At 40.8% G+C, this 119,608-nt stretch overlaps 1 protein-coding gene across 9 annotated transcripts; it reads right to left on the bottom strand.

The window, feature by feature from the left end:
* Positions 1-11,709: 11,709 nt before the first annotated feature.
* KLHL5 (kelch like family member 5) lies at positions 11,710-88,989 on the bottom strand. Of its 9 annotated transcripts, none has more exons than XM_061584241.1 (12): positions 88,894-88,989; positions 72,256-72,333; positions 46,788-46,970; positions 42,461-42,597; positions 39,469-39,665; positions 31,795-32,007; positions 21,819-22,005; positions 20,217-20,441; positions 18,385-18,547; positions 17,076-17,288; positions 14,894-15,065; positions 11,715-13,550 (listed from the first exon to the last, which is right to left on the bottom strand). In XM_061584241.1, exons 2-12 carry the CDS (start codon positions 72,306-72,308, stop codon positions 13,494-13,496), a joined length of 1,800 nt encoding a protein of 599 aa, XP_061440225.1. In that variant the 5' UTR covers positions 72,309-72,333; positions 88,894-88,989; the 3' UTR covers positions 11,715-13,493. The 9 variants fall into 9 exon arrangements, with proteins under 9 accessions (XP_061440233.1, XP_061440234.1, XP_061440225.1 ...); XM_061584242.1 differs by lacking the exon at positions 88,894-88,989 and adding an exon at positions 88,743-88,839; XM_061584243.1 differs by lacking the exon at positions 88,894-88,989 and adding an exon at positions 88,747-88,839.
* Positions 88,990-119,608: the final 30,619 nt, after the last annotated feature.

Genomic DNA, 119,608 nt, shown 5'->3' with positions numbered 1-119,608 from the left:
CTTGCTGAAGCAGAGCCAGCATGGCTTCTGCAAGGGAAAGTCCTGTCTCAGTAACCTATTAGAATTCTTTGAGAGTGTCAACAAGCATATAGATAGAGGTGATCCAGTGGACATAGTGTACTTAGACTTTCAAAAAGCGTTTGACAAGGTACCTCACGAAAGGCTTCTGAGGAAGCTTAGCAGTCATGGAATAAGAGGAGAGGTCCTCTTGTGGATAAGGAATTGGTTAAGAAGCAGAAAGCAGAGAGTAGGAATAAACGGACAGTTCTCCCAATGGAGGGCTGTAGAAAGTGGAGTCCCTCAAGGATCGGTATTGGGACCTGTACTTTTCAACTTTTTCATTAATGACCTAGAATGAGGAGTGAGCAGTGAAGTGGCCAAGTTTGCTGACGACACTAAATTGTTCAGGGTTGTTAAAACAAAAAGGGATTGCGAAGAGCTCCAAAAAGATCTCTCCAAACTGAGTGAATGGGCGGAAAAATGGCAAATGCAATTCAATATAAACAAGTGTAAAATTATGCATATTGGAGCAAAAAATCTGAATTTCACATATACGCTCATGGGGTCTGAACTGGCGGTGACCGACCAGGAGAGAGACCTCAGGGTTGTGGTGGACAGCACAATGAAAATGTCGACCCAGTGTGCGGCAGCTGTGAAAAAGGCAAATTCCATGCTAGCAATAATTAGGAAAGGTATTGAAAATAAAACAGCCGATATCATAATGCCGTTGTATAAATCTATGGTGCGGCCGCATTTGGAATACTGTGTACAGTTCTGGTCGCCTCATCTCAGAAAGGATATTATAGAGTTGGAAAAGGTTCAGAAGAGGGCAACCAGAATGATCAAGGGGATGGAGCGACTCCCTTATGAGGAAAGGTTGCAGCATTTGGGGCTTTTTAGTTTAGAGAAAAGGCGGGTCAGAGGAGACATAATAGAAGTGTATAAAATTATGCATGGCATTGAGAAAGTGGATAGAGAAAAGTTCTTCTCCCTCTCTCATAATACTAGAACTCGTGGACATTCAAAGAAGCTGAATGTTGGAAGATTCAGGACAGACAAAAGGAAGTACTTCTTTACTCAGCGCATAGTTAAACTATGGAATTTGCTCCCACAAGATGCAGTAATGGCCACCAGCTTGGATGGCTTTAAAAGATTAGACAAATTCATGGAGGACAGGGCTATCAATGGCTACTAGCCATGATGGCTGTGCTCTGCTACCCTAGTCAGAGGCAGCATGCTTCTGAAAACCAGTTGCTGGAAGCCTCAGGAGGGGAGAGTGTTCTTGCACTTGGGTCCTGCTTGCGGGCTTCCCCCAGGCACCTGGTAGGCCACTGTGAGAACAGGATGCTGGACTAGATGGGCCACTGGCCTGATCCAGCAGGCTCTTCTTATGTTCTTATGATTAAAACTGGGCAGGAGGCATTACAGTTATAACAATTAACCCTCCCCGGATACCCCGAAGGCCTGTTGAAAGAGCCAGGTCTTTAAGGCTTTCTGAAATACATTTAGGGAAGAGGCATGCCGGAGATCTTGTGGGAGGGAGTTCCAAAGAGTGGGGGCCGCCACTGAGAATGCCCTCTCTCTTGTACCCGCCAATCTGGCTGTTTTTGTTGGCGGGATTGAGAGAAGGCCCTGTGTGGCCGATCTTGTCGGGTGGCATAATTGGTGGCGTTGAAGGCGCTCCGTGAGATAAACTGGGCCGAAACCGTGTAGGGATTTAAAGGTCAATACCAACACCTTGAATTGGGCTCGGAAAACAACTGGAAGCCAGTGTAGATCGAACAACACTGGTGTGATGTGATCTCGGAGGCGACTATTCGTAAGTAGTCGAGCCGCTGCATTTTGTATAAGTTGTAATTTCCGGACCGTTTTTAAGGGTAACCCCACAGGATACTTCATTAAAACTTTGCTTAAAGTGAATATCGGAACTACGTCAGTTGTCTTAATATCGTTCGTTCCTCCCTCCTAAAACAAGATCAGCACAGCTCAGCACGTCTTGTTTCTGTTATTTGGGCTGATTGCAGGTGTTGCATGTGCTCAGAGGCACCAAATTCCTTCAAACTATACAGGAAGTGGATTGGACTATGAAACCCAAATTGTGTTTGCTTTGTTATAAATTTGTAGCACAGTACAATATCTAGGGTTGTCAGGTTCAAGGCCTGATCCTGAATCTTTAGAAGAGAAAGTCACCCAAGTGCAGGTGTTCTTGTAACACTTGTAATGGGAAAACCACAAGGCAGAATTCTCCCTTTCCCCTGCACAACTTTTAAAGATACAGAAGACGTGGAGGCCGCAACAAGTCTCAGGCCCTGAGCCTGGCAACCCTAACTATATCTCAGAGAGGAAGTCAGGTCTCTTGCTCCCCTGGTGCATTCACTATAGCTGCTCAATTTCCCTGCTTTTAGAAGTTTGACAGAAATATTTATCTGCTGGCTATACGTATGTTCTTAAATTACAAGGGTTTTTTTGTCTATTAGTGAATTTCTCAGCTTTTTAATCTGGGAGGTAAGAAATGGAATCTTGTGCGAGTTTGCTGAGAATGAATTAATCATTTGCATGCTTATTGAGTTCAATGGCATTTACTGTCCTGCTCAGGATAGGTGAAACTGACCAGGGGGGAGGGGGGAAGGGGAGGGGAGTAGGAGGCAGGTTTGATCATTTGCATGCTTATTGAGTTCAATGGGATTTACTCCTGTGCAATCATGCTTAGGATAGGTGAAACTGACCACGGGGGGAGCAGGAGAAGGGGGAAGGAGGGACAGCTGAAGAGGGGAAGGGGAGAGGAGAAGCAGGGAGGAGGAGGAGGGTAGGTTTGATCATTTGCATGCTTATTGAGTTCAGTGGGATTTACTCCTGTGCAATCATGGTTAGCCTATGGCCATACTACCCTGAACATGCCAGGCCTGGCAACCAAGAGGTCTTCTGTATCTTTAAAAGTTGTGCAGGGGGGGACTTCCGGGAAGGGTGACTTAGCCTGTGCCTGCTTTTGAGACGGGCTCCTGCCTCAAAAGAAGCTTATTCAGATATATCAGTCAGTTTTTTCTTTTTTTTTGACTGATTAAACTTCTCCCGGGTAGGGAGAAACGAAGAGATTAACCTCAAAGCCTATTTTTGTTGGGACGACCAGATCTCATTAATTTATGGGACGAGGTCCAGCCGACGAAGGTGGGACGGATTTTCAACAGCAAGCTCTATCTGATAAAGCGAACGTTCATCTTATCTTCTAAGAGAGAACGCACTAACAGGCAAGCACCCTTCTTTCTATATTTTTCTTTTACTTGACTTAAATTGTTGCTGTTTAAAAGAGATTTGCCAGATTGATCGGTTTTTGACATCTCACTGGGGAGCCATAACTTCTCTCTGCTACGCACTAATTAATAGCTTATCTCTGTTTTTGTTGCAAAAAGCTGTCCTGGACTTGCATTCTAAAGATATACACAGAAGAGGGATTTCTATTCCAGATTTTTATTTTGAAGAATATTATATTGTCTGAGACTACTCTCTTTTTGGTCTATTTTATTTTGACGAATCTGTTTTCTGACGACTGCCATTAATTGTTTCGATCCTGGGAACTGCATTTTGTTTACTTAACTATGGAGAGATAAGGCTGTCTGCTCTGTTTATACTGTGATGTCACCAAGTTTGGAGTATTAACCCAATTGTTGCTGAAATAAGAAGTGGTTTTCCTATATTTTTCTTTTAAAATGGCAATTAAGAAAGTGGCTGAGAATCTGGAAATAACTATGTTTCAGAAAATAATGGATGAGATTGAGATAACGAAACAAAACCTGCGACAGGGTTGTAAGGAGTTGAAAATTGAATTGAGTAAAATGAAGCAGGAGATTAAAGATATAGGGGTCCCTGTGAGAGAGGTGACCCTGGAAGGGGTCCCTGTGAGAGAGGAGACCCCGGAGATTGGAACAAACGTGGAACAGGAAAAAGATTTGGAGTCTATGGACTTTAGAAATAAAATCTATTGTTTGGAGACACAGGAGATTAAAGACATAGGGGTCCTTGTGAGAGAGGAGACCCTGGAGACTGGAACAGGGGTCCCTGTGAGAGAGGAGACCCTGGAGACTGGAACAGGGGTCCCTGTGAGAGAGGAGACCCCGGAGATTGGAACAAACGTGGAACAGGAAAAAGATTTGGAGTCTATGGACTTTAGAAATAAAATCTATTGTTTGGAACTCAATGTTATCTCTGAAGAAATTAATGAAGATTCTAGAGATAAAGTTATCAATGGCATGGATAATCTTCTGGACTGGAATGACGTGATGGAGCCCAATATAGAGAAAATCTATGGAATTAACTGCAGCCATGTGACAATGGAAAAACTTTCAAGAGATGACCCAGTGTATTTTGAAAAAAAGAACAGAGATATGATTTTACAGCAGTATTTCAGCAACCTATTCAGAATGGATGGCAAGAAAATATTTGGGATAGAGGTAATTCCCATCAGACTCTTACTATATGACTATGGCTTTGACAGCAAGATTATTATGGAATACTGATAATGGAAGATTGGATACTGAAATTACTGGACTTAACAAGACTACTGAAGATGGAAGATGGAAAATGGAACTAATAGGGATAATAGAACAATGGCTACTGAAATTACTGAATCTAACAGATTCTGATATGATGGATTAATTGAAATGTTTATTTTGACTATGGTTATGACAATAAGATTATCATAATTAGTAATGAGATGGATTAATCGATATGCTTATCTGGAAAAAAAAAATTGATAGATATATTTCTTAAAGAATTGAAACCTCTCTTTGACTTTTTGTGGAAAGAATAAAGTAATGTTTATGAGATTTGATGATTAAGTAAGATAACTACTGGAGGAAAGTGATTTTATAATATGACTTAAGAGACAGGATTGTTATATATTATAGACTTATAACTGATTTGATCTTTGACAAATGGGAAGTCAATATTTTACTCTTTATTTTTTATTTTTGTTTTTTTTCTCTTTTTTTTTTTTGTTTAACTATTTTTGATTTTGTTTTTTGTCTTTGAATGTTTTATGATTTCGTCTTGTATGTTTTATGAAAATCTGAATAAAAATTATTAAAAAAAAAAAAAAAGTTGTGCAGGGGGAAGGGAGAATTCCACCTTGTGGTTTTTCCCATTACAGGGTTGCAAGAACACCTGCACTTGGTTGACTTTCTCTTCTCCTAAAGATACAGGATCAGTCTCAGGCCCTGAGCCTGGCAACCCTAACTATAACCCATACCTACCAGTGAAACTAGCTTGTGGTGCTTTGCCATATGGCATTAATGCAGTTATATCACATGTCATGGACGTTGGCAGCGAACGCCCAATAGCTTTTGCATCACATTCACTCACGGCTGCAGAGAAATTATGCACAGATAGGCAGGGAAGCACTGAGTTTGGTTTGGGGGTGAAACGTTTCAATCAGTACCTATATGGGAGAGAGTTTACCTTCATCGCTGACCACCAGCCCCTACTGTCCGTCTTCAGTCCACAAAAAGGGATTCTGCTGACAGCAGCTGCCTGAATGCAGCGATGGGCATTGTTTCTGGGAGGGCACTGATACAGATTAGAATTTAAGAGGATGCACAGTCATTCAGATGCAGATGGATTGTCTCATTTACCTCTAGAGAAAAATCTGAGGAATACACATCAGATGGAGATTCTTTTGACATGTTTTCTGTCATGGAGATTGAGAGTCTTCCCATCACAGCAGAGAAGATACAAAGAGAAACTAGGAGAGACCCGACACTGTCAGAAGTCTACACAGCAACCCAAAATGGCTGGAATGAACAGCAGTAATCTTTGTTCATGGAGTTCTATCACCGCCGTGGGGAACTTACATTTGACAGTGGTTACATTCTGCAGGGACTAAGGATCATCATTCCATCTAAGCTAAGAGCTCAAGTGTTGGAGGAGCTACATGTTGTACATATAGGAATAGTAAAGATGAAGGTATTAGCCCATAGTTTTGTTTGGTGGCCAAGAATAGACCAATAAATCGAACAGCTTGCAATGAATTGTTCAGGTTGTCAGCATGTCCAAAAGATGCCCCAAACCAGCCCCACTTCACCCATGGGAATGGCCTGCCTTACCCTGGCAGAGAATTCACATAGACTTTGTAGGTCCACTTCTGTGCACAACCTTTTTAGTTGTGGTGGATGCATATTCCAAATGGCTAGAAGTGCATACCATAGAGCAGCCTTTCCCAACCAGTGTGCCTCCAGATGTTGTTGGACCACAATTTCCATCTTTCCTGACCATTGGCAATGCTGGCTGAGGCTGATGGAAGTTGTGGTCCAACAACATCTGGAGGCACACTGGTTGGGAAAGGCTGCCTTAGAGGTATTGCGAGACCTTTGCAAGAACAGGTGTTCCTGACCATCTGGTGAGTGACACTGGACCACAATTAGTAGCCGAACAGTTTCAAGGCATTCCTGAAAAAGAATGGAATTAGACACATAACATCAGCACTGTATCATCCAGCTACAAATGGATTGGCTGAAAGATTTGTTCAAAGCTTAAAAAATGCTTTGCAAGCAATGTTGGGGGAAAACATCACACTGAACCAAAAGCTTGCAAATTTTCTATTTGCATACTGCAACACTGTACGTGCAACACCAAACCAAGCACCTGCGGTGTTGTTCTTGGGTTGTACTTTGCATTCAAGGTTGGAACTTCTCAAGCCCAAATTGAGAAGTGTTCAGGACAAACAACCGAAACAAGTTGAACAATCTTCTCGTGAAGAAGCATGACACTTCTCAATAGAACAACCTGTTCTAGCGAGGGACTACAGAGGAGAACAGAAGTGGGTATCTGGGACAATCAAAGAAAGGACTGGACCACTCATACTGTAGAGATTGCTCCCAACAACATTTGGAGACGACACACTGACCAGGTGAGGAAATCAGGTACCGAACAAAGAGGTAGCACCAGACATGACTGAAGCTCCAACTGCAATTTGAGTTGCCACCATCAACACCTATCCTCAAAGAAGATATTCTACCAGTGGTTGCTCCACAGGCACCAGTACCACCAGACACATCAAGCGTTTCTGCCTGTGATGACAGGCGCTATCCCACTCAAATAAGAAAGCGACCACAGCACCTAAATTTGTAGAGATAATATGGGTTTATATCTAGCGGGGGGGGGTCAGTGTTGTGACTGTGATTGTTTGAGTATGTCTTTGATCTGTTGTTCTTCCAGTGATTATTTAGGGCTGCCTGTAAAACACACTCAGGCATGCCCCCTGTGGGTTTTTCTTCCTGTTCTTTCTTCTTGTTCTAGAATATTCAGTAAAGAAAATGCTGGCAGCAGAAAACTCTGACTCCTGTGTCTGTTTGAGTAAAGGGCAGCAGGAGGATTTAACAAAAATGAATATGAGTGAAAATAACATACAAAAATGTGTTATATGAGAAATTGCTTGCAAAAATGTGTAAAAAATTGCCTATAAAAAGATTTTATTAGGAGAAAACCTTCCCTTTCTCAGTTCATTTAATCACTGCAAAACATCGTACCACTTCCTGCATGTTCCAAGATGTACCCCAGTATGTTAAATATCCAAAAAGCACTTTTCTCATCCCTAGAGCCAGCACAGGATTGCAGCAGGCCCCTGGCTCCCATGCGTATACGCTCACATACACACGGCCACCTCTTGCATCGCCATGTCAGCACACATACCTGCCATCACCCAAGATGGTGGTGAGGGTGTGTTGATGCCCCTGCCACCATCTTGGATGATGGCAGGTATGAGCATGCAGTATGCTGATGTGGCAATGCAAGAGGTGGTGTGACCAGACATTTAAGCATGCCTGTGTGCAGAGCTAGTGTTGCCTGGGAGAGTGGAGCTTCCACTCTGCGTTCTGTGCCATCATCTGGTCACAACTTGTGATCACACCCCACAACCTGATGCTGGTGGCGATTGTGGAACAGGAGTTCCACCCTCCCAGCTCCAGCCATAGGGGCCCTTGGCCAGCACCCAACTTGGCCACCCAGTGGCCCTGGGCCTCCTCTTTTACTTTGATTACCCCCAAGACAGTTCTATTGGAAGACAAGAACAGTGTTCACTACATTCCCCCAGTGGGATGTTATAATTTGTAGTGCCAATCCAAAAGTGTTTACTTCATTACCTGCTGCATGACAGGGCAGATTCACAGTATTTGTTTTGTACCTGTTAGGGTCCACATGGTTAAGGCTGTACCAGCTTAATCTTGGCTGGATTAAAATGGTTTGCAGTTTAGGACTTGCTCTGTAAGTCCATATATGGTTAGTCAGCAGCCTGTCTAGGCACCTAGACTCTTGTCTAGTTTGCTGCAAATATATGAGCTGTACTCTCTCCTACAAAAGATATGCAAGGTCTGTTCATCTTTGAGTTAGGGAAAGCATACACCTAACTGAACGTGTGCTTTATTCCCCCTCTCCTTGTTAAGCTGACCCTCTGTATCCAGATGAAGTATTCCCTAGTCAAGAATAAGGCTATGCCCACACCGCAGTGTTAATGCATACACAGATCATTGTTTCTGCATGCATGTTTGCGCACCTTCCTCCACACATAACCACTTTCATTGTGAAATCTAGCTCGATGTTTCTCATCTAGACTAGTGGGCATGTTTGATGGAATGTATTCACACTGTGGTGGTGTTCCCTCCCTTTAATTAGTACTTCCCCACCCCCCATAAGTTCCAGAAACCTGATGTCCATTTGTGGGCATGCACACAGGTATTTGTTTACCTGTGCATGTGCACCTTTTTAATTTTAATTTTTGAAATAGAAATATTTCATTAAACTAGATTTGCACAAAAAGAGCAGTCAAAAATAATGCCTGTTGCACTGAGTCAGGCAAGTATGTGGAGTTGCTCTCATGGAAGACTGACACTTCCTCTCCTACCTCCTATACCTGCAAGGACAAATTTTATTTTTAATACAGCTGTCTTGTGCAAGGACAGGTCTGCGCAAAAGAGCTTTTTTTAAAAAAAACCCCATTGCAAATGTAACCAGTGGAAAAAGGCAAGCTGTATTCTTTCTTGGGCTGATGGAAACAAAATGGAAGTCGGGGTTGTGGTGATAAGATGGCACCAGCAAAGCATCACCACTTATGTAAAAAAAAACTACCCACACAATGCGCTTCAGAGCATCCAATCAGGTAACATGTGATTTTATATTAGATTTTCTTTCCTTATTGAATTGTTTGCAGATCAGGAAAATCCAAATTTGGTGGGGGAGGAGTGTGGGCAACCACTTGGATGAGGACAATGTCGTGTGGCCACTGCAAAAAAAAAAGGCATAAAAGCAAGTTCAAATTCACATTAAACTCCAGTGTGGATGAGCTCTTCCATTGTTGTGGTTTTCAGTGAGTTAAAAAAATCTGGGATTAAGACTGCTTCAGGCATAGTTGCATAAGAGGTTGTCCAGCTTTTGAGACCTGGGTGCAATCATAACCCAGACTGCATCCTAGGAGTAATGGCCACTGGTTAAACACCTACCCTAAACACCTAGGTGGTAGGAGAATTTGGTTTAAGTGACATGTTTCTGTGATGCTGATTGCTAGAAAGGAGAGTGTGCTTTTTTGTACCCCACTCAATCACAGGCTCCACTTCTCTGTTTGAATAAATATTATCCCATATCGTTTAGAGCAGTTCTGGGGGGGAAACTCTTCCATATCTACACATGGGACTCTCTGCAATTTTCAGAGGATTGTGGATCATACATGGGGCATGAATATGGTTCATACAGGGTACTGACTAGGCCTATTCAGCTTTGTATTTGCCTATAATAAACAAAAAGTGCACTCTAGAACTCAACACTCTTCTGTTACTGCAGTTGACAAGTCCTTACCAGAAGGCTTGTTTGCAGTTACTGAGCTCCTTGGAGGATGAACCCTGGGGTAACTTAGACCCAGCACGAAAATCACTGGGCTAGAGTGACGCAACATATGGATAGGACTTACGGAATGCAAATAACTAAATTTGACTCAAATGTACTTTCTTATATACAATGGCAAAGCATCTGTGTTTGGACAATTAACCGTATAAATGTATAGCCATCTTGGCTGTAAGACCCTCTCCCTGCTTGCTGGCCTCTTTCCGCCTGGAAGGGTGGGGCCTTGACTGACTGCAGCTGTAAAAGGTATCACTACCTGAAGATGCCAGAGACCACCTTGACTGTGGGGTGTTGTTTAGAGGCTTTTGTTTGGGTAAAAGTTTAATTTCTGATGGTCGCTTTTTTGTTGTTGCTGTTATTGGGATTATGTTTCTGCATTTTATTGTTGGATTTTGTTAGGAATTATAAGGATGTATCAATTTATTGTATGTTTTTTATGATGTTTTTGTTAACTTATTGACCATTTGAATTTATTTCTTACAGTGAGTTGTATAACTTTTTTTCTGTTCATGATGTGAGCCACCTTGTGCATAAATTGTTATGGAAAGGAGGCATACAAATAAACAGTGATGATGATGATGATATTTATGCCAATGTATATTTTGCCAAGAAAGTTTAATGTTAGGACTGACTTCCATCACCTCTTGCTAAATATGGTTATTAATTATGATACCTGAAATTTGTGTGTGTGTATTGATTGCTTAACTTTAACAGTCTTAAAAAGATTGTTCAACACCTTCAAAAGTGCAACTTACTTTCTTTTTCTTTTGTGAATCTTTAGATACATTAACTACCTTCTGGGGCTGGCTGGAAACTAAAAATTTACTCAAGCTGTGGTCCTAAAAGCTTATTTGTACTGGGTAAAAGGAACAAAACATGTTTAACTGAGTACTTTTATATAACTTTGTTTTACTTTACTGATATAATTAAAATAATAGTTATTGACAGTATGTTGTGTTACTTGGGTTAAAGTTAACTTTAAACGGTATTCTGCAGCTCTGCCACCAGTTGTTCTCTGCTGTTGTAGGTGCCCTGCACTGCACTGCACATAGCTAGCAACAATAATGGCTCTTGGTTGGAGGTTAGCTACATACTAAAACTACCTTTCTCCATATATGCTCTATAGCAGCAGTTGCCAGCTGAATTTTTGAGGAACTACTGCTGACATTACTGACTCATCATTTCTCTTCCCCTCTCTCTCTGATCAGTCCCCTGTACATACAGAAATAGGGAACACACACACACACTTTTTTTTTTTTGAGGGGATCTGGGTATAAAGTCAGATCCAGTAGAATTAATCTGAACCTTGAAAAACGTTGAGCTGAAAGAGGAAGTGAGAAAACGTATCTTCCAGCTTCAGTTCTGTACTTTTTCCCCCTCCCTTGAAAAGTAACCACCCTATGTCCAAGGACACAATGAAGGGGGGTGGAGTGACTCTCATGGATGGTATGCTGGGGACCCTTAATCTATATAGTGACTTGTTACACACCTATACCTTTCTTTTAAATAGTGGAACAGACCAGTATATTAGCATTTTTATATACCACTTAATGCATTCAGAGAATTTACAACTAACTGTAAATTGTTGCTTTTATGTTATTGTTAGTTTTTATTGTTAGTCTCTTAATGTTTTGATGTTTACATGTTCTGCTTTGTACGTCGCTTAGAGTGGCTGACAATTCAGCCAGATAAGCGACTAATAAGTCGAATAAATAAATAAATAACTTCTGTAATTATTTTTGTCAGCTGTAAGAAGGGGCAGAGATTCTGTTTATTGCTTTCTGTATTACTGTTTTATTCAGTTCTCATAACAGTTAAGTTATTTTTGTAAAATATTCTTAGATCAAATTATCATAATATACAGCATGACTTCCCCCTATAATAATGGCTAGCACTCAAGTAGACAGCAAGTCATTCAATGCAAGTGAACAAATGCAGGAGTTTAGGAGATCTTCCTTTAGACATTTCAGCTAGCCTTAGAGTGGGCCAGGGAGGATTTGCACTGCAGTCAATGTTTTATGTATCTATGCATGTAGAACACAAGCCGTGCTTATTAAATCCTAACAATAGAAGGATAGGATTTACAGGAAAGAGATCAAAGTGATTCTTTAAAGAACATCTACAAGGACTGTTTGAATTAACTTTTTTTTTTGCATTGTACTTTGAATAAGGCATCATAAAATCCCGTGTAAAGTAATAACAAACAGGACTTATAGACTAAAGAATGCTGTTTTCCTTTTAAACTAAAAATAAATTGTGAGCTTGAAAGTTCAGAATTGTATTAAAAAATACAAGTGTGCAAAGACTTTGTGTCAGACACCTTCCATTTACTTCAGAAAAAAATCCTTGAGTTTACATATTCAGATTTTTTCATGATGAATGACAATAACATGCTACATAACGTATTTAAAAACATAAGAAAAGGCACAAAAGAAGATATAAAAGTCTCATAGAGCACTTGGAACACCCAAGTAATTATGAATAGTGTAACAGGTCAACATAAGGCAAATTCTAAAGAAAATCCATTACAGCATTAAATAATTTAGCAACGCAAGTCTGATCCTTGGAAAGACTGTTAAGTCTTTTTTGGAAAGTAGCTGAACATCCCAAAAGGATGCACCAGTTACAGGATAATGCCCACTTTTTCTTAAAGTAACAGGTACTAAAAATGGCAGCAGGAGTTTTCACCTTATAAAAATGTATTAGGTTTTGTGCATACTCCTTTTCCAAAGTAAATTAAGGTTAGCTACATAGAATTTCAGATCATGGAATGCTTCAAAAACCACAAATGAAAGTCACTTTTAATGTTGAGTTAGAGCACACCCTCCCCTTCTTTTTTCCTGAAGCTGCTTTCAGGAACAGGTCCACTAAGGGAAGATGAAAGTTATGTATAAATATTTATAGGATACAGAAAGCTACATAAAATATTAGAAAATCCAGTAAATGTACTGGATTCTGCAAATCTCTTGAAGAAAGTATCCCATAGAACCTTTCCGTAGCATACTAAGACAATGATTAAAGTGAGGCTTTGGTTAAAAAACAAAGGCTGCAAAACTTCAGCTGTGATGAGAAGAGTTCAGGCATCAAATGTATAGCATTTCCCAGTGAAGAGGCACACTGGATACTTTGATTTTGTCTGCATTTGGTTTGTCTTTGTACCATGTAAAAATAGTAATAATAATATTCAAACAGTCAAGACAAAATATTTGGAACAAAAGTAATGTCAATACCTGCATCCTGAACCTGCCAAAAACATATATGGAAATGAAAAATCAATGGTACTGTGCCCAGGCTTATAACAAAGAGTTCTCTCAGGGCCTTCTAGAGCAAGAACCAAAGTTGGTAAGTGCCTAATATTTTTCAGTTGCTGAATTTCTAACATAACATGCCAACTAGCTGCAGAGTATTCCATTACAAATAAATGTACACAAGTTGCATTACTCATTTTTAAAAAGTGCATAATGTTGGTCCATTTTTAATTAAAAACACTTTAGCTAATAGATTAAGACCAAACTCTTTGCCCTGTGAAGATACACAGTACCTTATTTGATTATAATTTAGTAATTTGGGGGCAAAACCCCCAGAGTCTTTAGAAGAGAAGGATAGCTTCGTAATTAGAGTTTTACAGTCACAACACATGCCCCAGCTCTCCCAAGGCACAATGGTGCAACCTGTAAAGGTAAGAAAAAGAAGTAAAAGGTCAATGACAAAGTAAAAAAACTGGAGCCAGAGTACCATGCTTGTGTTAGCAAGAGAAGGAATCACCTGCTCCCTGCTGTACTTCAATCCGAGCTCCGTTTGGCTCAAAGATGACCTGAGCTGATCCCCAGAACTTTTTATCTAGTGTCAAGGCTCAATTCTAGAAATTATGAAGCATTCTATTAATACACTTGCATGTGTCTCCTGTTAGCAGGGATACAAAGACTTTCTACCCAACTTTTGCATACATTTAGGCCAGGGGTGCATTCCCTTCTGGACAGCATTCCAGGGGCCACATTCCAGTCATGGGCCAGAGGCAAAAGTGGGCAGAGTAACACAAGTAAATATTACTTTTGTAGTAGGCTAGTTTCTATAAACATTCACACACCCCTCTCTATCCTTCATGCAGTCAAGCAAAAGGCATAGAGTTCAAGGACACATTTCAGCCGGGAAAAAACACTTGAGAGTGCAAAGTAGGGCTGGTGAGAGGTATGTTCTAGGAAGACGGTGCATGGCTGAGGAGGAAATACAGCCTGGGGAAGAGCCCTGACAGCCAGAGGAAAGCCTGGAGGGCTGCATTTGGCCCCTGGGTCTGAGGTTCCCCACCTCTGCATTAGACCTTTCTGCTGATAGATTATACTTGTAATACCAGTCAGATTGGTGTGACCCAAAACTTACATACCTGGAACAAAAGGAGCAACTTCTGATTTAAGTTTCAGTTGAGTTTTCCAGTGGTAGCCATTGAAAAAGTGCTTTCACCTCATATTTATGCCACATCCAGGTTCTGAATATTTGAGACTGAGTGGCAGTTTTCTGGTAGACTTGAGTTCCAGCACTTCTCATTTTAAATAATTGAATTTCCCTTTTCTCCCAACATGGTTTCAGTGGGAGAAAAGCATTTAGGAAGGGACAAAAACTTGACTGCATCAGGAAAAGAAGAAATTTTACAGGCTGCTCAATTCATCTGTAATTGGGGGTGGGAAACAGGTCCTACCCCACACCATAATTTTCACATGGTTTTGCTAATTCATATAAAATCACCTGTGATTTAATACATGGACATACTTCCAAAATAGGCTGACTCATAGAAAGCAGCAGAATTTGAACATTTGATGTTGCCTTCCACTAACTCAGCCCATGGGTCCATCTTGCTTATTCTGATTGGTTGTGGCCCTCCCAAGGTCACAGAGGGCTTTGGCAGATCTGCTACCAGAGTGGTTGAACAGAAGATGCCAGGAATTCAAGCCCCCAACCCCTGCATGCAAACCTTATACCCTATCATTGACCTATGAACCCTCCAAATCTTAACCAATACCTGTGTCCATTCATTTGTCTGAGGGTCATAAGACTCCACTGTGTTAAGGTAGGTCTGTCCATCGTATCCTCCAACAGCATACAATCTATCTCCAAGAAGACAGACTCCCACTGCATCTCTGCTAATGCTCATTGAAGCCACGGCAGTCCACATGTCTGTTTTGGGATCATACCTGAATGTTATGTTTTAAAAAAATAAGGTTTCATTCTAGTTGCTTTCAGTTCCACCAAGAGAACATCCTATATTCTGTTCAAATTTTGCTTGTCACTCCATACCTTGTATAGTGTTTCCAAACATCTCACTTAGATCTGTTACTTTCTATAGTAATTCTTGGTACCCTCTTACACAAACGTATCCCTGTTTGGATGAGTATTCCTGCCTTGCTAAACCATAATTTATCAAGACTGGAAACAAGTGTTCAGCCTGCATGCTCACCCTGGCCCCCCTCAACACACTTCTCCCGATCCATTTAATCTACAGTTTTCCATTATGTCCAAAATGGGGAGCTGTGGTTTAATGCCAGTTTACTAACCAGGATCTTAAACCACAGGATGCAAGTGCCAAGAAGGGGAACGGAGGGGCAAGGGAACAGTTCTGATGCTCCTACCTAGTTTACCAAACTATGGTTTAGCAAGCCAGGGATGTACATCTGAGCTGGGCTAAAAGAAAAAAGAACTATGACAGATTTTACTGCAGATTGCTGTAGGAAATTAAATTTGTTAGAGCTCCCCACGTCTCCCATTTCATTTTTATTTGCTCCTTTATTTTTAAAATTAAATATCCACCATCCCATTTGTACTTCTGTTTTGGTTAGATAACTTAGCAACACTTTTCTTCTCTGACATACTAACCCAAGTAACATAAATTGGTGGATTACTACTACTGTCCCTGTGGCGGGCAGTGCAATCCAAATGACAGGCAGCTGGCGGAGCTGGCAGGAAGGTCTGTGGGATCCACTTTCTGCTCAGGAGCCACTGGCCCAGCTAAACACTGGCTCCATCAGGAGCTGTGTGCATGAGCAGGAAAGAAGAAGCTGGCTCCCATAGATTGGCCTTCCAGGGAGTAAGCTCTCCCTGTCAACACCAATCACAATTTTATTTTTACTCCACCAGCCTTTTGCCTGGTGGAGATTTTGGCCAGATTGGAACCTGGGGGAGGACTCCAAATGCGAGGAGGATCTTGTGTAAGTCTCCCCCATGGCTCCTCCCCCGCCATGACCCATTTTAGGAGCTACCACTGGCTATCCATCCATTGGGCTGGCTGTCCCTGGCGGACCACCAGGCTGAGCTGACAGGGTCCCGGTGGTGCCATGGCTCAGCCACGGTAGGGGGCTTCTGCTGGCAGAGCCGGGAGCCTGCCAGCTCAGGCAGGGGTCCACTGCATCCAAGTCCCCCCAGCCCAGCGGAAATAAGAGTTTTATTGCACCCTAAGCCATACATTAGATCTCTAGCTGTGGTGAAACACAAATCCTGGCCCATGCCAATTTTCTTTATGCAGCAGCTCTTGCTACTGCTCTATAAAAAGCGCTACCATTATAGAAACATGCCAAATCAATTGCCTTTATTTAAGGTGTACCTTCTATGCTTTCTCTCCTTTTCTATATCCTCATGCACTATATGCTCAATGTATTAAATGCACACACATTTTAGGATGCTACAAAAAAAAGGAACATGGGATGATGTAATGTACAGAATGTCAGCAATAGCTACAAGAGCTTTAAGATGGTGTGGTTTTGTTACAAATAAAAATAGGCAAAATCCTAAGACTTGCCAAAAAATCTGAGCAAATTGCTTATGATTTTGCAGTTTCTGTCTAGTGGAGAATAATTAATCTCAAAGACAGTATGCTGCTTCTAACTTTAGCTCCAAAGATCTTGCTAGATAGGGCTTTTTACTCAATGATTCAATATAGGTATATTTTGATTGCCTTGACGACATGATCTAGCCAAAGCTAAGCTCCTTCATACCTCATTAATTTAAGTGGGAAGGATATAATTGTGTGTTTAAACTTTCTCACCATAATCAATAGGGCTTCAAAATGCTTATCCTTGGCTAGATTGTGCCAAACCTTTAGTTTTACTAGAATCAGAAGAAAAGCTATTGCATTGTACTTTCATGTTAAGGCTCTTCACTGTACAAGTGAAGTTAAGTATATGCATATCAACACATTACTGGGTTAATACCTTTCCACACAGTCAGACAGCCTAGATGTCAAGTTAGAAGCCGGTGCATCATGGCCTCCAATGGCATAGAGGAACCCATTCCATGTGGTTACTCCAACACCACCTCTTCGTTTTGACATTTGAGCACAGAGTGTCCATTTGTTAGTATGAGGATCAAAGCATTCCACAGATTTGAGACAAGAACTTCCATCTCGACCACCAACTGCATATAGCCTGTAAGCATACAAAAACATGTTAGCAATTTTTCTAAACAAAACAAAAGAGAAGAGAGAAGAAAAACTCAAGCAAGTACTGCATCAGATGGCTTATTCTTGCAGAATAAAAATAGCATTAAGTGTAACACTTTAAATCTTCCTCAGGGGCAAGAGAATCTGATGCTCTTTTTCTTCAAAGGGAACTCCCTTGGGATCCTGTCTGCTTATATTAGTGGCTACCTATAATTTCTTGGTAACAAAGTAACACTTTTAAATAACAGCTTTGGCTCAATTCATTTCCACCTCAGCAGGTGGTGCAGTTTGTCCTTTGCTGTTACACTTAAGCTTGAGAGTAATAATTAAATTTTAACTACATCCATGGGCTCATTTATACAATGATTTTGAAAGATTTGTGTACAAGTTACATTTTTCTTCTCTTCCTGCCCCCCACCCCATTACTGGAATGGTTATTTTCTATTTCTGAACAAAGATTCAAAATAGTAAAAAAAATCAAAGAAATAAAGCATAGAATTTAAGAGAAAGTACAATATAAAAACCACAGTAAGAGGGTTTCTCATGGTGATAGCTATTCTGATACTTCAAAGAAGGGATAACATTTTTCAGAGAAAAAAACAAGAACAGACTTGTGCTTGTCTCCCCTTCCCTAAAATGAATTAAATTGTCAGTTTCTTTTCTTCTTCAACCTGCATGTTACTGAAAGCAGCTGCTCATTTTTCTATTATTTAGTTTTCAAGATTTTAGATACCATTATCAATTTGCTATTAAAACTACATCAGTAGACTTGACTAAGTCAAATTTACTTGAATTGTTTCTAGGACAAGAGAAATCCTGTGTGAAGTCCTCAGACCACTTCAGATCCAAGAGCAATTATTTGTAAAATAAGCATTGGAGATTTCCTGATACCTATTGAATAAAATTAATGGACAATGGGTAGGACTAAAAATATACATACATAGCATTATTCAAAACCCTGACCTTTTAGATGACATCATTCCAGTGTTACTAAGTTTCCTTTATGCATACAATTAAATATATGAATTTGAGTAAAAGAGTATGGAATGTTTGTCCTTACTTCTCTATGTAGTTCAACTTACTTTCCGTTTAATACCGCTACACCCACAGTGCTCCTTGGAGTGGACATACTAGCTACAAAGTTCCATTGACGTGCCTGTGGATCCCATCTTTCAACAGTATTCAGATAGCTCCAGCCATCATGTCCTCCTACAGCATACATGGGACCTTCCAGTACTGCCACCCCTTAACGGAGAGAAGACACTGTTTTTGAATGTGAAATGGTCCAATTCTGTATCATGTACAGCAGTGAGTTCAACCTTTCTATCTTCAAGAAATCCTTTTCTCATCTATTTTTCTGATATGGAATCCTACAGAATATTCTGAGACAGAAAACCAACTCACATGGAGCACTAACCGAATTATTGAAAGGCATCCTAGAATACACTGAACATCTTGCCTGACCACTTTCCATTACATTACAACGTATTTTCAGAGAAACATTTATGGTGATGGGTAAACTGTCTTTCAGGAAAGGCTGTCCACCTTCATTGATCTCGTCATTTAAAAATCCTTGACAATTTTCCCAAGGTTTCCCCAAACAGTTTGAAAGCCACTGATGTACAGTAACAAGGAAAACACTGAGCGTTGACAATTAGACACAGTGCATTATTTCTGTAATACCCCTGTTCTACAATTGCTGTTTAAGAATTTGAAAACTCTCTCACTCAAACTTAAGTAAGGAAGTACGGGGGGGGGGAGGATTATCAACTGGTTTCAGAGCCATTAGGTATTGACTTACCGTAATGTTTTCAGTCTTTCTATCAATAGAAAGTCTGAAGACTCTCTCTTGAAATGAAAAGTCAAATCCCAATATATTAACAAAAGTTACCAAGCCACATAAAATGTGTCTCGGAGAACTGCATATACCTTCCAGCAATATGGTGACTATATCTTTACTTCCTAAGTGGAAGCTGAGTATCAATGAAAATAAGGTCAATCTGTTTCATATTTATGGTGCTAGATTCCCACCTATGAAGCCCTAAGTGGCTTGGGACCAGGATACTTGAAAGACTGCCTCTTCTACAGGAAACTGTCCATCAACAATAGTAATCTTCATAGGCCCTGCTGTGCATCCCACCATCAAGAGACAAGTAAGTTGGTGGGGATGCAAGACAGAGCTTTTTTGGTAATGGTGGAACAACTGGAACAAGTCCTTCCCAAGAAATATTAGACTGGCCCCCTTCTTGGATGTCTTTGGATGGGTGGTCAAGACATTTTTATTCACCATGCTTTTAGCCTATTTTAATCCTGGCTGTTGTGGAACTGTTTTATCCATTTTTTATATAATTTAATATTCTCCAGTTTTAACTGCAGTAAAATCTTAATAGTTGGAAACTGGGGGGGGGGCTCATTAGAGCCTTCAAAAAAATTAAGTTTCCTTGCAGCATTTCCTACATGGATGGAACTTCACTTGAAGAAAACATGACACAACAGGCACATGTGCATTTGTCATGCACTGGGTACATGCTGCTTTTCTATTTCAAAATAGCCAAGTTGACTTGTGCAGAGTGGCCCTCGTGAGTACAAATTATTTTTTCTGATATTGAGGGATTCCACTCTGCCATTTAATTTTTCTAATATTTCCAAGCAGCCCTTCTCTGGCTAGAGTACCTGAAGATTTCCACATTACACAAGGAGTTTTGCTATGCATTTGCAAGAGAAAGGATAACACTGGATATTGTGATAAAAACCAGACGTTTGTTACTGATTTTTGTCTCTTACAAATTGTCTACTATTGATACTGAGTGTACCAAGGAAACACAAGTGGCACTTTGAAGAAGCTACCTTATATGATATGATCATAGAACAGATCTTGCTTTTAAAAAGCTAGATATGAAAAAATGATACATACCAAGTCCATGCCGGTGAGTGGACATAGGTGGCATCACACTCCAAGTTTTTGTTTTTGGGTTGTAACACTCCACAGTATTCAGAGTTTTCAGACCATCTCTGCCACCAACAACATACAACTTATCATCTAATACTGCTACTCCAAACTGTAATCTTCTTCCATTCATATTTGCTACAGGAGTCCACATATTTGTACGGAGATCATACTTTTCAATGCTTGTTGCTCCTTAGCAGTAGTACAAAATAATATTAATTTTAAAAATCAAATATTTGCGATCAGTGTTTCATGCAAACAAAATAGGTTTGGGTGGTTCAGAAAGTGATAAGCAATCTGGCTACATCTTTTTTTAAAATATTCACAAACATATATAAAAGATACATTAGTTCTCATTTAGTTCAAAGTGCATACTTGAGGTGTGTCAGAATCTATTTCAATGGCAATTACATAAATAAGGTTTCAAATAATGATTTGTGAAATGTTTTACTTGACCAAATCTGAATAGAATATTAAAAACCATTTAGGAGCAGACACGAAACCAACCAGGTTGTAGAACTTAGCTATCTTGCATCAAAAGATGTCTCATTTTCTGTGAATTTATGTTTGCAATCACCTTAATGTGTCTAATATCAGTTCTTCATTCATGCAGTATTAAACGCTAACTGAAGTTAGAATGAAAATGTGCTCCACGTTAAACTATATATTCAGAGTTCATATTCAGCACAACATGAAAGGTCACTTAAGCAACTATTATAAGAACTGTTTCATCAAATGCTTTAACTAGTAATAATGATTTAAATATTATCTGATAGCTTCAACAATATTTTTCAAGTAACTATGAATATGCAGCATTATATACATCTTTCTTTACATTTTAGCAGTATTAATTTCTAGGAATGATTTTTGTCTTATTTCATTGAATATTTGTGTGCACAGAGATGAAAAAAATCAGATTACATAGTACAGTTTCCTATCATTTTTTTTCTCTTGCATTTATAAAAGAAATCAAAATGGGCAATCTTGTTAAACTTGATTAATGTAAGGTTTGCATATTTACACTAATAACAGCAGCCAATAGGCTGTGATTTTTCAAAGTATGCTTGATTAGGTTAAGAAAGATGTAAGATTTTGAGATTTTAAGAGCAATCCCAGTTCTGTACTCATATTGTAAACCTAGATGTGCACTTTTCATGCAAGACAAACACCGACAGGCTGAACACTAGTTCACCCTTCAGTTTTGCCCCCCAAAACACATATTTCAGGTGGACTCACAGCTTTTTTTAAAGTGATACATGTATATTTGTATGTTCATACTTCACTACAAATGTTTTAAACATAGTTGCAAAGCTGCTCCAGATATTTATTTATTTATTTATTTTGGGGTTGGGGGAAGAGAAGAGTGTGGTAGTGACATCAAGATGCTAGCCAACAGGCATCCTCACAGCCAGTTTTTCTCTGGGTGAAACTAAATCATACTACAAATTTGTAGAACCAGTTTTCAGCTCTTGTACCAGGAGCAAAAAATGTACTTTTGCACTGATGAAAACACAAATTAGCCCCTCTACTCTGTTCTCTCCCTTAGTATAGTCAAACTAAAATCAATACCTTTAGTTGCATCCATGCCTCCAGCTGCAAACAACACACCCACTGTAGATTTTCTAGGTTTTGTACGGGGACTTTGTAACATGGGTCGTCTCTCTGGCAACAAATGGTATTTCATTGCTTCCATAATGAGTTTTTGACATTCAATGTCATCTCTGAAGAGTGCATTGTTTTCCATATCTGCCAAAAACTAGAAAAAGATAAATAAGATGTGCTGAACTGCTAAACAAGAATAAATCAACAGGAATATTCTGGCCATAAAATGCCAAAGCAGAAATGACAGGTAATAATGCAGATATAAAAACCAACTAACCTACAATCAATACATGGTCTAAAATATTTATGTAAAAGCAGGAGCCTAGCTAGAGAAGATTAAGAGTTCCATGACCACAACTTCTGTTTCTTTTAAATTTCAGCCATACTATCCCTAGATGGGCATTCAAATCAGGACTGCAGTACTAAGGCTGCTTTCCTGATGGAAGTCTCTCCCCGCCACTGAAGTTGCTATTTGCTCTGTTATGGGAAACCAGATTTGTTTGTCTGCATCTTTTGTAACAGCATTTCAGTCTCTCTCATTGCTGTTCCGATCTTTAAAGCTATAAAATTTAGGGGAAGGACCATAGTTCAGCGGTAGAGCATCTGCCTTGTATGCAGAAGCCCCCAGGTTTAATCCCTGGCATCTCCAGGTAGGGCTGGGAGAGACTCCTGCCTGAAACCCTGGGCAGCCCCTGCCAGTCAGTGTAGTCAATAGTGAGCTAGATGGACCAGTGGGTTTGACTCAGTGTAAGGCAGCTTCCTATGTTGTCTAGTTACTATGCCCCAACCAGTAACATCCTCCATCTGTTCCTACATGACATACTTTATAACGAACAGAACAGCATGATACAGAAAGAAATCAAGTTGCACAGTGTCAGTCTTCAACAAAGACCAATAACCTTGGTCAAAGGTGATTTGGCATGCTTTGCTCTAAACACATCCATGCTGTAACTTAACACTTCTCCCACAAATTGTTTCATGACTCATTCCAGTAAATTATGACAATTTATGATTTAGTGAATCTTATTTCAATTTCAAAGAACAAGTTAACATTTCTTGTACATAACCATAAGTCAGAATACTGCCTATCTCGACTTCCGGGAAGGGTGACTTAGCCTGTGCCTGCTTTTGAGACGGGCTCCTGCCTCAAAAGAAGCTTATTCAGATATATCAGTCAGTTTTTTCTTTTTTTTTGACTGATTAAACTTCTCCCGGGTAGGGAGAAACGAAGAGATTAACCTCAAAGCCTATTTTTGTTGGGACGACCAGATCTCATTAATTTATGGGACGAGGTCCAGCCGACGAAGGTGGGACGGATTTTCAACAGCAAGCTCTATCTGATAAAGCGAACGTTCATCTTATCTTCTAAGAGAGAACGCACTAACAGGCAAGCACCCTTCTTTCTCTATTTTTCTTTTACTTGACTTAAATTGTTGCTGTTTAAAAGAGATTTGCCAGATTGATCGGTTTTTGACATCTCACTGGGGAGCCATAACTTCTCTCTGCTACGCACTAATTAATAGCTTATCTCTGTTTTTGTTGCAAAAAGCTGTCCTGGATTTGCATTCTAAAGATATACACAGAAGAGGGATTTCTATTCCAGATTTTTATTTTGAAGAATATTATATTGTCTGAGACTACTCTCTTTTTGGTCTATTTTATTTTGACGAATCTGTTTTCTGACGACTGCCATTAATTGTTTCGATCCTGGGAACTGCATTTTGTTTACTTAACTATGGAGAGATAAGGCTGTCTGCTCTGTTTATACTGTGATGTCACCAAGTTTGGAGTATTAACCTAATTGTTGCTGAAATAAGAAGTGGTTTTCCTATATTTTTCTTTTAAAATGGCAATTAAGAAAGTGGCTGAGAATCTGGAAATAACTATGTTTCAGAAAATAATGGATGAGATTGAGATAACGAAACAAAACCTGCGACAGGGTTGTAAGGAGTTGAAAATTGAATTGAGTAAAATGACGCAGGAGATTAAAGATATAGGGGTCCCTGTGAGAGAGGTGACCCTGGAAGGGGTCCCTGTGAGAGAGGAGACCCCGGAGATTGGAACAAACGTGGAACAGGAAAAAGATTTGGAGTCTATGGACTTTAGAAATAAAATCTATTGTTTGGAGACACAGGAGATTAAAGACATAGGGGTCCTTGTGAGAGAGGAGACCCTGGAGACTGGAACAGGGGTCCCTGTGAGAGAGGAGACCCTGGAGACTGGAACAGGGGTCCCTGTGAGAGAGGAGACCCCGGAGATTGGAACAAACGTGGAACAGGAAAAAGATTTGGAGTCTATGGACTTTAGAAATAAAATCTATTGTTTGGAACTCAATGTTATCTCTGAAGAAATTAATGAAGATTCTAGAGATAAAGTTATCAATGGCATGGATAATCTTCTGGACTGGAATGACGTGATGGAGCCCAATATAGAGAGAATCTATGGAATTAACTGCAGCCATGTGACAATGGAAAAACTTTCAGGAGATGACCCAGTGTATTTTGAAAAAAAGAACAGAGATATGATTTTGCAGCAGTATTTCAGCAACCTATTCAGAATGGATGGCAAGAAAATATTTGGGATAGAGGTAATCCCCATCAGACTCTTACTATATGACTATGGCTTTGACAGCAAGATTATTATGGAATACTGATAATGGAAGATTGGATACTGAAATTACTGGACTTAACAAGACTACTGAAGATGGAAGATGGAAAATGGAACTAATAGGGATAATAGAACAATGGCTACTGAAATTACTGAACCTAACAGATTCTGATGTGATGGATTAATTGAAATGTTTATTTTGACTATGGTTATGACAATAAGATTATCATAATTAGTAATGAGATGGATTAATCGATATGCTTATCTGGAAAAAAAAAATTGATAGATATATTTCTTAAAGAATTGAAACCTCTCTTTGACTTTTTGTGGAAAGAATAAAGTAATGTTTATGAGATTTGATGATTAAGTAAGATAACTATTGGAGGAAAGTGATTTTATAATATGACTTAAGAGACAGGATTGTTATATATTATAGACTTATAACTGATCTGATCTTTGACAAATGGGAAGTCAATATTTTACTCTTTATTTTTTATTTTTATTTTTATTTTTTTTTTTTTGTTTAACTATTTTTGATTTTGTTTTTTGTCTTTGAATGTTTTATGATTTCGTCTTGTATGTTTTATGAAAATTTGAATAAAAATTATTGAAAAAAAAAAAAAGAATACTGCCTATCTCAGTTTTCATTTTGGTCACTTTCAGTCACATGTCACAAGGTGTTTCTCTCGATAACAAAATTCTTTGCTTACATATTCTATCATCTAATCAACTAAAACAAGATGTCCACTATTCTATGAAGATGCCAGCCCCTTTTTGAGCCATTGCACTCATGGGATTCACTAGGTCAGTTGCTACCTCACGTGGCTGCTACTCCATAAAGAGTTATTTATGTCTGAAGCAGCTGATATTAAAATGTTCCTATTGAAAGAATACTAAGAAATATCCCTGATCACTGGCCATGCTAGCTGATGGGAGTTGTAATTTAGCCACATTGGGAGATCAGAATTTAATTGCCCCTGTTTTATTTTATTTTTATTTTATTTTATTACATTTTTAAACCACCCTATAGCAACAAGCTCTCAGGGCGGTGTACAAAAAGGTAAAAACAGATTAAAATACAAGTAAAATACAAGTAAACATGAGAACAATACACTATAAAGAATATATAGACAAAATTAAGACAAAAGCAAATTAAATTTAAATTTAAATTTAAAATGCCTGGGCAAAGAGGTAGGTCTCTACCTGGCGCCGAAAAGATAACAAAGAAGGCGCCAGGCGTATCTCATCAGGGAGGGCGTTCCATAACTCGGGGGCCATCACTGAGAAGGCCCTAGCTCTGGTTATTACTCTCCGGGCCTTCATATGCGTTGGAACCCGGAGAAGGGCCTTCGATGTCAAGCGCAGTGAACGGGCAGGTACATAGCGGGAGAGGCGTTCCACCAGGTATTGTGGTCCAATGCCGTTAAGGGCTTTATAGGTAAGAACCAACACTTTGAATCTGGCCCGGAAACATATTGGTAGCCAGTGCAGCTGGGCCAGGACAGGAGTTATATGATCATATCTTTTAGTCCCAGTAAGAACTCTGGCCGCAGCATTCTGCACCAGCTGAAGTTTCCGAACCGTCTTCAGAGGTAACCCTACGTAGAGTGCATTACAGTAGTCCAATCTAGAGGTTACCAGAGCATGGATAACTGTGGCAAGGTTCTCCCTGTCCAGATAGGGTCGTAGTTGGGCTACCAGCCGAAGCTGGTAGAACGCATTCCGTGCCACCGAGGCTACCTGGGCCTCCAATGACAGGAGTGGATCTAATAAGACCCCCAAACTACGGACCTGCTCCTTTAGGGGGAGTGTAACCCCATCTAGGGCAGGTCGGACATCACCCATCTGGGCAGAGAGCTCCCCCACCAACAGCATCTCAGTCTTGTCAGGATTGAGTCTCAGTTTATTAGCTCTCATCCAGTCCATTATCGCGGCCAGGCGATAGTACATCAACAGCTTCACCTGAAGAAGATGAAAAGGAGAAGTAGAGCTGCGTATCATCAGCATATTGCTGGAAACGCACTCCAAATCTCCTTATGACCTCACCCAGCGGCTTCATATAGATATTGAAAACCATGGGGGACAGAACTGAACCCTGCGGGACCCCATATTGGAGTACCCAGGGACTCGAGTAATGCCCCCCAAGCACCAACTTCTGGAGACGATTCTTGAGGTAGGAGCACAGCCACTGCCAAGCAGTGCCTCCAACTCCCAAATCCGCAAGTCGCTCCAGAAGGATACCATGGTCGATGGTATCAAAAGCCGCTGAGAGATCCAGGAGAACCAACAGAGTTACACTCCCTCTGTCTTTCTCCCGACAGAGGTCATCATACAGGCGACCAAGGCTGTTTCTGTACCAAACCCTGGCCGAAAGCCCGATTGAAATGGATCCAGATAATCAGTTTCATCCAGGAGAGCCTGGAGTTGGCGAGCGACCACGCGCTCTAAAACCTTGCCCAGGAATGGAACATTCACTACCGGTCTATAGTTGTCAAAATTTTCAGGGTCCAAGGAGGGTTTTTTTAGGAGCGGTTTCACCACTGCCTGTTTTAGACAGAGTGGTACCACTCCCTCTCGTAAAGAGGCATTGATCACCTCCTTGGCCCATCCGGCTGTTCCATTCCTGCTAGCTTTTATTAGCCACGAGGGGCAAGGATCCAGAGCGGACGTGGTCACCCGCACCTGTCCAAGCACCCTGTCCACATCCTCGAGCTGTACCAACTGAAACTCATCCAATAAAACAGGACAAGACTGTGCTCTGGACACCTCATTAGGATCAACTGCTACAATATTGGAGTCAAGGTCCCGGCGGATGTTCGTGACCTTATCTTGGAAGTGTCTCGCAAACTCATTACAGCGAGCTGTTGATGATATTATTGCGTTCTGAGGACCAGAATGTAAGAGTCCCCGAACAACTTTATAAAGCTCCGCTGGGCGGTTGGAAGATGACTGAATAGAGGCAGCAAAGTACTGCTTCTTTGCTGCCCTCACCGCCTTCACATAGAGCTTGGTAGAGACCTTCACAAGGGCAAGGTTACAGCCGGCGGGAGTTCGTCTCCATTTGCACTCAAGCCGTCTCCTTTCTTGCTTCATCACTCTTAGCTCCAGGGTAAACCACGGAGCCAACTGAGCTCTGCAAAGGAGAGGGCGCATTGGGGCGATCGTGTCAGCTGCCCGGGTCATTTCCGTATTCCACAGGTGGACCAGGGTTTCGACAGGAGCGTCAGTTTTATCAGCCAGAAAACTCCCCAGAGCCTTCTGAAAACCCTCAGGATTCATTAGTCTCTGGGGACGGACCATCTTAATTGGTCCTCCACCCTTGCAGAGGGAAGAAAACATTGTGAGTCTAAACCTCAATAGGCAGTTTTACAGGGTGTACATGAGCCAGAGGACTAAACACTGGATTTGGCTACTGATAAACGTTAACGCACACAATACCAAAGCTCTGTAGCTACCGATCAAGTTTCTCTGAGTAACCACAAAATGTTTTATCAAAATGATCTCTAGAGCAGGACTGCACAACCTATGACTAATCATGTCAGCCATGTACTGTGGCCAACCAGGCATTTGATAATTCTCTGTTTCTGCAGCCTCAAGCATGCAGCAAAAAATAAGAGGCTTATGAAGTCCCAGACAGACGGCCATCCATGGCAGTCACCAATAATAATAATAATAATAATAATAATAATAATAAAATTTTATTTGTTAGTCGCCTATCTGTCCAAATTAACGGACACTCTAGGCAACTTACAGCAACAACAAAATACAATACACAATACAATAAAATACAATACACAATACAATAAAATACAACCACATTCATCAATTAAAACTAACATCAAAAACATCAGTTAATACATTACAAACTAATCTAGCTCGAAGTTCCTGTAGGCCTGCCTGAAGAGCCAGGTCTTTAAAGCTCGGCGAAAACTCATCAGGGAGGAGGCATGTCGAAGATCGTAGGGGAGAGAATTCCAGAGGGTGGGAGCCACTACACCACACCAGCCAATATGCACCAGCCGAGCTGTTTTGGCCGGTGGGACCGAGAGGAGATCCTGCGTGGCTGATCTTGTGAGGCGGCTTAATTGGTGATACTGGAGGCGGTCCTTTAGATAAACCGGGCCGAAACCGTATAGGGTTTTAAAGGTCAATACCAACACCTTGAATTTGGCCCGGTAAACTACTGGTAGCCAGTGAAGATCTATCAACACCGGGGTGATATGTTCCCGGCGACGGCTATGCGTAATCAAGCGTGCCGCCGCATTCTGCACCAGCTGGAGTTTCCAGACCATCTTCAAGGGTAACCCCACGTAGAGCGCATTACAATAGTCTAAGCGAGAGGAGACCAGGGCATGTATCACTCGTGGGAGTAGCTGTACAGGAAGGTAGGGTCGCAGCCTCTGTATCAGATGTAATTGATACCAAGCTGCCCGGCTCACTGCCGAAACTTGAGCTTCCATGGACAGCTGGGAGTCAAGAATGACCCCGAGGCTGTGGACCTGATCCTTCAGGGGTAATCTCACCCCGTTAAACACCAAGTCGATGTCTCCCAACCTTCTCTTATCACCCACGAGTAACACCTCGGTCTTATCGGGATTTAGCTTCAGCCTTTTCTCGCCCATCCATCCACTAACGGACTCCAGGCTCTTGGACATGGTCTCCACAGCCAACTCTGGTGAGGACTTAAATGAGACATAGAGCTGAGTGTCATCCGCATATTGGTGACACTGCAGCCCAAAACTCCTGATGATGGCTCCCAGCGGCTTCACATAGATGTTAAATAGCATGGGGGAGAGGATAGAACCCTGTGGCACTCCACAAGTGAGAGGCCAAGGGTCTGAAACCACATCCCCCAATGCTACCCGTTGGTACCTGCCTGAGAGATAGGAATGGAACCACCGTAAAACAGTGCCCCCCATCCCTAATCCCTCTAGGTGGTTTAACAAGATACTGTGGTCGACGGTATCAAAAGCCGCTGAGAGATCCAGGAGGACGAGGAAGGTATATTCTCCCCTATCCAACGCCCTCCTCATATCATCTACCAGGGCGACCAAGGCTGTTTCAGTTCCATGCCCAGTCCTGAAGCCCAATTGGAATGGATCTAAATAATCCGCTTCATCCAAGTGCGTCTGTAGTTGTTTAGCCACCACTCGCTCTATCACCTTGCCTAAGAATGGTAAATTAGAAACTGGGCGAAAGTTCTTCAACTCTTGGGGATCCAAGGAGGGCTTTTTCAAGATGGGCCTTATCACTGCCTCCTTGAGGGCTGATGGCATTGCACCCTCTTCCAAGGATGCATTTACCACCGCCTTGATCCCTTCGCCCAGTTTCTCCTTGCAGCTCACAATGAGCCACGAGGGGCAAGGATCGAGCAGACAAGTGGTTGGCTTCACAGTAGAGAACACCTTGTTCACTTCCTCAGCGAGAAGAGGCTGAAACCACTCCCATCGGACCGGAATGCAACTGGCCGATTCTGGCCCACTACTTGTACCCACGGCGTGCGGAATCGTGCACTTCAGACGCTCGATTTTATCGGCAAAGTGCTTAGCAAATATGTCACAGGAGGCTTTAGAATGTTCCATGGGTTCCTGCGCAACTGGACCGACCAGGCTTCGGACCACTTGGAACAACCTCCTGGGGCAACATTCTGCCGACGCAATAGAGGCAGCAAAGAAATCCCTCTTTGCTGCCTTTGTTGCCACATGGTAGGCCGCTATTGCTACTCTAACCAGTGTCCAATCATCTTCAGTGCGAGACTTCCGCCACCGGCGCTCTAGTCGTCTCACCTCCTGTCTCAGACCTCGCAACCGAGGTGTGTACCAAGGTGCTGTCTGAGTTCTATTCAGGGGGAGAGCACGTTTCGGAGCCACTTGGTCTACCGCCCTGGTAATCTCCCTATTCCAATCCACCACCAGGGTTTCAACCGAGTGACCTTCCGACAGCTCCACATCTCCCAGCGCATTCAGGAATCCCTTAGATTCCATCAGGCGTCTGGGGCGGACCATCTTAATAGGTCCTTGACCCCTGAGGAGGGTGAGTGGCATTGAGAGGCCTATATTTACCAGATAGTGGTCTGACCATGACATGGGGTTAGAAGAAACAGCCCCCATTTTCAGAGCACTACCCTCCCCTCCCGAGACAAACACAAGGTCAAGAGCATGACCGGCTACATGGGTGGGCCCTATATTACTAAGGTGCAGTTCCCAAGAAGTCATGGTTTCAATGAAATCCCGAGGGGCTCCCATGAGAGTGGTCTCAGCATGCACGTTGAAATCCCCCAAAACTAATAAATTGGGGGAGAACAATCGCACAGCCGAGACCACCTCGAGCACCTCGGCCAGGGAGTCTGCTGTGCAGCGGGGTGGGCGGTACACAAGCAGAATCCCTAAACTGCCCTTTGGGCCCAACCTCCAGTACATACAATCGACAAACTTGGTCTCATGGAGGGGAGGTCTGGCAAAAATCAAGGACTCCCGATAGATCACTGCCACCCCCCCTCCCCGCCTACCAATCCTCGGCTGCTGTGCATATCGGAACCCAGCTGGACACATGGCCTCAAGTATGGGAGCCGAGGCCTCGTCCAGCCAATGACTCTTGAAGAGTCGTAAGATTTTTTTAATGGTTACTTTATTAGCTTTAATTGTTTGTTTAGGTTTTCTACTGTAAGCTGCCCTAGGAATTGGTTCTGAAGGTCAAGGTAAAGATATTTGATTTGTGCTGAGAAGCTCTAGAATAACTATGGGTGCAATTAATTCCTTTTCCTGTGCACAACCCATATACAAAGTTAATCAGAATATTTGTTTGATGTGCATCTCTCATATTCTACATTGACTCAATGTTCTCAATACAAATTTCTTTGTAAGAGAACAAATCCAGCTGTAGGTCCCTCAGGGCAACAACTCTCACTTTGTCAACAATGTACATTATGCAAGTGCATTAATGGTGCACTATGGATTGCATCCGATATAGCGCTAAATCAGGGACCCATCAGCAGAAGGATTTTTGCTAAGGAATGGGATCCCCGCCCCCTGCACACACCTTCTACATCTGTTCTAGGGGTAATACTCCCAATCCTCTGCAGCAGATCTGGGGAGGATGCAGTGTACACAGAGGAGGAGAGGGGAAGTTCCATTGTGCTAGCACTAATCCTTGTTTTGATGGGATGCATGAGTAGAACACTACTCTATATTAATAATATACTGATTTCCTTGGATGAACAAAGAGATTTCCAAATGGGAAATTCTTTTGGTAGAGGCAATCAAGCAATATCACCTTAATTTACTGATACCAACTGGTGAAAGATGAAAGAACAGCTATACAAATTGCAGCCATTTACCTGTGGGGCAAGTAAAGGCAGCCTGATGTATGCCAGGAGGTTACTGAGATCCTTCTTTCTTTGTTCCACATCATGTCTCACCCATGTGAGCAATGCATTGAGGATGGTCTCTTCATTAGGAATATTCATATCATCACTTGCTAAAAGCTTTGCGATTTCAGTGGCTGGTAACAATAAAAATTCTTGGTTTCTAATTACCTCCATGAAATGATCCTGAAAGTTTAATCAACAAAACACCTCAATATTAACAGAGAAAAAGATCATATCTGCAGTTATACTTGATAAGTGTTGAAAACTAAGAATTGCTTCCTATGCAGCCTCGCATTCCAGTTCAACAAAAAGTTTGCACCTCTCCTCATGCTCAGTCCCTTGTGGCAAGAAATTGCTGTCACCGTGGCTTTGGAGTGAGGGGGGTAGGCATGGCATGGCAGTGAGGGAAGCTTCTGTATGGGTCTTTTGCGAGGATGGCAATGCAATACTGATGTGGGAGACAGGAACAGTTCTGGGCTGGAAAGCCTGCATCATCACCAGCTTGGCTTTGCAAGCAGAAAGATCTGTGTGCCTCAAAGAAAGGCAGAAGAGGAGAAGCCCAGGCCAGTGAGCACGTATTAGCAGCTCTTGAAGTGACCATCAATGGCTTAAGAGAACTTGGGGAAGTCCCTTCTCCACCTCCTTGGGGATACTTAACGTCTGTGTGCCCCGAGGGAAGGTGGAAGCAGGAAAGCCCACGCCTGCAATCTCACTCTGTCAGCTCCTGAAGAGACCATCAGCCAGCCTGAGAGAAGTTTGTCCTTTTATATTTTGTACCATTTGTTCGTGTTTAAAATGGTAAACTGCCTTGGTACACAAATAAAATATATAAATACAATAAACAATAAAGATACAAATCTTATTCCTTAAAAACAAACATTTCAGCATAAAGAGTATAAAAATTGGGGTATGTTACATTATTTTAATACAGCAGTAGCTTGTAAACTGAAGTGACACAATTGAAATCTGTCTGGCTCATTTACGCTTTAGTACATGAAATGAAATCATGCCAACCCTTCAAGAAACACTAAAAAATGGAAATGGGCTGCCTTCAAGTCGATCCCGACTTATGCCGACCCTATGAATAGGGCTTTCATGGTAAGCGGTATTCAGAGGGGGTTTACCATTGCCTCCCTCTGAGGCTAGTCCTCCCCAGTTGCCTAGGGCCTGCTCAGCTTGCCAGAGCTGCACAAGCCAGCCCCTTATTAATTTTATTATTTATTTATTTTATTACATTTCTAGACCGCCCTATAGCAATAAGCTCCCTTCCTTGTCCGCAACTGCCAGCTGGGGGCAACTGGGCTCCTTGGGACTATGCAGCTTGCCCACAGCTGCACAGGTGGCAGAGCATGTAACCCCTGAGCCACTCACTGTGGGGGTGATCTTTAGCTGGCCCTTACACCCAGGAGACACGAGCGGGAATCTGAACTCACAGACTCTGGACTCCCAGCCAGGCTCTCCTAAGTGAACAACTCAGTTTCATGTAAAGGCCTTAGAAAAAGAGCAGGTACTTTTTACAAAATTTTATGTTCTTGCCAAAATGAAACGTAGCTGCAAATGTGTACATCCTATGTAAACAGTTACTTAGATAACGCTGGATATGGATCAGGGGCAATCAGACTATAAACATAGGTCAAAATTGAAATATTTATTTATTTAATTTGTATCCCGCCCTTCCTCCCAGCAGGAGCCCAGGGTGGCAAACCAAGCACTAAACAAAGACTGTTGACAAGGACCAATCGGTCCTCACATATTACACCTGTTCTGGCCCGTTTGCACTGGTTGCCGATTTGTTTCCGGGCTAGATTCAAGGTGCTGGTATTGACCTATAAAGCCTTACACGGTGCGGGTCCGCAATACCTGATGGAATGCCTCTGCTGCTACGAACCTACCCGTGCACTTCGTTCGACATCTAAGGGCCTCCTCCGAGTACCGACTCATCGAGAAGCTCGGAGGGTAGTGACAAGATCCAGGGCCTTTTCGGTGGTGGCCCCCGAATTGTGGAATAGTCTCCCCGAGGAGGTATGCCTGGCGCCTACGTTGTTATCCTTTCGGCGCCAGGCTAAAACCTTTCTATTCTCCCAGGCATTTTAATTCATGTTAAAGTATTTTAATGTTTTAATGGTTTAGTGATCTTAATATTATATTATTGTTATTATGTATCTGTATTTTTATATTTCGTAATTTTTGTTGATTTATTGTATTATCTTATGCTGTACACCACCCAGGGAGCCGTTGGTTATGGGCGGTTTATAAATGAAATTAAACTAAACTAAACTAAACTAAACTAAACTAACTAAAACACTTTAAAACATCATAAAAACAAATCTTAAAATACATTAAAACAAAACAGCATTAAAAACATTTTTTAAAAAAAAACTTTAAAAAAGGATTAAAACGTTATTAAAAACATATTAAACAATTCTGACACAGATGCAGACTATTATGTACATTCCGTTCATATTTTAAAAGCCTTCAGAAGAAGCAAAACAGTATCGCAATACAACAGAAAGTGGTGTTGTGGGACACCTGCTCATCCCTTTGATTGCTGACCTGTGGGGTTCCACCAGGTTCTTTTCTGTTCCCCCATGCTGTTTACCATCTATGTGAAATTGCTGGAGGGTCATATGGAGATTGGGCATTTGCATCATTAATATGTGGATGACACCCATCTCTCTCTCCTCCCTTTCCATCACATTCCAGGGTAGTATTTCTTCTGAAAACACAGGTACATAGTTTGTGGATTCTTCTGGGTCCAGCTTTAACTAGAAGTGCCTTTTCCCATCTTAGGGAGATGTGTCAGCTATGCCCATTTATGGAGGAAGCAATGGTGACACATGCCTTCATTACTGTACATCACAACTAGATTACTGCAATGCATTCTGCATTGGGCTGTCTCTGAAAAGCATTCAAAAGCTTCAACTTGTCCAAAATGCAGCAGCCAGATTGTTGACTAGAGTTGGTATTGGAGCAGGTCACCCATTGCTGAAATGATGGCACTGGCTCATTATTTTTTTTTGTGACCAATTCAAATTGCTGGTTATCACTTTTAAAGGCCTACATTAGTGGTTCCCAAACTTTTTCTCTACACAGACTGCTTGAAAATCACTGAATGTCTTGGTGGACCATTTAGGCTGTAATCCAATACATGTCTACTCAGAAGTAGAAGTGGATTCACTGAGACTTGCTCCTACATAAATGCGTATTGGATTGTAGCCTTAATGGTTTTTCTGCCTGTTGGAGATGCTGTATGATTTTTAATTACATTTTGTTGCTTCTTTTATTTCCTATATACAATTCAATCTGCAATACAATGAAGTATAATATAAGAAATACAAATGCAATAAATGTGAATTTTTAATGAGATGGATGTGGCATCTCCCGTCTCCAACTACAAATCCACAGACATGTCATATCGTAGACTGCCTGAATGAAGCACAGTTTGGGAATCCCTACCCTACATAATTTTCAGTCCAGACTGCCTTCTTCCCTGTTAGTCTGCTGGCTGATGAAGATAATCTAGAGGACTTCGTGTCAGTTTCAAGCTCATGCTTGGTTGGAAGGGAGATGTTCCCTGTTGCTGCATGCAGACTTTGGAACTTCCTACCTAGGGATGCTCATCTTGTCCCTCCGTGTGGCCTTCTGTTACAGCATTAAGACCTTCCTATTTAAGAGGGCCTTTTGACTTTTAGATCAGGGATAGGGAACCCATGGTCCTCCAGATGTTCTGGAATTCAACATCTGTTCATCACCCCTGATTTAGAGGCTGGATTTTCATCACTTGTGTACCATAATAATATGCCATCATTCTGGTTTTTAACTGGCTATTTTATGTTGCTTCTTGCTGCAGTTGCTTTAAGTCATTTTACTGTTGGCTTTCATTGTTGTTTGTTCCTTGTATATATTCCTGTTTTTATTGTGTTGTATTTTACCAATTAAGCCATCTTTTTAAAACTATATTGAGGGAAGGCTGAGTATAAATATTTTAAATAAATAAAACAAACAAACATGCACAAATGCTCCACTGCTATGCTTTTTCTGGAATTTACACCATTTCAAGCACAATGCATAATTAATTGTTTTTAATAAGGTAGAGTTTAGCATTGGTATAGGTACACTGAACTCGTATTACAATACTTTTAAAAACACATATCAAGTGGTTGCTGGTTTTAGCGTTAAAACTAGTTCAAAGCAGGGAAATGCTAAGCAAATGAAATTAGTATGGGATTTATTCTAAATGAAGATTCAATTGAACTACATGTTTCCATTCCGCTTCCATGGCAACATTCATTTCAAACCATTATTACTAAAATCGAATTTCATGTCTCTGTTGGAACTAAGCAACATTTAAAAAACAGCTAGTGAAAGGATTCATCTAGCACATCTAATTACTCTGGAAAGCAGCTTCTTAAAATCCATCTAATTTAAATTCCATTCCTGACAAACTATTAAAGGCTATAATTGTGTCACTGTTTATTTCAGTGTCAATAGCTTTAATGTAGCTATTTCAATGGCCATAGCTTTAAGGGAACTGGTATAATATGTCTCAAGAGCTTCTTAACAGGGGGAAATGGTGCATCAAAAACATGCAAGAAGTAGGAAGACAAATAATCAGCAGGAACAACTGGGAAAAACAAAAAGGATACTTTGCCTGAAGAAATTCTTGAAGTGAAATCAAAGGTAGTCACAATTTTAACTGTTTGGTTTTAACATTGTTCTAGGCAGATCTCACACAGACAGAAAGGAAACAATCCAGTTTACTGCAATACTGCATCGGCACACTCAGGCTTAAGAGTCCTGTTTTCCCCACTCTCTGCCTATGCAAACATGGTATGCATAACAGGGTATGCTATTGTCTTGATACAAGTTACTTGTACTCTGGTACTGTGCCTGTAGCGCACAGGATCCTCCTCAAAGTGTGCAGCAGGTCAAAATGTCCAAACCTACCTCCCATTACATGGGCAGATAAAGGCAAAGGATGAAGTGCAAGGTATTAGACCAGAGAATTACCCAAATGAAACTGATTGGCAATAAGTCAGGGCAGACAAAAGAAAGTACTTACCTACACAGGATAATTAATTAATGGATATGCCTGCCAAAAGATGCAAGGATGGACAGTAGCTTAGATGGCTTCAAAGGGCATTAGACACACTTATAAAGAAAGTGTCTACCAATGGCTATTCACCATAATAGCTAAATGGAAACTCTATGTACTTCTGAATACCAGGTGCCACTAACATAGTCTTAATATATTTTAAACCACCTTTATCTCTCATAGTGGGACTTATTTCTGAGCAGACATGGCTGGAATTGCAGCAATAGATGGCTTTGTGACAGGCCATTAGCCACTTCATTAACTTTGTCTTAAAGTGCCACAAGACTCATTTTTTTTGCTGCAGAAGACTAACAGGGCTACCCCTAGAACCTCATTATGTTTGAAAGGGGACAAACAGGGACAGTAACTCATTTGTAAATATCTGTTGACAGCTGAGATATGCATATCTGTTGTTCACTAGCAAAGACTACCAGTGATGAAACAATGATCCTTCAACATTAACTTCGCTGGACTGGCCATGTTGTTCGAAAGCCTGATCACCGTCTTCCAAAGCAGCTACTTTACTCCCAACTTAAGGATAGAAAATGGAATAACAGTGGACAGCAAAAGAGGTTTAAAGATGTTCTTAAAGCGAATCTTAAAAAATGTAACATGAACATTGGGAACTGGGAATAATAATAATAAAATAATAATAAAATTTTATTTCTAAGCCGCCTATCTGGCCGAATTAACGGGAAGTCTTGGGCCATGAATGTCCCAAGTGGAGGTCAGCTATTATCAAAGGTGCTATGGACTTTGAAGAAGCACAAATACAGGGCGAACGGGAGAAACGAGCTAAGCGGAAGGCACGTCAAACAAATCTTCACTGCGACCATCCTACATCTGGAAACCTATGTCCTCACTGTGGGAGGCTGTGTGGATCCAGAATTGGCCTCCACAGTCACTTACAGACCCACTGTTAAAGACCTTATCTCTGAAAACAACCTTATTTGGCCACGAGTGATCACTAATGAATGAATGACATAAAAATATATTCACTAACAGGCAAAAAAGCTTGCAGTTTAAGAATGTACCTATAGCCAACAGATATTTCTATCAAACTTGAAAAAGCAGGGAAATTGGGCAGCTATAGTGAATGCACCAGGGGAGCAGAAGACCTGACCTCCTATCTGAGATATTGTACTGCCCTACAAATTTGTCAAAATGCAAACACAATTTGGGTTGGTCTTTCACAGTCCAATCCACTTCCTGTGTAGCTTGGAAGAATTTGGTAACATGTGCCTCTAAGCATATGGTTGATTGGGTGGGTGGACACTGGGCAGAGAGGAAGCCCCTTTCCTTTCCAAAAGGAAAACCCTGTGAACAATATCATTCTTTTTTAGCATTTCCCCCACCTTTTTATTCTACAGCAGGCACATGTAGTCTCCCACCTAAATTTAAACCAAAGCTGTCACTGGCCACATCCACACCAGACCTTAATTCCACTTTAGATAGTCATGGCTTCTCCCAAAGAATCCTGGGAAGTGTAGTTAGTGAAGGGTGCTGAGAGTTGCTAGGAGACACCCTGTTCCCCTCACAGAGCTTTGATCAGAGTGGCTGACTGTTATTAACTACTCTGGCCACTGTCTAAAGTGAAATAACTGTCTAAAGTGAAATAAAGGTCTGGTGTGGCTGTGGCCCCCTGATTTGGCAAGCCAAACAGCTATGAGTCTGGCTTTTAGAACACTGACAGTTGGTTCTTACTGAACATGCCCAGGCTTACCATAGACTCCAATGCTAAATTTCTTAAATTAATTAAAAATCAGCCAGGCATTTTTTTAACTTTTAAACGGCAGAAGATGAAGGTCAGAGTATGGGGTAAGGTCAGTAATAGGATTACAGGTTGATTTTTAATTAATTTCAATAAATTATGAGAACACTGACAGAAAAAAGTCAGACAGGGGTCTGAGGTTTTTTTCTCTCTTTTTGCACTTTGAACTATCAATTCTCTCTGACTATTGTATCACCATGAAAATTTAGAGGGTTGTTAAGCAAGCGTTTATTGGTAGACGCCAGGGTTCAGATCCCTGATCAGCCATGAAGTTCGCTGGGTGACCTTGGGCCAGTCAATTTCTCTCAGCTTAACCTACCTCACAGGGTTATTGTGAGGATAAAATTGTGAGGAAACCATGTTTGTATGCCACCTTGAGTGCTCTGGAGGAAAGATGGGATACAAATTTAATAATAAATAAATAATAAACGCACTTCACATATATTATCTCTACATATACTATCATCTCAGATATCATACCATCTGTCCTCTAAGGTAGATAAGTTTTGTTTTTATGTCAGACATAGAGCGGCTTGCCTAAGAAAAATCAGTTCATGGAAGAGGTGAGATGTGAAATGGGGTTTCAGCTCATTAAGGATGGGTTACAAATTCTACTACTACTACTACTACTACTAATAATAATAATAAATCAGCCATTCCAGTTATTCAGGGAACAGATTCTATAATATATGAAACATCCTAATTTCCCCCCCATTTCCTTAAAAAGGAAAATAAACCCTCAATCAACAGACTGTAGATGCATATATAATCAACATACCATGGTGTAATTGTGGGCTACTTTGTGCAAATCTGTGCAACCCTGTGCATCGGCAAAGGACCGGATTCCAAGGCAATTTGATGGATGAAGTTGCTTCATTAAAAATTTACAGCAAGCTTCTACAACCTGAGAGAGCTGGAGAATACATGCTGTAGATAACAGGCACTCAATATTATCTTCTTTTAATTCAAGGCGACCTAAGATAGTTAGAAAAGGTATGTTATTTAGGAAATAATAATATCATAAGAAGAGCTCTGCTAGATCAGACCAAGAGTTTATCAGTCAGCATCCTATTTCAAAGAGCAGTCATACCCAGCCTGGTGTTCTCCAGGAGTTTTGGACAACCCTCATCATCCCTGACTGATGGCCACATTGGTGAGATTGATGTGAATAGCAGTCCAAAACATCTGAAGGTCCTCAGGTTGGGGAAAGCTGAGCCAGGCAAACGTTTTCAGAAAACTAAGAAGCTGGACATGAAAGCAACAGGCATCCCATGCTTATTCACCAGCATCTAACATTCAGAAGTATGCTTCTTCTGAACATAAGGTTCCATTTAGCCATCGTGACTAATAATCATTGGCAGACTAAGCCAATAATCTATTGGCAGATCTAAGCCAATAGCTAATGCCACACTTAAAGCAATAAATTCCATGAAGAATGCATTGTGTGATGAAGTATTTCTTTCGGGTTGTCCTAACTCTACTGCGCAATCACTTTCTTTGAGTTAACTGAAGTCCCAGGGGAGGGGAGGGGAGGGGAGGGGAGGGGAGGGGAGGGAAAACTCTCTGGGATGGACCCAGACTAAAGATGCAATCCGATACATGCCTACTCAAGAGTAAGCTCCACTGGGTTCAATGGGACTTACTCCCGGGTAAGTGTTTACTGGATTGTAGCCTAAGTAAGTTAAACTTGAAATCAATGGGACACGTTAGCAATGACTTTGGTTCTATTGATTTCAATGGGGATCAAGTGGAAGTGCATATTGTTTAGTCTGAATCCAACTCCCTCCCTCCATACCATTCAAAATGTTACAAACCTATCATGTCCTCCGAAGTCATATTTTTTTCTAAATTAAAAACCCCAGATGCATTAGTCTTGTCTCATAAACCAGCTCCTGGCCTCCAGCATAGACACCTTTGTATCCATGAGGGTGGATGTCCCTAAAGGGCAGGAGCTATGTTGCCACCTCAGAGGGTGAGCCCAGGTTTGGGCTGCATCCCTGGCCAAACAGAAGAGCTTTTCTCCTGGACCACACACAAGAAGTGCCAGAACTGGGGAAAGGCTCAGAGTTTTTACTGTTTTCCCTATTTATCTATTTATTTAATAAAAATTAATACCATAAAACAGAATAAATCCAGAAATCTAAAATAACTAAAAAACTACAAAACAAAACCAGAATAAACCAAGAACAGAGAACATAAGGAGAGCCCTGCTGGATCAGACTGAAAGCCCATCTAGTCCAGCATTCTGTTCTCTTAGTGGCCAACCAGAAGATAGCACTTTAAAAGATCTAAAGAACACTAAAAACACTTTCTAAAAAGCCTGGGAGAATAAAAAGGGCATCATGTGACACCAAAAAGACCATGCTGCAGGTCCTCTCCCTCTGACTGTTTTTATTCTGGTGGTGGTCTTTTGTTTGGGCAGAGCCTACTATCAGTTGTATCCAACTAAGTCCTACTCAGAGTAGACCCATTAACATTAATGGGCCCAAGGTATTCATCTTCATTAATTTCAATGGGTCTACTCTGAGTAGAAGCCCTCCGTGGCACAGAGTGGTAAGTGGTGGTAACACAGCCGAAAGCTCTGCTCACGGCCGGAGTTCGATTCCAATGGAAGTTGAATCTCCGGTAAAAGGGGCCAAGGTCCACTCAGCCTTCCATCCATCCGTGGTCGGTAAAATGAGTACCCGGCATATGCTGGGGGGTAAAGAAAGGCCGGGGAAGGAACTGGCAATCCCATCCCATATAAACGGTCTGCCTAGTAAACGACGCAAGACGTCACCCTAAGAGTCGGAAACGACTTGCACTGTAAGTGCGGGGACACCTTCACCTTTTTTTTCACTCTGAGTAGAACTAGCACCAGATTCAAATGTATACTCCTTTGCTGTGAGCATTTGTTGGGTTGCTGGTTGGGAAGTTGGGAAGGAATTTTATCTGTCTCCTTGACCACTGGGAACCTGTTTTTTTACCTTCCTCAGAGCAAACACACACCCAAAATCCTGTTTATTACAGTTGACTTAGTTTCTTTTCTGCATTTAATTTCTCACTGCTGGTGTTGATGTTTAGTGGATGAGGAGGGACCATAACCAAGTGGCACCATCTTGAAGGATTCTTTTAATAGCCTGGGAATGGTGGGCCAGCTCACCTCTGACAGCTAATGTAACACACCTCTGGACAATGCCTACAAATGGCCCATGTCACCTGCCATCCTCAACATCATCTGCAGTCCCTATCCGATCTGTAGCTAATAAGTTTTTGTCCCTATTTAAACCCAGTTCTGTGCAGTTCTCAACCTCTATGTCTTTCCCACTACAGGCACAAAAAGATAATGCAATGTCTTGACCATTCTGATTATGATTTTCAGCATCTTTTCCAGCTATAAAGAATGTGACAACCAGACATGTATGCTGTAGGCCAAGCATCACAGATTAATAGATTTATATAAAGGTTTTATGATGCAGGCAATTTTAATCCAATACCTAAGAATTCTAACAAGTTATTTGTCTTTTTACTGTGTTATACAATTAGTTGTTATTTTCATTGATTCTTTCCTAGGGACAGTCACAGCCAGTTCAGTAAGGATACCCATGTATATGGGATATATGTGAAGTTGGGGTTCCATTCCACGTTATACACACAAGGAGTGGGGAGAAAATAAACATCCAGCTTTCTTATGTGAGCTGCTCCACAAACTTTGAATATAAAGATGGAATTTGATGCTCATTAGGCACAGAACATTAGACAACTTTACCTTTACAGGCAATTTTCATTACCTGTATATGCATATTGCACCAAAGCCCATAGTGCATTTGGCTCAACACCTTCCATTTTGATTTCTTCTTGTCTCGCCTCTCTTACATCATTAGTAAACATAGCTGCAAAGTAGTCTGAGACAGAGGACAACACCAATCTGTAACCATATGAAATAGAAGTAGGAATGAAAAAAAGGGCAATCCAATATACGCTACTGGCTTCATTATTTTGCCCCTTGAAGGATGAATATTTTTGAAAACATTTTAAACTTGACAAACTATGTGATGATCATTACCTCTATAAAAAAATACAGTTTATTAATCTACCTCTTTAGTGCCTTGCAACTTCACCATGCATGAAGAAATACCACTTGAACAAAGCTAATCAAGTTTTTAGAAATATATGAAAAATACTGCCCGCAAATATCTGCTTTTTGGTGAAATGCAATTCAATGGGTGCCATAATCCACCTCCTCAAAGTGGTAATAGACAACCAAATGGCTGGGGAATTTTCATGAATGAAAAATGGGGACAAAAAGTTAGTCACAGTTAAATTCAAATATAATTTAGCATATAGATCACATTTCCCATTATTTATTTATTTATTTAAATATCCCTAAGCTGCACCTTTCATAAAAGTATAACAAAGCAGCATTATAATAATGAAAACATGATAGAATTAAAAACCAAAAAACATAGTTAAAACAATAACAGAGACATCCATAAGCACTGCAGTGGTTGGAAAAATCTGTGTTAAAAGTCCTGTTTAAAAGTTCAGTTTTCAGGAGATGCCTGATGAAAAGAAAGGATGGTTCCTGCTACACCTCTACTGGTAAGGAGTTCCCACAGGGCAGAGCCTGCCACACTAAAGGCTCAGTCCCTGGTGGAGGCCAACCAAACCTCAGGGGTGTGAGGAACCACTAAGAGTACCCATCAGTGATCGAGATGGAACATAGGGAGTCAGGCGGTCCTTAAGGTATTTTGGGCCCAAGTTGTTTAGGGGTTTGTGAATTAACACAATTGGCCGGGCAGCAAATTGGCAACCAGTGCAACTCTTTCAGTAGAAGGGTAACATGTTGCCAGTAATCTGCTGCAGCTTCTGGATCAGATACAAGGGCAACCCCATTTAAAGTATGTTACAGTAACTGAACCTGGAGGGTACCAATGCAGTCCAGGAACAATTGCAGTTGGCATACTAGCCAAAGCTGGCAGAAAGTACTCCTGGCTACAGAGTTCAGTTGAGCCTCCAGTGACAGAGATGTTTTAAAGAGTACCCCCAAACTGCATACCTGCTCCTTCAGAGGGAATGCACCCCATCCAAGACAGGGAATTGACCTCTCTGCCAGACATGGTAACCACCCACCCACAAGGCCTTCATCTTTCCAGGATTTAAGCTCAGTTTATTGACATTGTCCACTACTGCACCTTGGCACCAGTCCAGGGCTTGCACAGCCTCTCCTGATTCAGATGCAATGGAGAAACAGAGCTGGGTACCATCAGCGTTCTGACAGCATTTTCCCCCAAAGCTCCTGATGACTGCTCCCAATGCTTCATGAAAATTTGAGAAGTACTGAGGACAAGATAGTACCCTGTGGTACTCTACTATAGATACCAGGGGGCCAAGGTGCACTCTCCTAATACTACTCTCTGGAAAGGACGTTATAGGTATGAACAGACCCACCACAGTACAGTGCCACCAATGCCCATCCTACAAAGCCAGTCCATAAGGATACCATGGTAAATGGTACTGAAAGCTATTGAAAGATCAAGCAGGAGGAGCAGGGTTACATTTCCCTTTCCTTCTCTCTATAAAGGTCACCCATCAGGGCAACCAGGGATGATTTGGTCCCAAATCCAAGCCTGAACCCAATTGAAATGGATCCAGATAATCAGACTCATCCAGGAATGTCTGCTGCTGTTCTGCCACAACCTTCTCACCTTTCCCAGGGAGGCCGTATTTATGACTAGACAATAGTTGTTACAATCCATTGGGTCCAGGGTCATTTCTTTCAGTAGTGGCTGCACTACTGCCTCACACAAGGAGGCATTTACCACTCCCTGGACTCATTGGGTCAGCTCTCCTTGGCTTGATTTTGATAGCCATGAGAAGCAAAGATCAAGAGGGCATGTAGTTCGACGCATTCCGGCAAGCACCCTGTCCACATCATCAGGCCTTATAAACTGAAAGTGATCCCACAAAGTCAGGGTAGATGTAGCATTGGACGCCTCAGCTACAATTGCAACCACAATGGCAGTTCTAAATTACTGCAGAGTTGAGTGACTTTATCCTCAAACTGATATGGCAAATGGTCACAGCAGGCTTCCATTGCCTCCAAAGACCCGTCCCTACCAGCAAATGAAACCAAATTCCAGATGACCCGGAAGAGCTCTGCTGGACAATTACTTGAGGATGCAATAGAGGCCGTGAAGTAAGCCTTCTTTGTTGCTCCTATTGCCACATGGTAGGTGCAATTGTGCTCTCTACCCAGTGTTTGGTCAGCCTTGGAGTGAGTTCTGTGCAATTGGCACTCTAGCCGTCGTCCAGCCTGTTTCACTGCATGCAGCTCTCTAGAGTACCAGGGGGCATTGTGGGCTCCATACTGCCGGAGTGGGCACTCAGGAGTAATTGTGTCGATAGCCCATAGCATCTCACCATTTCACAGTGAGAAGAGAGCCTCAACAGGATCACCAGCTCTGTCCACTGGAAAGTCCCCTGGAGCATTTAGGAATCCATCAGGATTCATAAGTCTCCAGGGGCAGACCATCTTTATTTATTTTATTTATTATTTAATTTATATCCCGCCCTTCCTCCCAGCAGGAGCCCAGGGCGGCAAACAAAAGCAGTAAAAACACTTTAAAACATCATAAAAACAGACCTTAAAATACATTAAAACAAAACAACTTTAAAAACATTCTTTAAAAAAGCTTTAAAAACATCTTAAATAAAAATGGTTAACAAAACATATTGCTTAGGGAAAAAAAGTTTTTTTTTAAAAAAAACCTAAAAGCAATTCCAACACAGATACAGAATAGGATAGGTCTTAACTTAAAAGGCTTGTTGAAAGAGGAAAGTCTTCAATAGGCGCCGAAAAGATAACAGAGATGGCACCTGCCTAATATTTAAGGGGAGGGAATTCCATAGGGTAGATGCCACCACACTAAAGGTCCGTTTCCTATGTTGCGAGGAACAGAGCTCCTGATAAGGTGGTATCTCCAAGAGGCCCTCACCTGCAGAGCACAGAGTGATCGACTGGGTATATAAGAGGTAAGATGGTCTTTCAGGTATCCTGGTCCCAAGCTGTATAGGGCTTTGTACATCAAAACTAGAACCTTGAACTTGGCCCAGTAGCAAATGGGCAGCCAGTGCAATTCTTTCAGCAGCAGGATGACATGTTGGCAATACCCTGCCCCAGTGAGCAGTCTTGTCGCCGCATTTTGCACCATCTGCAACTTCCGGACCAACCTCAAGGGCAGCCCCACATAGAGCACATTACAGTAATCCAGCCTGGAGGTTACCAGTGCGTGGACAACAGTGGTCAGGCTATCCCGGTCCAGAAACGGCCGCCGCTGTCTCACCAGCCGAAGCTGGTAAAAGACACTCCTAGCAACGGAGGTCACCTGGGCCTCTAATGACAAAGATGGATCCAGGAGCACCCTCAGACTACGAACCTGCTCTTTCAAAGGGAGTACAACCTCATCCAAAGCAGGCAACCAACCAATCATCTGAACTCGGGAACCACCAACCCTCCGTCTTGCTAGGATTCAGACTCAGTTTGTTGGTCCTCATACAGCCAACCTATCCATCTTAACTGGTCCCCCACCATTGCAGATGGGGGATGTCTACCTTGAGTCCAAACTTTACCAGCAAGTGGTCTGACCATGACAAAGGAGTCACAGAAACACCCCCCGTTTCCAGACCCCCCCTCTCCCCAAATCAAGCAAAGACAAAATTATCAGCAGAATCAACTAGCAGCTGAAAAGTAATCAGACATTTACAAACAAATCTTTTGGTATGGCTTATAGCAAAACAAATAAAAATAAGTTACCCTGCCTACAAACAAGTGGATTGACTAGTGTGCATCAGCAGCTACTTCTTCCTACCAATGAAATGTTCAAGAAATTGGTAGAGCAATAAAACTGCCTATGCTCTTCATTTTTTCCTGGTGTTTTTAATTACTGCAAAGACTTATTTTCGGTAAGACTTTTGTGTTGACAACTACTAGGGGGGAAAAATCTAACTTGGAATTGCCACAGGAATATATTTTAAGTGGATTATCTACAGAACTTTTTTAAACAGTTAATTTTGGAAATTAGTTATATCTTAAGAAGGGTCTAAATGTATATTTACCTGTGTGCTGGAATACGGCGGTCCCCAGCAACTAATACAACATCACACAATTGTTTGTGTCTCAGGTAATTTTCCATCTTTTTAAAGGTTTGCTCTGCATGATTGAGTGCTTGAAAAAATTCATCAGATGTACAAGGCTCCATTGTATGACACGATGACAGAGTCTGGCTGCTATTGGAAGTTCTGAAAGAATAATACATATATATTTAAAACTCTTCATATTCACAGCCTTCCATAAAAAACTGAAAATATATTTACATTATGCATTTTAGAAAATATAAGACTAATTTATTTATTTATTTATTTTATTAAATTTCTATACCGCCCCATAGCCGAAGCTCTCTGGGCGGTTCACAACACTAAAACATCAATATACAATATACAATAAGCCACAAAGAAAACAATTTAACACACCAAACTACAAAAACACTAGCATACTAAAATACTGAAGTGTGAAAATATTAAAATGTTAAAAAGTTAAAGTATTAGCTGTTAAAATGTTAAAAATGTTAAAATGCCTGGGAGAAGAGGAAGGTTTTAACCTGGTGCCGAAAGGATAGTAATGTTGGCGCCAGGCGTACCTCGACAGGGAGATCGTTCCACAGTTTGGGGGCCACCACTGAGAAGGCCCTTTTTCTTGTTGCCATCCTCCGAGCTTCCCTCTGAAGCTTCACTTGTATGAGTTTTTGACAAAGTACAGAATCTCTAAAACCTTCTTCCATATAAGACTTACTGTGAGTGACAAAATATTGGCTACTCTGCTAGTGGCACATGTGATCAGATAAACACTTTTCTCATCCCAAAAGTTGTAACTCTTACAGCATGTAATCATTGGATTCCCACCAATAAAGACATCCAACTGCCCATGTAATCCATTTATATTATTCAGTTTCAATTTCCAAGTGTAACTTAGTCACTTAGCACAACGTGGAGTAACCACAATTCATGACCTAAGCAACATGTCACCAAAATACATTAACATTTTTAATGCCTCTTGCACACCTCTTGTATTGTCAATGCCACGTTATTTTCCCATTGATTTTTTTAAGGGCAATTAAAAAACTAGCTATATCTATGCAAATAATTAAAAATGACACATCAGTATTTTTACAGAACAGTGTACTGAAGAAGTCAGAATAGCTAAGCAAGAATTCTTTGCGTTAGAGGATGTTTTACACTTTTGCTGCTAGGAGTATGCAAAACAAAAACAATTATCGAAAGAGATACTGAAGTACAAGAGTCATTTTATGAGCTCAGTCATCCCTCTGAAGTCAACGGGAGCACCATGTTAATGAACATCTTGTGCCTGGGAAAGTGGTTAATTGATCAGCAAAGATGCAATTAATGGCACTGGCATTTATGTGATCATAATTAGGTTTCAAAATTAACAGACTATTAAGAAGATGTATAGGTGGATGGAAGAAGAAAAGCAGCAGTGACCTCTAGCTTACCTAGCCAAACCAGCTAGAAGCAGAGCAGCAGTTATTGTCAAGGGAGCTATAGGCAGTATGTATGTGAAGGGAAGACACCTTTGCCTCCTTCCGTGGGGTAAAAATACCAAACACACATTGCTTACTGGAAAAAAATATGGGTAGATGCCATCCCACCTATGCCCCACACTTCAAACGAGTACTGGCCATACAATAGTTGGAAAGAGGGACCATCATCCACTTCTAGCAGAGGCCATAAATTATCTCCACTTCCTACAATACAAAAAGGTTAGGGTCCTTCCAGACATACTGTTTTTGTGGGTGTATTCTACGACATGTCATTGATGTAATAATGTTGCATTACTGTTGGGAGTTATTCTGCATTGCCCATACATCATTCTGCTTTATTAGTCATTCTGCAATGTTTCCCCAATGTTATTGCATTACTGCTATTTGGAGGAGTACTCTTGCACTACTTACTGCACAACAAAAGTGGGACCCCCCTCCAAATATTTGTGGTATAAAAAGTTACAGGATTTCAGCAGGATGCTACAGTATATGGACCAACTGGAAACTAAGAAGTATGTTCAGCCTGAAACTTTTGCCCCTGATGCCATAATCATGGATGCACATTTAAAGGACATCTTTTGGAATACAGTGTAGTTCTGGGCTCCTCACCTCAACAAGGATATTGTAGAGCTGGAAAAGGTTCAGAAAAGGGCAACCATCATGATCAAAAGGATGGAGCAACTCCTCTACGAGGAAAGGTTGCAGTATTTGGGGCTTTTTAGTTTAGAGAAAAGGCTAGTAAGAGATGACACCATAGAAATGTATAAAAGTATGCATGGCATAGAGAAAGTGGCTACAGAAAAGTTTTTCACCTTCTCTCGTAACTCTAGAACTCATGGACATCCAATGAAGCTTGAATGTGTCCAGATTCAGGACAGAGAAAATGAAGTACTTCTTCACACAGTGCATAGCTAAACTATGGAATTTGCTCCCACAGGAGGCAGCGATGGCCACCAACTTGGATGGCTTTAAAACAGGATTAGACAAATTCATGGAGGATAAGGCTACCAATGGCTACTAGCCATGATGGCTATGCTCTGCCTCCATAGTCGGAGGCAGTATGCTTCCGAATACTGAAACCACAGGAGGAGAGAATGCTCTTGAGCTCAGGTCCTGCTTGTGGGCTTCCCCTTGTGAGAACAGGATGCTGGATTAGATGAGACAGTGACCTGATCCAGCAGGCTCTTCTTTTGTTGTTATGTCTGGAGGGGTCCTCAGAAATAAGTCTGTGCTTCCATTAACAACTATAATTTTCAAAGGAGTTCCGCTTCTCCTTCTGAGAACCCAGATTAGGACCTAAGGAACTTCAATGCATGCCTACCTCTTTATACCTAGACCTTTCAAATCCCTTCCTCCTGAGAGCATCCCCTGCAGGAGATTGACAAGTATTCCCAAAGGTGAGCACAGCGTTGCCAAGAAAGGTGCTCAGCATCAAAATGCCAGGGCAAAGAAACAAAGAAGCCTCACTGGTTGGGGCTTCCATGCAACTCAAAAGGTTCTTGAGTTCCTGGCTCTAGGTTGTAACTCAGTTTAATACATGGAACATTCTGGAGAAAGTTGCTTATAAATTATCTTTCTACATATCTGGCAGCAGAATTATAGCCTTCATAACTATGTGTATAGGTGGAAATAAGCTCTTTGGTTCAGATTTAGGAAATACATTTGACCAAGGCAACTGCAGGTCTGACGTTTTGCAAAGCAAAAACAAAAAGGTCAATGATAAGAAAACTGACAAATGAGGGCCATTCCAGGCAATTTTTAAAATCCCATACTTTTCTCTTACTGCAACTATTTGCACTACAGCTCATCCAGCATCAATGATGCAACATTCTCCCCTACTGTAGTGGAAGGGGGTAACTGCACTAAAAGAATATTCCTTCTGCATTCAAAGCATAGGTAATAGACTGTATGTTTTAGCACTGGAGAGGACAAATGGTTTAGAACAACAAAACTTTCATGAAATGTCAGAGTGTTGCCATTTTTTTATTAGACTATGCAAGCTTTCCTGCAATTAGTAATAAGTAATTTTATTGTCACCCTGGGCTCCTGCTGGGAGGAAGGGCAGGATATAAATCTAAATTATTATTATTATTACTATTCTTATTATTGGAAGGTCACATTCATTTGATACTCATATAATGTCAAACCATAGTTTGGATGTGTACAAATTAGCTTTTTGTTCATACACTGCCTTCTCCCCTTGCCTGCTCTGCCTTGTTAGTAAGCTTTTTATTGTCGCAAACCACAGTTTACTAATGCATCTCAACAGACCAACTATTCACTGTTCCCCAGCACCTGGTTTACAACAGCATACTGCCGTTCATCTGGGAGGTAGTATAAAACCATCATTAGTACTAGCCATTAACAGACAAATTCATGCAGGATAAGGCCAATTCAGCCTTCCCCAACATGGTCCTCCAGATGTTTTGGACTACAACTCCCATCATTGACATGGTCAATGGTCAGAAATTATGACAGTTGTAGTTCAAAAACATGGAGGGCCACCGGTTCCCCGCCCGATTTAAGCTATACCCTATGTGAAGACATACTTCCTTTTGTCTGCCTCAATCCCCCATCAGTTTAATTGGACCCAGAGTTGTAGTATAATGAGAGAGACAGAAAAAACTTATTTGTCTACTTCCTCCACACCGCGTGTAATTCCATGCTGACAACTTGTTTTTTTTTTTTCAATAATTTTTATTCAGATTTTCATAAAACATACAAGACAAAATCATAAAACATTCAAAGACAAAAAACAAAATCAAAAATAGTTAAACAAAAAGAAAAAAAGAAAAAAAAAACAAAAATAAAAAATAAAGAGTAAAATATTGACTTCCCATTTGTCAAAGATCAAATCAGTTATAAGTCTATAATATATAACAATCCTGTCTCTTAAGTCATATTATAAAATCACTTTCCTCCAGTAGTTATCTTACTTAATCATCAAATCTCATAAACATTACTTTATTCTTTCCACAAAAAGTCAAAGAGAGGTTTCAATTCTTTAAGAAATATATCTATCAATTTTTTTTTCCAGATAAGCATATCGATTAATCCATCTCATTACTAATTATGATAATCTTATTGTCATAACCATAGTCAAAATAAACATTTCAATTAATCCATCACATCAGAATCTGTTAGGTTCAATAATTTCAGTAGCCATTGTTCTATTATCTCTATTAGTTCCATTTTCCATCTTCCATCTTCAGTAGTCTTGTTAAGTCCAGTAATTTCAATATCCAATCTTCCATTATCAGTATTCCATAATAATCTTGCTGTCAAAGCCATAGTCATATAGTAAGAGTCTGATGGGGATTACCTCTATCCCAAATATTTTCTTGCCATCCATTCTGAATAGGTTGCTGAAATACTGCTGTAAAATCATATCTCTGTTCTTTTTTTCAAAATACACTGGGTCATCTCTTAAAAGTTTTTCCATTGTCACATGGCTGCAGTTAGTTCCATAGATTTTCTCTATATTGGGCTCCATCACATCATTCCAGTCCAGAAGATTATCCATGCCATTGATAACTTTATCTCTAGAATCTTCATTCATTTCTTCAGAGATAACATTGAGTTCCAAACAATAGATTTTATTTCTAAAGTCCATAGACTCCAAATCTTGTTCCTGTTCCACGTTGGTTCCAATCTCCGGGATCTCCTCTCTCACAGGGACCCCTATTCCAGTCTCCAGGGTCACCTCTCTCACAGGGACCCCTGTTCCAATCTCCGGGGTCTCCTCTCTCACAGGGACCCCTTCCAGGGTCACCTCTCTCACAGGGACCCTTATATCTTTAATCTCCTGCTTCATTTTACTCAATTCAATTTTCATTATCTCAATCTCATCCATTATTTTCTGAAACATAGTTATTTCCAGATTTTCAGCCACTTTCTTAATTGCCATTTTAAAAGAAAAATATAGGAAAACCACTTCTTATTTCAGCAACAATTGGGTTAATACTCCAAACTTGGTGACATCACAGTATAAACAGAGCAGACAGCCTTATCTCTCCAATAGTTAAGTAAACAAAATGCAGTTCCCAGGATCGAAACAATTAATGGCAATCGTCAAGAAACAGATTCGTCAAAATAAAATAGACCAAAAAGAGAGTAGTCTCAAAACAGTATAATATTTTTCAAAATAAAAATCTGGAATAGAAATCCCTCTTCTGTGTATATCTTTAGAATGCAAATCCAGGACAGCTTTTTGCAACAAAAACAGAGATAAGCTATTAATTAGTGCGTAGCAGAGAGAAGTTATGGCTCCCCAGTGAGATGTCAAAAACTGATCAATCTGGCAAATCTCTTTTAAACAGCAACAATTTAAGTCAAGTAAAAGAAAAATATAGAAAGAAGGGTGCTTGCCTGTTAGTGCGTTCTCTCTTAGAAGATAAGGTGAACGTTCGCTTTATCAGATAGAGCTTGCTGTTAAAAATCCGTCCCACCTTCGTCGGCTGGACCTCGTCCCATAAATTAATGAGATCTGGTCGTCCCAACAAAAATAGGCTTTGAGGTTAATCTCTTCGTTTCTCCCTACCCGGGAGAAGTTTAATCAGTCAAAAAAAAAAGAAAAAACTGACTGATATATCTGAATAAGCTTCTTTTGAGGCAGGAGCCCGTCTCAAAAGCAGGCACAGGCTAAGTCACCCTTCCCGGAAGTCCATGCTGACAACTTGGATGAATGGAGAAGTTACATTTTTTCAGATCAAAGTATTCCAGTTTGAATGCTGGCGTATATGCTTGTGCTGTACTGAGGAAAGGCAACTAGATTCCCCGCAACAATTGACCAACTGTATTCATGACACAAAATGTAATATTCCTACTGGAATTATCTTCAACAGTGCAATTCTATGCATGTGTACTAGGGACAGAGTTCGCTGCATGGTTCCAATCCACTTGCATTCCGATACTGTTGTTTGATCCTGATACACCCTTCTTTTGTTCCCACTTGCTCTCGCACTTGCTGGTTCTATCTGCTGTGCGCATTTTTAGGTGATTTGATCCGTGGTTCATTTTTTTTGTGTGGCCAAAATTTCACAGTTATCAATGTAAATATTTATGTAAATGATGACAGTATTTGACATGGTCTTTTGGCGACAGGAAAAACATTGCGTAATTTTTAGGTTGCTTACATGAATGATCACAGTGTTCCATGTGGTTTAGTTCAACATAACTCAATATAACTCAATGTAAAATGGGGGGGGGGAGTTCAAAAGAATAAATTCTTGCCGATTTGCAGCTGCGGCCACAAAATCCATGCTGATTACAGCCGTGGCACGCAGCAAGAAATAGGTGCCAGCCCAAAAGGATGGCGAACTATCGAATTCAGCTGGAATCCTGTGCCAGGTCCGATTTAGTGGATATTCTTCCTCCACCCCTTATGTCTACTCAAAACTGAGCCCCACTAAGTTAAATAGGTCTTATTTCCAAGTAACTGAGCCTAGGATTGTAGCCTAAATCTTCTGTAAGAGGGGGGAGGTACACATAATAATAAAAACATTTAAATTCTATATTTTCAGCCTAACGTGTTTCAAGGGCAGACGCCCTCTCAAAGGACATTCATAGATTTCAGTTGACAAGCAGTTGCTTCACTTGATGATGAATATAACTGTCACCTTGCCAGGTAGTTAAAATATATAATTTAATTAAATTGTGTGAAGTCTGAAGTGCAAGCACACTTAAACTCTGTTACAAACACCGACCTACTCAATTGTCAAATCCTGCTAATTTCCAGAAAAGCAGTATGACCACAACAGCCCTTCCGTTTCCTATGTTCTCTCCTTGCAAAAGCAAAGGGGGTCAAATAAACCATTTGCCCCCAAGCCTGCATGATGCACAAAAGGTCATGAGAAAGAGATGCTGGAGAAGCATCTTTCCTAACACTAAGTGCAGTTGAAGCATGAGCAAGTATAAAAGAGTGCAACTGTCCCCTCATTACAGATTTATATATGGTTATATATGAGACCTCAAAGTGGCTTGGAATTTTACTTCTTCTTGACAACTGAGTTTAGACATGCATGAGAAAATTCATCTTTGCAAATTCCAATATAAACTAACCTGATTTATGCCTCGCAAACTAATATGCACATCCACCTTACTCATCCACTTCTCAGCTAAAATCAAATCAAAATAGATTTAAAAATACATATTTTGAAGTAAAATACCTATAGAAATGCATTATAAAATGCAAATTTTGTGCATTTTTTTAAAAAAAATCCAATTAATGTGGAAATGGGAAAGAATGGACTTATAGGTGAACACATGAGAAAGTGACATGGACAGAAAGAGATATGTTTGTCCAGCCCTAACACTGGTGCATATATTATTGTTTTTATAAATTGCAAAAAAGTGAATCTATAAGGTAATTTAGAGCTTCTCAATTTTTTTAAAAAAAACAGAAAATGCATCATGATAAAACAACCAAAACATTTCAACAATTTTCAAGTATCGGTGTAGACAACACCTTAGGCTCAATTGTACATCCACAAGCTACATTTAAAAAAATAATAATACCGAGGATTAGTAATGAAATTGTGAATTGCTAAAGAGCATCTTCTCTCCAATGTCTGCTTCTATTTTCAGCAGCAGGGTAGGATATAGGTCTGCCTAAAACAGTAATTTAATTATCTCCAGAACAAGCACATAATAATATGCATTTATACTACCATCAACATAACTTTTACATGAACACTCCAGCTACCAGCCTTAGCTGTTTCTGAATTGCAGACATTTCTGCTGTTAGGTATTAACCAATGGTATTGGAATTGTTTTACAGATGCTTTTATCTCTTGTTGTTTGTTTTATCTCTTGTTGTTTGTTGCCCTGGGCTCCTGTGACTGGAAGGGCATGACATGAATCCAGCAAATAAATAAATAAATAAATAAATAAATAAATATTACAGTAATTCTGAAGTCCAACCACAGAAGTCTAGGAAATTTCTAGTATGTCTTGGGTCCCTATCAATTCTAACACTGCAAACGGAATTTCACAGTAGAAGTCCACATATCATTAAATCGTCAGGAGACAGAAGATTTAAATGTTGATGAAAGCAAATATGAATACGCATGTTGGTTTTGCTTATATTTATCTTTCACTACTCATCTCAAGGAAAAAATCTGAAGTAAAAGATTTTGATAAAAGTCTGGATATCAGAAGGTATTCATAATGAACTAAGCTGCGCTTTGTTTTACAAGAAAACTCAAGTTTTAATTCTCTCTTTACTGACAGTAATGAAAAAGAAAAAGATGGGAGGAAAGAAATATGGTCTAAATATTGGCAGCAATCCAGACCTTGCACACAGAGAGTGTGAATGGCTACTTATGTGCTGCTCCCCATGCCAACAGATTTCATGCAAGGAGGTAGAATCGCCAAGGGGAAGGTCCCAAAAGCCCCTAACTGGACAGCCAGGATAGAAATCCCTTTTGAACTAGAATGCTCCAACCACCCCAGATCCTACAGTCAGCAGACCTGGGGTTTAAGTGCATTGTTTTACCAGACCTTTCCTCCTCTTCCTAGCTTAAGTGATAAATCCTGTAGGGCAGTGGTTCCCAAACTTTTGTTCCGTGTGGACCACTTGAAAATTGCTGAGGATTTTGGAGGACAATTATTTTTCTGCCTATTGTAATGCACTGTGCAAAATGATGTATGGTTTTTTAAAAATTATATTTTATTGCTTCTTTAATTTCTTATATATTGTATGAATTCAAATGGTAATAAAATAACATACAACATATAAAAGAAGCAATAAAATACAATTAGAAATCAATATGATTATTTAACGTGATGGATATGCTGTCTCCTCTCTTCAACCACAAATCCACAGATGTACCACAGGGCATCTCAATGAGGCTCATGGACCAATTTGGGAACCCCTGCTGTATGGCCCTCAAAGACACACATGCTGGGAACATCTCATGCAGCAGGACTTCTTACTTCTAACCAAGTTGATCCAGATGGACACTGAGCATGTTCTGATTACTGGTAAATCTGTGTGCCTGTGCCAATGGGGGCCTGCAGGGATGAACACCTTGCTGGAAGATGTAAGGCGCTTTCTAGTAGCATACCTGGTGTGGTTTTGTATATTCACATTCATTAATGACACATACACCTGTCCCCCAGCCATCTCTATAGTCATGTTCCATTACATGCAAACGTGGAATTGGATCATACCAATTAACAGGTACTTGTGTACACAACAGTATGTTTGCATGTGGGGGTGGTAGTGGGGATACCATCACTCTAGCTATATCCGGAGAGATACTAATGTTTTCTTCCACATTTATTTTAAATACTGTAGTATTTAATCTCTCTCTCTCTCTCTCTCTCTCTCTCTCTCTCACACACACACACACACACACACACACACACACACAATCTTAATGCTGATCATTAGGAAACCAACACTGCTATTTTTTTGTACTATTTTGCACTCCTAAGAAACATCTCTGCAAGAACAGGATTTTTATTTTACAGCATTCATTTGACACCTTGAGCATAATTTGTCCACTAACAGTAATGTCTTTGTACAACACTGAACAGATGTTTCTGAAAGCACTAAAATACACTGCAATCCACGCAGCCTGAGTTAAGGATTTATTCCTGCCATCTACATCTATTATTTATACAATCAACTATACTAATAGTTCCATGATTTCTTTAAAAAAAAAGTTACTTTTCATTTAAACATTTTGAATTTAAAGAGAAAGACCTTGTTTCCATACAATTTTTCCACATTACAATATTAATTAAAGAAACATATTGTTAAATAAGTCAAATGTGTTTTTCCCCTTTCCAACCCACCTACTCTTGCACAGTACAATTTCTTCTATGTATAAAAAAATAAAAATAAGTGAATACACTTTGAGTGAAATGACCAGTCTTCAGCCAGTTTCGTCCACACACAGCATTGGCCAATCAGATTTAGAAGAAGTACAATTGCTATCCAAGTTTTAAAGAATTAGAAAGAGAAATAAAATACATTTTAAAAATCCACCTCTGTAGCATATATCCAAATGAACTAAAGAAGATAGAAGAAAAACCTGATCTATACCCCTCTCTCAAACAAAATTGCAATATAAAATTCAACTGGAATATAAACACAGTAGGACAATCTCTTTCAAGGCAATCCTATACATGTCTTCTCAGGAGTAAGCCCTATTGAGTTCAATGGGATTTACTCTCAGGGAAGTGTATATATGACTGCTGCCTCAAAAATCTAAAATGTTCAGTTAGCATAATGCTAAGGCAAAATATGATTTTAAATTTACAACTACAATCCCGGCCATATATTCTCTACAATATGACACCCAACCTTGTTTTAGCTAGATTGGTTCAAGGACCATCAAAATCTAATCTTAAATTTTACTGTTTCTGCTTCACAATCAGGAAACAAGTAGCAACTGCCAGGAAAAAAATAGGTCAAGATAATACATTAAAAAGCAGAGCATATCGAAGACACTATAGCTAAAAGTCTAACTCTCTTTCCTGGTTCTATTACACCTTTTTCAGAGACCCTTGACAACTAGTTGTTACAGAATACAAATTCCATTTCCTCTTTAAAAATGCTTTAACAATACCAGTGAAAGCAACGTTATTTCTATACTGCCAATGGTCAAAATTCCAGTACTTTGGTCGCACCACAGTTAAGTATTTTTGCACTACAGTGGAAGCTTTTTTTCCCTTTCTTGCACAAAGATATACGGTACAACACATTTCTCACAGTAAGAAAAATAACAACCTGCATGAACTGCTGTCCGATACATTTTCTTCTTCACTAGCTCTGTCATCAGCATCTGGTCTGTCAAGCCAATGTGCACCTTCACAGTCCTCTGTGGTGAACTCAAATGTAGTCACTTCAGAGCTAGATGCCATTGGCCAAGAAGATGAATTCTGGAAAGGCTGTTGGTTGGACCTTTGAAAACCAATTGATTCAAAGGGCAGAGTTAGGGTGCCTGGATCTAGAAACTTCATCCCATCAGTAGTCTCATTATGTTCTCTGTCCCAGAAGTCTCCCGGCTGGCAGTCAACACTACGGTTAAGAGTAGATTGCTGGTGACCAAACCATCTCCATCTGATTTTTAAAATCTGCTTCACGTCAAACTCTTTACGAGAGCCAGACATCATCAGCAAGAGCAAGTTATCGTCTAGGCAACAGGGCAAGCAGCAGCACACATAAAAAAGATTTGTGCATCCAACCAGGACAAGAGAAACACATGGTCTGCCTGTTTATGGCTAGCTGGGTGTCTCCTCCTCCCTTTTTCTCCTTTTTGAGAAAATACTATTGCATTCAAATGTGGAGCACAGAATTTTGTAGGACGCTCTCTGATCTAAACAATCAGAAGGGACAATAAAAAGAAAATGATGAACAGAGAAGGCTGAATTGCTTCTTTCATAAGGAAGAACACTCTTCAGCTACATTAAAGCATCCACTGCATTTTCTCTTGCTCGTCTCCTCATCCTCTTACTGTTAACTTCTATCAGCACTATTAGCCTGCATTAAAGCCCTTGCCCACAACCTATCTTTCTTAAACCACAAATGACAAAGAATGCAATTCCTACACTGTATCTCAGAGGCTCTGTTCCTTATCCTGTTAACTCTTTCCTTCACAAATATTGGGGGTGGGAGAGAGAAGAAGAAAGAGAAGTGTATCACCATCATGATTTCAAACAGCAGTGAAATAATTTGCTTTGGTTAATGATCACATATATGTAACAGTAATTCCAACATAGGAACAAGTTGAACACAGAACAATTCCGATTTCAGTTTCTATTTTTCTCTCCTCCATTATAAAATATTTATACAACTGTTTAAAAAAAATAGATGGCAAAAGCAGGCAGCTAATGAATTACAGACTTTCCCCTATTAGTTATTTGAAACACAAAGGAAGAAGGCATCGTTTAGAAGGGAGAAACCTTGACCAAATGACATCAATAAAAAGGAACAGAAATTGGACATAACAAATGTAACGTAAAAAAGAATTTGAGCATATTGCTAAAGCCACAAGAAGAAGCAATAAAACATTATTTAAATACATCAGAAGCAGGAAACAAGTCATGGAGGGAAGATGAACTCTTATATGACAAGAGTGACTGCTATAGTAAGACAGAAAAATTGCAGAACAGCTGAGTGAACTCTTTGCATAAGACTTCACCGTGAAAGATGCTGGACAGATAACATGTCTGCCCTGAACTGCTCCCCCTGCCCTGCCCAAGGGCATCTGAAGAGCTAAGTCAAACAGAGGTGACAAGAGATGATATCCTGATAAATTACAGTTTAAGAAGTCATCCGATCCAGGTATTTAATACACCAAGAGTTCTCACACAACTCAAATTCTCCTTAAAAAACAACAACCCACACAGTTTGTCACTAAAACCAGGAGCCTTAACAGAGGATTGGAAAAGCAGTGTTCCCCCTCCCTCCCTTTAAGAGATCCAGGAAACTACTGTAGGGGTGTCTTCAGATAACTATTATTTTGCAAGAGAGATTTAAGTGCATACTGGAATTTTAGGTTTGTGCATTTAAAGCGATTAAAGCACTGTGTAACACAACAAATCCACTTTTTTTAAAAAACTGGACTTTTTGCAGTTTAGAAAGTGACGGAGAAATGCACTGAAAAGTGTGGAATGAATGAATACTTAATGGGAAGAAACATTCTGTAAGCAAATCAAGATGAATGCTCAATGTCATATAACCACCCTGTAAGCAAATCAGAATGAATGTTCAATAAAGACTGGACACTCTAACCACTGTGTAAGCTTTATGCAAGTAAATCAGGATGAACGCTAAATAAACAGGTCATCTGAAGGAGCCCCAGGTAAACAAGTGGAAGACAGGATTAAAGATAGAGTTGCTATACATAGAGAAACACTCTCAAAAATATTAGATCAGCATGGCTTCTGCTGATGGCAAGTCTTCTCTCACCAACTTTTGGGAGTGCTTTGACAATGTCAACAAACATGGAGGTAAGGGTGATCCAGTAAAATTAAATATAGTGGGGGGTCACCAACCCAGTGCCCAGGAAGGCTTTCATTGGCACCACCAGGTAAGACTTGCAGACTCTTAGCTTCCATTTTATTTCATAAGTCTCTAGTCCACCTAGAAAGAAAGTTTTGAAGCAAAATGTGTAGGTACCTTTCTAAGTGATTTCTGCAAAATGAGCCAGCCTGGATGATTTCTGAATGAAGTCAGAGCTGAGACTGATAAGTGAGTTGTTTGGACACTGGGCAATAGGAATTCCTGGGGTCTTAAAGAGGTGCTATTTCCCTTTTCCTTTAGACCTACAACCCCCTTCCACTTTAGTGCACTTTTCCTGCTTCTGTCCTAAATTTCTAGTACAGGGCGGCAGGGGACAATGGATGAGTTGTTACTCCATCACCCGCAATTCCCAATATGACTCAGGGTGGATTTCAGTTAAGCCCTGTGACGTCCAGCTGGGCCTTCATATCGGGATGCTGTCCATGTGTTACTGTTTGTTTGGGGATCATTCTTTCCCCGTCAGTTGTTTAGGCACAAGTAGCTCACGTAGCATTTCAACCCTCCTCAGAGACAAATATTTGACTCCCAGAGACCTTACAATCTTTCAAGAAGGGCTCAATTATCATTGGGGGAGATCTTAATACCTGCATCAACAGTGCCATTCACAGAAGTGGGCAAACAACAGTATCAACCCCACAAGAGTTGGCTACGCCTGGAAAGAAAGACATCCCAATGAAAGGGATTATACTTTTTTTGCTCCTAGATACAGTTTACTCTCCCGGATAGACTTTCGGACCAAGATGAAGGAGGTGTGAAAATTGGAGGGAGAAATATCAATAATTTAAGATATGCAGACAATACCATACTACTAGCAAAACCCAGTAATGGTTTGAAACAAATGCTGTTGAAAGTTGAAGAGGAAAGCACAAAAGCAGGACTACAGCTGAATGTCAAGAAGACTAAAGTAATGACAACAGAAGATTTACGTACAGTAGGGCCCCGCTCATACGATGGGTTCCGTTCCGGACCCCCACCGTAAAGCAGAAATCGCCGTAAAGCAAAAGCCATTGACAATAATGGGACGCGTCGTGCGAAAATGCCATCAAAATAGCGCGCAACAAAAAAACCCACCATAAAAACAGAACAAGTGCCTTAATGCGGGGACTTCCCCTAATTGAAAGCCGCCACATTAGCGAATCACTGTAAAGCGAAGCGCCGTAAAGCGGGGCCCTACTGTAACTGTAAAGCTGACAATGAGGACATTGAACTTGTCAAGGATTATCAATACCTCGGCACAGTCATTAACAAAAATGGAGACCATAGTCAAGAAATCAGAAGAAGGCCAGGACTGAGAAGGACAGCTATGACAGAACTAGAAAAGGTCCTCAAAGGCAAAGATGTATCACTGAACACTAAAGTCAGGATCATTCAGACCATGGTATTCCCGATCTCTATGTATGGATGTGAAAGTTGGAAAGTGAAAAAAGCAGGTAAGAGAAAAATCAACTCATTTGAAATGTGGTGCTGGAGGAGAGCTTTGAGCATATCATGGACTGCGAAAAAGACAAATACTTGGGTGTCAGAACAAATTAGACCAGAACTGTCACTAGAAGCTAAAAAGATGAAACTGAGGTTATCATACTTTGGACACATAATGAGAAAGCATGATTCACTAGAAAAGACAATAATGCTGGGAAAAGCAGAAGGAAGCAGAAAAAGAGGAAGGCCAAACAAGAGATGGATTGATTCCATAAAGGAAGCCACTGAACTTACAAGATCTGAACAGGGTGGTTCATAACAGATGCTCTTGGAGGTTACTGATTCAGATTATGTAGCTATGCACGAGCGGGTCACAAAGAAGGTCACATGTTTGGTCTTTTGACTCCAGTTTACTTGCAGATATGCTAGCATTAGATCATTTGTGGCTTGCTATTGATCATTACTTCACTGAGAATACCACCCTGGGGATGGCAACTCATACTCTATAGGATGCAATGAAGGTGGTCACTAGGGTGCACTGCATCAGTGAGACTTGTTGCAAGAAACGGGAAAAGGGCCGTGAGGAAGAGCTTCTCCTTGCCAAATTGCCCATCTGGAACAACTGTACAAGTGCAATGGCTCTTTCCAGACCCTTTGACTACTACAGAAAGCCTGACTAGACTTTGGGAGAATCTGGGAAGATTCACACAGAACTAGCCTAAGTAAATAGCAAGTATTATGAGCATGGGAATAAATTGTCTAAACTTCTTGCCCATGCTGTAAAGAAAACTCTAGAAACCAGATATTTGGCATAAGATCTCTAGATGGCTCCATATGCCATGATCCAAAGACATATTGATGATGTTCCGGGACTTTTATTCCTTGCTCTACACTTCAGACAATGCTGAGATTCAGTCAATCGATGACTATCTGGCTGATGTTCATATTGGCCCTTTGTCAATTACAGATTCTTTTTAACCCATTCTATATTGGATGAGGAAGTTAGCAATGCCATCAACACTCTTAAGAGGGGTAAAGCACCAGGACCGGATGGATTTACCCTGGAATTTTACAAGGCCTTCAGACCAGAGCTTACTCCTAGACTGACAGCCCTGTTTAATGGCATTATAGAGGGAGGGGTGATACCAGACTTATGGAAACTTTTTAAATTTGTTATCCCCAAATCTGGCAAAGATCCAACATTAGTAGGAACATATAAGCCCATGGAAAATGGAAATGGACTGCCTTCAAGTCGATTCCAACTTATGGCGACCCTATGAATAGGGTTTCATTGCCTTCCTCTGAGGCTGCGAGGCAGTGACTGGCTCAGGGTCACCCAGTGAGCTTCATGGCTGTGTGGGGATTCAAATCCTGGTCTCCCAGATCGTAGTCCAACACTCTAACCACTACACCAAACTGGCTTTCTACGGACCCATAGCATTAATTTTGATGCTAAACTTCTGACAGGGATTATGGTTCAGTGCTTAAATGTATTTATAGGGGATTACATTAATTCAGACCAAACAGGATTTATTCTGAATCAAAGTATTGCTGATTCTATTTGCAAAGTACTTGATGTGGTATATGAAGTGGGTAAATGCAATACGCTGCAACCCTATTATGACTTGATGCCTTCAAGGAGTTTGACAGGGTGGAATGGACTTTCCTTCAGCACCCTTTAATCAAGATGGGGTTTGGTCAAGGCTTCCGACATCTTGTGGGGTAACTATGCTCATCATCACAGGCCATGTTATCCATAAACGGACTTGATCGCTGAGTCATATCCCTGCATAGAGGCACTAAACAAGGCTGCCCTCTATTACCCCTGTTGTTTGTTTTAATTATAGAGGTTCTCACTTGTAAAATCAGAGCCAGAGTAGACATACTGGGTAGCATGATCAGGGTGAGTGAACACAAAATTAATCTGTTTGTGGATGACATGCTCCTGATGTTGAGCAGTCCAAAGGAGGCTCTGGCTCCTCTCATGGAGACATTCCTAAACTTTCAAAAGATGGCTGGGCTAGAAGTAAACTACTCCAAGTCAACAGTGCTTCCACTTAACCTCCCCTGCTGTGAAAGCGAATCGTTCTTTTCAATCTCTGGTCTGGCTCCATGTTATGGTGGCTTCTGATATATGGAGGTCACTATCGCACGTGACATTAATCAGCTAAGGAAGCAAAATTTTGGACACCTTCATGGCACTATTCGCAGGGAACTTCAGAGCTAGCAGCAACTCTGGCTAAACTAGCTAGGCCTAACAGCAGCCGTGAAGATGTCCATTCTACCTGAATTCCTTTATCTATTTCAAACCCTCCCCTTTTCATTCCAGACTGTTGCTTCAATAAATGGCAACAGTTCCTTAACAGTTTTATTAATGAAGGGAAACATTCCAGGGTTATAGGCTTAAAGCCAATGGAGGGCTGGGGGTTCCCAATCTCAAATGGTATTATGACACTTTCCAATTAAACAGCTCCTCCATATAATTAGGAGATCAGTTAAGATCCCATGGATTCAAATGGAATTACAAACAGCACCCAATCAGATAAGAGCCCTGCTGTTTCTTCACCTTTCACGAGCATCCCTTTACACTCTGTACAATGCAGGTTTGGAAGCATTGGCAGCGTCTCTTGGCACCCATGGATTCGCCTCTCCTCCTATTTTTGAATCATACAGCCTTTTTTCATCCTGACAAATTCGCCCAATTTAAGGGATAGCAGGAAAGGGGTCTCTACCGGATCAGGGATCTGCTGGTGATGGGCTAACCCAGCCTTTCCCAACTAGTGGGCCACCAGATGTTGTTGGACCACAACTCCCATCAGCCTCAGCCAGCATTGCCAATGGTCAGGAAAGATGGGAATTGTGGTTCAACAACATCTGGTGGCCCACTAGTTGGGAAACACTGGTCTAACCTATCTCTAATGTCTCAATGAGAGATAAGCTGCAAAATCTCAGTCTCCTGGCTCCAATTAGCACAAGTGACAGCATCTACAGGCAAAATTGCAAAACAAGGTAGCTTTCTGAGTTCATTAACTTTTTTGAACATCTTTGTGTTAATCTTGATGCACACTCCAAGTCCTTATATACAGATTAAAGAAGCAGCAGGAGACTCAGAGGTATTAACACTTGCTTGGGAAGAAGATTTGCACACTCCAATCGAGGCGGAAGTCTGGGAGTCTGGTCTTGTTGGATTGTATGAGGTTCAACTCCAACTTGGTGGGTTGAGACTGCATGGGGTTAATAAGGGTAGCTAGAGAGCTAGACCTCTTGCTGGTTGAGGCTATACCTATCCTTTGATCCTGGTCTCTTCCCTTCCTGCTAGACTGATCAGCAAAGGAATGTTGAATCCCAGTTCCTTCCCGCCTTCCCAAGTCAGTGTTCTCTTTCTCTCGAGAGGGGAGCAGACATCTTCTCTTTGCCTCTCCTCTCAACCAGGATGAGGGCGAGTACTGGGACCAGTGCTCGCTGCTCCAGCATAGCCAGTGAAGCTAGATATAGAACTCTTTCCTATCAAGCATGTGCTTCCAGAATAAAGTAGTTGTTTCTTATTTTAAAGCTTAAAGTCTCTGTCTGACTAATTTGCAGGGAAGGTAGAAGCAAAGATTCAAACACACACACACGGCTCGCTCAATACTCTCCGTTCCGCAGCGCTACGCAACTTTGCTACGCATCTCAATAGAGAGAAATTCCGACAGGTCTAACCCTCCCTTTATGACTATGCCAGTACGTATTCAAGAGGCCTCTCTAAAAGTCGTACTTAGGTGGCAACGGACCCCTATAAGTCTCTTCCGCATTCTTCACACAACCTCCCCGCTCTCTTGGAGAGGATGCAAAACCCGAGGGACTCTGATCCATTTATGGTGGAATTGTGAAAAAATACAGCAATTCTGGTCATGGCTATTTGACTTGATTTCTCACATTTCTTCTCAGCGTTTACAGCCAGATCCTATGTTAGCGTTGTTGTCACTTTAAAGCTGTGTTAATTTCAATATTCACCGTAAAGAACCGGCGACTTTACTCATGACAGCAGCTCATTTAGAGGTAGCCAGTGAAAGGAAAGGAGAAGCTGGAGCTTCTCAAGAAAGCTGGTGGGCACGTGTATGGGAAATTGTGCTTTCTGAACATCTCACCTATCACAGGCGAGTAGCATATGGCATTGAAATGCGAAACAAAACTGACAGAGTCCGGTTTCCTTTTATGAATTTCATTAACAGCAACCACCTTTTGTATTGTCCCCACAAACACATACTGATCCCTGGAGGGGTTATTTTCTTTTTCATTCTTAGTGAACTACGCTTAGCTGTGCCTCCGGGTTTCACCAGTGGTATGCCAGTTACACATTAAATGCTGCGAGGGATGAAGGGATTATTTCTCTGTAAGTGCTTTTCTGTTGTTGCTCTTCTTGTAAAGTGTTAAAATTGTTAATAAAAATACTTTAAAAAAAAAAAAAAAGATACTCATTCCTTAGGAAAAACCAGGAAGGAAAAGGACAGGAGGGAGAGGGATGTCAAGAAATAGATTTTTAAAAAGAACGCTGAAAGGAGAAAAAGACTCAGGAACACGCAGGGGAATAGGAAGACTCACCAATGACAAGGATGATAGAGGACAAAAAAAAAAGGTATACAGTATTTTACTTGGGGGGGGCATGGTTACACCCAAGGTATATCCAATACAATGAGATGGGTTATAGCGAGATTCTACTGTAGTATTTGGCACAATTTGAGACACTATGGCTGAAATTTCCTGGAACATTCTAGTGAGAAAACATTCACAATAGAACACACCCACCACATATTATAAAATGAACCAGTCATATTACAGCCCCTCCAACATAACATCGATTTAGTTGGATCAATACGCCCCAGTCTGAGTGGAGTGCAATGCCATTGTAGGACCAGTTTTATAGTTGCCTCCTGGACCCTAGGCAAGATGGAATGCACAGGAGGCTTCTGCCAGAGGGCTTCTCATGTTGTTTCTTCAATAGTTGCTCCCAAATCAGTTCCCCAAAGTTCTCGAAGAATCCCTGTGGATCCACTAATTAAGGAGAGAAGCCTTGTAAAGAATAGCAATCCGCCCCTTCAAATAACCAGAACCAGAGTTAATAAAAATCAATGATTTTTTCTTTTTTAAAAATGGATTTTTAAAATTTAAATTAGATTTTTTAAATTTAAACCAGATTTCAACATTTTCTTAAAACAATTAGTAAAAAAAGAGCATAGGTCAAAGATATCATCATGAATGCTAATTATACAACTTCTAATTATATTCCATGGAGATGTTAACAGTGGTTTATGGAGATGGAAGATAACCTGATCTATTCTGCAGGTGGTATATATGAAGTGCGCTCTCTCTCTCTTTCTCAAAGCCTTGCCTCTCTCTAAAGGCAAAGTTAGAGAAGGTAAATGAATAGAGAATTTGGGACATGGAGTAGATCTGAAGGAGAAGACCACTGAAGTGATAATCCAGCTCTTAACAGTAGTAGCCTCTTCTGTAGATGTACAGAGAATTTTTTCTTCCTTTGGACCAATTCATCCTAAACTGAGAAAAAAGTTGGGAACTGAAGAAGCAAGAAAACTTGTATTTCTTTTGCAGACAATGAACAAAGAATACAAAGAAGAAGAAGAAGGCTGAGTTAACTGTACCACTCCATATGTTAAGCTTGTCATATTGACTTGGTTGAAACTGCCTAAATTTTATTTTTAAAAGAACTTTACATTTATCTAAAAACTGAAACAGTTAACGATTCAAAAATTCATGTGCATGTTTTGTTAATACTATTGTATGTTGAAGAAGAAAACTAACCAGAAGAATAAACAATCTTATTAATACAGTTTAAAAGCCTGTTTGGTGGCCATGATTAATTGAACAGTTGGAGCTGGTTCATCTTCTGAATGACTTCACAAGTTCATTCTGCTTTAGTACTAAAATGACTAAATTATATCCCCTTTTTGATTAAAATTAATCTGAAAACAATTCAGAATAACTGCTTAGTGTGCACCTACCTTCTAATGAAACCTACATCTCTGAATATGTATTAAGGTTATATTAAACAATAATGTACTTCTACTAAAAATGATGATTAAATAGAATATTCCTCACCAGTGATTTAAACTGTGATTTAAATAATTAACATTGAGTCCTTCAGAGAAGCAATTTAAATCATGATTTAAATCATCTTCAAAAAGATCTAGCACATGATAAACTCCCTTTGCTTCCCAGTTACCAAACTGAGTGCTAGAAAAGGAAATAGAGGTGAAGGGTGCAGGGCCAAATAAACCAAACTTTGAATGTAGTATGGAAGAAGGGATTAGAATTTTTTTCCAAAGACCTCCAACAGTTTGAAAGAAATGGGAATGCTCGTAAGAACCTCCCATACTGCCCCATTCCAAGCCATTCCACTAATTTGTTTGAACAGATTACTAGAATCAACTGTTTTCGATTACATGCATCAAAATAAAGCTGCAGATTCAGGATTCTCAGGCACCCCTCTTTCTGAGAACAAAACCTTGTGTGTTTGTTAATCCAAGACCTTTTGCCTTCATAAATAAAAGAACTAAGCTATCACTGCCAGGAGTTCAGTTCCTTATGAGAGATCCATACTGGCAGTGCTTGGAACATGTATAAGAACCTCGACAGAATAACCATTTTAATGGCTGCTCTATGACCCAAGAAAGATGCACCCCCCCTTCCAGACTTTCAGCTCTTGTCTCATCTATTTGGGTCATGGAACAAAATTGCGTTTTTTAAGCTGTAAGAGGTCTTTAGGCAGCGCTATTCCCAGGTATTTTAAACTGCTCAGTTGCAACAACCCATTCCCATTTATTAACAGTGGTGTAGCAATACACACCATAGCAGATTTTTGGTAGTTAACCACTAAACCCAAGACTATCACAAACTATATTAAGTGATCCACAAATTATTTCTGAAAATTGCCTACTGGGAAATGAATCCCTTCCGGCCACCACGTACATAACATCCCAGCACCCTGTTCAATTTGGCTGTGAAAATTGCAGTAAGAAGCTTGGCATCTTGATTGATCAGATCATTGGGGTGATATGAGCCCAACTGGACTGGATTCCTCCCTAGTGTAGCAATCATTATTAAGGGGAATTCTTTCCATGAGTCTGGCAAACTATCTCCTTCCATAATACCATTAAGCAGGCATTCCAGGTGAGGGAGAAGACCTTCAACAAAAACCCTATAAAAGTCACTCCCAAACCCATCAAGGCCTGGGGCTTTGCCACATTTAAGCTTCTTAATGGCGAAGAGTATTTCCTCAGAAGGGATAGGCTCCCCAAGCATCGTTCTGTGAAACTAAGTCAGAGGTTTAACATTGGCTTTGGCAATATAATTCCGTATTTTATGCGGGTTAGGACAGCCTGATTTATATAAAGATAGATAAAAATCCTGAAAGGCAAAATTAACATCTGCAGAAGTATAGCAAGGGGTGCCATTTCCAGACACCACCTTAGCTGTCCAATTTCTATGGAGTTTCTCAGTTAGTTTCTCAATGGCAATTTTATTAATGTTTTATAATTGTACTATATATATATATATATATATTTTTCCACACTTGCTCATATTTTAATTGTGATTTTATTTGTTGTACACCGCCCTGAGAGCTTTCTGCTATAGGGCGGTCTAGAAATGTAATTAAATAAATAAATAAAAATAAAAAATAGAGACCTAGGTAACATTGAGAGTGATTTATTATCATATGTATGAGAGCTGTGTTAACCTAGTCAAGTTCAAGAAATTCCAATTCTTTACATTTCTGAATAAGACGTCTATATATCTTGGAGCTACCAGACCTCTTATGTTGTGTCTCAAGCCTTGCAATCTCTCCCACTAAATTATCCCTGAGGAACCTCGTATCCCTCTTGAAGCCGGTAACTTCCTGAATGCAATAGCCAACAGAAAATCAAACATGAATTTTGTTTTTTAAACATTCATGTAAGACCACTGTTTTAAAACTGATTTTTTTACTCCATTTTCAAGGGCTTGCTCTCCTTCCTATTGAAGACAGCTATTTGCACACCTCATTTGATGGTCAAAAATTAGAGGACAGGAGACGGTTGGGCAACTTACAATAAATTGCTATTATGCTGAGCATGTTAAGTCTCCCCAGAACTTTCAAGATGAGAGTACTTTGGGGATGCATTTCTTTTTTGAACAGCTACTGAACTGAAATGTGAGGGAGATAACAGAAAAAGTGAGGAAACAGCCAATATTAGAAATGTACCCCACCAACAACTGGATCATACAACAAGGGACAGGCTGTTCTAACATCTAAACGCACAGGACATCAGCAAATCCCTTCAATGGCCACATGTTTCATGCTGATCTACAGCAGGGATGTGGAATCTGTGGCCCTCCAGATGTTGTTGGACTACAACTCCCATAATCCCTGACCATTGGGCCATGCTGATGGGGGCTGAAGTCCAACAGCATCTGTCCCCCATTCATGATGTACAGGCACTGTCTGTGTTCATGATGTGCAATGCTATGGCTTCAGAAATTGCAATGTGCAGGGCTCCAGTTGTGGTTGCCAGAATCTCCACACCTGGCCCATGAGCAACTTAAGCAGGACCAAGCTCCAGGATTCGGCAGCTCTGACAAGCATCCTCAGCAGGCCCCTTAATGGATGAGAAGTAGGGTGGATGAACTGATGCACCCTCCTCCACAGTGGAGACACTGAAAGAGTGCACAGATTGTCCCCTTGTGTTGCAGAGGATAAGAAGAGAAATATCAGTTTGTGCTGAGTGCCCAGGAGTCTTGTGCTTTCGAAGAAAGAGTAAAGATGCTTTCAATTCCTGGAAGTGATGGTTTTCCAGGAAATTTTCAACTGGATTTTTTCCTATGCAAATTAGGGTAATTTCTAGTTTTCATTAGAAAAAAAATCTGATGCCACAGAACATGATGTAATTTAGCATGTTTATTTTAGTTGTACTTAGTAAGCAAAGTTTTAAAACACTTTGAAAAAATGCCAAGATTGCTTAATTTCTTTTGCAGTTGGCATCCATTCTTTGTTATTAATGAACTTATGCAATAGAATAATCCCCCCCCCCCAGAAAAATAAAGCACTGGACAATTTCTCACCCCACATCACTCCTTTCTGGGAACTAGTAAGTGCTCAAGTTCTCCAGCTAATGGTCCCTTTCCACATTTACTATAGACAGCAATTTAAAACACTTATATTTTCAGTGTAACTAAATAATATGGCTGTGGCTGAACAGTGCTTTTTCTAAACAATATATTCGAATCATTTCTCCCCTTCCTATACCCCTCCTGTGTTTCCTCCCTTTAAATTTTTGATTTTTTTTTTAAAGGAAGAAAAAGAAACACTAATAAACACAAACTTTTCCAGTGACTATAAGCCATGAGCATTTGCCCTTTTATAAACAGTGCACAGAAAAATTGTTCATCTTCATTTGTGCCTATTTTAGCTTGAATCAGCAATTACAGCAAAGCATATATACTTGTGAAAACAAAACTCCATCAGCAATGCCTTCCACAGGAAGGCCACTGTAGACTTCCCTCCCCCAACCCATGGCTGGTAAAGCTACATTTTTACCTTGGTGCAAGAGTCATTTCACACGACACACAATTCAGCTAATCTCAGGCTAAAGGGTTCCAGTCACTTCAGCAGTCCTGCATCACATAATCAGACTTAACTTGGCTGGGTATACAGTATACTACCCTCAGCCTTTGAGTCAGTTGGTCTCTGCCTGTCTTTTCCAACATACACTGTCTGAATTCTCATTATACTGTAGCTAATATATATTTACTAGCATTCCATAAGCCTAAACAATCATGCTGGCGTAACAGCTAGCACTAAAACATTATTTACATCTTCTGAATCTTCTGTAAGAACTATAATTTACCATTTTTAAAACATGTAATTGCACTAGATATTAGAACAGATCGCCAATTCAAGATTCAACAACCCAAGGCGTATTTTGACTAGATTTAAGCTGAATTTATTTTCCTTTCTGAAGAATTTATGCCCACATATTTTTTTCCAAATAAGCAGAATTGTTGAAACCAATCATTGGTTTTTATTAACTTTAATTTTACATCAGAAGAAGGCTAGGATTGGGTAGGGCAGCTATGAGAGAACTAGAAAAGGTCCTCAAAGGCAAAGATGTATCACTGAACACTAAAGTCAGGATCATTCAGACCATGGTATTCCCGATCTCTATGTATGGATGTGAAAGTTGGACAGTGAAAAAAGCGGGTAAGAGAAAAAACAACTCATTTGAAATGTGGTGCTGGAGGAGAGCTTTGCGCATACCATGGACTGCGAAAAAGACAAATAATTGGGTGTTAGAACAACTTAAACCAGAACTGTCACTAGAAGCTAAAATAATGAAACTGAGGTTATCATACTTTGGACACATAATGAAAAGACATGATTTACTAGAAAAGACAATAATGCTGGGAAAAACAGCAGGGAGTAGAAAAAGAGGAAGGCCATGGATTGATTCCATGCAGGAAGCCACAGACCTGAACTTACAAGATCTGAACAGGATGGTTCATGACAGATGCTCTTGGAGGTCGCTGATTCATAGGGTCGCCATAAGTCGTAATTGACCTGAAGGCACATAACAATAACAAATTTTACATGGGCTAAAAAAGCAGGATTTCCAAAGTTGTGCTGGGTTTCTAAAGGCAATGGGCTAAATTGATTAAATCAGAGCTGCCAACTGAGTGTTCTACTTTTGCTCAGCATATGCTGTTTTGAAAGATAAGACAGCTGAATAATTTGCAATGTAATTAATCATCATTTCTCAACATACATAGCTCCTGAATAATAAGCAAACTGAAAAAAGGCTTTGCAAAGCAGAATTAGACGGCACGGGCCCACAATACCTGATGGAGCGTCTCTCCCGATATGAACCTACCCGTACACTACTCTCAACATCGAAGGCCCTCCTCCAGGTGCCTACTCAGAAAGACGCCCGGAAGGCGACTACAAGAAAGAGGGCCTTCTCAATAGTGGCCCCCGAACTATGGAACACCCTTTCTGACGAGGTACGCCTGGCACCTACTTTATTATCTTTTCGGCGCCAGGTGAAAACCTTCCTCTTTGCCCAGGCATTTTAATATTCTAATATTTCTATCTTTTAGTATTTTAGTATTTGTATTAATGTTGTAAAGATAGTTATATGTTTTATCTTTTCTGACTTTTTTACTTTTGATTTGTATTTAATATGGGTTTTTATGTTAATTTTGTCTTGTATGTATAAACTGTTGTCTTGATGATTAGGTGGTTTTTAAAATTGCCTGTTTATATATTTATATTTGATGTACACCGCCCAGAGAGCCTCGCTATGGGCGGTATAAATAAATAAATAAATAAATAAATAAATAAATAAAAATTAATCCTAAATTTGATAGGAGGTATGGAGTTCAATGTTAAAAACTCACACGATCAATGCAACATATTTTGAGAGACCATTCATGCAACCAATTTCAACATGACATGCAAAACGTCCCTCATATCATCACCACAAGTCGTCATCGCAAAAAATATCTGGCACAAGTTGTGCGGGACAGACGGAAAGGAGGTTAAAGGCTGATACTCAGATACACCAGTACCACCCAATTCATGGTGAACATCTGAGAATAGATTCACAAGACCTCATGTGCCCAGAAGTGGTTACCTAAATAAACCCTACCTTCTCTACAACATACTGGGTGACCTTGGGCCAGTCACTGCCTCTCAGCCTCATGAAAACCCTATTCAAAGGGTCACCATAAGTCGGAATCGACTTGAAGGCAGTACAGGGTTAGTGCCAGCTTAAAATCAAGATTTTCAACTAAGCCTTTGATTTTACTTTTATTTTGCTTGCTTATTATATTTATATAAAGCTTCTCTCAATGACTATTTTTTCGGTGTCTTTACAGCATAAAATGCTAAAATACAATCTACCACAGAATGGCCTGGTTCACATGACATGGTAAAACCAATTTCTGACTTACCGGGACTGTGTGAATGCAGGCTCCTGGAGAGGAGCTTGCAGCTACTTTGTCCTTCCCCAGCAGTGACACATTGAGCTAAGCCAAACCTCAGCCAGTGATTAAGATCTCTCCTCACTAACCATGAGCTTGTCTATTTGGGTCTCACTAATTCTCCCATTAAACAAGATGAGATCAACATTTCTAAGGGCAATCATGTTCGGCACAATGCCTATGACACACACAATTGTCTCCAGTAAATGTTCCCCAACTAGGTTTGTGAACACGCTTGTAAAAATAAGGGTTCACATGAACATGTGTACAGACATATAGCAGATCTGGTAAAAGTGAACAATTCAAATCATTCTTCTTGAATGAGGAAGCCTCTCCCCAAATTACTAATGTTTAGTAGAGCCAGTCCACACAGCCACTTCTGAATCTGACTTTCAGCACATGCTAGTTTTTGTCAGCCAGATTGCAATTGACCATTCTACTGAAATTACATCCCAAAGTTTGGCATGCTTGACAAATGTTCCCTTCTCACTAAGAACACATGTAGTTTGGGCTCAATATCTGACTCTATTCCAAGAAGAGTTGGATTAAAATAAGTGTTTCAGTTTGACAGGTCAGAGGTAATGCCAAACTGGTTTGGTGTCATATGCCCAGATCTGACTGACACCTGGGTCCCAGGTCCTTCTCTCCTTCCCTCATCTGCAGCAGTTTCTTCCCTACTCTATTGGCTTGAGGCAAACCATCCCACTGTCTGTCTTCAGATCCTCATCCCACCTACCTTATACAAAATCCCCAAGTGAGCAAGAAAATAGCATAGCGTAGATTCACAGGCAGGTGGATGGGGAGAGAAGATGATCTAATTTGGACTTTTCACAAACACTGAGTCCACCTCTGAATCAACCAGCATCCGTGGTGACTAATTTACCATACAAACACAATAACTGAAACATATATACAATTGTATACATACACCCTTACATCTTCAGAAGTAACTTACGTTGCTCTTGTATTATGTCCAACAGTTTCATAAATTTTACCCTTTTTCTGAAAGTCAAGTGGATTTCAAACCCTAAAAGCAATTATTTCTTTAAAAAACAATGCAAATAATATTTTAATTAGCCAGTCGGAAAAAAAACAATTGGCCCTTCTAAAGTGTACACTTTCAAAAGTAACAATGCAATCCTATACATGCCTTTTCAAAAGTAAGCCCCACTAAATTCAGTGGGGCTTTCTCCCCGATAAGTGGGTTTACATAGCAGGCTAAATGAGTCACCAAAGTAGTCTATATCTGCTTTAGAATCATAACTGACTTGCATTATTTTTAGTCAAAAGAAGTTTAAAGGCACTGCATGATTTGCTTATTAGTTTTTCTTTTTTTTTAAGCTTCGGAAATTTAAGGGAAAAATTGAACAAGGAGGTTTAACTATACCAAGAACCTAACTTCATTCATTTCATTTGGAAACTGTGACCAAATCAGTGCATAATGTACAATAAGAGCTACCAATGCTTATTGTTTCAGCATGTAATTTTTTTGTCAAAAGTTTGCTTTTCAATGCTTCAGTAGGAGCTAAGTGGTGTGGGAGCTGCTTTGTTATGGTTTTAACCTCTGCTGCTGCTACAATTCAAAGGCTAGCATCACATGGATGGATCCAATCACAAGAGTCTTTCCTGCACTACAGGACTGGAGAAAGGATCAGGAGGGAAAAACCTTTATAGTTTACCCCATCTTCTATTTTGCACTGCAACATTGAAAAAGGTTCCAAAATCTATTATCGATTAGAGGAAACAGCACAGCTACTATGGCATGCATTATTCACTTTGAAGCAACAATCCTAAGAATTATACTTGTGCAAGTAATATTAAACTTTTCTACACCAATAATTGAAATGCAAATTGAAAACCGCTCACCCATTTTAAAAAAAAGATTCCCTTTGAACACACTCTCTGCTTATTCCTTGCTCCCACTATCACTCAGCTGCGTGATCTGTTTATCTGCATACTAGCTGTGTGAAGTTCCACAGAGATTACACTAGAGACACAGACTTTTAGAGGAACAATTTGCTCTGAAGCAAAGCATTTATTCCTAAACCAAGATGAAAGCCAGTGTAGTGTAGTGGTTAAAGTGTTGGACTACAGCCCGGGAGACCAGGGTTCGAATTCCCACACAGCCACGAAGCACACTGGGTGACCTTGGGCCAGTCACTGCCTCTCAGCCTCAGAGGAAGGCAATGGTAAACCACCTCTGAATACTGCTTACCATGAAAACCCTATTCATAGCGTCACCATAAGTCGTAATTGTAGTCCATTAGGCTTTATTAAGATGAAACCCCATGCCTTAGACAATTATAGCACCATTTTCTACTATTTGGCATCTTTTGATTTAAAGAATTTATATACAGCCTATTATTTATTAAATGTATATCCTGCCCTTCCTCCTAGAAGGCTTACATTCCAAAATGGCTTCTAAGTGGTTTGTAAGTATAAAATCAATTATAAAATTATAATTAATAGTTAATTAAAATACACAATAAAACAATTCCATCAAAATATTAAAATATCCATAATTAAAAATTACAATAGCTCATTAAAAAGTATAACAATTAAATATTTAGATCAGAAAGTTCCAGTTCAGGGGAATGCTAGCCTAAACAGGTGCGTTTTCAAGAGGTTATTATGAAAACATCTCAATGCAGTTAACAATAAAATCCACTAAATGGCAACAACAAAACAAATCAAACATCAGTCAGTACGAAAATTAATTAAAAAACAAATGTCTGGCATCAGCAACCAGCAAAGGCCTCAGAAAACTGGCATATTTTCAGCATGCCCTGGACGCATATCATCACTGGTGTATTTCTTATTTCTGGGGGAGGCTATTCCAAATAGTGGGCACCACAGCAGAAGAGACCCTCTTCCTTGTTACTGCAAGATGGGCTGCTGCAGGTTGAAGCACCTCAAGGAGGGCCTCAGTCCATGCCCTTACTGAGTGGACAGGTCTATATGGGAGAAGGTGTTCTCTCAGATAACCTAATCCAGGAATAGCTAATGCGGTGCCCTCCAGATGTTATGGCCTATAACATTTCTGACCATTAGCCTTGTTGGCTGGAGCTGGTGGGACTTGTAGTCCACAACAACTAGAGGGCACCACTTTGGCCGCCCCAGACTAGTCCCAAGTTGTTTAGGGCTTTGTAGATCAATACCACAACCTTAAATTATAGCTTATATAGTCTATTAGTACAGACACAGGGTTAGCCAGGAGAAAAATCAAACAACTAAGGGCCAGTTTAAACAAGACTTTATTCTGCAATACAAAATTTACAGGCTATATACCATATTCCAACAGTGTATCTGTTTCTTTAAATATATGCAAGGAACAAAGAGGAAAGGATTAGCCCTTCCCCCTCACATGCATTTTAAGAGACAAATAGCTAAAAACAAAAGGGTATGAAGATCAAATAGATACACATACACATATATGCTGGTATCACTCTCATGTCTTATTCAGAGAGGCTGCAGACAGGACCTCACATAGGTAAGGAAATCTATGTTTTCTTTAAGTAGAGGCTTTATAAAGAAGGAAGTTGCCCTTGTAGTGAATGTCAACCACAAATAAATGGGTTATTTTTCTTTCTTTCAAACAAGCAGCTTTAGATTAACAAATTGATTGATTCCAACTGAAAACCTGCATAATTCATCAAAATTCATATTTTTCAAGGCTGCAACACCAATACCATAATGCCAATTTTTTCTGTAAAAGTGGTTGGAAATAATACTATGAAATTGTTTAAGTTACACATGTACTACCAGAAGACAGATGAATTATGACGCTTCTGAAAGATTTTCAGGCTTTGGAAGTCTCTAGAAAAGAGAATTTCAGTTGTAAGAAAACTCAAAAAGAAGCTTTAAAACATACTGTATGCAAATTAATGAACATCTGTAACATGAACTTCCTGATAAGCATGCATGCTTGTCTAAGCATCCCTGCAACAGCAATGTAATGTCATAATTTGTGATACTGCATTAGTACAGCATGCAGAATATCCATCCTAAGCATTCATGTACTGACTCTACAAGTTTTTGATCAGGCCATTAACTTGTAAAAAACTGCTAAAAAACTGCTAAGTATCATACATCTCTCTCATTAATTCCTGGACAGCATTAACAGTTTAAAACCAAGGACTGGATCTAAACAATCTTGCAGCAAGGGGGCTTTGGACTCGTCTTTCTCAGAAAAAACAGACTCCCTTATTGAAAGGCAAAAAAGGGGGGTGCTTTTGTAAACAGTTTGACATAATTAGTTCCTTCATGGATTGTGGCAAAGGATACATTTGGCATTACATCCAAACTTGCAAACTATGCCCTACAAACCAGGAGTAGAAACCAGGTTTAGACTTTAGTCGGCACGGCAAGCACAAACCATAGTTTGATTGATTGGGTGTCATAGTTTGCTACAATCCAGGAAATAACTCACTGCACTGAGTGCACCAGGAGAGAAAGAAGGGCACAAGTCTCAGGCCTCTTCAAGGCTCCTTGTCAAGTACCAACCATTGTTAAACTGAGCTCTAAAGTTGTTATTTGGATCCTAGACAAACAAAAGAAGAGCTCTCCAGCAGATATATTATTTCATTAATGAAGGAATAGACTCTGTGAGCTAGCTGATAGTTTAATGTGTCAAAGAAATCCAGATCCAGGCTCAACTCCCTCTACATTCATTATGATAACCTTACTAGATATGCTTGAATGTTGCTATCTCTTAACTAGAGCTTGGAAGTAACTAGTTACACGTAATGAATTACTTGTAATTTATTACTTTTTTGAGTATTGAGCGGGTAACTTCATCACATTTTGCTGGTAATAGAACGAGTAGTAACTTCATTACTTTTGAGGAGTAATTGTAATGCTTCCAGCATTACTTTTGTGCATTACTTGGGGGGGAGCAGGGGAAGTCTTCTGCTCCTCTGATTTGTGAATAAAAACCATGTGCTTCAAATTGGGCTTCTGTGCAGCGTTGTTCTTCCTTCATGCTCTATGGGTGCTTAGAAGGTGATGAGGGAGGAGGTGGAGAGCGAGATGGGGTGGAGAAAACTGTTTAAAAAATGACAGGAGTGGAAGGAGAAAAGAGCTGGAGGCAATCTATATGTACAAAAATATGTGTGTTGGGGTATCATCATTGCTGGGGGTGGGGTGAGGGGATATGAGATTCTGTTATGCCATTCTGTTAATCTTATAGATAAAAAAAAATTCTACTACCCTCTGTGTGTGCGCGCTTATTTTTAATGTTATTTTAGGTTAGTTAGATGTGCAGCAGCCAAGGCCAGCACCTTGTAGGCAATTTTTTTTTAAAGTAACTAAAATGTAATTGTAGCAATTACTTTCGAGTAAAAGTAAAGTAATCAGTTACTTTCAGAGCGACTGTAATTGTAACGGTAATTACTACTTTTGGGGGGCCATGTAACTGTAACTGTAATTTATTACTTTTTAAAAGAAATCTTCCAAGCTCTGCTCTTAACCTGAGATATGCAAAACAGGAATATTAAACCAATTCACGGGATTATTATGACTAACAAGACAGGGAATTCATGCTGCAGTCTTATGCATGCTTACCTGAGAGTAAGTTCCACTCAACACAATGAGGCTTACTAATGAGTAAACAAGCATTGGATTGGGTGGTAAACTATTTTGTTCAGTAAAAGTTCTGTATAATAATAGCAATAAATAATAACAACAGTTCTTGTTGTTCATTAGTTCAGGAAGTTTTTTGTTTGTGTTGACAAGATGACAAAGCCATCCATAGAGAGAAAATAAAAGGTCTGAAGTTCATTAATAGTCTGGTATTTAAGAGATCAGAATGTTATTAGTTATTAAGTAACATTTGAGAAATACTTTAAAATCATAGTCTATACCAAGCAGTTTTTCAGAAACTCGGTTCCCATCCTAATTCTTATTAGGTCAGCTTTGTGGAACACATTATAATAAAGGCCCATGAGATGTACTCTTAATGAGCTTTCTCTATTGCAATTTGGCTGCAATGGATTTTTTCCTGATTATTGGCTTTATCATCCCAACACAAATTTGAGGAAGCTTGCATTACCATCGGAAGACAGACCCACCACCCAGAAGACCTTTTGCTCTTAGTAAATGTTTAAAAACTCATGATTCCTACCTAGTATCTGCCATACAGCTATTTCAACATCCACATTTTCCATGAAGCCTTTGTCACAATCCCACCATCCCAACACCCTATTGTAGCTAGGCCTAATGGTGCTTCTAAGCAGGGTCTTAGTATTTAAAATGGGTTAATATTACAAATTCGATATTCAAATATTGTAAACAGACCATTGGCAACAGCTTTTTTTAACTCATCACATTTTCCACAGAAAGGGTTGCTCCATAATAAATTGGGGTGGGAATATACAGACGGGCATTTTTATTTTATTTTGCAGAAATTCAACAAAGCAAAAAACAAAAGAAACAATAACATGAAGAACCAGTGAACAATCAGTCTACACTGCCATTTACAAAACACTATCAGACTTGCAGATATAAAGTGAATTGAATTAGTTTAGTGTATCCTTCCACACAGTAATGCGGGCGGATGGTGTCCTGCAATTATGCTAATTTCTAATGGGGGCAGTCAATAAAGTTGCACCAAATTGCACAAAACAGGGTGGCATTTTGATGCCAACATAATTATGTGGATGCTGCAAAACAAAATCCTTATGGGCCTGAGGAGTGCCAATCCCACAACATCCATCCATAGGGAAGAACTCTCTGTATGAGTAATGATTGTATATTCTTCCTCACTTCCAACTACATGCACTTCTCCACCTACCTCTGCTTCAAATTCTCTCTTCTCTCTGTTGTGTCTACTTTCTAGATTATAAACCCCTCAAGGAAAGAATCTATCCTCTCATTCATGGTAATGTACCTTGATGGTATTATTCAAATAACAGAACACAGAAAATGTAATTGACATAGATCTGACCTGTTAGAACTAGAGATGTGAGGATGGGGCAGGGGAGAGAAATGAAAGCATTTAGGGGAATGCATAATTGCCTCCTAAGGTCCAATATGGAAATATGGGGAATGTGAGGAATTTTTTCAAAGAGATGAAATATTTTCTTTTAGAATGATTAGTAAAAATATGTCAATTTTATTGGACATTTCTGAGCATTTTTAATTTGTTCAGTTTCTGCATGAAAATGTTGATGCCCAAATGCTATTTCTAAGCTCAAATAATATAACCTTCCTTTTTGTTTATGGCAGAGAAAGAACAGAGGGGAAAGGCACAGTAGTCAAGAACTGAAAAGATGATGTTCACATTTGGTTTGAAAGACCCACCCAGGTTGTCAGCTGCAGACTTCTAGTCTTAATATAAGTATGAAGGAGATACTCTTGAACTTTGATGGAAAAATCAAAAGCTTCCTAACCCAGCATTAATAGCATGCTGTGCGAGCAAAGTACAAGCACGCCATCCAACTTTGAAAACATATGAAGAAACATCTGTCTAATTACCACACAGCACCCATATTCTTTCATAATGTTGAACATGGCCAAATAACCTGTTCAGCCAAAGTGCTGACCAATCAGTACAAATGTACAATATGTAGAGTCCTAATGAACTACTTTCTGAGGCATTTGTATTGGTGAAAGCAGTTGTGCTCATTGGAAGATATTGTACATCAGCCTTTACACTGTAAGTGTAAAGATGTTTTATAGATAGATCTTATATGTATGTTGTGATTTTATATGTCAGCCCCTGATGAAACCCTAAATATACAAGGCTGAAACGCGTCGGGTTTGGATTACGAATAAAACACATTTTTCTAGCATCTTGGTTTCTCCCCCTCACTTTCCGGTTTTAGATGCCAGCCACTTTCCTTTGTTGCTTTTCATTTTTTGTGGCTTTTTTTATATCTCATGGCTTGGGACAACACTCACAGCTATTCCAAAGAACATTTGGACAAATTGTTACAGCGACTATCCATTTTTGCTGATAACCATGAAGACAACCATATGGCCTGGGAGGACATTGTTAAACAACATAAGAGGATGATTAGAAGTGAGTTACATGCATCCACTCTGTTAGAATACTGTTGTGTTCAGCGTATACCCAGAGGAATAAGAATTTTAAAAGCACCTGGCATGTTTCAGGATCATACAGAGTTCATGAACAAATGGTGTGCTATCCTTAATAAGTGTTCTCAGGATCTTATGGTACTAATTGTTGACACCTCCACCAAAATTAACTCTGTGTTGAAACAATCCCTTAATGTACAAATTGAGGGATATAAGAAAGTAAATGCTCCAGATATGGAACAAAAATTGTCTTCTCTAGATCACGAACGAAAAGGTTTTTATAAAGATTTAAAGGCTTTAAAGTATAAGAAATTTCTAAGGGATGAAGGTGATTATAATACAAATAGAGTATACCCCTGGTTGTACAAAAAAATGAAGAAAGTCACTTTTTCTACAGACAAGACTTCTGTTGGATCACATACAGATTGGGATTCCACTACTGCGGAAAGCAGCGATGCAGATGGCTCCAATTTCAACTCTTCAACTTTTTTAGAAGACAGAGACAAATACAAAAGAACAACCACTCACAATGGGAATCTGAAACTAGCCAAGAGGAACAGATCTCCTCCCTATCGACTCAGAAGGAGACTTTAGTCATAAATCTTTCCCGAAGGACCTTGAGCAATGTGGAAAGATGTGTACTTGGCAAAGAACTTTCTTTTGTTCCTACTCCCTGACATGATCCAGTACAAGTGAGATTAGATTTGTTTCGTTTTTTTAGGAATATAAAGTTACGTTAGTACTTTGGAGAGACTGTCTCCAAATTCACAAATTCCAAAAGCATGTTCAGAATTCCCTCTAAGTTTATAAGAACATAAGAACATAAGAAGAGCCTGCTGGATCAGGCCAGTGGCCCATCTAGTCCAGCATCCTGTTCTCACAGTGGCCAACCAGGTGCCTGGGGAAAGCCCGCAAGCAGGACCCGAGTGCAAGAACACTCTCCCCTCCTGAGGCTTCCAGCAACTGGTTTTCAGAAGCATGCTGCCTCTGACTAGGGTGGCAGAGCACAGCCATCACAGCTAGTAGCCATTGATAGCCCTGTCCTCCATGAATTTGTCTAATCTTCTTTTAAAGCCGTCCAAGCTGGTGGCCATTACTGCATCTTGTGGGAGCAAATTCCATAGTTTAACTATGCGCTGAGTAAAGAAGGACTTCCTTTTGTCTGTCCTGAATCTTCCAACATTCAGCTTCTTTGAATGTCCACGAGTTCTAGTATTATGAGAGAGGGAGAAGAACTTTTCTCTATCCACTTTCTCAATGCCATGCATAATTTTATACACTTCTATCATGTCTCCTCTGACCCGCCTTTTCTCTAAACTAAAAAGCCCCAAATGCTACAACCTTTCCTTGTAAGGGAGTCGCTCCATCCCCTTGATCATTCTGGTTGCCCTCTTCTGAACCTTTTCCAACTCTATAATATTCTTTTTAAGATGAGGCGACCAGAACTGTACACAGTATTCCAAATGTGGCCGCACCATAGATTTATACAACGGCATTATGATATCGGCTGTTTTATTTTCAATACCTTTCCTAATTATCGCTAGCATGGAATTTGTCTTTTTCACAGCTGCCGCACACTGGGTCGACATTTTCATCGTGCTGTCCACCACAACCCCGAGGTCTCTCTCCTGGTCGGTCACCGCCAGTTCAGACCCCATGAGCGTATATGTGAAATTAAGATTTTTTGCTCCAATATGCATAATTTTACACTTGTTTATATTGAATTGCATTTGCCATTTTTCCGCCCATTCACTCAGTTTGGAGAGGTCTTTTTGGAGCTCTTCGCAATCCCTTTTTGTTTTAACAACCCTGAACAATTTAGTGTCATCAGCAAACTTGGCCACTTCACTGCTCACTCCTAATTCTAGGTCATTAATGAACAAGTTGAAAAGTACAGGTCCCAATACCGATCCTTGAGGGACTCCACTTACTACAGCCCTCCATTGGGAGAACTGTCCGTTTATTCCTACTCTCTGCTTTCTGCTTCTTAACCAATTCCTTATCCACAAGAGGACCTCTCCTCTTATTCCATGACTGCTAAGCTTCCTCAGAAGCCTTTGGTGAGGTACCTTGTCAAACGCTTTTTGAAAGTCTAAGTACACTATGTCCACTGGATCACCTCTATCTATATGCTTGTTGTTATGCCCCCTGGGCCTGTGGATCCCTCCATACAAACATTTGAAAGATTAGTTTCTCAGGACTTAGAGAGGTAGAAGCTACATCCCAGCGGTTTTGGTGCCGTTTGAACACTAAAGAACAACATGTTCTAAGAGAACTATCACAGGATCCCTCCACAGTAATCAAACAAGCCAACAAGGGTGGTGCCATAGTCATTCAGGATGCCCAACAATATAAGGAGAGGGTTTTCTTTCCCAACTATCGAACAGAGCAGCATATATGACATGTTCTAACAATCCTACTTCCAGCATTGCTCATGAAATCAAAATTGTCCTCAAGGAAGGTCTTAGCCTGTGTCACATCACCAATGATGAGTATAGATTTCTGTTTAATAAGAATCCTAGGGTTCCATTATTTTACACCCTACCTAAGATTCATAAAGATACCATGCCTCCTCCAGGTTGTCCTATTGTTTCAGGTTGTAATTCCATTTTAGAACCTCTGTCTCTATTTGTCGATCATTCTCTGAAACCATTCATACCCAGTATTCCATCTTACATATCAGGGCTGTGGAGTCGGAGTTGGAAGCAATTTTGGGTGGAGTCGGAAGAAATGTACCAACTCTGACTTCAAAATAAATTTTGATTGACAAATTTTTTAAAATATAAATTCAAAATGTCAAAGAAGCTTCCCATGAAGTCAGCTGTAGTTGAGCATTTCACTGTAACTCAAGATGGGAAACATTTTGTGTGTCAGTGTATGACACAGGACCCAGATGAAGACAAATGCTGTGATGCCAAGATCAGCGTATATTCAGGCAGCGATAAAAATGCTCCTATGAGAGCTTCCAATTTAAAAAGACATTTACATCCCTTTCCAGGGCTGTGGAGTTGGAAGCAATTTTGGGTGGAGTCGGAGTTGGAGAGTAGAAAAATAGAGGAGTCGGAGTCGAAGGTTTGGCATACCGACTCCACAGCGCTGTTACATATGGGACTCCACAGATTTCATGAACAAAATACAGTCCACCCCTATAGAACCTTTGGACATCCAGGTGACTATGGACATTAGATCTCTCTAGACCAATATTCCTCAGGAACAAGCCCTAGACATCATTCAGCGTACTTTGGAGAAGCGTACTGACAGACATCCCCCCACATATTTTCTGCTCACATTGGCATAAATAGCAATGTGTAAAAATTATGGTAAATTTGTATTATTGGCAGATTAAGGGGATTGCCATGGGATGCCCCATGGCCCCCAAAATAGCCAATCTATATATGGATTCATTTGAAAAAGATGTCACTGTGTCACCGAATTCCTTTTCTGAACAGCTCGTGTGTTGGTGGAGATACATAGACGATGTGTTTCTGATTTGGAGGGGATCAGTTGAACATCTACAAATAATTTTTGATCGGGTTAACAGCAGGAGTGCCAATATCCAATTTGATTTCCACCACAGCATGGAGGAAGTCAATTTTTTGGATTTACTAATTAGGAAACAAGGAGATCATTTGTGCACCACAATATACAGGAAGCCCACAGACAGGAACACTTATCTAAGATTTGATAGCTCCTATCAAAGATCCTTAATGCAGAACCTACCATATGGACAATTTCTAAGATCAAACGTAACTGTTCCTCTGGTAAAGATTTTTTACAGCAATCCCTTATTTTGAAAAATCGTTTACACAAGAGGGGTTATCCTAGAAACATTGTTGAGGAAAGTTTCAAGGAAGTCTCCTACAGAAAACGCACTGATCTTTTACAGCAAATGATGCAGAAAGCTCCTGATTGTTTAAACTGCAATTTGACTTTTGACCATGTTACCAATATATTATAAAACAGCATTAAAAGGCACTGGCATATTGTACATCATATTCCTGGTTGTCACGAACAACCTATGGTTTCCTTCAAGAGAACCAGGAATTTGAGAGACATTTTGATCAAAAGTGAATTTAGGGACAACATCCATCCCATCACAAATATCCTGCCAGGCACCAATACACCTAGGGATCATCACCCCATGGGCATTGTGCCTAATGTAAATTCACATGTAAGATGACAGAGTTTGTCAATCCCATCAACCATAGAAAGTACACTCTGAAACATTTCTCTACCTGTAATACTGCCAATGTGGTTTATATAATTCAGTGTGGATGCAAAAAATTTTATATTGGACAAACGTCTGGAATAAAAACCGCATAGGGGAACACCTCAACAATATTAGGAATAAGAGATGTGGGCCCCCTTTAGTGGATCATTTTATCAGTTGTCACCATTCTACTACCGATTTTAAGTTTTGGGTTTTAGAAAAAGTAAATGGGGTGAGCAACCATGTTTTACTAAGGAGAGAGATGTCATGGATTCTGGATTTAAAAATGATGACCCCTAGTGGTCTTAATAAGGAGCTAGAATTTCTTCCTCTCTTATGAAGTTTAGAAGATATCCACGATTCCTTGCAGGTTCTCTTCTTCCAGGTGTTTATCATTATATAATTTTTGAGTGGCATCACGATCTCTGGTTATATATATGTACAGTCCTAATGAACTACTTTCTGAGGAGTTTGTATTGGTGAAAGCAGTTGTGCTCATTGGAAGATACTGTACATCAGCCTTTACTGTAAGTGAAAAGATATTTTATAGATAGATCTTATATGTATGTTTTGATTTTATATATTCATTGAGCATTATTGGTCCCTGCCTTTTTACCTACAGCCCCTGATGAAAGCCTAAATATACAAGGCTGAAATGTGTCGGGTTTGGATTACGAATAAAACACATTTTTCTAGCATCTTGGTTTCTCTCCCTCACGTTCCATTGCACAAGCAGAAGCCCATGTGCGAATGAGGCAACTTCTCTGGATACAGTCCAATGACACGGCATTCACACTGAAGAAAAGAGGAGAAAGAAGTAGGAAGAGAATGCAGGCATACCCATCCCTTCTCGGATGGGAAGGCTTTCCTTTACTAGATCACAGAATCATAGAATAGTAGAGTTGGAAGAGACCTATAAGGCCATCAAGTCCAGCCCCTGCTCAATGAAGGAATCCAGCTTTAGATTTTAAAAAATACAATCTTGGGTGATTGTTTAATGTTTGTATGATCAGACATTTGGGATTATATGCAATGTTAATCTTACTCAGAGTAGACCCAGTGAAATTGATGGACATTACTAATTTAGGTCCGTTCATTTCAATGGGTCTACAAACTTAGACAGAACCCATGAAGTCTGCAAGGACAAAAGTTTGCATCATCATTATTATTATCACCATCATCATTTATTACCCACCCAGGGCAGATTACAACAATTTTAAAATGTAAAATGTACTGCCTTCAAGTAGATTCCGACTTTTGGCGACCCTATGAATAGGGTTTTCATGGTAAGCGGTATTCAGAGGTGGTTTACCACTGCCTTCCTCTGAGGCTGAGAGGCAGTGACTGGCCCAAGGTCACCCAGTCAGCTTCATGGCTGTGTGGGGATTCGAACCCTGGTCTCCCAGGTTATAGTCCAACACTCTAACCATTACACCACACTGGCTATTACTGGCTTTACAGCATTAAAAACAACCTAAAATCACAAAATAGGGTGGGTCCTTAAAATATTCATCTCAGGTGTCAAAGGCCATCCCACCTGAGAAGTGAGACTTTTGAAAGTGTGGAATGGCCAGCTGACTTGATCCACACTTTCAAAGGACACATACTATGTTGTTGGGGGGCATCACTTGTGTAACTCTGTTACCAAAATACAACTGCTAATTCCTTCCAAATGGAAAAGGAGAATGGTAGCTGTTATAAGCTATAAATATTGTATTACAGTATCTAACTAAAACAAAATTAAGGTAGCTATGTTGGCCCATAAGAAACAAATCTGTATTAGGGCAATGCCTTTATTATCCCAGTTCTTCAGAAATCTTTATCAGGTTGCATGGCAAACAAAGCAGGGTGGGGAGTCTTGGCTAGCATCTGGTCAAAGGCTTAAGGCAGAATATGAGAGGAGGTAGCAGACATTCAAATGAGGCTCTTTAAGGTATCATGTAGGTATCGGGTAGCACTAAGGCATATTGGGAAGAAGAAACTTAACAATGATCGATTACCCATCTCTGGAATTACCCAAACCAGCGGTTACCCAGGTCTGTCTCCATTCTTAAGTGAAACGCAAAGGTTCCTTGATAGATTGGGGGGGGGGGGAACTTAACTGAATACATTTGTCTCCAATTCTGTATCTTGATCTTCCTTCTCAAATAACCCAAGGAAGTTATTTAATTCAGAATCTTTAGCCATATGGACCTTTCAAAGGAATAAAATAAAATCTTCTTTGTCCACAAGTTAGGATGAGAGTAGATGTTGCAAAAGAAGTATTGCTCAGCACACACACAATGCCACACTTACGATTAAAATCGTACTATGTCTCATCAGGTTTTACTGGAGATCTGGAAACATAACTTTTTTTAAGTGTAGGGTTTGTTTTTACATTTCTAAGAGTATCATAGTCACCGGGGCTTTGTAAGTCAATTCTGCATAATATTGGAACTAACCTGTACCCCAATTTATTTTTAATTCTGAAGATAACTGTAGCATTCAAAATGTAGCAGCTTCATGAAAGCCAGCCAAGTGAGGACAGCATTGTTACGTTCTTCATGAGCTCTGGGCAGCACATTCTTTCAACATTCCTTTGCCTGGCTTGTTTTACAAGATGGCAATGAACTCACAAAACAAGTTTCTTCACCAGAACAGTTAGATTAAGAATTCTCACAAGCCAAAAATCATACCATTACAGACCCAATGAGAACTATCCAAGCTACTATGACTATTCTAAATAACATATTTTTACATACTGGCCTGGTTTGTATGTCAAGGTAAGCCAAAGCACGGTTTAGTGCAAATGTACAAGCGTGCGAGCTCCTGGAGAGGAGATAATGGCCACTTTGCTCCTTCCCACTTGTTTTTCTACTGTGCCACCCTGACGTAATCCATGATTTGACTTACCTGTCATCCAAATGCCGCTCCGCTTGCCCGCGCGCAGCCTGGACGGGCGGAGCATAGTTGCGGCAGGGGGCAATGCCGCAGCCGCCATCTTTAGGATGGGCAGCGTCGCGCGTCGCATGTAATATGCGCGCGCGACGTGTGGCGCGGCTTAAGCCTGCGCCGCCCCTCCTATCCTCCTCTTGGCGCGCAACGCGGAGGAGGCCGCATGGAGATGCGCGGGAGTGAGAGCGGCCGTGGCCGCTTTGACGCGACCGAATGGGGGGCACTTTTTTGCAGGCCCTTATTGAAGCGGCGGTGAAAGGCCGCGTCAGTGGGGCCTAGCCAGCCCGGTTACAGCTTCTCCAGCAATGGGGAAGGGCGATAGGGCTGCAGCGTGCCACTAGCATGCTTTTCAGAGCAGCGGAGAGCGGGCTTCGATAGCGAGGTCGGGGAGTTTTTTTCGCTACTCCCCCCCCCCCGAGGATGGCTGGGGCCACGCATAAGTAGCGCCGCGTTAGGGCGGCCTAATCAACCTTCAAAAACACGCACACAGACACAAATATAAGCATGTTAAATCAGCAGGAGTCTTCCCCCCCCATCTGACTTTATCATCACACTACCGATAAAACCCAGTTCTTTCCTAGCCAGTTTAAGTTTGGCATTTAACACAATCACTGGACAGTGCTACTTTAAAAATTATATACATCTCTATGTATGGATATGAAGGTAATTGGGTGTGTGAAAAAATTAAACCAGGACTGTCATTTGAAGCTAAAATGACGAAACTGAGGTTATCATACTTTGGACACATAATGAGAAGACATGATTCACTAGAAAGACAATAACGCTGGGAAAAACAGAAGGGAGTAGTAAAAGAGGAAGACCAAACAAGTGATGGATTGATTCCATGCAGGAAGCCACAGACCTGAACTTACAAGATCTGAAGAGGGTGGTTCATGACAGATCGCTGATTCATAGGCCCGTCATAAATCATAACCAACTTGAAGGCACATTTAAAAAAAGAAAAGAAAACACAATACATGCATAAAGGAATAAATAGATAAATTTACAATATTAAATAAATAAATAACAGAACAAAGCTAAAACCAAAGGGGAGAGGCAGGTGAGTTAGGCCTCACTTTGGGATCACACAGGCCTCAGGATGCTGCCCCAAAAGGGGAAGGGGGGCAAAGGGGAAGGTCTGTGGGCCACCACCAAAATCGCCCCCCAGTGGCTGGTTCTTCGGACAAAGGAGTGTGCCCCCATGGGAGGCTATTTTAGCGCTTGGAGGTGCTAGAGAAGTGGTGGATGGGCTCTTATGGGCAGGGCACCATGCACCCCCTGACGGCCATGGAGGCGGCAGCCAGACCTGGGACCTCCGCAGGGGAGGCAGCTGGGTCCAAACACACTAAGGCTAGGGTTCTGGGCAGCAGTAGATGTGGTCAGCAGAAAAGTGCTAACCAAAATGTTGTGGCCTTAATTTTAGTCCAGCTGGATGCCCTGGAAACCAGTCCTGGCTCAGCCCAGCATGAAACCGGGGTGTGTGTGGTGGAGGCCCCCTCAGCCCCGCCAGTGGCAGCTGGAACAGATTGGGCGGGGAATGCATCCATGGCCAGCTCGATGCCATCATCAGTAGAGAAAGGTCGGGCGACTGGTGTGACAGGACCGCCGGTGGGAGCAGAACAAGAGAATTATAGTTCATCAGAAGAAGAAGATTATGTGAAACAGTGAGATATGAGGCCAGGGGCCTTCAAGGGGGTAAGAAGAAGCCCCCAGCAGAAGCTGCTTAGGGAAAAGTGGGTCTGGAATGGAGAAACAAGAAGTCTGGAATGGAGAAGTGATTGTGCTGCTGGGTGGGCCGGTGGGGGGTGTCAACTTTTCAATCATCCTGTGCAGCTCCAAAGTCCAGACACTGCTGTCGAGGGGAGGGAGCCCTACCCAAGCAAGGAATAAGCCGGGGGGAAATAGAGGTTCTAAAACCACAACAAAGCTATTTCCCCTGTGAAGGAAAATTCTCATTCAACGTCAATATGGTTTTCAGCTTTCTGGACTGGATGGTACTGCAACGTTAGCTATTTTGGGGAACATCACTTTTAAAATGCTACATCTGTCTCCACCCTTGCCAGTAGGCAGAGTGTAGAAGCAAGACTTCATGAGGAAACCTGCTCCCTAGGTGATAAGCAATAACTGGACGAAATTCTCCTTCTCCTTCCTCCTCTTCTTTTTGGATGGAACATGGGGGTGGCAAGTTCACACACTCAGGTTCCCAAGAGCACGTGTCGTAACAAGGCTTCCCAGTTCTTGATCCTCATGTTACATTTTTTTAGATTAACTTTGAGAACATCTTTAAACCTATTTTGCTGTCCACCAATATTCCATTTTCCATCCTTAAGTTGGGAGTAAAGTAGCTGCTTTGGAAGACGGTGATCAGGCATTCGAACAACATGGCCGGTCCAGTGAAGTTGATGTTGGAGGATCACTGTTTCAACACTGGTAGTCTTTTCTTCTTCCAAACTGCTAACATTAGTCCGTCTGTCTTCCCAAGTAATTTGCAGAATTTTCCAGAGGCAGCATTGGTGGAATCTTTCAAGACGTTGGGAGTGGTGTTTATAAATGGTCCATGGTTCGCAGGTGTACAGTAAGGTCGGTAGTACAATGGCTTTGTAAATAAGCATTTTGGTCTCCCTGCGAATATCCCGATCCTCGAACACCCTATGCTTCATTTGGGAGAATGCGGCACTCACAGAGCTCAGAAGATGCTGAATTTCAGTGTCGATGTCAGCTTTTACAGAGAGATGGCTGCCAAGATAAGAAAAGTGATAGACATTCTCCAGCGTCGCACCATTAAGCTGGATTGATGATGCTACAGAGGGATTGGTTCACACTTGGTGATGAACCACTTTGGGTTTTTTGATGTTAAGCGAGAGGCCAATCTTTTCCTATGCTTCTGTAAAGACATCTCACCCAGGGCCTACACACTTGTGTGTTCATGCGAAGTCCATGGTTTGGCGTAGTGTGATATGCAAACTAGGCCACTATATTTCTGAATGAGCTACAGATATTATTCATCTGTTTTCTCATCAGATTATAACAATAAAAATTCTAAAAGAATAAATTGCTTTGACCATTTTAAAATGTGGGTTACAAAATTATAGTAGGCATTGTCCAGAAACTTTTTTTTCTAGTGACCAAGATAGACAAAATAATTCTACAAATCACTAGGGCTTGCATACAAAGCTTCTTTTCCTTCAATGGAAGGACTTCCTCCTCCAGAAAGGGAACCTTTGGGTGTAACTCTTAAGATTCTGAAACTTGTACAAGCCAAGTTGAAATGGGCCCCAACTCCCCTTATTTACTGAAACAAACACATAATAGGTTGATTCAGATTAAGTTAGTTGAATTTACAACACACTGAACTAATGAGAAAAATTAATCATGACAAAGTCACATTGATTCAATGAAAACTATCTTGAGCATAGGATTACAGCCTATTTACCAAGAGATAAGTTCCACTGAACTCAATAAATTTCAGTTCTGAATAGACATGCATAAAATAGCAGTTAGTCTGGATCCAATCCAAGGTAATTATAACACAAAAGAATATCAGCCTGTGTCAGAGTTACCATGTAATTACTAGTTAGATTTCACTTTCTTGCTTTACAAAAAGCAACAGGGCATAATTATGCCTAAATTAAGGAATCTGAAATCTCAATTTCAATGAAAGACTTGCAATCCTATCCTATGCGCGTTTCCTCTGAATTAAGTTCAACAAAGTTCAGTGTAAGTTGTTTCCTGGTAAGTGTGCAAAGGATTACTGCCCAAAACACTGCTGACCTCTACCATGAAACCAGTGGGACTTTTTAAGATTTTAATATTCGCTTGACTGGGCCCATATTTTGCAACAATATTTAAAACGTTACCTATATTCTTGTCTAGGTTATATGCAGTTCCATCCTCATCTTCTTCAAGACAGTCCAGCTCACAAGATAAATCTTAAGGGGAGAAAACATTAGAAATTTATTAGCAACCGTAAAGAAAATATACATGGCAATTGTATGCTAAGGTAACGAAAATGAAGTATGCATAAGGCATTGCCAAGTGTATAATAAAGCTCCTGAACCAATTCTGATTCCTTAATGCATCTGTAAAGGACTACATAGCAAAAATTAACTGCCCTTGTGGAATTTCATTTTTGGACATGGCATTTTGCATTGGTTCACATGTAACGCCAAATTATGATACACAAGCCTTGTACCCACATACTCCCTCCTTCCCCCAGTGTACTCTTTTTCAATAATCAGCTTATTTTACGAAACCACTGTTTGCTCCAAACTGGTTGTGCAATCTCTCCAAACCATGACCGCAAACCTCTTTTCCCTCACGGAAGTGGAAGTAACTGATTTAACAGAGAGCACAGGAGGCGAGGGGGATCAAGCAGCTTCCTGTGTTCCAATACCAGTTCATACTATTTTTGTCCATCTAGTCTGCTATCTTCTAATCTGTCCAGCAGCAGTTCTCCAAGTCTCTAGCCGAAGTGTTTCCCATCACCTGCCACCTGATCATTTTAAATGGAAAATCCCAGAGATTGAACCTGGGACTTCTACTGAGCTATGGTGTCTGTCTTAACTATCAACATATATTGGATGGATGGGAGGGAAAGTGAGAGAATCAACTTGTAACTTTATTTTTAAAAAAAACACTTTTATTGCCTGGAACCAATTTTCACTCACCACAAGAAATCAGGTGAATGGCTATATATTGCCATGATTTTACACAGCAAACCATTCTTTCCTATACCATTTTATTTGGAGTTTCCAGTTGTGTTTAGGTCTCATTTCAGAGCCACATAACCCAGAAACTGAATCCTCTTTAAGATGTTGCAGATATTATTTTTTAGAAACTATGCAATGCCTAACCATTAATCTATGTATTTTATACTTTATGACACAAAACATTAACTAGTCCTGTCCATGCCATATTTACCGAAAAGCAAATCCCGATCAAACTGATGTTAGTGGAACCTAAACCCAAGTAAACCTACTAAAATTAAGCAGTTAAATAATAATAATAATAATAATAAACTTTATTTCTACCCCGCCCTTTTTCCAATAGGACTCAGAGCAGCTTACAACTAAAAACAACACCATTAAAACATACAGAAGTATACAATTAAAAAAGAATTAAACTATGAGAAAAATTAAAACCATAAAACATACGTTAAAAACAGTGGACAATTTAAAATAATAAAATATTAAAATATTTAAAATAATAAAATCATATAATATAGTCACCAATCCTATGACACTTAATCCTGGTCGTTCTCTATCCCAAATGCCCGTTGAAATAAAACAGTCTTTACTTGTCGCCGGAAGGATGGCAAGGAGGGAGCTAATCGGACCTCACTCGGAAGGGAGTTCCACAACCTAGGGGCAGCCACTGAAAAGGCCCTATCTCGTGTCCACGTCATATGTACTTGCGAAGGTGTGGGGAGCACAAGAAGGGCCTCACCTGAAGATCTCAAATCCCGGACAGATTCATGTAGGGAGATACGATCTGTCAAATAACCTGGACCTGAGCCGTATAGGGCTTTAGAGGTCAAAACCAGCACTTTGAATTGTGACCGGAAACAAATTGGCAGCCAGTGGAGCTGTTGTAACAGGGGGGTTGTATGGTCCCTGTAACCAGCCCCGGTTAGCACTCTGGCTGCAGCTCTTTGTACCAATTTAAGTTTCCGAACAGTCTTCAAAGGCAGCCCCACGTAGAGCGCGTTACAGTAGTCTAAGCGGGATGTAACCAAGGCATGCATCACCCTAGTCAGATCAGGCAGCTCCAGGAACGGGCGCAGCTGGTGCACCAGTTTTAATTGGGCAAATGCGCTCCTGGATACAGCAGTAATCTGGGCCTCCAAATTCAAAGCTGAGTCCAGGAGTACACCCAAACTGCGAACCTGAGACTTCAGGGGGAGTGCGACCCCATCCAGCACCGGTTGAATCCCTATTCCCTGATCTGCCCTCCGACTGACCAGGAGTACCTCTGTTTTATCAGGATTTAATCTCAACTTGTTTGCCCTCATCCAGTCCATCACTGATGCCAGACACTGGTTTAGGACCTGTACGGGTTCCTTGGCTTCAGGTGGAAAAGAGAAATAGAGTTGAGTGTCATTGGCATACTGATGGCACCGAACCCCAAAACCCCGGACAACCTCTCCCAGCGGTTTCATGTAGATGTTAAATAACATGGGGGACAAAACTGAACCCTGAGGGACCCCATAGGTCAATGGCCAGGGGGTCGAGCAGGAGTCCCCCAGTACCACCTTCTGGGTTCGGTCCTCCAGGAAGGAGGACCGAACCCATGCTTATCACAACCCAATCACACTTCTCTATATAGTACATGAATTAGGCTGTATCTGATTAATTCTTAATATACATAGTGAGTCACAAGACCATCCAGAAGCCACCCAACACTTTATCCTGAGACTTGCGCTGTACTGGCAAAGCAAAAGCAAGCAATATTACCCCAAGGTAAACATACATGGAAACATAATCCTTACCCTACCACACACACAAAAAAGCTTAGTTGACCCAACTTTACAAATTAAATAAAATCCCATTATTGTAGAAAGCCAGAACGAGTCAATTTAGATTTCTAAGGTGCATCATTTTTTTTATTAGTTTAATAATCAAGCTCATTTACGGTAATTAGTTAACCATTAATCACCTTGCCATATTTATGATCTAAATGTTAAAGGGTGGATTTCCCACCCCCATCTTCAGTACATGCTTAGGGCCAAACTGGAGATTCTTAATTATCTCTTTCTTCTTCTTCTTCTTACTATGATACAGTTCCAAGTACAGAGTCAAGAAGTATAATTCCAGTTTAGTTAACATGAAGCATTACAGTGTGACCTTATGCATGTTGGATGAGACAAGGAGATTCAAGAGAAAAAGCTTACTATTAAGTTAAGCATCTTCCTGCAGTGTAGATGTAAGTCTGGGCTTCACACTAAAACCCTCACAGCATCCTGTCTGGGCTTGTCCACAGCACAGGTATTTCCAAATAAAATCATGTTTAATGAACAAACTATACAGTATTATCTCAAAAATATGAACCCAGAAGTAATTTTAGTCTAGCAATTCAGAAGAGAGCCACACAATTGGAAAACGTAACAATAAAACTTTCAGGATATAGCAGAATTCTTGTTTCCAGTAAGAATTGCATTTTCTCAGAGATACCAGACTGCTGGTAGACTACTGGGGAAATGTAATACCCCAGTAGCGCAATTAGTCATCTATATTTACCTGCCTCCACCCACTCTCTAAGTGTAAAGGAGCCCAGGTTTTAAAAGGATACAAAACGGAAAGAGTAATACGCTTTTTTCCCAAAAGTTCTGAACAAGTGTAAAATCCCTTTAACCACATGGACATACTTTTTTTAATTCCATCATAAACCAAACTGCCTGGAAAAGACAGTTCAAAAGGAACAGTTTGTTGGATATGTGTGTGTGTGCCTCACATGAGTAGATGAGCCAAACTGTAATTATGGGGTTAATCCAGCCAGGGTGAGCACCAAGGATGTTGGCAGGCAGCTGTGGCCAGCGAGGCCATCCTTATCTACAAAAGGCTGGAGAGAAACCGAAAGAGGCTCTGTGGGGGGAGAAGTTCTTGTACGAATGTTTTGTAGCTGTGAGGTGAAGAGAAATGTCTTGTGAGCTCTGTGTTTTTGCTGTCCCTAATGTCCATAGTAAAGGACTCTTATTCAAGTTATCTGTTTGTGCTTGGATCTCTTATTCCTCTCGCTGTTCACCTGTAAAGAGCCGGACACGCAATTTCTACACACGCTAACAGGGTTATGGGCCCAGATCCGGCGCACTTTACAGCGCAGTGAAGACAGTTCTGATCCAGGCAGCAGCTTGATTGTGCCTCAGAGAGGTGAGCGGAAATGGCAGTGAATATGTCTGCGGGCATGCCAATGGAACGGCTTACGGAGACCAACTATGCCACCTGGAAGCTACGGATGAGAGCGTTCCTAATTAAAGAAGACTTGTTTGAAGTTATCGACACCACCCCACTGGCGGTTCCTCAAGCGGCCTGGATGCGTAAGGATGAGAAGGCACAGGCTTTTATTACTTTGGCACTCTCTGACTCTCAATTGCTCTATGTGAGAGACGAACCCACAGCGAAACGGATGTGGGATGTGTTGCAAACTGTACATGTGCAACAGACAGCGGGGAGCAAACTTTGTTTGGCAAGAAGGCTGTACCAGATGCGTCTCATGGAGGAAAGCACCATGCTTGAGCATCTAACAGAGTTCAGACGTTTGTTTGCAGAATTGGAGGACAGAGGAATTGAGCATAGCAATCTACAAAAGGTGTATATAGTTTTGTCTTTGCTTGACGAAACCTGGAATAACCTTGTGATGTCAATGGAAGCTATGCCAAATGGAGGCCTGAACCTGGACTTTGTGGAGGAAAAACTGAATCAAGAATGGCAAAGAAGACAGGAGACGAAAAGAACTGAGCCGAAGGAAGCTGTCAAAAGCAAGCAATCCAACTTCAAGGAGCAGCAGGGGCTGAAATCCTGCTATTTTTGTGGAGCACGGGGGCATATACAAAGGAACTGTGCAGCCAAGCGGAAAAGCAGAGACGGAGGCTGGAAGCAGTCGAGTGTGAACTTTGTAAGAGCAGAAAAGCCTCAAACCATCAATACTCACTGGGTGTGTGACAGTGGTGCTTCTCATTGTCTTTTAAAGGACCTAAGCCTGTTTCACACGTCAAGAGCAGTAAAAGACTCTGTTTTGTTGGCTGACGGATCCAGAAGGGACATTCTGGCACGAGGCACGGTGAAAATAAGTAAGCTGGGAATTCTGACAGACGTTTTGTATGTGCCGCAGTTAGCTAGCAATATTATGTCTGTAAAGAAGTTAGTTGATATTGGGTATACTGTAATCTTTGACAAAGAGAAATGTATAATACAAAAGGGGGGCAAGGTCACCTGCAGGGGTTTTATGACAAAGGGGCTGTTTCAATTGCCCATGGGTGTGTTGCGGGATATGGGCTTCAGCAGGTGCACGGCTGACATGTGTGTATATGTCAAGGCGACAGGAACTAGGTACACGTACTGTGCGGTCTACGTGGATGACATCCTCTATGTCTATAATGATGAACAGGAGGAAAAAGAATTCCATACCTGCTTGAGTAAGCAGGTGGACACCAAAAGCTTGGGTCCTGTGGCACAGTACCTAGGTACAGACATAGAGCGCACTACTGATGGCTGTGTAATACTTAAGCAGGAGGGAAAAATCACACGTCTCTTGAAGGAATGTAACATGCAAGAATGTAACAGGGTGCGAACACCCATGACAGTAACATTCCAACAGGATATTACAGATACGCCTTGTGCTGACCCAGCCTTGTACAGAAGTGTGCTGGGGAAGTTACAATATCTGGCTAAAGTGTCACAGCCAAGCATTTGTAATTCAGTCAGCATTCTAAGTAGGAAAGTTGTGCAGCCTTCAGAGGCCGATTGGCAAGGTATTAAAAGAGTGTTACATTACTTGCAAGGCACAAAAACAAAAGGTCTATTGCTCTCTGCACAAACGCAAGGTGGTTTAGAATGCTATGTCGATGCGGATCACGCAGGTGATATGTCCAGCAGGAAATCTACCATGGGTATAGTGGTGGTATTGAATGGATCAGTGGTGGACTGGAGCAGCAGAAAACAGGCGATAGTCGCCATGTCCAGTTCAGAGGCCGAATATGTCGGCCTATCGAACGCTTGTAATGAGCTCCAATGGTATGACCTGCTCCTGCAGGAACTACACATACTGGTGCCACTGCCCATTCCTGTGCATGAAGACAATCAGACTTGCATCAGTATGGCACTCTCAGAGGCCCACGCGAAAAGGACCAAACATATTAGCGTCAGATACCACCACGTGAGGGATCATGTGCAGAAGGGGTTAATTGCCTTAACGTATTGCAACACAAAAGATATGCTGGCGGACATAATGACCAAGCCGTTGTGCGAAGAGAAGTTCAGCGCATTAGTCGCAAAGCTTGGCATTGTGTAAAACCCAAATTCTGTGAATAAAACCCAAAGGAACCAATGACCAATGTAAACCAGAATGTAAAGCTGTACTGAAGAATGTAATGTTGTGATGTGGCAAAGGACTGTAGAGCTGCACTAATGAATGTATTGATAATGTGCATGTGAGACATAGGTGGGGGCTGTTGGATATGTGTGTGTGTGCCTCACAAGAGTAGATGAGCCAAACTGTAATTATGGGGTTAATCCAGCCAGGGTGAGTGTGATGTTCCTATATATTAGTGTATATATGGTAAGTGCTGGTTGTTTAGAGTATACATGGTAAGTAGTGAAAGAGGAGGGGGAATGAATGGGCAATAGAATGCTTGATGATTGGCTGAATGTTTAAAATGGCTGACAGTATAAATGAAAGGATGACAGGTAAATCTGGGTGAATGTGAGGTGGTGAATTGTGGAATCTGGAGGGAGAAGAGAAAGAGTGGATTGCTTGGTGGGGTTTAGAGAGTTGTTTACCAGGAGGGAGGTGGAGTTCGGATTAGTATTGAGTAAAACCATATGCTTATGTGCCTTAAGAAGAAATCTTGTTAATCTTGTTAGCTTTGTTATCTGTAATAAATACTTAATTTGGTTTACCAAAGGCCTGATCCTTGGCTGGGGTTTCACAGACCAGAAGGGAGGGTAAGGTAATGACCAAGGCTGAAGGGGAACTGTAACAAATGGTGGCAGCGGTGAAGAGAATAACAATACCAGTATTCAGAGTCTCTGGGAATACTAGTATTGGGACGTTACTGGTGGTTGCCTAGCAGGGGGATCTGTTGAGATCTGTGCTAGAGCGGGGAGAGAAATCATAAGAGAGAGCGGTCCGGACTGGTGGAGTCCCTGGTGGTGCCTAGAGACAGGCAGTAACCACGAGCAGGTAGGAACCTGACAGGGAGAGCCAGGGAAGGACGCATCACAGTGAGCACCAAGGATGTTGGCAGGCAGATGTGCCCAGCGAGGCCATCCTTATCTACAAAAGGCTGGAGAGAAACCGAAAGAGGCTCTGTGGGGGGAGAAGTTCTTGTGCGAATGTTTTGTAGCTGTGAGGTGGAGAGAAATGTCTTGTGAGCTCTGTGTTTTTGCTGTCCCTAATGTCCATAGTAAAGGACTCTTATTCAAGTTATCTGTTTGTGCTTGGATCTCTTATTCCTCTCGCTGTTCACCTGTAAAGAGCCGGACACGCAATTCCTACACACGCTAACACAGTTATGACAGATGTCACTCACACACCCTTCTTTCTGCCCTCCAAGCTCTCACACAGTCTGAATCCATCATTCTTGACAGAGTAAAATAAAGCAGTAAGCAGCAGGGGAAGGAGGCTCCTCTAATCTCTTTGCACAGGTCATGAACCATAGTCCATGGTAATTAATTTTTAATTACTTTTAATGCTGCATTACATTCACTTCCCCAGATCAGATGACTTGTTCACCTGAATGAGAATTGCCCTGGGTTACAAAATATGACACACACTTAAAAATAGTAGAATCAATTGCAAATAGAGCTGGGATTGAATCAGAAAGATATAGATCCCATGAATAATAAATACTGACTGAACCATAAATCCTATGATTACTTGAAGTGAGGTGGTACAAGGACTCACATCCCTACACAGGTAGGCAACCCTTGCTAATATTTGCCAAGTTAATCAGTACTAAGATCAAAACCTTATATTTTACAGTGCAAAAACAATAGGATTGAGGGCCCAAATATTCAGTTAGGGACACCTCTCCATCTTCTTCTAGAGATGGGGGCGAGGAGATACATAGTCCAAGTTTTTTGTTTACACTGCAGGAATGTGAACACAATCTTGCACTCCAAATGTTAATTCAGAGTAACTGTCTCTTATTACTTCCACAACATGCCTTAAATTGAGAAAGAGTGTGGATGTTTTTGTGAATCTGGTGAAATTGTATTTGCTTTTGCAGGAAGGTAGGCAGCTTTGGGATGGGGCAAACTATAAATCTGAAAAACAGACATCACTAAAGCCCCATCTTAAACCACAAGCATGCACTGAAAGGGTGGGGATAAAAGGTCACGCTCATCATCCAGATTGCGATTTGGTCTAAGGTGGTCAAAAGACGGCATCCCTGCACCTGCGTGCCCCTACGCATGCATCTCCAGAGCCTTTTGCAACCTGGACTGATGGGGAAAGGCACTTTGCGCATGTTCAAAATCTTTTTCCTTCTTTATTGTTACTTCAGGTAAACTCCTGGAGTTTGTCTCCCACCCCGGGGTAGGAAACTTGTGGAGCTCAACCCCAACCCTGCCTAACATAATCCTAAAAAGAGACCACCGCTGCCGCCTCCCAAGAAAATCCGCATAAAAGGGCGAAGATGCCAGCCGCCCCCTCAGCACAGCAGGCGAGTGCCAGAGCTGAGGAGGCGGAAACTTTGAGGATGGTTCTTTGCTGATGCCACTTCCCAGCCCGAGCCCATTTCTCACCTCACCGCTGGCCCCAGGGAAGGGAAAGAGGCTCTGGTCCTGTCCCGCCTAAGGAAAAAGGAGAAATTGAAGCAAGAGGGTGCCCCCTTCCTGGCCCCCTACTGCTGCGGCACCTCCCAGCTCCACAACAATCCCCCCTCTTCGGGAACCTGGACCACGCCCCCATGGGCAGGGCAAGATCTCGGCACAGCTGCCACGGCGGTAGCGACTCGGAGAAGAAAAAACTTTGGCCACACCCCCTTCTCGAACCTTGACCGACCAACTGCTAACTTGCTGTCTTTCTTTCTCCTCCTTCCTCCCTCAATTTCGATTCAGTTTGCATTTCAAGCAGAATTTATCAAATTCGCAATTTCCAAAACAGCATGAGAACTGAAACATAGCCATCATTTGAAATCCGCATTTATTAGAATTTTGGGATGCGGTTTGCCAACTAAATAACATTTACAAAAATGCATATATTAGGAGAAAGTGTGCAGAAAAATGAATACATGAGTGAAAACATGCAAAAAGGCATGATGTGATGAGAAATGGCTTGCAAAAATGTAAACCTTTGTCAAAACTGCCTACAAAAATGTGTTTATTTGGAGAAATTCACACTAAAATGGTGGAGAATTTTCTTGAAGATTTTTAGTTTAAAAAGAGATTGCTGCAGAAATGTAGAGAACTGAATTTAACATTGGAAAAATTAGAAACTTGAGAGAACTGAAATTGACAGATCTTTCCATCCCTAGAAGTCACTTCCTTTTGGTGCCAACATGGTGAAAAACATGGATCCAAGCCATAGAGCCTTGTAGATACTGTTTTTATATGGGATGCTCCTAAAAGCAGTGTCAAAACACGTCACATTTGTCTCCACAGAGGGAACCTTACAAATCATGGATTCCATACATCAAGGCGGTATCTAGACAAAACTTGAATCCAGTAAAATTAAAATGAATTCTTCTGAATTTGCATGATTTCCCCCCACAAAATACCACCCCCAAACCACTATCAAATCAGAGATAACATTTGTGGCCATGTACTGAACCATAAAAATCATGGATCCAGTGCTTTCTGGCACTACTAGTATGCAAAAATAAGGAACAAAGGCATTGTTTTTACATGGGATCCTTTGAAAATCACTGAAAAAGCGCATGTCACATCCATGCCCGCAGAATAACCCATGGAAACCACAAATCCTGTTCTTCATGGCATCACCATGCCACAAAAACATGGATCCAAGGTACATATCCTCCTGGATGCCATTATTTGTTTTTATACAACATGGCACCAAAACAACCACCATCAAATCACAGAGTACATCCAAGTCCACAGACTACATGGTCAAATCATGGATTTGGTGCTTCAAATACATAGTCAAATCACAGATTTGGCACCACCAAAGTATAAAACATGAATCCATTGTTGCTGTTTTTCATTTAAAAACAAATTTATGGTGCAATATGTGGACACAGATATCATCTGTAATTTAACAGTGGTTTTGATGGCATCCCATGTGAATATCCAGAGGATCCATCCCTTAGATTCATGTTTTTGTGTTATAGAAGCACCCTGAAGCCCTAGATCCATATTTAATTGTAGTGCAAGACTATAGATGTGATGTATATGAACTGCTTTGGGAAGGAAAACTCTAGAAGATCCACAAGGACTTGTATCAGTAGGTTTATACCATAGGTGAAACCGTGGAGCCATTATTTTTATGGTGCAATCTGAGCATAGCTATGATCTGTGATTTGACAGTAAAAATCCTTGCCCCAGATGTATGGTTTTGTGCCATGGTGGTGACAATAAGCACTATATTGCTGATTTTTCAGTGAAGTATGTGGATATTGATGTGATCTCTGTGATTTAATGGTGGTGTTTGAGGCATTCCATGTAAAAATGCAGATGATGCCTGAGTATCCACACCTTGGATTGTGTTTTTGGACTATGACAGTGCCAGGAGGTGATTGACATGGTTTTTATAGTACATTCTGTGGATGGTTTTTTATTGTGGTTTTGAAGAAACCCTGAGTAAAAATCATGAGGATCCAGGCCTCACTTTTTGTGTGTGTGTGCCATGGCAGCATCAGAAAGCACTGGATCTGTGCCTTTTACAGGTCATCATTGTTTGAGATTGTGATTTGATGTTTGCTTGAAGTTTACCGCATGTAAAAATCATGTGAATTCAAGAGTATCAATTTTTTATTTAATAGATCTAACTTTTAGCTTCCTTCAAGCTGTCATTTTACCTGTAAAATAACACAGATCCAGGCCTTTGTGGAGTCCCTGAGTGCAGAAATTTAGATCTGAGATTAAATCATTATATTTACAAAAAGACCTCAAAACTCCATAGTTTTGTCATATTTGTATCCATCCTTTAAAAAAACACATCTTCACTGCTTTGTGGCACAAAAACAGATATATGAGGCACAGATCCTGATAGGGCATGGGTTTTAACCTGCTTTTATTGTTGTACACTGCCCTGAGAGCTTATTGCTAAAGGGCGGTATAAAAGCACAATAAATAAATAAATAAATTTATAGGCAGATGTTTCATATCTATCATCTAATTAACAGTTCATATCTGTATGAACAGACTACATCATAATAATAACTGAACCAGTGCACCTTAGAGCTGCTGTGTTTCAAAAACAAATTTGAAGCAGATATATATGCATCCTGACCCTTTATTACTAAATATGGGTTCATGTGTGATGTAAACGATCAAGTAATTCTGTCAAGTATGTATGCCTTTCACTTGTCACAAACTTTGCTGAACATTGTATCCTTTTGTCTAGAAAGCTGGTGCTTTAAAAAAATGGTGTTTTGAAATTAAATGTAAAAAACATTGATAACCAAGTTACTGAGTAATTTCATTTAGTAAACTTATTAACTGGCTCTACTATAATGCTGCTTTTGCCGTACATGTGAAGGAAAATGCTACATTTCTGTGTGATTCCAAGCTCAATAACATTGCTGCACTTTGACAGTGTATGTTCAATATTTAATTGGTTTTAGAAAAAGAACCGTATTGGAAGAGCTTCCTGGGTTAATTAAGGGGTTTGTGGAGTATGTAGGTTAAGTCAAACTTAAATATTTATTATTTAGAGTAATTTTACATTACATATTTACTAAAAGAATAATATGGAAAATCTAGGAGTCAAGATTGTCTCAACATTTTTTAAATAATGTTAGTTTATTTCATATATGTATCTACCATTTAAATAGTAAGAATATCTATATATCTGTATCTGTGTATGCTGTATGTTAACTATTGGCTCTTCCAACTGCAGAAGTGATTAAATGCCTAATATAAGACTTCTTAACCAAATACAATTGTCCCAGTTCAACAGCGGTTCTACACATCTGGAGGCTGCTTTCCCCTGCAGTTTCTTTTGCTGAAACAGGATTCATGTGTGCAGACCAAATATAGTTGTACATTCAGACATGAGGTATCTGATATGGCCCTTGTTTGTACTACAGGGGCAACTATCTGTATGTGCACCCATTATTTGCAAAATGTTAATGCACGCAACTGCATTCATTGGTGCCATAGAATGCCGTTAAATAATATGTGTGATAAGTGTGTGTGTGAGGAGTTCCACCTGCAATCATAGCCTTTTTGATGTAAGTGTTACCAAGAGAACAGTCTTCTTTGTGCCTTCTGGCACAAGCTTTTGTTCACTAGAGGTCACTTCATCAAACGTGAATGTCTAGTCCACAAAAGCTTATGCCATAATAAATTTGTTAGTCTTTGTCCGTTAAGACTCTTTGTTTTGTTTTGTTGCTGCAACACAGACCACGGCTTCCTGTCTGGAAATTACTGAGATAATGTGTGAAGTACTTTAAAGCAAAATAAGTATATATGTATTTAAAGCATTTTTACCCCGCTCTTCAGCCAAGCAGCTTACAGAACGATATAAAACAAAACCGCCCTCAGACTTGCAGTCTAAAAGACACAAAAGGAAAAAGACAGGGGGAGGACAGGAAAAAAGCAAACTGGCGCCACTTCTTACATTCGCAGAGTTCTTAGAATGGCCAGCTAGGATGGAAACAGTTCAATGAGAGGAGAAGTAAAAAAAGAAAAAAGCTGGTCTGTCAGCAGAACTGATAGAGCGTCCCTGCGTCCCATCTTCTGTCTGCTGCAGCCTGATGAAATGCTAGCTATTATATAGGCTCATGTGATCCAGTGTATTTCTTTGACAAAATCATGGAAATACCATGGAAATAATCATGACAAAGAAGCAAAGTTTCTAGATATTCTAAATGACTATTCCCTAGACCAGTTGGTCATGGAACCGACCAGAGGGACGGCAACCCTGGACTTAATCCTCAGTGGGGACCGGGACCTGGTGCAAGATGTAAGTGTTGTTGAACCGATTGGGAGCAGTGACCACAGTGCTATTAAATTAAACATACATGTAACTGGCCAATTGCCAAGAAAATCCAACACGGTCACATTTGACTTCAAAAGAGGAAACTTCACAAAAATGAGGGGATTGGTAAAAAGAAAGCTGAAAAACAAAGTCCAGAGGGTCACATCACTCGAAAATGCTTGGAAGTTGTTTAAAAACACTATATTAGAAGCTCAACTGGAGTGCATACCGCAGATCAGAAAAGGTACCGCCAGGGCCAAGAAGATGCCAGCATGGTTAACGAGCAAAGTCAAGGAAGCTCTTAGAGGCAAAAAGTCTTCCTTCAAAAAATGGAAGTCTTGTCCAAATGAAGAAAATAAAAAAGAACACAAACTCTGGCAAAAGAAATGCAAGAAGACAATAAGGGATGCTAAAAAAGAATTTGAGGAGCACATTGCTAAGAACATAAAAACCAACAACAAAAAATTCTATAAATACATTCAAAGCAGGAGACCATCTAGGGAGACAATTGGACCCTTGGATGATAAAGGGAGTCAAAGGTGTACTAAAGAACGATAAGGAGATTGCAGAGAAGCTAAATGAATTCTTTGCATCTGTCTTCACAGTGGAAGATATAGGGCAGATCCCTGAACCTGAACTAACATTTGCAGGAAGGGATTCTGAGGAACTGAGACAAATAGTGGTAACAAGAGAGGAAGTTCTAAGCTTAATGGACAAATCACCGGGCCCGGATGGCATCCACCCGAGAGTTCTCAAAGAACTCAAATGTGAAATTGCTGATCTGCTAACTAAAATATGTAACTTGTCCCTTGGGTCCTCCTCCGTAACTGAGGACTGGAAAGTGGCAAATGTAACGCCAATCTTCAAAAAGGGATCCAGAGGGGATCCCGGAAATTACAGGCCAGTTAGCTTAACTTCTGTCCCTGGAAAACTGGTAGAAAGTATGATTAAAGCTAGATTAACTAAGCACATAGAAGAACAAGCCTTGCTGAAGCAGAGCCAGCATGGCTTCTGCAAGGGAAAGTCCTGTCTCAGTAACCTATTAGAATTCTTTGAGAGTGTCAACAAGCATATAGATAGAGGTGATCCAGTGGACATAGTGTACTTAGACTTTCAAAAAGCGTTTGACAAGGTACCTCACCAAAGGCTTCTGAGGAAGCTTAGCAGTCATGGAATAAGAGGAGAGGTCCTCTTGCGGATAAGGAATTGGTTAAGAAGCAGAAAGCAGAGAGTAGGAATAAACGGACAGTTCTCCCAATGGAGGGCTGTAGAAAGTGGAGTCCCTCAAGGATCGGTATTGGGACCTGTACTTTTCAACTTGTTCATTAATGACCTAGAATTAGGAGTGAGCAGTGAAGTGGCCAAGTTTGCTGATGACACTAAATTGTTCAGGGTTGTTAAAACAAAAAGGGATTGCAAAGAGCTCCAAAAAGACCTCTCCAAACTGAGTGAATGGGCAGAAAAATGGCAAATGCAATTCAATATAAACAAGTGTAAAATTATGCATATTGGAGCAAAAAATCTGAATTTCACATATACGCTCATGGGGTCTGAACTGGCGGTGACCGACCAGGAGAGAGACCTCGGGGTTGTAGTGGACAGCACGATGAAAATGTCGACCCAGTGTGCGGCAGCTGTGAAAAAGGCAAATTCCATGCTAGGGATAATTAGGAAAGGTATTGAAAATAAAACAGCCAATATCATAATGCCGTTGTATAAATCTATGGTGCGGCCACATTTGGAATACTGTGTACAGTTCTGGTCGCCTCATCTCAAAAAGGATATTATAGAGTTGGAAAAGGTTCAGAAGAGGGCAACCAGAATGATCAAGGGGATGGAGCGACTCCCTTACGAGGAAAGGTTGCAGCATTTGGGGCTTTTTAGTTTAGAGAAAAGGCGGGTCAGAGGAGACATGATAGAAGTGTATAAAATTATGCATGGCATTGAGAAAGTGGATAGAGAAAAGTTCTTCTCCCTCTCTCATAATACTAGAACTCGTGGACATTCAAAGAAGCTGAATGTTGGAAGATTCAGGACAGACAAAAGGAAGTCCTTCTTTACTCAGCGCATAGTTAAACTATGGAATTTGCTTCCACAAGATGCAGTAATGGCCACCAGCTTGGACGGCTTTAAAAGAAGATTAGACAAATTCATGGAGGACAGGGCTATCAATGGCTACTAGCCATGATGGCTGTGCTCTGCCACCCTAGTCAGAGGCAGCATGTTTCTGAAAACCAGTTGCTGGAAGCCTCAGGAGGGGAGAGTGTTCTTGCACTCGGGTCCTGCTTGCGGGCTTCCCCCAGGCACCTGGTTGGCCACTGTGAGAACAGGATGCTGGACTAGATGGGCCACTGGCCTGATCCAGCAGGCTCTTCTTATGTTCTTATGTTCTTACCAAGATTTTTTTAAAAACCCATTTAAGAGAAGAATTAAAGGCACTTACAAATTCACCTGTGCACCCACAGGTGACATGTGCCTTAACTTCCACACTATGTAAACAGGGAATACATTCAAGATTGGGGAAACAATTAAGCTCAGGACACTATGGGGCAATGGAAACCTTGCTGCCCTCTGACTCTGCTTTCTCCATATGCTGTTATTTAGGTGAAAGGCAATGGCATACACTTGCAATGATTATCTGTATATGACGAGGGCAGTAAGAGATGCAGTGAGGGACACAAATAACTGTAGGCAAATGGGAATTGGTGCTAGCGTCTGTATCACCATGAGGCATCACACAAATCAGCAACAGAAAGAAGGAGACAAGTCCTGCATTCATGAGTAATAGCGCTGGCTTTTACAACAGGTTGGCTCTTGTTAAGTGAATCTTTTTTACGAGTAGAGAGACAAGTCTGATTTTCTAATCGGGCTGGAATAGTTGCTTTGCTAGTTTTACTTTCCTTTAAACAGGCACTAGGCTGGCATTTAACAGCTTAAGGTAAGCTTTGCCAGAAACATATCAGAATTAGTTTAGGATTGACACCCACAGCAGAGCAAGTTGTGGTTACACATGCACAGGATTGCACTCTGCTGCTTAGGATAATCTGTGCAAGAGGTGGGGTGGTCACTTATGCATTGCCAAAAAAGAGGAAACATATTTTTAAAAAGAGGACAAGATAGGACAGAGATCTGCACACAAGCTGCATTTGCTAATACATATGTATAGGCACAAGTTTAGAAACATTTACTCTAATTTGAACAGAAATACAATACATCTCATCTTAGTGGGGAAAACAATTACTTCGTGAGCTGTGTGCCTGTTCAGTCTGCAGTGCAGATGTTAACTACTGATGGGACCTGTTCTCCCTTCTTAGGGTTCTTATTTCTTTTCAAACTATATTTGTGCTCTCTGACAACCCTTGAATTAGAGGACTTTCCTCTGCAGAGTAGGACACATGATTCTAGCAAGAGGTTGGCTGTTGGAATTAAGAGTTTACCCCTTAAATGCATATTAAAAATTATTAGAGTTTGACATAATACTGACCCCAACTTCAGTGTTCATTTTATTTGTTTAACAACATTTATATATTGCTTTATTGTAATAAACCTCTTAGCAGTTAACAAAAAAAATTACACCTATCAGCAAAAGGCTGTTAACAACAAATATTTAAAAACATTCCAAAGATATTTAAAATCGACAATAGGCTAAAAAGGCATGTGCATTAATCTCACCTTCTACATGTCTGAATAGGCTTGCCGAAATAAAAATGTTTAAAGCAGGCCCTGAAAAGGGTACAGTGAGAGTGCCTGCCTGATGTTAATAGGTAGGGAGTTCCAAAAGGTAGTTGTTGCCACACTGAAAGATTGATTTCTTACAAGTGCGGAATGAATATTGTGTGGCACCTGCAACAGATCAAAGTAGTCTAATGGTTACATATGGGGTAAGGCAATCCCCCAACCAAACTGATCCCAAGCTGTTAAGGGCTTTATATGATAATAGTAACACCCTGAACTTCACCCGATAGCAAATTGGCAACCAGTGCAGATCTCTGAGCAGAAGTGTTATATGCTGACAGGGTCTCACTCCTGTCAACATTCTGCAGTAACTGCCATTTCCAGATTGCGTGCAAGGGAAGCCCCACATAGACTGCATTGCAGTAATCCAATCTTGAAGCCTTCAATGCCTAAGCTACTATGGCTGAGCCCCATGCCTGCAGAGGAAGAGGATTGGAACCTCAGGGAAAATCCAAAGGGAAGTGGGAGTGCTTGAAGGCTAAGTTGTAAGCAAATACAATAAATGAGACTGCGCAACCTGTTTACTGCTTACATGGTGCAGACATTAAGGCAAGTGCCTTAGCTTACAACCTCCCTGCTCTTTGGTGTATGGATCTGTATGCATCTTAACTTTTTTCTTGAGCATAGAGTATGTTTTTTTCAAAATTCTTGAATAGCTTGCATAACGACAGCAGCTCACTGTTATCTAGAAGTTTTTCTACTGACAAAATAGGTATCAAAGTGACAGCTTGCACAACAAGCAACAATGGCTATCCAAAGAGTATCCAGACATTCACATCTATGAGAGATGCAATATACTTTATTGTTTCCAGTGGTGTTCTTGTATACGCAGCCCTCTGTTAGATAACATTTTGTCATATTTCTGGGAAACATGATACATTTCTCTTACATTTGGTCCCTCATGTGCTGAAGTTACTGTATTTGAAAAAACAAAGTGCGCAAATTTTCTTTTGTTGCGGAACTCAAGACCTCTAACAAAACAGAACAAACTATGTGAGAGAAATTATTTTAGCATCGTTACTGAAGTGAAAAGATCTTCCCTTCAGATTATATCAATAGTTTAAAAAGTGCCAGTAAAGATCTATTGATGTAACTAGTATATTGCCAGCAAGCTTTTAAATCTACCCTTTGTGCATCAGCTTTAGGGTGGCCACTTATGCATACCAAAAAAGAGGACCAAAGGAGAAACAGATTTGCATATGCTTACTGATATGCACAGATGCAAATCTGAGAAAGAATTCCTTGGAGGAAAGGTGGGATATAAATGTAATCATAAAATAAATTAATATAATATAAATCTACAGTACATTACTATAGTGGGGAAGATTGTAAACAGGCTGCCCGCGTGTGCCTGGCTCTGCCTGCTGTCCTAGTGCTAACTGCTGATTGCTGCTTTCCCTTCAAATGCTTCTTAATCTTTAAATTGGGCTCCTTCTGGGAGGAAGGGTAGGATATAAATTTAACAAACAAATAATAAAACTGGAGTTGGACTGGTTGGTTAGCCCTTCAAGTAGAGAACACTTCAAGTAGAGGACAGTCCACTGACAGCCCTTCACGTAGTAGACTGTCATCTGTAATGTAAGACACATTACCACCCTAAGCCTCAATGCAACATTTCTAAAAACTTGGATTAAGACTTAACTTTTGTTATATAAATTAACTGCATACTCCCATCCCACGTGTATTAATGTGAACTTTTAACTGAGAGATTCCTGCTTTTATTTTGTTTCTGTGATAAGAACATTATCCTGTAGAGCAGGAATTAGGAACTTGCAGCTCTCCAGCTGTTGTTAGACTCCAACTCCCAGCATCCTTGGCCATTTGCCATTCTGTCTGGGGCTGATGGAAGTTCAACAACATCTGGAAGACCACAAATTCCTCACCCCTGCTCTAGAGTCAAGACTAGAGGTACACTCTCACCACACTCGCTGCAGGGCCAGATTTACTGCAGCTCCTGCTCTAAGTGACTAACATGTGGGGTGCTACTTTGAGGTGCTGAAGACAAAACATGCGAACAGCATGTATGAGGTCATCCAGAAGCGACAAGAGAAAATATGAATCAAGTGGTAAAGAGTCAGTGGATATGTTCCCATACCCTCTACCATTACCTTCATGTTGGCTTGGCAACATGGCTGTGATTATGGACTTTTTCCCATAAAGAACTAGAAATGCTAAACAAACAAATAAATGATCTACTAAAAACCAGCTTTATGTGTTCCTTCTTGTGGCAGTTTTAAAATGGGGAACCTATACTATATTTTATATTAATCATTTCTGTTTCATCATTTTCAGAGGACAATGTTGGATGAGGAATGGGAGATAACTTCCAAGGAATTAAATTTTGTACTTCAAGAATATTTCTTCCTGATTCCATAAAGAAAACAAAAATCGGCCTGAAACTTCTGTGCCAGTGCTGAAACCCCATTTGTGATTTAAACTGCATTTTCACTGAAGAAGTTTTTGCAGGTGGATGTGAAAGTGGGCAGTCATGTGAGAAACTGCTGGGTTTTACGGATATGCAACTTTCCAGGCTAGATAGTAGTTTGATTTAGGAGAATCAAAACGTAGTTTCATATTCCAATGTTGTTGATTGATGCAGTAGTTATTGTTCTTGTAGGTTTAGGGAGTGATTTATTCCCCCTGCTTGATGTACATTATGTATGCTGTGAAATGTGACTTTCTCTGTGGCTTTATTATATTTTTCTTTGTAAGTGTATATTTCTGGGGTTTTGCCTTTGGTTATGCTATCTCAAAGCAATATTCTTGCATACAGAACAAAGGTGGTACATCAAATATATCACATTGCAGTTATATTTAAGCATAACAAGCAGTGAAGCATTTTTCAAAGTCCATTTTTCAAAGTCCCAATGGCGTTTATTTTTGAACTAATTTTAGTTTGAATGCAGTCTTTGGAAACATTTATCTAAATCCTTGTATCTGTAGACTTCCTAGGATGTTTTTCAGTTATAAGTCTGAACATAGATAGCAGGGGTGGAGAATCTCTGTCCTGCAGGCCAACTTTGACCTACCATAGTGCGCTTCATAAACCTGTCTACCCTGACTCACTACTCACTACTCTCCCTGACTAGGCTACCTAAACAGTCTCTGCAGCGTGTGGGGAGAGGTGACTCAGCACTAGAGCCTGGGAGACCACTTGCTTAAGTAGGGAAGGTCTCTGCATGTAAACGACGGCTCTGCCTGAGTTCCACCCTCTGAAAGTCTCTCTTCTCGCGCCTCCTCACATGCGATGAGGGGGGATGAGCCTCCAACAGCCCATCTGACAATGGGGCTTCACTAGGTGACAGCGCGACTTCAGGAAACGGGAAGCTGGTTGGCAGGGAAGCGTCTGAAGTGCCAGGCGGGGATTCCTATGCAGGCGGGGTTGATGCACGCGGAGGGTCGCTTCCCAATGGTTCAGGCGGGGAACTCGCACGCGGGGCTGGAACTGTCTCAATAGGGGTGCCAACCATGGGGGGCTGTCGGCTGTCAGAGCCCTCCCTTCCTCCAACGCCCACAGGAACCTCATCCTTATCTGACTCCTCTCCCTGATCTAACTCTCCTTGAGTCTGGGGCGCAACAACAGTCAGTAGATTGGGAAGCAATTGAAGCTAGTATGTGAATAAGGTATATCATCAGTATGTGAATAAGGTACATCATCAGTGGGCTTAAAGGGGATGAGCTGACCACATGGAACCACCGTTGTTGCTTCTATTGATGTAAGGGAGTAAGGTCAGAGGTAAATGAAATGCAAATAGAAAAAGAAAAGACAATGATGATTTCCTAAATGCTAACCATACCAACCACAACAAGTTTCTAATGGGTAAGGCAGAAAACTCAGCATCCCGCAACTGGTCAGCATTCCTAACCAAAAACCAAAAAAATCCTGGCATCTAGTCAGCCAAGGTCACAGAAATCCCCATGCAGCACAACCTGACCCAGGGGCTGCAGTTAGTGCAGAATACTGTGGCACGATTGCTGAAATGAGTGAGACCCTATCAGCACATAAGACCTCTGCTCTGAAATCTGTACTGGTTACCGATTTGCTACCAGGCCAAGTTCAAGATGTGCTTTCCATGTTATGGGTGCCAAATAGTATTTGTTCTGCTCTTGTAAGAAATTAATCCTTTAGTGTGGTAGCACCTATGCTTTGGAACTTCCTGCATATTTACATTAGGCAGGTGCCTTCATTGTACTCATTTTGGCACCTGCTAAAAACATTTTTGTTTAGGCAAGCCTACCCAGGCATGTAGAAGCTATTATGATTTTTATCTGTTTTTAACTCATTATTGGTTTTATTATTTTGAATGTTTTTAAATACCTGTCTTTAACTGTTTTGGCCAATAATTTTATTGTTGTAATTCCTTCTATAAACCGCTTTGAGGTTTTTTACAATAAAGTGGTATATAAATGTTGTAAATAAAATAAATAAATTTTGGAGGCACTGTGGCCCCTGGGTCTCTTTCCTCTTTTATATCGCATCAGGCCATTTGGTACCATCTAGCTCAGTACTGATGACATGAACTAGCATTGGCTCTCCAGGATTCCAAGCAATAGTCTCTTCCAGAGATTGAATTTTGGACCTTTGCATGCAAAGTATGTGGCCTACTACTGAGCTATAGCCCTGTTTAAAAAAGTATCATTTAAAATTGTTCTTTTCAATTCACTAATGAATGTACAGCTTACTAGGGCAGATCCACACCATGTATTTAAAGCACATTCAACATACATTTGAAGCACATGAATCACACCACAGAATCCTGGGAACTGTAGTTTGTTAAGGGTGGTGAGAACTATAACTGTGAGGAGAAAACTACACTTCCCAGGATTCTTTAGGGAAAGTCATGTGCTTTAAATGCAAGTTCGATGTGCTTTAAATGTATTATATGGATCTGCATTACTTCATAAACTTTGCCTGCATATAAATCATTTTAATTAAATTTTAAAATGGAAATAACCTTCAAAGTTGACTGGATGACCATGGGCTACGCTCCATCTCTCAGCTTAATCTACCCCTGAGGGTGAAAACAACAGAGGGGGCCATGACCACCCCAAGGAAGAAGGACACACTTAAAATGTAGAGGAAATAATAATTTGGAAATAATTTACAACCATAGTGTGAAATAAGATATATATCAAGGCATAGTATGAAGAAATATTTATATAAGCATGAATGTCAAAGATGTTTATTATTTACACAACCCGTAAAAATATTTATAGTGCAATCCTATGCATGTTTACTCAGAAGCAAGTCCCAATATATTCAATGGGGCTTACTCAGACAGGGAAGCATGCACAGGGCTGCAATTCAGTGATAAGGGACTTCACTCATCCAATCCAAAATTTAGAATCATGCCACTTTAAACTGCTTTGAAACTGTTTTATACTTGTTTTATGGTTATTGGATTTTAAATGGCTTTATTTCTTGTTGTGAGCTCCCTTGGTTTCCAACCCTACCCCACAAGGTTGTTGGAAATATTCCATACATACACACACTGGAGATGTAAAAATACACACACCCCATATAATAGTGTATTGTCAAAACCAGTTGGCCATTGCAGAACATTTTTTAAAAAGTAAGAATTAGTTTCCTGCCAAATAAAACCAGTGATACCTATTTAAGATTTAAGATTGCCATCTCCACCTATGTTCAACCTGAATATTTGTAAATAACCTGAAATATTAAAAAACACCGTAAGTGATCCCTCCTTCCAAAGAAAACCAAAGCCAGGTAAATCTTATACCCCTATAATGTTTACTGCTCAGGGATTGGGGGAAGCATAACAATAAAACAAAGGACTGTTTTGTCTTGTCTTTTGCTTTTACATTTTGTTTTTCTTTTCATCTTTTCAAATTATTAATTATCAGAAAGAGTCTATCCCTTTGGTGCATTTGTGGTAGTAATACTCTCTTCATTGTTGGATTTATGGGATTTTTTTTTTAATCTACTGCCATCACAGGGATGGGAGTGGGTAAATGGGGAGAGAGATTTTACAATTTACTAGAAAAAAAAATCTTTCTGATATATGAAACGTGCTATGAACTGATTCATGAAGCTCATCCCAGTGGATGCTGGCACAGATAGCCTATTGCAACAGTAAAAATGCAAGTTTGGAGTGGTAGAGCTGTTAAGGGATATCCTTTTTTATGAGGATTTATAGCATTATACTTCCCATTAGTGCTAATGGGAGTTACATGCTATTTTCCTATTTATGGAGCTCATAGTGTACTGCTAGAAATGAAGATGAGCAGCTGCACTGCATCAAGGTGACAAGTAAAAAAAAAAGAATGCTTTATTTTTAGACAAAAGGTACTTTTGCCTTAGAAGGCTAGGGTGTATCTACTATAATTGTACAGTGCTGTCGTTTGAACCCTGAGTCAAATTGGGGTGACTCATTTTGGGGCTTGCTCAAGGTGAGGTGGAATCTCTAAAAGGCCCTCCAAGTCAAAGCGGGGGTCTCCAAAATCTGGTGGTGCTCTGTCAACATGGCTGAAAATAATAAAAGACACTGCAGACGTGTGTGTGTGCAAAAAGCAAAACTAAGCTTACAGGATTGCCCTTGGCTGAGTGGGAAACAGTGCGTAGAGGGAGGGATAGCCTGCTGTGAGGCTGTGCGCACACTAGTCGCCTATAGCAAAGCATTTCCATCGACCATACCTGGAGGGGAAATGGGTTGATCTGCCAATCAGCTGCAAAATCTCTTTGAAGCAATTTTTTTAAAAAGCACTCAGGCTGATCCCACCAGGTTTTACAGTAAAAAGGAATGGGGTTTGACTAGCATTGCATGCCCCCATTTTCAGATGAGTGAGGTGGAGATACACTAGAAGTGGTATAACAGTGAGTGCGTCTCTACCCTTAGTGTTATTCACAGGGCTAGCTTTTAATCAGAATGAATTATTGTACCACTCTAGTCACAGTGCTTTGTGGAAGGTACTTTGTGATAGAAATAAATACATTTGTCCCATGTGTTCAATCTTTTGCAAGTTCTGTCTCTCTTGAGCATGATGCTTGGAAGAGTCTGGTGGACTGGGCAGCCTCCCTACTCCTTCCCCAACCCTTTCCAATTGTTGGAAGTGGGGCAAGAGCAACTGCTGGTTTGTTCTTTTGTTTATGTTCCAGAAGGGAGATAGAGCTAGAATCCTTCAGATGGATAGGCTTGTTTACCTTTACCTGTGATGCTCTGACTGACTTCCGTTGCTAGACTGTTACGTCTTTAGGGAAGCTCACCTGCCCCTCCTCCTTCTGCCCTTTCCTCTTCTTTCTTCTCCAACTGTCCGGGAGAGAGGAGACATTCCTTTGTCTCTGCGCTCTCTCCTAGCATGGGGCTAACTCCCACACCTGGGTGTTACGCCTCCAACTTAGTTAGTTAGTTAGAACTAGGTTTGCCTTTCTATCTACTATGTATTTCTATAAATAAAGTAGCTTTTCTTATTTTACTAAGTCTCCGGTCTCAGTGATCCTGATGCAGGGTAAAAGCCTGCTTTCTTAGGCAAACGCGCGCACACGCTGGCACACTCGCATTTCAACATCCGCTGTTACTCTCTGCTGCTGTTGTGTTGCTTTAAACAAAATTAAGCACACAAACACACACAGCAACACCAATTGCTTTCCATTTACCAAGAATAATATATTACACCCATCACTTTTTAATTATGTTTTCATTCCCATTTTGTTTTTTTGTGGGGGTTTTCGGTGTGAGTACTTTTGTGCAACGTTTTATTAAAGTGCAATGTTATTCTGTTCCCCACTCCCTCAGATTTCTCCTGATGATTTCTCCTCTTTCTTCTCTCTTGTTTTAGGGCTGATATTTGCATGTGATTTCACCCCTACCCTCTGTGTGTGTCTTTTTAAATTAGACTGAGTTATTTTATTTTTCACTCAGCCTGCTTCTCTCCGACACTCAAGTCAGCCCCCTGTTCTGTGCTCCTCTATCTTCTTCCGCTTCATCTCAGGCTCAGCCTATTGATATTGATGATGATGATGATGATGATGATGATGATATAAATTGATCCGGTTCTGAACCTGCTTTTCTCAGACATTCCAGTCAGCCCTCAGTTGTGTGTGTGCCACTCTGACTCAGCCAAAGTGAACTGCTTCTCAGCCTATACTAGTTTATGATCAAACTCAATGTTTAAGCAGTAAGCAGTCATGCACATACTACCTCTTGTCCTGCACTGTGTGTAATTAGGAGACATATATGTGCTCATGGTGCTTACAAGTCATGAGGTCCCCTGGCCCCCAGGTCAACTGGTGGCTCTGACAGTGGCAATGACAGAGGTGTTGGCGCTAGCAGGACTGCTTGAGTCCCCCCCCCAACTCAAACACACCCAGACTTTACAGGCAGAATGAGCAATATCTAGGAGCAGCAGTTCCATCCTGGCAGCACCAGTAGTGAAAGTGTAATCTGGCATGACTTTGAATTGGTAGATCCCAGGTATGTCATCTGCCTGCATTACAGGAAGCAACTGAATAGAGGGAAGGTTCCAGCAGCTTTTACAATGCACCTGTACAGACACAAACATCTTGCTTAAGGAAGAGGCAGAATCTGAGAAGTCAGGCAGGAAGGGCAATAGGAGCACAGGGCAGAGCAAGAGTGAAAGCTCTCCCTCTTAGTCTTAAGCCCTCCCCCTCTTGGAGCATAAGGTGCAATTTAGGCAGGCAACTATTTTTGTGGTTGGTGAAGTACAGGTCCATGAGATGAAAGTGTCCCAACACCAACTTAGATCACAAATCACATTGGCAAGATGAAAAGTGGATGGTAAACCCCAGGAGGGGGCTGGGTTGGTCGAAGAAAGTTAACAAAAGTAATTTTCCTTCAAACTATTTCTTGTTTGGCATCTCCATAAGTCTACGAGTGCCAACTCCCTGCTCTAGCATCTCCTCTACCCTTCCCCAAACTGTAGCCTTTGTGTAGCTGTTATTCTGAAGCTTGGGAGGCCTCTCTGTCTGGGAAAAGATTTCCATGCCTGCAAATTTCATCAAATTCTGCTGTTGCCATTTAAAAAATTAATCAAAATGTAAAGGCACCCAGAAAAAATCCTGAATGGTTTGTATGGAATTTGGCAGCCTTAATTCAGTCTGGAGGGGCTGCTATGCCCACAAATGTTATCCAGTTCTGTCCAAAGGGGGGAATTAGAATAATTTTTGATTCCCTATAATCAATAATGGGGACAAAACAGAGCTTTGTTTGGGAGAAGTGGATTCAGACCTGGACCCTGAGTTGAATCCGGCAGACCACAAAGTGCTTCAAAATAAGATGTGCTGCTTCCCAAAGTGCTACTTCCATATCCAAACTTAATCCTGATGCTGGTGCACACCCCTAGAATCTACACTACAAATGTCTACCAGTTTTATGTCAGTTTAATCATCATGGCTTCCCCAAAAGACTCTTGGGAATTATAATTTGGTGAAATGCTGAGAATTCTGTCTTGGAGATTCTAAGCACCCCTTTCTCTGCTCACAGAACTGTAATTCCCAGAGAGTGGGTGATCTTTAAGCCAGTCTGGGGGACAAGATGATGTTCAAACACTTATCAAATGCACCAATGACTTTTTAAAAGTACATATCAGGTGTGGCAGCCCAATCCAGATCAGGACCTTGAAAAAAAGGTAGGAGAGCTTAATCCTTTCCCCTCACTACAATCTTCCTGATCCATATCGCATCCCCATGCCTGCAATTTGAACTGGAAGAAAAGTCCCCATTCACACCCATGGAAGGTTTTCATTCAAAACAAATAGCAGGCATAGGCTTCCAATCCAGATAAAAGTTCAGTGGGAAACAAAGGGTTAAAGCCCCCTTACCCTCCCACTGCTGAGGCCCCAATCAGGCCCTTGCTGTCAGCCAGAATGGCAGCTAGATATTAGGGATATTAGTGCCTATGACCATTCTGAAAATGGGGATCCTACTATAGCTTTCTCTGATTCTGTTGTTCTGGAACTGTCAGTTAATTGCAATGGAAAACATTGTGTGTGTGTAAGTGTGGAAACAGGATGACACATCGTCATCATTATTAATGACAAATATAAGAAAGCCATCATGTCACTTGCTTAAAGCTGCAACTAGATTATAATCGCCTGCATTTACTGTGAGAGTCCCAAATAGGTTCAGAATTATGGCACTTGG

Source organism: Rhineura floridana, chromosome 9, assembly GCF_030035675.1.
Source record: "Rhineura floridana isolate rRhiFlo1 chromosome 9, rRhiFlo1.hap2, whole genome shotgun sequence".
NCBI classification, from domain to species: domain Eukaryota; kingdom Metazoa; phylum Chordata; class Lepidosauria; order Squamata; family Rhineuridae; genus Rhineura; species Rhineura floridana.
The sequence above is the reverse complement of the archived record's forward strand: the minus strand, read 5'-3'. Positions and strand labels throughout refer to the sequence as shown.

Coding starts and splice junctions, on each gene's coding strand:
- KLHL5 (XM_061584249.1), bottom strand. CDS start 58,411: ATGATGTCTGGCTCTCGTAAAGAGTTTGACGTGAAGCAGATTTTAAAA. Junction 46,971..58,025: donor TCGGACAGCAGTTCATGCAG/GTTGTTATTTTT, acceptor TTATTCTTTCAG/AACTTCCAATAGCAGCCAGA. Junction 32,008..39,468: donor TAGCCCACAATTACACCATG/GTATGTTGATTA, acceptor TTAAACTTTCAG/GATCATTTCATGGAGGTAAT.